The sequence below is a fragment of the Pleurodeles waltl genome, chromosome 2_2 (genome assembly GCF_031143425.1).
Source record: "Pleurodeles waltl isolate 20211129_DDA chromosome 2_2, aPleWal1.hap1.20221129, whole genome shotgun sequence".
Lineage (NCBI taxonomy): Eukaryota > Metazoa > Chordata > Amphibia > Caudata > Salamandridae > Pleurodeles > Pleurodeles waltl.
The window spans coordinates 1089945796-1090089974 of NC_090439.1; positions in this window are offsets into that span (position 1 = coordinate 1089945796).

Below are 144179 nucleotides of genomic sequence, written 5' to 3' on the forward strand. Positions count from 1 at the left end.
GCTGTGCCCATGCCACTGGCATGGGCACTGCAGGGGCCCCCAGGGGCCCCGCGGCACCCCCTACAGCCATCCTGTTCCCGGCGGGAGAACCGCCAGGAACTGGATGGCGGTAGGGGGTGTCAGAATCCCCATGGCGGCGGAGCGCGCTCCGCCGCCATGGAGGATTCTCAAGGGCAGCGGAAAGTCGGCGGGACACCGCCGACTTTCCGTTTCTGGACGCGGCTGAACCGCCGCGGTCAGAATGCCCAGCGGTGCACCGCCAGCCTGTTGGCGGTGCTACCGCCGACCTCCGCCATGGCGGTAATTACCGCCAGGGTCAGAATGACCCCCTCTGTGTGCTGTGTTCTGGTTAGCTAAATGTACCTAACTACATGTGGCATCTAACTTTATGGTGTTTTGGGAATGCATGCATCCCTTTGGCCATCTGTGCTTTATTGGGCCCAATCTCTGGGGACCATTGTAGTGTTACTGTCTATCTCTGGAATCTGATCTACGTTTTCCTGTTTGTGCCTTTGGCTGTCGGCTAAGTGTGACCCCCACCTGTGACCTGTCAGTCATTAACCTTCGCCTGGTTCGCAGTGTCTGCTTGACCATGTACCTAGGTGCTGGGGTTGACGGAGAGTTCATGACAGGGGAATGTAACTGTAGATGAGACTTTGTTTGTGTATAAAAGTGTATCGTTTTTGTATGAAAATGTCTTGTCATGTGCATCGTCATTGATTAATCCAATATCAACAAAAAGTAACACCTACATGTCACTATTAGAAAAGTACAGACAGACAATTAATTCTTCTTCTTGGATTTGTATGCAAATGCCTGTTGATATGGAGAATAGCATTCATGTGATCGGAGTACTTATCAGTTATAATGACACTTGCATACATCTTTGCCACTATGTGCATAGACTGTCAGAGTGTGCTGACATCTCCCTCTCCTTTAACAATCCTTTGAACCGCAAAGTCTCAGGTGTGACTCATCTTGTAATGATTGTGCAAGGAATTGTTTGTGTGCACCAATAAGCAAATGTCTGTAGTGTTTTTGATGGACATGGTAAAAGTGATTTAACAGTGGAGAACATTAATTTTCAATCACTTCCTTTTGAATACTGTCTTCCTCATGGATTGCTGTTTCACAAGTGCCATCTTTAAGGAGATCATATGTATTTCATTTCCGGGTCTTGAGCCTACAGTTGACTGCCTTTATATGGGGTTGAGACTAGTTATCCAGGATGCATTGTTTCCTTTATGAGACACTTTGATCATCCCTTAGAGCAAGAAAGGTAGGTAGGCCGTTTCTAGCTACCATTGTGTCCTTTTCTGCATTCATTTTCATGTACAAAATGACTGTAGCTGTCAATGAAATTAGAAGTTAATTCTACTACAATGGCTTTGAGGCTAATGAAAGAACAACTAGACATGAATTCCAAGATGCTAATTTGAAACGGGGTGGAATTAGATGACCTTTTAGTGGCTTAAGAGTAGGTGACTCTGCACCATTGTAAGTCTCCCTTCTAACCAACACTTCCTGCTCTTAGTATACACAAAAAGATAATATCAAGTAAAATGCCAGGAAGGTAAACAAGGTATTGAGGAGACCAGACCTGAGCTCCAGTGCCATCGGGGAGTGGCAAGAGGAAGCCTTTGGACAGGGGGGAATGAAAATATTTGAATCAATTGTTATTGATTGAATCAATTGTTCTTAATTGTTATTGTTATATTATAACAAGAGTGCATCATCCGCCACAATAATACAGACACTACCAATAGTTTTACGGTTACTGTTCCTAAGGATAATGGGAAAAGTGGCAATGAACGTGTAAGATGGAAGTGATGAGGCTCTTTTCTATGAAATGGTTGTAAAGAATGTTTTCTTTCGGAAACACAGAGTAGCTGTGAAAACTTTAATGGGGATTTCTGCTTACATTACAGCATTTATTGTTTATATAAGCATGACAAAGAGTGCAACACTATATTTACATACACAAATGTGGATGTCATGTGAAGTATCCATTGGCCTCAAACATGCTTCCACAAGTTCATGACTCTAAAGGCCCAGAGGCTATGTTATTCAAGGTTGTACATTTGCAAGTTTTGCACACCATAACTTCACATTCAGTACTGGCAATTGAAATAGAGTTGTTGGGAGAACAATATTGTATTCCTGATTGATATCCCCTCCTCAATGATGTATTGCACTTCCTAAGAGGAAAGATCCTGCCACAATTTCCTATTATGTGATTAGGTCCCATAGACTTGAGAGAAAAACTGTAAAACCTGTCCTTAATTTTATGCATTTTAGCCCCCCCGCTTTATGATTCAACTGACAGCTTTCTTGTAAGACCCTTGGCTATTTGAAATGAATGTTGTCTTTGTGTTTTTATTAGTTTACTGTTTTGTATTAAACACAACTTAGACTTTGGGCTTCTTGACATGTTGTGTTTTACTTTTAGCACCCCACCCCTGCACAGTGATTCAACCTTTGAGCCAACCTCATGGCCATACATTGTCCCCTCTCAACAGCCACTGCATTGTTCTTCTAGGCTGGGCTTCCATGTGGAGTGTAGTGGAGTAGGTTGGTCTCTACAGTGACTCACCATCATATGATAGCATCAAAATCACTTCTGCCATCTCCTCCAAGGCCCGTGAGGGCCAGATGACTGGAACCTGGGGTTCATTGTTAGAATGGAACATCTCAGTATAATTGATTGGGAGAACATTGTTGATGCAACCCTAAAACTAAGGGACATATTTATACTCAGTTTGCACAAACTCAATGTTATATTTATTATTTATATTTATATTGGTGTTAGCCCGTTAGGTCCGGGCGTCGGCTGCACTACCTCCTTGGTGCGGGTCACGACTAGTGGGCGACACCAGGGAGGGGGTTAAAAAATCCACCCCCGGGAGACACGAAGCTCTTCCGTGTCTCCCCCTGCCCCCCACAGGCCCCTTTGTGACGTTAGCGCGCCGCGAGGTACGCTGATGTCACATTGTTGTTTTCCCCATTGGAGCAGGAAGCGGCCGTTTGGGAAAAATGGTTCCAAACGGCCTTCCCGCATCAGGAAGGCCTCATATGAAAGGTGAGACTCTCCCCTTTCATACGAGGCCTTCCTGAATGTGTTTCCTGGCCCTCGATCGCAGCACAGCTGTGATCGAGGGCCAGGAAACACCACTAGAAACCAGGGATTTCACTTCGGGGTCGCTCCCCTCGGAAAACGGGCCACCCCCCACCCCCGGGGGCATATTTTTTTACTGAGAGGTAGGTGTCCCCTGGGGGGGGCGCGCAATCGCACCCGATCGCACCCTCCAGGGGCTAAATAAAAAATAAAATAAATGCCCCCTGTGGGGGCAATACTTTTTTTTAGTAGTTGTAGGGTTTCCCTGGGGGCCATTTTGGTCCCCAAGGAAACCATACAACTACTAAAAAAATAGATCTATATACATATAGATCTATATGTATATAGATATATCAATCTATGTAGATAGATATATCTATCTACATGGATATACCTACATGGATATATCTATAGATATATATATATATATATATATATATATATATATATATATATATATATATATATATATATATATATATATATATATATATCTATATAGATATATCTATCTACATGGATATATCTATAGATAGATCTATATATATAGATCACTTTTGTCAATGCATGTGTGGTTTCCCTGAGGGCCCCCGGAAAACCAGACCCACATATAAAAGTGATATATATATATATCTATCTATATATATATATATATATATTTGCCACCACTTGTCTTGCAGTTGCAGCTTGTGTCTTCAAAGCAATGCACATACTTCAACTGACGCATTTCAACTGTAGCTTTTAGGCAGCACTAAAAAAGTCAAGTAAGTCTTGTGTTTATGTTTCTGCTACAAAAGGATCAGACTTTTGTCTAATGGCAGTTTTAGTGCCATAAAGAAGCGCAGAAGGTTTATATGCCTACTGCAAAGAGCAAATCTGTATTTTATGTAAATAGCCGAGTACAATAGTAAAGTCAGGGAATTACCTGCGCTATATTACAAATGAAATGTATGTGCGGGTGGTGGGTGTGGCTTTGTAGATATGAAGGGCACTTTTGCTGGGTGGTAATGAGAGAATCCGAGGAGGAGGACATGGGAGTGGGAGCACCAATAATTGTTCTTGGACTGGGCGCAAGAGGTGCTAAAGACTGTTGGTACGTGACAAGGTGTTTTTTGAGTGTCTTGAAAGAACGTGCTTATTGAGGGAAGAAGCACAGGTAAGGTGGCCTCTACTGTTGCATGTATCACACACACCAGCAATTTTGTGACTGTCTACGTAGGCTAGTGTTTTAGAGCAACAGTTTAGCCAATAGCAGAGATGGCATCTTGATGGATGACTGCTGCTGACGCCGTCACTCGGGTTATAGAGAACAGCTCTGGCATAGGATCAGAGACTGAGACAGCAGATACTGAGACAGCATCTGAGGGATAGGACAATGGCACGGACTCTGGGAGTGATTTTTCAGTCGGAGGAGTCCCATTGGATAACTCTTCTTCCAGTAAATTATGAGGGAGGTGATGAGGACAGTCCTGCTGTCCCTTCACAAGCACAGTCTGTGCAACGGGGCAATAGTGGGTTAGCCCAACCCAGGGAGCAGGTGAATGTGGCGGCAAGCACAGAGAGGGTGCTCTCTTGGGAGCTCCCCAATTTAGTTCAGCCCCAAATTCCACCGCCCAAATCGTATTGTGGAGACCTCAAAATTATCTATCACAAAACAAACTGGTTTTGTAAGGCAGGCACCTGTGTTTTTGGTCCTGGGTTCGCAGCCATATAGGGAAACATACTAAACCCAAACATTTCTGGAAACTAGACATCCGGGGGAGTCCACAGAGGAGAGCTTTGTGTGCATTCCCCAAAGTCTTCTTACCCAGAATACCCTGCAAAGCTGAAATGTTGAATAAAAACTCAATTTTTCTTGCATTTCTGTCACACAAACTACAGGAACATGCTGGGATCCACAAAATTCCTACCAACCAGGGATTCCTCCCCTGTCCTGATAAAAACACTACCCCACTTGAGTGCCAATACCTAGTGCTGCGTCATGAATGGATCACCCCACGTTCAACAGTTGCCTTATATAAGGACCAACATTGACCGTTGTGTGATCTAGTCCTGTTGCGGGCACTAGGCCTACCCACACAAGTGAGGTACCATTTTTATTAGGAGACTTGGGGGAACACAGAATAGCACAGCAAGTGTTATTGCCCCTTGTCTTTCTCTACATTTTTTCCTTCCAAATGTAAGACAGTGTGTAAAAAAGACGTCTACTTGAGAAATGGCCTGTAATTCACATGCTAGGAATTCAGAGATGTGCAAATAACCACTGCTTCTCAACACCTTATCTTATGCACATTTTGGAAATATAAAGGTTTTCTTGATACCTATTTTTCACTCTTTATATTTCAGCAAATTAATTGCTGTATACCCGGTTTAGAATGAAAACCTATTGCAAGGTGCAGCTCATTTATTCGCTATGGCCTCCTAAGGATCTTGATGAACCTACAAGCCCTATATACCCCTGCAACCAGAAGAGTCCAGCACACGTAACGGCATATTGCTTTAAAAAAATCTGACATTACAGGAAAAAGTTACAGAGTAAAACGTGGAGTAAAATGGCTGTTTTTTCAGCTCAATTTCAATCTTTTTTTTATTTCAGCTGTTATTTTCGTTAGTAAAACTTTGTAGGATCTACACAAATGACCCCTTGCTGAATTCAGATATGTGTCTACTTTCCAGAAATGGTTAGCTTTCTGGGATCCAGTATTGGTTTCACACCCATTCCTGTCACTAACTGGAAGGAGGCTGAAAGCACCAAAAATAGTAAAAATGAAGTATGTCCCAGTAAAAATGAAGTACGTCCCAAAATTGTGTTGAAAAATGTGTTTTTCTGATTCAAGTCTGCCTGTTCCTGAAAGCTGGGAAGATGGTGATTTTAGCACCGCAAACCCTTTGTTGGTCCCATTTTCAGGGAAAAACCACAAGCCTTCTTCGTCAGCCCTTTTTCCCATTTAAAAAAAACAAAACAACATTATAGCTGTATTTTGGCTAATTTCTTGGTCTCCTCCAGGGGAACCCACAAACTCTGGGTACTTTTAGAATCCCTAGGATGTTGGAAAAAAGGACACAAATTATATGGATAGCTTATGTGGACAAAACGTTATGAAGGCCTAAGCGTGAACTACCCCAAATAGCCAAAAAAGGGCTCAGCACTGGGGGGAAAAGGCCCAGCAGCTAAGAGGTTAACATCACTTTTCAGATGCGTGAAACCTCCTTGCGTCAATGACATGCAAGGTAGGCATTCCTTTTCAAAAAATGACTCAAACACCCTAGCGCCGTATTTATCCACCTGGGTAAAAAAAAAAGACACACAGTGGGAGGCGGACCCAAAAAATGACATTAACACCGATTTACATAAAACATTAACGCCTGGGTCAGTACAGGCGTTAAAATGAGGCAAACACACCACTACTTAAGGAGAACCCACAGAAGCAACATTACAACCCACAGGAGAAGATGAAGGTGATCATGATCCAGCATGCTAGAGGGTGCAGAGGACAGCAACAACTCCTGCACTCACCACCACGACAATGTGGCCCACAAAAGCAACGCAGAAGGCAGGAGCGGGTCTTCAGAACCAGGACAACCCTCCTTGGCCTTAGGGACCTGGACATTATTCGGACCTACAGACTGAACCAGCAAGCCACACTACACCTGCTGCACCACATTGAGCCACAAATTACAGCTAATCTGCAGACCCCACACAACATACCACCTATGACAAAGCTGTTCGCTGTCCTGCACATGCTGGCAAGTGGTTTCTTCCTAACAATGGGTGCACTGGTTGCTGGTGTCTCACAGCCGTTGTTTTCTGCATTCCTGCCAAAGGTGTTAGATGCTATCATCTCAATGACACCCCATCACATCAGCTTCCCCAACACCCAGCAAAAGCAGCAGGAGAACAAACAGGGGTTCTATCAAATCCATGGCTTTCCACATGTGCTTGGTGCAATTGACTGCACCCATGTCCGGCTCGTACCACCTGCAGCAACAGAGCATTTATACAGGAATCGCAACCACACGCATTCTATTAATGTGAAGGCCATAGTGGAATACAGGGGGCTATTCATAAACATTTTGGCCAAGTATCCTAGGAGTGTCCATGAAGCCTACATCTTACGGCACAGCAGGATCAATGAACAATTCCAGGATGGGCAATTTGGAAATGGCCTACTTGTGGGTAAGTCAACAAATCTAGCAAAGTACACAAAACTCACCAACCCTGTCGGACACATAAGACATACACCACTACAGTAACATATGGCCAGGATAACACACGTGCAAGTGATAACACATTTGCACCATGCTGCAGTACAGCACAATCAGTGCACAACACTAATACATACACCCACATGTACGTAACACACCCAGAACTTGACAGGCACACCACGAGAAGGACAGGTGCACCTTTTGCTAACAGCAGAACTACACAGACCACTACAAGTGCCCTCATGTTGCCTCCTACGTACACATCACACACACTACACCAAACAAAGAATAGCATGGACATGTCAATGGCATACACCATGCCCATGTCCTGTAACTTCCAAATTGGCACAGATGCCTCAAGGCATGCCATGCAAATCACTGCCAGAACAAATATCAAACACCACACAACTTGTGGCTATATCAACTGCATCTCATCAGCACATACCTAACTTACCTTTAGTGTGCACAAACATCTGCCTGACGCATTGGCTCACACACATAGGAATGCAAGATCAATGTCCATCACATACCATGTGCCAGATGTTTGAGAAGTGGTACCACACCTACTGTAGTGCAACCTCACATGCAACACTCACTAGACTCACAACACCATCATGTCTGTACCAGATACAATAAATGGCCTAACAGGGGGCAGAGTCAATGTCAGACAGTGCAGATCATGAATGTCCTTCTGGGACCCTGTAGGAGAAAACAGGACATCACTGACCTCACATCCACTGTGTCAACGGACAAATTTGCTAAGTAGCTGGGCTCCATCCCATAGCCTGCACAGTGCATGTGTCAACAGTATAAATGCGCATTAATGTTTTGGAAGACAGGAGAGACACTGGTAGTTATGTTAATCATCCTGTGGCAATGGAATCCACACCCTTGGACACCTCATGGCTGCCCAAAACATTAGCTGCCACTCTGGAACACCAAGGGATCTATGTAATAGCCCACAGTTCCATTGTCATGGCTTGCACTGTATATACAACTTGGCAGATGACCATTTCATATTGACTTGAAGCCGCATTGTAAATTGCCCACTGTCCCATGCTGTATGTAGTGTGGAAGGGGTCTGCAAAGTTTCTCGATGCAGGTCTGTCACCACAAAATACATAGCATGATGATGCTGACTCACATGTAGCTGTCACCTAAAACCTGAGGAAGTGCCAACAACAAACACTACCCCAGGGGTGCTATATGCAGGTTGCAAAAAGGAAGTAGACTCTGCTATGAACTCAGATGATTGTGGCACCAATGCATGCTGCATACTGCTGCACACACAGAAAGAGCCAAGTTGCCATCAAAAAAGCATATGTGCAGGGCGGTGTACCATCCTGCACAGATACATCCATCTCCACAAGGCAGCTAACCAAGTGCCCTGGTGCAGGGTGGTAGTGTCGGTGCACGGCTGCACATGAGCAACTGCTGCAGGGGACAACAAAGGGTTGCCAAATAACATGTCACACCTGGGGCATTCTTGCATAGTCTAAATGTTGCAGGGCAGTGCAGCCAATTTTGGAGACATGTTTTGCATTCTCACTTACCAATTTCAAAGGTCCTAAGTGTCACACATCATATGCAATAACACATGTCAAAAGGGATGGGATGTCCAGACTCTGTAGTGTTACCATGTTGCACCCACATCTGTCTCCATTGTGTTGTGAGGATGTGTCATGTCCCCTCTAGTGATAGCACACTGATACAAAGGTGCACTACACAATGCATGGTACATACATAATGACCATCAGTGTGGAATCCAAATCATATGTTTCAGGTCCTTGAGCCAAACACATGTCATGTCCAACAACCTAGTGCTGAGGAAACATTACACGAGGATAGGAACGCACTCCATATCACAAATACACATGAGCCACAACCAGCTCTAAATATCAACTGCCATGCTACATGACATACCTGTTGCAAGCCCTAACAACAACTTACTCTTTGAATCTCTTGCAGATGATAAGGGTTATGGCATAGAGCCATAGATAATGACCCCATTTCCCAACCCAAGCACAGCAGCAGAGCATGCATATAATGAGGGACATTGTAGGACACAGACTATTGTGGAGAGGACATTTGACATCCCGAAGTCCAGATTCAGGTGCCTGGACATCACACGAGGCAGCCTCCTATATGCCCCACACATCGTCTGCAAGATAATCTTGACATGTGCCATCCTGCACAACATTTGTGTGCAGATGAACGTCCCTTTATATGATCAGGTTGATGACCTCCCTGAGGAAGAGGAGCAGGATCGGAGAGAAGAAAATGTGGGGGAACAGAACAACACTGCTCCTGGGATACGCCGCAGACTGCACATTGTTGAAAACTTCTTCACTCAATAATCAATTAACTCTCCTTGTAGATTTTGTCAATAAACACCTCACTTATTCACACAATCTGGCTTTGGTGTCTTCAATCTCTAAAATATATACCTCAGGATTGTGAATCTAACCTCAGGGAGCATGTCACAAACACTAATCTGAAGAGTACAGTAGCAACATCACATGTGATGCGTAAGATTGAACTGGTACCGCCAATATAAAAAGACGCACATAAGTCATGCGTCAGAAATACTCAAGCAAATATCAGATGCATCAAAAAAATACACGCATTACAGAAAACGTATTGCATGGGGACAGGAACTAATGTAACAGGATAACCTGTTTACAGGCATGGTACAGTGGGTGATCTTTCTCTTTACAGTCTGAGCCTCTTTTGACTGTGTGGTTGTGTCTTGGAGTTGGTGGTGTCTTATTGCTCTGTTTTGTATCTTGGGGTGTCCCTCCTGTTGTGTTTTCTGTTGTATGTGATTGTCATTTGTCCCAGTATCTGTGAATTTGTGTTTTTTTCTGTATTCTTCCTTGTACCTGTGCTGTGGGGCGTCTGTCTGGGTTAGTTGTATAGGTGGGTTAGTTGGGATTGTTATTTTCCATTACTGACTTCTGTTTATTACTACTTTATTTCTCATTTTCAACCTGTACCCCAGTGAAATGTCTGGTAGGGGGAGGCAGACCAGAATGGGGGAGGAGGTGCTGGGAGGCTTTGTGTGGCTAGTAGCCCACTACCTCCCATTAATGTTGGAGATGGGTGGTCGTGTGATACAGAGTTACTGGACGGAGGCAAGGCGGCTGCGGTGGGGCAAGGTGCTCCACCACCGGAAGAGGGTGTACCACAGCAGCCGCAACGACCACCACCTCAAGCATCGCTGGGCTGATCTTGTGGCCAGGGAGCAGGATCTTCTGGACGATCTTGGTGTGGTGATCGGTGGCCCTGTTGGTGAGTCTCCCATTGGGAAACTATTTACTGTTCACCACACTTGAATGACAGTAGCAGATGTGTTGGCGTGCTGCATGCAATGCTTGTAGACAGGTTTCATGGAACCAGAATGAAGTGCCAGAATAGACATGGGGTTTACATATCCTACAATTTTACCAATGCAAGTCAGATGTTAGGTGAGTCATGCACAACCATCACTATGCCCCACATTTCAGGGGCCATGGCAACATCTGTGTCCCAGCATTGTGTCATGTATGATAGGCCAAGACACCCCTAGCATACCATATGTAACTGGATTGTGAATACAAAGTAGGCCAATCCATGTATGGCGCAACATTGTCAGATTTTAACATACATCATCCCTGTCATTATGTTTACAAAGAGGGCATACCCGCATTAGGGGGCACTGGCAAAGGTGCATTTGATACCATCAGCCAACTGTGACACATCAGTCATGGATTACTCAATGCATGAGAATTGCAGACTAAAAATTGAGCCGCTTGTCCTCCACAAAGTGCCTCTGTGTGCCTTGCAGGGCAAGCCAGAATACCTGAGTCAGTTGTCTTGCAGTGCACCATGGTAGTGCCATGTATCTGTCACCCAGCCCCCCCATATTCCATGGAGTTCCATCTTCGACAGATTGCCCACATATGGTTGTTGCAGGGTGTAGCACTACATGAGTCTCAGGCCCAGTGTAAGAGTGCAGATGTGTGGCTCTCACTTACCTGAGTGTCAGTCTCATTGTGAGTTTGCAGTGGTGTGTCTGTTGCACTGTCCACAACCTGGATAATGACCTCACTCCTCTGAAACAGTAAACACTGTAATCTCTTGTCCACTAGTAGTGACAGTGATATCATACTAACCATGGTTTTATATCCATATATTTCAGGTGGACCTGCCCCCTACACTATAGGCGAAGTGACAAGATTTGAGGACCCAGATGTATCCAGTAAGTCTGATTTTGTCCATCCTGTGTAGTTATTAAGGCCCTCATTACAACGTTGGCGGTCGCCAACATACTGTGGACGCAGCGGTATACCGCTACGGGTATTATGACCCACACAGAGAAATCCGCCACTATACAGACATCCACACAAGTCCGCCAGACCAAAGGTCAGTAATAAGCTGGCGGTACCAAAACCCATACCGTTACGCCAACAGGAATACGCCCACAGTATCAGGACCCACGAATCACCGCAGCGGTCTTTTAACCGCGGTAAACCATTGGCGGTACACACCGCCGTGCTCATAATACACACACACTTACAACACTCCACCACATTGGATAATTCAAACTACACACACCTGACACACATACACCCACCACACCCATATACCCACACCACTATAAAACACACACCTACATTACCCACAACCCTTTCAACGAAAAAAAAAAAAGGATAGCTAACAGAGAGAGAGAGACAAGCCAGGAGCACCCACTCAATCTGAACCACAGAACACCATCACCCATACACCATCCACGCACCTCACAGCACACACCACAACACATCACCCCACACATCCTCACAAATACCACTCACACCACGTCCATGGCACCCCAAAGACACCCCAGGTTTTCAGAGGAGGAGCTTAGCGTCATGGTGGGGGAAATCATCCGGGTAGAGCCACAGCTATTCGGATCACAGGTGCAGTTGACATCCATTGCAAGGAAGATGGAGCTATGGCGGAGAATCATGGATAGGGTCAACGCCGTGGGACAGAACCGCAGAACAAGGGATGACATCAGAAAGAGGTGGAACGACCTACGGGGGAAGGTGTGTTCCGTGGTTGCAAGACACCAGGTAGCCATACAGAGGACTGGCGGTGGACCCCACCTCCTCCCCCACAACTAACAACATGGGAGGATCAAGTCTTGGCAATAATGCATCCTGAGGACCTCGCAGGAGTAGCAGGAGGACTGGACTCTGGTAAGTCAAATCTTTACTACTATATCCCCCACCCTACCTGCATACCATCACAAACTTCTACCCCTACCCTCACCCCCATCACTCCACCACTTCACAAAAACCCCACTATCACAACCCACCCATCCCAATACCAAGCCCTGCATGTAACACCTATGCATGGACACCCATCATAGACCTGAAAGGATACCCATCACTAAAGCATACCCATTAGAGAGAATCACCTAGCCCACAAAATCACCACGCACACAAGGCAAAGCTGACAGGGCAATCACAACCATACAGGGAAACACACCTATGCAGATACAATAACACTGCATTTACATCCCCACAGGACTCCCACTCAACATCACCGGAGAGGAGGTGCCACCAACATCCAGTCCCCCACAGAAGAGGCCCACAGTGATGACAGCAGCTCTGCACGCCTGAATCACGATGACCAACTTGGCCCATCAGGGACCTCTGGACAGTCGGGTACCCAGGAACAGTCCCATACCACCACAGACCCTCCCCCCTCAGGAAACACCAGCACAGCACCCACCCAGCGGGCCCACACCACTGTACCCAGGATACGTCAATCAGCAGTGTGTCCACCACTACAGGGACCCCAGGCAACCCCACGAATCCAAGAAAAGTAGGGACCTGTGGTCAGTGGCAGTGGGCACACGGTTCAGGGGACAGAGGCACAGGACAACAGGGAAGCCGGGAGGACTGCTATGCAGCAGGGGGAGGAGAGGCCCAGGGAACCCACTCTCCACAAGGCACTTGCAGGGATCCTGGGAGAATACCACCATTCCCAGGAGACCTTGGGCCAGATACTGTCCAAGTTGCAAGAGACCCAGGGGCTGCAGGAGGGACAGTACCTGGGGATCAAGGAGGACCTGAAGGACATCCACACCATCCTTGTCACCATTGCAGGGGTGCTGACTGACATGGCCAACACCATGAGGGAGGCAGTGGCACACCAACGGGCCCCTGACACTAGCCACACCGAAGAACAGCCCTCCACCTCCACCGGCACTAGTGGACAGGAGGCCCCGCCACTTCAACAACAGGCCACCAGCACCCCATCCCCTGCAGAAGGAGAACCACCCCACAAACGGTCCCTGCGATCCAGGCAGAAGCCAGAGAACATTGCCAAGACCCCCGCCAGGAAATAAGACTCTCCTGATTGTCACCCTTGTGTCCCACTCTGTTACCCTGTCCACCTTGAACTGCCATTGCTCCCCTTCCTATGCCCCATTGGACAATGCACCTGTGATACAAAGAGACTGGACTCTAACTGGACATTCCTCCACCATCACCCAAGCCCATTGCACATCCCCCTAAACCTCTTAGCGCTTAAATAAACACCCTTGGAAAAAATACAAGTCTGGAGTCTGTCAATTGATTGAAAAATGTATTAGTTCAACAATCTGTAAACGTTTCAATTCATATGTACAGTTATATATACATTGGTAGGACCTGTAGTGGGCAGCAGTAAACACACAAGGAGCCAGAGTGGGGCACAGAGATCTGCAAATAGGGATGCCAAAGGGTACAGTAAGTGGCCTTAGACATAGGGAAATCATGCTGCCATGTCCAATATCCAACATAAAACTGCAATGTGAAGTGAAGTTACAGTGTCTTACCTGTGTATCACTGGAAGTACTGCTGTATGAGAGAACGTCTGTTGTCCACATCTTCATCCTCTCCCCGCCCGTGGATGTGGAATTATCTGCCATTATGTTCATAGTCATACCCCATGTGGTGTATGTGTTTGTATTTATTTTCCCATTCCCATGTGTCTGACATGGTTGTGTCAGAGTAGTTGTGGGCTCAGCCTGTGACTGTTGTGAACTACTGTTTGCTATCTGTGGTACATATTTTCTGTAGTGGCACATTTCAGTTCAGCATCAAGATGTGTGGTTCAACAAAACTTCTGTTTAGTTGGTCTGGGTAGTGGCATGTTACCAATGATACTGGTCCAGCTTGCTATTCCCCCAGCACCTGTTGAGTTCATTGTTCCATGCACCCTGGGGACACCCTGACTGCATGGTGTAGGGATAGCTGCCTCATGTGAATGTGTTATCTATGTGTAGTATGGTGGTGCTACTGGCACATGCCTGGGTACTTTTGGGACAGTTGCAATGCCTTCAATGTGTTTGGGAAATGAGGCAATGCAGTTGCAAGGTGTTACAGCAAGGGACACCACTGAGAAGTGAAGTAACCCCAGGAATGGTGCTCACTGACTACCTGGTCTCTGAGGTCTTGGTTGTGTTGGTGGTGTTGATGTGACTACATGCAAGGGATATTGTGATGTCACAACCATTGGCACAGTGATATACATGCCATCCAGCCATTGTGGTGCATTTGTACATGTAGGTATTTGGGCGTGGTGCTCTAATTATGTCCAGGTTGCGTATGTGTCATGGTGCATGGCACTACCAAGGCGTAGGTACATGTGTAGCTTACATTGGCATGGTGCAACTTGCTTAATGTGCATTGTGGCGCTTCTTTGACATGCATTTTGTGAGTCCTACTTGCCTCCCCTTCTTGCACTTGACATTTTAGCACATATTTCCTCCATGCAACTTACCCTGCATTTGTGTTGTTTCCTGGTATTCTGGTTTGCCCTGTCCTTGTATTCGTGTGAATATTTCCTCCGGGATGACCACTGCAACCATCTCCTCCATCTCGTCCAAGTCCTCTTGTGGTGCTGGACTCCCACCTCCTGTTTGCAGTGCTGCCTGCCTGTTCCATGCCATTTTTTCCTTTGTCCTTCTCTTGCAGTCATGTCAGCATTTCTTACTCAGTCACAGTTCTCCTGATCTCTGCCACACTGTTGATCTTATCCACAGTCTGCTGCAAGATTGCCTCTCTCCTTCCAATTGATAATTTAGAGTTGATTTTGATGCTCTGTCACCTCTCTCACCAGTATTTCATGCTCCTCTGCGCTGAAACGATACTTCCTCTTTTTCTTCTCCCTGGGTCTTGTCTGTGTCTTCCTGGCTGGTTCCTGGTTGAATGGGGTCTCCCTGGGGTCTCTTCTGGCTTCTTGGATCCATTTTGGGGCTCCTTTGCACTGTTTTCTCCGTTAGCGTCTGTTTTTGACGCTATTTTTCCTCCGCTAACATCATTTTGCCTTATGACAAGGCGCAATGGCTAACGTCGGAAAAAATGACTCTAACCAATTTTTAGCACCACCCAGCATCATAGTATAATAGTATAATATGATGCACGAGTGGCGTTAAAAATGGTGCTAGTCAGCGCTAACCTTTTTGATGCAAAACTGCTTCAGCACAGTTTTGCGTCAAAAAGTATAAATCTGGGCCTAAGTGCGTTGACTATACCTCATAAATGTTTCTTCCTTGTTTGCTATTTTGACCACGACAGGACCTCTAGGAATGACTTGAGCTATACTGTGATGCAAAGTTGTGTCCAATTTCATGGGATTTCATCCTGATTTGCTGTCAGTAAGTAGAATTGGTCTTTGTCTTTTCTCTTCATATTGCTTTAGCTTCTCTATAGTTATTTGGTATGTTTATGATTATGCTGTGTTGGAAACTTTTACTGCCATTTTTAATTGAGAACTTCACTTTTGAGGATGTTAATTTCAGTGTGACTCTTACATGACTCTCAGTCTTGTCCGACCTTTTGTTAGTAATGCGATTGCAGAGTGATCCAGAGAGTCAACTAGGGGAGCAGTTGGGATAAAAGGAAATGGTGGGGGGTGAAAAACCATACGCATAGTGTTTAGATGCAGTAGGAACAGAAAGGAGGTGAAAGTGGGGCTGGAGAAAGTAAACTAAGAATAAAAAAATGAAATATTGGATGAACTATTAACATGATGGATTATGCTCTACTAAGCCTATTGCTATATTGTACATGGAGCCTGACCCAAAGGGAACCATGGAATTGATAGGCAGTAGTGCTTCTCCTCAGTGTGATCCTGAAGGAAAGGATATACTTTCAATTTATTTTTGGCATATAGATTTCTGAAGATTTTCTTTTTGGTATTTTTTAATTTTCCGAGATATGTCTTTTCTAAGAAAAGTCTCTTCTTCACTTTGAAAATGAGGACGAGGTGCACTTTCTTATCTTCGCAGTCTTTGTAGTTGTAGAGTTACTGTTAGGAATTTATTAGCATTTAAAAAATATTACTCATGTTTTTTTCTTCACTATTATGAAAACGATATGAACCTTCTCGCTTTTCACATGCAAAACCCTTGAAAATATCACAAAGTTAGTTTACACCACTCTTCGGCCCTTGAGAGCACTTACATTACATGTGTATAGAAAAGTAGACACATTTAACAAGCGTTTGCAACGCAATGGATCTCGCATTTGTTTGAGTTAGAGCTATTGGTGTTGTGCAAGTATAACTTGACTTTTCTTGCCTTATAAATTGGTCAACCGTGCCTCATAATTTGGTCTTTTCCTACCACATAATTCCAGTGGCCCTGCATATAACTGAAGCACTTTCATTTACCTTCTTCCTCTATCAGCAGCCAAAAATGATAATGTTGTCATTTAGTATCCTAATTTAAATCTACCATGCTAATTCTGATAAAATACCACTTTCATCACCCCACTATCAGATGGCTGGCTAACACAATTCTAAAAAAAAAGACACAAGACAGCCACAGAAGATTAACGAGAGAAATAAACTAGAAGGGTCACCTAAACATATCAAGAGTGTTCAACCAGTCAGAGTGTAATAAGGATGTTAAGTTTTCCTGAATCATGGTCATAATTGCAATAAGGGGAGTTTAATAAACATATACATTTATCATATAAACTCAATAAAAACCTTTATCAGAAATACACTTTTGGCATTAGACTTTAATGCTCAGAGCAGCCCCTAGAGGACACCACAATGAAAATAGCATTTGTAAGAAACATGGTAATGTAACCATATAGTTATCCCCTAGAGGGTATAACCACGTGAAGAGAAAATGGCAGAAAGTAATGCAAAGTAACCATATATTTAACCCATGGAGGGCAGATTGTATTACACATGTTTAGGGCTAGCAGGCCTACTACAAAGGAATTACAAACAAGGTGTTTAAAACACAAGCTGTAAAACTAATGTTATATTTTTGCCTTCACCTTCAGGGTGAGAAAAAATCCTAACTCTGTAGCAGTACCACCCTTCAGTGCCTTTGAAGTAACTTCAAGGAGACTCGTTATAGTTCTTTCACAGTCTCATCATTTCAGAACTGAGGCAATGTCAATATTATATACAATGAAGCCATTCATATTGCTTATTTATCTCATGCAACTAGCAACCATTGACAAAGCCAAGGGTACTCCTGGCTTGTTGTACTTGTACTGTTGTAATGTTACTTGTTGTATGATATATCTGGATGCAAAGGCAGAAAAAAGTAGCAAAATACCAGTGCGGCGGCTCACTATGCTAAGCACCGATTTTTAGCTTATGTGTTTTTAAAGCATGCCCTACATTACATCAGCCATGCCCCTTTGGGTGACCCCCAGTTTTTTAAGCCCACTTAAATCCCTGGCTACACTTATTTTACCGGTCAGTTTGTTGATTATTGAATGAAGGTGAGACAAATGTTTAGAATCCCAATAAAGTTAAGGAAACTGTTCTTTTTTGTGAGGTTGAAGGGGGAGATGTTGGTGAGGGGTGGGAGAGTTGCAAAAGTGGGACCCCATAGAAGTCACTATTTTGGGTGGTGAATATTATTAAAAAGCAAGCAGAATTCACCAAATAAAGGCTAGTTTGTAGGTATGCATTTATAGCGTTAGGATGGGGCTGTAAGACATTCTCCGACTTTTGTGTTAATGGTAGCCTCAATGTCACCTTAGCAAAGCTCTGTTACATCCATAAGTATATAACTTCATTGTTGGGAGCTACACGGAAATCAAATACCCAAAAGTGAAATGAGCGATGGCTGTGAAGCAGAAGGGAGCATAATGCATATAGTATCAGAGTGCCAGATACTTAAACCACAATAAATATGATTCTTACATGGGAGCGACAGTAATAAGAGAAATTTCAAAATGTATAATCTGTTTCTTAGTTCCACTCCACTTAACATTTTCTTTTCCTTTATTTTTGTACTTTGATAAGAAAGCATAATAGTGATTTGTACATGCCTTTCCTCTGCTGTCAGCAGAGTGTTAGTGTCTGCTGTGTGTTACTTCCACATTAGTCATACTGTGAGAATCGTTATCTTAATGTCAAATGAGTCAGAGGACCTAGCAGGTCTCCTAACACTGCCACCTGCAGCCCGAATAGAACCATTGCAGTGTCCTCTATTTACAAAGAGCCATTATTTGGCGTAACTGCTCATACAGTGGTGGTAAAAATTAAACAAGCTGATTTAAAGTGCCACGCCATGAAGTGGCGGAGCGCACAAAAGTAAACAAAAGTTTGCTCGCAGTCAAACGTATTGGCAGTTATGCAATTATCTATGTAGCAGGGTCGATGTCATGCAACACGCTCAACTACTGCCCAGTGGGATCACGCTACGTGGGAAATAAAAAGAAAAAGTAGTTCAAAGGCCAGGTGGGAAACATGTAGCCTCGTAAGTTTTTAGTGGTTTGTCTGTGCTCAAGATTTGGGCTAGACACCGGAAAAGGCATGACGTGTGCATGTGGAGTGGAGAAGCGTGGCACAATGGTTAGAGCGGCAGACCCTGATGCAGACATCTGGCCCCAGACCATGGTTCCATTCCTGCCTTGGTGGGTCTTGGGCTCAATTCCCTTGGACCAGATAATTCTCGCCTTGGTGCCTCATCTAATTAATAGGTCTAACTCTGGGCAATAGCTTGCTTAATCTCCACAAAAGCACTTGGATGCCTGGCTTCACCCTGGGGGTTGCCAGGAGTGGGTGCCTCACAGGGAAAAGCCAGGAGGGGTTCTACAGTGGTATGTGTACAGTGCCTTGAGACCCTAACAGGTGAGTAGTGCGCTATAAAAGTGCGAAGTTTACAGTTTTGCATTTCACAAATAAAATCAAGCAAATTTCAAAAGGCAGGCCCACCAACCAAGGAAACTGATGGGCGTGACATGGACGTGGTTAAAAGCCCACAGAGAGATTACAACAGGGGCCAGAGCGCTTGAACGCTTGACCCTAAAAATGTGCCTTATTCCTTGTCAGGCTATATCCATTGACATCTGAATGAGGCTTTCCTCTGTAACTGACACATGCAACAGATTTATAAAGAAGGGTCATTGCTATCTGAAACTACTAAATTAGTGTATTTAAACTATAAATCCCTGACAAAATGTATATCTTTTGCCATTCCCATTTGTTGTTGATTACATCTGTCTTTTATTTATTTTAAAGTATGATGTAATCCCAAGTGGTCATCCATGTAATGAAAGACAATGCGATAATGATTGTAGAAAGAAACCTCTCCTGAAAGAAAAAAGCTGTCCTAGTGAGTCTATGGTCTCTTCAATGTGGAAAGGCCCACTCGCTTGTGACCATCTTGGAGCCTGTAGGGGACAGTCAGGACTTAGAGGGGTTGACTCGAAGCCCAGAGATCCCCCCAAACTCCAGCATCACCTGCATGAGTATTGTTACCAAATATGTTGAACAGAGAAGATATATTAGGGCATCATCTGCATAGAGAGAGACCACATGAGTGGTCTCCCCTATCAGGATTGCCCAGGGGCTCCACTATCTTGTGAAGTCTTTCAGCTAAAGGCTCCATAGCCAGCGTGAAGAGGAGTGGAGAAAGTCCCAACCCAATTTTCCTCAGAACATTCCATAAGGATGGCCAGCTTGAGGAGTCAAACGCTTGCTCAGCATCTAAGAAAGCCTGCACAAGCTCATCATCATGACTGTGATATATATGAGAAAGTTGTCTCAGATTATGTAGTCTGCTTCTCCCAGGAATAAATCCCAATTGGTCCAAATGTACAAGGGATGGGAGGTGCAGAAGAAGGCAGGCAGCCAGAACACCAGTGAGTATCTTTACATTGATATTTAGAAGGGGTATTGGTCAATAGTCCAAGGCATTAGCGGGGTCCTTGCCACCTTTGTGGATCATAACTATCAGGGTTTGCTGAAGTGCAGGGGGAAGGCTACCTTTCTGCAGGGCTTCTTCGAAGACCTCCAGTAGCTTATCAGCTAGGATGTCAATGTGTTTTCGATAGAGCTCAGTGGGGAACCCATCATTCCCAGGTGCTTTGGCTGTCTCCAATGTCCAGACCACGTCAATAATTTCTTCTCATGTAATAGGTTTGTCTAAGTTATTCCTGTCAGCAGAGGTAAAGCTGGAAAGCAATGTTTCTAATAGTCTGTAATGATGCTTGATTGGGTATGATACTAAATGGTACAAATATCACGTAAAAGAGAATGGAAAACCGTATTAATGGCCTTTTGTGTACAAGCAGGGCTTCCTGCATGATTAGGTAAGAGCATGATTGGGGTGCGAGATGCTTCCTGTCAGACTAGGTTGTCTAGCATTGCCCCTATTTTATCCCCCTCTGCTGTAGTCATTGGTGGTATGCTGTAAAGGTATGTTTATCTAACCTGCGCCAGTCACTCAGCAGAGCTCTACAAGACTCTTGCCAGTCCTGCACTCACTCTGGATGCAAGGGAAGTGCCCTCTCTATGTCACCCAGGACATCTTTATGGTGCTGTATGTCTCTTTCAAGATGCTGTCAGATACCATATGCAGTTTTGAGGCAGACACCGCGCAGGACGAATTTCATCACCTCCCAATCCATTATCCTACTGTTCGAGGTGCCCCAGTTCTCCTGAAAATAATATGTTAGAGTGTCTGTGACAGTGGCTGCAAAGGGAGGATCTGTCAGCGCTTCCACTCGAAGTCTTCATAATGGTGTCTCTGGTCTGCAGTCAGTGTCCTCAACATCATCAGGACGGGGGAATTGTCTGAGAGATATCTAGGTAAAAAAGAAATGGCAGAGACTTATGGTGCTAGGGAACTGGAAATCAGACAGTAGCCAGTCGAGTGTGGGTGTTCCCAGCTGGAGTATATTATCAGGGTGTGTTTAATGGGAATAATGCTGTGTCAGTACCAGAAGGAACATGCTGAAGGGGTCTGCAGGAGATGTCTGGAAAAACAAAAAGTTATAGAGAGCATTATACACTGCTCTGAACAGGTCCCATATAAAAAATATACCAGACAACAGGTGGGAAGCTCGGACTGGTTAACTTTACATACAGTGGCAATCAATGAAGACTGTGTAGCAAATGGTGTTTGCTCATATCCTCTGGTCCAAGCTATGAGCCAGGATGTAGCATGCAATATTACCTTCAATGGCACAAGGGAGAACTTAGGAAGGTCAGAAAAAGAAACTCTTGCCTGCTTCAAAGTAAAACATCTTCCATTTGGCTCTTATATAAGGCCAGAGAGCTTTTGCAGCAATCTCTGGTAACTGCTGATTTGATAATGTCATTATTTCAACATCAGTCATTTAAGTTATTTTCCCGAGGTCCTGGAGAATCAATGGTTACTGGTCAATATCCTGTTTGGGCACAACCAATTCCAACAGGTGTTCTATGGCCAGGTATAGAGAATCAGCTAGCTAACTCAATTACTATGATTAGACATGATTCCTAAGGTGTAGTGACGTTTAGCCGCCAAGGCATCCTTTAAAGGGTGTTAAACATTGGGAATGTAGATACAGCTCATGGTAAATAATACTACCTAAACTCAGTGCCCAAGCAGCAATATACCTCTAAAGAAGAATGGATGTTGCACTTATAGGGTAGTAAAAGGGACAATTAATATGTAATACACATTCAAAGCATATAGGATTAGAATTGTCTTTCCTAAAATATTACCTCAACATTTTAATTTTGCTTATAGGCTAAGCTTAAGATTTTCTACGAAATTAAAGTATGGCCTATGACTAAGGTTCTAATGCAGGACTGTACCTAGGGGAACCTTTGTGTTCTACATTCTACAATGTATGCCTCATTCGATAGGTCATAGGAGACTGATAAAACATACAGTTAGCAACTTCAAATCAATTGACAGCTATTTAATGGCTGGACCTCCATTTTGGGTTAAGGCACCACAATGAATAATTCTGTGGGCTGATCCACATCTGCTGAGTTTCCAGAATCCCCTCTTTATCTAAAAATTCACCACATCAAAACAGAAAGATGTTGGTGATGTTTTAGGGTAACAGCTGTCTCTTTGTCAAATTAAATGCTATTGGAGGCCTAGTTGGGATACTGCTCGTGTTAGAGACAAATGCAAGCTCTTGCCAGACTTTTCAGGGGTTGATGTAGTGAGTCAGTGTGGGAAAACAGGGCAGATTGCAGAGGCCCCCTGACTTTTTGCCCCCATTTTCCACTTTTTGCTGGTGTTTTCCTGACTCTGATGGTGCCCTGGGTACTGCTAACCAGTCCCAGGGCCTGTGCTTCTGGAACCTTGGGGTGAGCTATGGAGCTAAAAAAAACAACATTAAAGGACCATCTGGAAGAAGATTCAGAAGTTTGGAGAAGTTTGGAGAGCTTTTGGAAAAAAGCTCCATAAATTGGACCGACCCGTCATGGTAACTCTAGCCGACTTCCCTCAACTGCGACCCAGCCTAACTTGCAGGTTCGTCCTGGTGAAAAAAATCTCCGAAAAAGTGACTAAGTCCAAATGTAGGAAGTTGACGGGACCTCCCAGGCAGTGTATCCGAAGAGGGCTCCAGGGATGTCAGATCAAGATTCAGGTTTGCCCCGGTCCAAGGATTTTCATCTCGAAAAAACGATTAAGTTCGAAGGTAAAAATCTCCACCGAGGGCTACTGCGACGCATATCCGAGGAAGAGTTCCAGGAGGTCGGATTGGACTGGCGACTTGGTCCTGCTGAAGAAAATCTCCTGAAAAATGACTAAGTCCGAAGGTAAACTTTTGACCGAGGCCTCCTGCCAGCTGTAGTTGAGCAGGGCTCCATCGCGGATGGCCTCAAACTTTGACTTTGCCAGGGTTGAGGTGCGACTAGACGATCGGATTGGCGCTATTCCTTTCCAAGTGCTAAAAAGCATTAATTCTTAATAAATTCATATCTCCGATTACCCTTATCCAATTTTAATCATTTTGGTGTCATTTTAAAGATAAAAATATAATCTATTTTTACAAATTGGTGTTTGATTTTTATTCTGTTTTATGTTTTCCTTATTTACTGTTTTGTGATTTTTAAATGCTTTACACATGTCTCCTAAGTAAAGCCTTGTCACTCATTGCCAAGCTACCAAGGGTTGAGCTGGGTTTAATTTATTGAGACCTAACTGGACCAAAGTCGAGGTTAGTGGCCTATTGCTAAGTGTAGGTACTTAACTGCCCTTACCAATAACCCATTTTCCAACAGTCAGCTGCCATTATGACATGCCAGGGTGTCAAGATTTGAAACGTTCAGATCCATGGAAACCAGTAAGGCAGAACAACGTCAGCACAGATTCACTGAAGGGGACCACTTGGAAGCACAGTGCACAGATGGACTTAAAGGTAAGTGCTTCACTTCAGGGAGTGGAGCCCAATATCGTAGTACTGTTCCCGCTAGGCAGCCCAGCAGGAACCGCGTATTATAATGTTCCCGTCGGACAGCCCGGCTGAAACATTGTAATACGCTTGGGCGTGATGTCCCAGCCATGGCGGTGGCATCCTACCTGCGACCTTGGCAGTCCCACTCTGGGACCACTAAACTCATAATGAGCCCTTATATTTTCTAAACTTCGACAAATCATAACTTTAAAAGTATTTACCCTATTTTCATGATCTTTGTCGTACTTACTAATTTTTATAAAAATCTAAAGTATTTTTGTAAATTGGTCTTAAGTTATTCTTCTGAGTGTGTGTCTACTCTTATTGATACTGTGAGTACAACAAATGCTTAGCTTAGCACTTCTCCAAGATAAGCCTAATTGCTCGACCACAATACCACAAGAACAGAGCATTAGGAGGTTTGCTTTTTACCTCTGGATACCAAGGTGAGGTTGCTTGGACTCTTTGCACAGTGCACATCATTTTTCTGTACTATATAGAGAGTCAGCCTCTCACACCTGCCCAGCACCTGGTCACCCCCCTGCCCACTGCCACCCTGCCGTTCTCTTCTGTGCTCTCAGCCCTGGCTGCCACTCAGTGTACTCCTGTCACACCTCACAACATGGAGAGAGCGTTCATATGCACCTCCTGCAAGTTCTCATTTACTTCCCCCACACCCTACACTCACCACTCCTTTACCAACAGCATCCACTCGCTCACACTGACACAAAGCAGCCACTTGCTCATGCTCAAACAGACCAACCACATTCTACACAACACATCACACTCAGATTCATGATCCTCAACCCCAGCTTGCTCACCTTACAAGCAACAGAGATATGGGACCTGTTGAATGACCATGCTCCATACCTGCTCTTTCTTCCTGGTTTGTTTGGTTCTTAATACAGATTTTATCCTGAAAAAGCACGAATATGATCACACTCCCCTAATGAGTTTGATTCCTTGATGTTGACATGCTCGCTTTACAAAAAACTGTTTATCACCCAATGTTAATTGTATTCTAAAGCACACTTATAAATGTCACAGACTTTCCAATACATTATTTAATTTTGCTAAAATGCATGTAGAATATTCCTGCACAGATTCCCTAGTATCTGTGCTTCGTTATTTTATATTTGCTTTTTTTTTTAATGTGGCACACATATGTGTGCAAATCACAGAGCACAGGCAGCCTAGTATCTTAAATGTTTTTGTCACATTTGGAGAAAGGTCTCAAGGAGAAGGTCTTTCAATGCTGTTTTACCTGCCTTTCAGGATACCAGCAGTTTCAGATAGGTCAGATCTGAGAATGGTGAGAACTTTCTCTTTTGGTGTGCCCAGCGGCTCCTCTGTTGTGTTTAGCGTTCCCAAAGAACACAATTGGGCCATTTGCAACTGCTAAACAGCCTTTTTCTATGTGCTAACCCTAATTTGTGATTTGGTAGCCTATTAATAGGGTTTGCTATTCAGTATTAGGAAGGGATGTGTTAAGGGCATCTCTTCCTTATAGTGACTTGTACTGGCATGTACAATTGTTTTGCGACCGAAATGCAGTTCCAAGAGATTTTCAGTTTATCATCAACTTCAAGTTGGTGGCAACCCATTCACAAATGGAAAGGGGTCCACAAGGACCCCCTTACCCTTTGTGAATGTGGGCACAGACAGCCCACTGTCTAATCTTAAAAAATTAAAACAAAACTTTTCATTTTTGTTTTTGAAATGCATCCCATCTTTCTTTAAGGAAACGGGTTTCATTTGAAAAAATGCTTTATTTGAAGAGCAATCACAGATATGGTGGTTTGCTGATCCCAGAATGCCACCATCCCTGTGATTTCAGACCATTCCCAATGGGTCGCAAAGTGCAACCTACCTCATGAATATGGATGAGATAGATCCATTTGCGACCCACTTGGAATCGCTAAATGTGTCTGAGACACATTAGTATATTGATTTTTGTGTCTTCCTAATTACGAATCACAAAGATTGACAATTAGGAAGTCGCAAACGGGATTCTTCGCACATGTGCCCACAGGTATTTAATCTGTATATTCAACAGATACATATCTCTGTGGAGCATATGGAACCACCTAGCATCAACAAAAGGATGACACACAAATTATCTTAATGTGTTGTCATTTATGGAATTTAAACACCAGAAATACTGTGTTGACATTGTAAGAGTACTGAATGTCCAGTATTGTCTGAAGACAATTCTTTCAAAGATTAATTTCCTCCTCATTTTGATCAGTTTCAGTCTGGTACTAGCAGGAGAACCTTGCTATGGATGTGGTGGTCTGTGGTTGCTTTTTCCAAATGATGTTCTTTGGTTTATCCTGGACATAGGGCTTGTTGTGATTGCATTTTGAGTAGAAACTAAATTATGATCTGTGCACTGGTGAAGTTGACATTCGGAAAGTTTGGAGAAGGTGCTCAACTTTTATAGTCTAGTGTTCATCAACTAAGTGCTAACAAGGACTGATCGAAAATTAACTCCCAATCTGAATGAGGGTAAAGCCTTCCCTTCACCCAAGGCAATGAGGTGGCAGGTGGGAGTGACAGTGGCATTAAGTGTTAGGGACAGGGGGATTTGTACCTGTATCACTGCTGGGGGACAGTCTGCTGGATGTCCATTTTAAGTGTTCCCCACAGTTGAGTGAATGGAGGTGTCTATTTGGATTCCCTATGCATGACTGCATTCTGAAAACAGTGACGTTTTGGATGAATTGAGGCTGCCTTCCCTTCTCTTTGTTATTGTAGTTTTTTCCATACTTCCATTTGCCTGTGACTGGGTGTTACCTATAAATGGTGGTGTTCTGCTGAGCTTTGTGTAAAGAGAATCCACATTGACACCTTGTCTTACCTTGCATTCACTCCTCAAAACCACTGCAAAAGCAAGAGAACAAAGAAATAAGCTGCATATTCTTATCACTGAAGAAGAACCACAAATATAAAATAAGAATCCTGCAGGAATTAAATATACATAATGCAAGGTGACGGATGGGGCAGTAATTACTCACTTCCTAGTTGCAATAAGTAACATGTCACTGCTGTTTTAAACTGCAAAGGGAGAAGAAGGTTACAAACATGCTTGGTGGCAATGTGTTCTATTGAAAGTGATCTAGAAAGTAAGATGACTAGAACTTGAAAATGACATAAGGTGATTTTGGTTAGTAGATCTTAGTTTCTGATTATGCATTAGGTGGCATAGTATGTTTGAGAGATGCTTGGGGGCAACGTATCCACTGCTGCCACCATCGAGAACTGAGTTAGAAACTAGCCTATGGTCCTGTGTTGGTGGTGATCAATAGTGTTTTGTGACTATGGAAATTCATTGAAATATATGAGGAGGAGTTTAATTGGATTCAACTTCAGAAAGAATGGCCTCACCTAATTTATTACTACTTCTGTTACGGTTTTTAGCTTTGAGATAGTTGAAGGGCTGGAGACTTTGAGGTGTAACTTGAAATCATCAACAGATTGATACATTCTGTTGTCATTTGCTTGTAGACTTTGATCTAAGTATTTCCTGTAGACATTAAATAAGAATTTAGAGAGAATTGATCTTTATAGAACTGTACAAATTAAAGGCAGTTCTTGATTCATAAATGATGGGTAGTGTTAGGTGCAATGTTTCCCCTTGGAGTTTGGGGTGTTAGTATGCAGATGGGAAATAAGAGATAGTAAGTAGAATGTTTATGATATTGATAAGAGTTGAGGAGGAGGTGACACTAGGGGGCATATTTATGAGACCCTAGCACCACCGACACTGGCTTTCCTCAAGCTTTTCCATGGCGGTATCCCCGCCATTGAAAGACTAGTGGAAAGCAGAGTTTTAGTCAACCAGGTGGCGCTAAGCTCAGCGCGGCCCTGGCTGAGTACAGCTCAGGCCGCCGTCACCACATCGGGAACCATGTTCCTGGCGGGGCGTAGTCTTTAGGCGGGCCTGTATGCCAGGGTTTTAATGTGGCAGTCGGACCACCTTGAGTGTGGTGGTCCAACCATTACCACGAGTGTGGCAGTCCTCAGACCGCCACACTCGTAATGAGGTCCATAGTCTTTTTGTGCACAATTATGGACCATAGGAATGAATGGGAAAAACGTAAAAAATGCATATAAAATCAGGCAATGCGCTCACAAGTGTCACCTTCTATTTTTAGGTCGAGGTCGTCGAGATGTCCTGTGGGCCAGCCGGAGAAGTTTGGGTGGTTTGAGGTTTCAGGACGAGCAGCGGCTGAAAGTCTTTGAGCTGGTGCAGAATGGAGAAGGGGACCACTTGGAAACACACTGCGCAGATGGACTTAAAGGTGAGTCTGGTGGGTCCCCTTGAAGTGTAGGGATCGCAAGGGGTTTGAGGCCCCAAATATGGCAGCCAAGGTTTGTGCAGATTGCAGGTCAGCAAAGCCACCCTGGGGGGTGATTCTTCGGTGTCATGAAGGCCCTTGACTGGTGCTTGCTTCTGGTCCTTGGAGAGTCCGGAGTGGACTTTTCTTCTGGGTGTACGACGTTGGGGGTCTAGTACCTGGGTCCTGAAGGTGACAGTGACAAACTTTGCACACTGGTAGGCTTTGTCCTTCAGGTCTGTTAGGTGGATTTTGGTTGGGCTCCTGTGTCCAGTTAGTAGATCAGCGGCTGGCCAGTGAACTGGACTTCACCGGTTTCTTGCCTGCAGCATGCAGTGAGCGATTTATTCACTCAGAAGGAGGTTCCTGGTGATTTTCAGAATCTGGAGGTCCTCTGTGGTTTCTTAGAATCCTTCAGTTATCCAATCGACCTCTCAGCAGCGATTGGTGAGTCGTGGGTGCAGCATGCAGGGTTTGCCTCTGTTTTCGTCTTGCAGCAGGACATCTATTCTCGTGCCTGAGGTCTTCTTTGTCCCTGGTCTTCTTGATTCCATTGAATCTGATCTGTAGGTCTAGGAATGCCCACTAAATACTGCACTTAGTGGGCGTTGGGGGGAGTACCTGGTAGTGGCCAGTGGGCCACCTACCTTAGGGTGGCTACATCCATGATGTGTCCACTTCCTGGGGGAAGGTGTCACATCCCTAACCCTGATTGGCTACTTTTCCACTATCCAAGATGGAGGAAAAGTAAATGGAGTGGTCACCTCGCCTGCCACACCTGAGGGGTGGCGCTGGCTGGGGTTGCCACTCCTCCTACTCTGGCTATGTTTTTCCACCGGTTTTCCTGCTCAAAGTGGGGGGAAAACGATTGGGTGGCCATCTGCAGCTAGCAGCAGAGTCAGAGGTCAGATTTCAGAGGCAATAAAACCTTTGAAGCTGATCGCTGGTGTAGGGTGCCTTTCTGGGGGAGAAGGTGTAACACGTCCACCCAGGAAATTCTTTGTGTTCTGGCTCCTGAGAGCAGAGGCTCTCACCCCATGAGTCCAGACTTCTGTCTGGTGGTGGCAGGCTGGTAAAAACCAGTCCACAACCATGCTAGAGCTGTTAGGTTTTGCAGGAGGCACTTCTAATGTGCCTTCTGGGTACACTTTATGATATATCCATGAGTAGCATCAGTGTGGGTTTATTATTCTGAGTTGTTTGATACCAGACAACCAGTATTCAGAGAGGCCATCATGTAGCTGGGGAGCTCATAATGACCAGTGTCCAGCACATGTATTTGCTACGACTTCCCTGTACACTTAGGCACAAATTTATACTTTTACATGCAAAACTGCGTGCAGTTATGCATGTAAAAGTATAGCACCGGCTAGCACCATTCCTGGACGCCGGCTGGGCGCCATACTATAGAATGGCGTTAGCTGGTGGTAATTGTAAATTACGCTAACCGGGTCAGGGAGACGTAGGGGGAACCGGAGGTTGTATGCCAAATTATGGTGCTACATTGTTTAAAGGCAAAAAAATGCCTCTAAGCAGAGTAACGCCATTTCCTGGTGCACATCCCCCATAGACATGGCTCCTGTCTTACTAAAGACAGGAGTCATGCCCACTACCCCAATGGCCATGCCCAGGGGACAAATGTCCCTCAAGAGGGAAAACAAATGTTATACTTACTGGGACCTACCTGGGATGGGTCCCCCATCCTGTGGTATCCCTCTGGTGTGAGTGGGGGTGGGTGGGGGTGTCCCTGGGGCCAGGGAAGGGCACCTGTCGACTCTTTCCATGGACTCTTAAGGTTTTGTAAAGACACAGTGGGGGCATATTTGCTCATGCACACATATGCTCTCACATGCCTTATAGTGCAACCTGCCTTAGGTGCTGTAAGGACTGCCAGAGGGATGACTTACCTATAGTGCATGCAGTGTCAGTGGACGTGGCACTCTTGGTGAGTGCTATGTCGAGTTTGCAACTTTTAAATACACCTTGTCATGCACTTGCAATGGCAGTCTGCATGAGGCTGGTGTGGGGCCTCTCAGAGTAGCACAATTGGTGCTTCAGCTCTGGGGGCCCTCTTTAGTACCCATGCCCCAGGTACTTAAGAGGGCCCCCAGAGCTGCACTAGGGACTTACAAGGGTGGCTGAAGTGCCAAACCTATTACAGTTTTGGGGGAAGAGATCTGGCCCTGGGAACCTGTTTAGCAGGGGCCCAGGGCACTTACAGTTTGAAACTACATCATGGTCCAGGCAAAACGTAAGGGCCTACCATGTTAAAAGAGGTCCTATCTCACAGCAGGATCCAGGCACGGATGGCACAGGTGGACCTGCCTTTCGTTCCACCAGCACACCAACTGTGCATTTCCAATGGAAATGTCCACTGTGCAGCACAATGAAGTAGGCCTGGGAAGGAGGTTGAGCACAGGGGGCAGTGGGCTGTGTGTGGGCTGATAAGGGCAAATTAAGTACTCTTGCTTGCCTTCTTCTTTTAAAGCTGGTTTGGCATGAAACCAGTGATGATACTTCCTGTGCAGATGAAAGTTTAGAAATTCAGTGATATCACTGAATGCAGATGGATGATTGGAAATTAAGTCCTCTTTGCTTCGTTTAAAGATGATTTTCGCTGGAAACCAGTGATGTCACTTCTTGTGCAGATGGATAATGGGAAACACAGTGCTGTTGCTTCCTGTGCAGGTGGATAATCGGAAAATCACAAGTATGCAAAAGAGGTATGCTCAGATTGGAACAGTTGCAGATTGCAGAATATTGAAAGGGAACCTGGAGAGACAAAAGAAAACTTAGAAATAGTATGTAAACATGCTGTCCAAAGGAGAAATCTAAAATAGAAGAAGTTACTTTTTGCACAACAAGTTGGTAAACAATTATGACAAACAGAAAAAAATCCAGCATTGCCAAAGCCAACAGGTCAGCATATGTCTAGAAATGCAAGATCTACTGGCTTGCCATTTCTTGTTAGGTGTAGGTGTAGGGATAGGTGTAGGATAGAAGGGTCTACATTTCTCCTATTGGAATTAATTATTATAGTGACATTTCCAGAAATATGTAGCTCTTATTCCATCCACACTTGCACATAAATTATAAGTAATCTTGCAAGAGAAAGCCATTAGTAGAAAAGAAACACTTGGGAGTCAGTGGTGGCTGGTAACTATTAAAGGTGGTGGGGTATAATCTTTGCCTTGAATTCCAGTGCATGAGACTGACACACTTACTTGAAGGGTTCAGGGGGTTCACACACACCTGTTGCAGTCAGTCTTAATCTCTCACTTATTTTCACTTGAATTTAGTAATTTACTCTCATTCACACTTGTAGTCACTTTAACTTAGTCTGACTCAGTTTCATTGACTCATGTAGGCTCACCCGTTCTCACTCTGACCCACTCAATTCCATTCATTTTAAGTCATTCTTATTGACACATTCTCACTCTCATTTAGTTTCACTTAGTGTCACTCAGTATCACTCTGGCTTACTCATTCCTACTCAGTCTCACTTATTCTCGCCCAGTTTCCCCGACACTCCCCATGACTCGCACATTCTCCTTGATTCATTCAGTCCAACTCATTCCAATTCACTCAGTTTCACTGTGACTCAACCATTCTCATTTAGTCCCACTCATTCTCACTCAGTCCTACTCAGTCTCACTCATTTGACTCACACAATGTCACTCTGGCTCACTCAGTTTCACTGGCTCACTCTGACTCACTCGTTCCCGCTCTGTCTTGCTCATGGTCACCTAATTTCCCTGATTCTCCTCATAATTTACCTGTCCTCCCTGATTCAATCGTTCCTACTCATTCTAATTCAATCTCGCTGTGACTCACTCATACTCAGTCTCACTCATTCACACTCAATCCCACCTAGTCTCACTAATTCTGACTCACCCAGTGTCACTGTAACTCAGTCTTATTCATTCAGTCTCCTCAGTCATTCACACTCAAGCTTACTCAATCTCACTGATTCGCTCAGTTAAATTTATTCTGATTCATACTGACTCACTCATACTCACTCATTCACACTCATTCTCACTCAAACTCACTCAGGCGCAATCATTGTCGCTCAGTTGGACTCAATCAGTCTCCCTCACTCATACACTGACTCACTCTGTCTTATTCATGCCCTTTCTCACTCATACTCACTCAGACTTGACTCACCTACTCTCACACAAAGTAACATTCAGTAATGCTCTCTGCCATTCTCCCTCATTCATTCATTATTGTTCTCACGCTTGTAATCACTCATTGTCCTCACTTTGATTCACTCCTTCACTGACACTCTCACTTTACTCACATATGCGCACATAGACACACAGACATGCTCACATACACACACACTCTCTCACTGACACACTCACACACATACATACACAGTATTTAAAAGCTTTTTTTACTTACCTTGCGGACTGTGCGGGTCCCGTTTGGACTCCTGCTGCTTCTTTTCACTTCAGTCACTTGAAACTGAAACCTAAAACACGCTGCACAGTCGCAAATTCAAGTTGTCAGTCTCTGCTCATTCACCCCCCCTTACCCAACTCTATGTCGAATTGGGGAAGGGTGGTGTAACTGGCTGAGTGACATGTAGTTATGGAAAATGCGGGACTTAAGTCTGCAACGCATGCAGCTAATTTTATTTGTGGCGCTTTACGATGTCACAGATTGGGAGGCACTGAAGTATGTCAGGAGTCTGATGCCAGGGCTGCGGGATTCACCAGCCGTGGTTAATCTCTGATGGCTGGTGCAGGCACCTTTATGCATCTTCACCAGACATCAGACATTCTGTCTAGCAGAGCTATCTTAGGCTGCTGCGAGACAACATTTTCTTTTTATACCAAGAGTGAATAAAAAATTATTATTCACTCTTTTTGTAACAAAGCAGGGGGGCATAGCCCTGGGGCCCTAACTGGAAAACCACCATTGATGGGAATATTTGCCAATGTGAATGAAGCATTGTGTCAAGTGGCCTTGTAAAGTTGTGTCAGTATCTGAACAAGCAAAATCAATGTTAATTAGTCCTTTGCCAAGCAAATGCCATATCTGTGGCACAAAGCCATGCCTTTATTCCAGCAGATAGTTCATCCATCAAAGCCTTTGCTTGTAGTTTTTTGGTGGCCTGTAGTTTACAGTTGAAACCCAACTCCTACAACCTTGGATATTTTGTATCACGATGAATCAACAGCTAATTGTTTCTTATTGCCATAGACTCTTCTGTGAAAAGAATCCCATTGCTCCTTGAGAGATTCTTGTTTTCAAAAAGCAGAAATGGAACTGGTATTCTATTTGACTAAAGACCCATCATGATGTAACAACTTAAGCAGTGTGATGGTGGGTGCTCCAGCAGGTAGGCTTAGATCCCGCAGAGCATGTACGCACCTCACCGGTTTGGGGCTGTTGGAATACTTGGACGGATATACTAAGGCTTTTTGTGATCAGAAAGAGTCAGATTTGGAAAATGTTCTTTTCAAACAGAAATTGTCATTCAGTAACCTCATCACATTTTGGATTTGTGACTACAAACTAAATTAGTATGTGGAAGGATGGGGCTTGTTGGGGCATCCCTTGCAAATAGTGATTCGGATTCGGAATGGGATGTAATAATGTTTTGCAACCGAAATCCAATCTAAAAAAATATCTATTATATCCACTATGCAAAAGTAGTTGTAACCCATTTGGAAATGGGAAGAGGTCCACAGGGGAACCAACTTTTTCATTTTTTTTAACATCCATTATTTTTTAAGGAAAATGGGCTGTATAAAAAAAAAACATGCTTTATTCAAAAGTAGTCTCATACATGGTGGTCTGCTGACCCCAGAAAGCCACTATCCCTCTGATGGCAGAGAGCCGTAGTGGGTCAGTTTGCAACCTATGTCATTATTAATATTCATAAGGTAGGTCGGAATCCAATTAGTACTTAGGTCAGTTTGCAAAATGCCACACTGGTCATAAAAGTGCTAATCGCCAATTGTGACCAGTATTTTGCGACCAGTGTTTAGTACATCTGGCCTACTGAAGGCTCAATCAGTTTGCCAGAAGCGTTCAATCAATCAGTCAATCAATCAGGAACTTGTAAAGCGCACTACGCACCCGTGAGGGTCTCAAGGAGCTGAGGAGGGGAGGAGGGGTGGAAGGAGGTGCTGCTACTGCTCGGTCTTGAGAAGTTTCCTGAAGGTAAGGAGGTCTTTGGTCTGACGCAGGTGGATGGGAAGGATGTTCCAAGTTTTGGCGGCGAGGTGCGAGAATGATCTTCCGCCGGTTGTAGTTCTGCGGACGCGAGGGACGGTTGCGAGGTCGGCGGAGCGGAGATGCCGGGTCAGGGTGTACAAGGAGAGCTGTCTGTTGAGGTATTCTGGTCCTGTGTTGTGCAGTGCTTAGTGAGCGCGGATGAGGAGTTTGAAGGTGATTCTCTTGTTGATAGGGAGCCAATGCAGGTTTCTTAGGTGGTCTGTGATGCGGCAGTGGCGGGGGATGTCCAGGATGAGGTGTGGGGAGGTGTTCTGGATGCGTTGCAGCCTCTTCTGGAGTTTGGCCATGGTTCCTGCGTTCTGCCAGTTATCGACTGTTTATTCCACACATATAGAGTTTATGGAAAACGGTGTGTGAGCATACTGCAAGGATATTGGGCAAATGGGCAAACAACATATTCCCAGGCCACTCACTTTAACACTGAATGCTCTCAGCACCTTCCTGCTGCTGCCAGATGTGTGTGTGGTGTGAATGCTGCTGCAGAGGTCACAGTGGCAGGGGTAGCAGGACTGAACAAGTACCAGCTCAGAGGAGTTTTCCAGCTTCAGCTGGCAGTGCACTGGGGGCCCTGATGTGCATGTTAGGAGAAGCTGCTCCCCAAAGGCCAACTAGCTCACAGTATCTCTTTCCCTGCCCAGATGCTTCTCATTATTACCTCTGCTTTTAATTCAACCATTTTCCATTTGTCAGACCTCAGTGCCAGCCGTGCACTTCCTTCCCTATCAGCAGCTCTAATTGTCAAGCTCTATTTACTTTGTATTAATTGCTAGGCGCATGAGAAATGGGACTGGGGAGGAGGCAATTAATTAGATGCGCTAATTTAATTTGCATGAACGCTCTACTTTTGCAGTAGCGTATCCTTATATTTAACTTGCCCCAGTGTGTATCATTTGTACAGGCAGGACAAGAGCACGAAGAAGCTCAGAGAGCTCCCAGAAGTACACGCTGCCCGAGTCAGTTTTTTACGTGACTAGGGAATGGGAAAATAAGTGGCATGCAAAGCAACACAAGGTTCGATTTCTAGTGCATCATTTATTGTAATATATGATACAAAATGTGAAAAATTCAAAATACAGGGCCTTATTGAGCAAAGCCATGCAGTTCAGACCATAAGAAAAAAGTGAAGGGGCATATTTATACTCTGTTTGCGCCGAATGTGCGTCAAAAATTTTGACGCACATTCAGCGCAAATCGTGCACCATATTTATACAATGATGCCCGAGCCCGCGAACGCCAAAAGTCCGCCGTGTGCATCATTTTCTGGATGCGGGAAACTGCCTTGCGTTAATGACATGCAAGGTAGGAGTTCCTGCCCAAAAAATGACTTAAACACCCGTGTGCCATATTTATGGTACCGCGCAAAAATCCCGCACGGCCGGGAGGCGGAGTCGGAAAATGGCGCACAGCCTGATTTGCGCCAAAAAGTAACTCCTGGGTCAGGGCAGGTGTTAAAATGGGGCAAACACACCACTTCTTAAGGAAAACACACAGAAGCAACAGCAGAGCTCCAAAAGGAAGACATGGAGGTGCTTTTCATTCAGCATGCACGGCGACGCAGAGCACAGGACCCAACAGCAGCAGCTTCTACAACACCAGCAGGGACCCCAAAGGCAAAGCAGAAGGAAGGAGAGGATATTCCGCACCAGGACAACCCTTCTGGGACTCCGGCAACAAGACATCATCCAGAGGTACAGACTCAACTGGCAAGCCATTCTGCAGCTGCTGCGCAACATTGGGCCACAGTTGGCACCCAACTTGCAGACACCCCACACCATTTCACCAGAAACCAGGCTGCTAGCTGTACTCCACAATGTGGCAAGTGGCTCCTTTCACACCACTGGTGCCCTGGTTGCCGGGATCTCACAGCCCTCATTCTCTGCCTTCCTACCAAAGGTATTGGATGCCATCATCTCTCTCACACCCCGCCACATCAGCTTCCCCAAAACACAGCAGAAGCAGCAGGAGACCAAACAGGGCTTCTACCAAATCAATGGCTTCCCACACGTGCTTGGTGCCATTGACTGCACACATGTACGCATTGTGCCACCTGCTGCAACCGAACATCTATACCGCAAAAGGAAGCGCACACACTCCATCAATGTGCAGGCCATTGTTGATCACTGGGGATCGATCACCAATATCGTGGCAAACTATCTTGGGAGTGTACATGATTAATTCATCTTCCGTCACTGCACCATCTGATGGTTGGCCACATTGAGAACACATGCATACAAGCACATTTAAGAACACGCGTCTTGTGACGTTCACACAGTGGGACAACTACATTAGTAAGAGCCAATTCACACACATTGACACACAGGCAATGAGTTACTGTATTGAGTTGTGTAGCCTTGCTATCCTCTATTGATGCACAACATGCCCAAACTGGGTAATACCAATTTGTATTCCACACGTTTGGCCATCTATTGCGTCAGTGAAGAGGGAAAATCTGGTACAACAACTAGAGGATCATGGTCTGCAGTAGTATGATCTGTCACATGTGCCCATACACCGGAATGCACAATGTAGGTGCAAACAGCCTATCTCTGTATAGTCACACCTGTCATGTACGATTAAAATTGAGAAATTACCCAAACCCAGTAAAAGACAGAAATGTTGACGCATGCGCGTCAAAAAAGACGCACATGCGTCAAAAAATGCTGCATATGCGTGGAAAAATGACGCTAACTGCTATGGTACATCCATTGGACCTGAGCGGTAATTCCCACACTGTACCCCATGAAATTGGTTAAGTATGAAAAATAATTGAAAATATGGATGCAGTGTAATTTCTAAGCATGTGCGTAAAAAAAAAATGACACACAGACTGTAAGCGTCATAATATTTTGACGCATAAGAATAAAAACGCACCGCCTTTGAGGCAAGAAGTGATGTAATAGGATTTCCTGTTTACAGAATTGGTACAGTGGGTGTACTTTCACTTTCACTTTGCATTCTGTGATTTTTCCTGACTGTGTGGCTGTGTTTGGACTTGTGTCTGTGCATATTGTGAATTTGTCTCCTGTGTGGTCTTTAAATTGTCTTTTGGTGTTTCCTAAGTGTCTGTGTTATCCTGTGTAAGTGTATTTTTGTAATTTCTGGTGTCTAATTTTGTCTTTGTACTGTTGGGAGTCTGTTGTGGGTAGTGTTAGTTTGGGGATAGTTGGGCTGTTTAACTGTTAGTTAGTTTTCATTTCCCTCTCCTACTTTCCCTTCATTATCCACTGTACCCCTTTATTACATCTTTTTTTTTAAGCATGTTGGGTAGGCCACATCTTGGTAGGATGGGAGAGGAGGAGCTGGGGGGATGTATTTGGCTGGTGTGCCACTTCCTCCCATTAATGATTGAAGCAGGTGGCCGTGTGATACAGGGGTATCACACAGAGGCAAGGAGGCTCGGTGGGCAAAGGTCCTGTATCATCTAAATAGAATCTACAACACACCGCGCAACGACCACCAGCTGAAACACCGTTGGGCTGACCTGGTTGCCAGGGAGCAAGACCTGCTGGACCACCTGGGGATTGTGATTGGTTGCCGTGTTGGTGAGTACAATTCAGAGTAATGTGCACATTTAAATACTCTGTAGTGACAGTAGCAGATTTTTCATATGTTGCAGGCAATGTTTTTGGACATGTGGAATGCAAGTTAAACATATAGTTGCCGTGAGTTATACAATAATAGCTACACATTACCGTCATTTGTTGATGCAACAGCTGCACTAACTTACAAAACACAACAGGAGCCTGTAAATTAATTAGTGCTGCCTTCACGTCAATAGATGGTTCAAATGTTGCTCTAACATATGTTTTATGCACGGTCTGTGAGTGTATCAGGAAAGACATGTTTTTAATCCAGATATTTTCAAGAAATAATGTGTCCCTCAATTATTTCTGATACATGTCTGAACTGGATTCTGACACATACGTAACAAGTTATATCTGACCTCAGGTAACATCTTAGGCTGATAGTTGGACTTGGTTGTGCAGCAATTAAATTAGGTATGGATGACAAAAGTAATGCACACGCGTTCATATCAAAATGTTTGGTGCAACTTACCATAGATGTGGCACATAAAAAGAAGCAAATGATACAAATTGAGGGGTAACAACTATCCATGGCCCTCTGTACATTGTACCTGTGTGTTTTACATTGGTCTTAGTCACAATAGCTGGTCCCGAGCTAATGCATTTGCCATCTGTGTTACTCTATTGGCATGTACTTCTCATAAGTTATCGGATCATCATGGGATACGTGACGTTGGGGAATGCATGATCACAATGGATTAAGTGCATGATGTCATGCAAGGGACCACTGACCAATTCATTCATACATATAAAGTTGACTAATACTTAGCTAGTTTAGTTTGGCACACCCATGCTGATCAAGTGCAGCATATGTTTAATAACTAACCTCCCAGTATGGAGGCTATCACTGATATGGGTATATGCTAAGATCAGTAGACCAGCATTCCTGTGACTGCTCTCATTCCGAAGGTACATACAAATTGAAAACTACATCAGCATGATTGACACACTGATACATTTGCTAAACCATGTATTAATAATATCATGGTGTCAGTTTGCTATATATCCGCTGATCAACCAAATTGGCAAATGTAAGATGATGAATGTGGCTCATCTGTGATTTCCAAAAAACATATTGGGTAAACAGGCCAATGAGAGACACATTTCAGGTGCAATGACTACACCTGTGCCCATGCAGTCTGTCATGGATGAATACAATATACACTGTCAACATACATCTCCTTGTTGTATCCAAATATGAAAACTGCTCAATCCATGGCTAGCCTCAAACTGTCACCAAATAATGCACAGGATCCCTGCCATTATGGTGTCATAGGGGGCATATGTGGCTCAGGGTACCCTTTTAATGTAGCATATGTAACCTAGACACAACACAGGCCCTCCATCTAAGGGACCATAGAAAGCATGATAAATCGCACCCTTAATTCAACCCACAGGTGTGTCACACAGCAAAGGATTGTCCTTTGATGCTCAAGCCACAATACCTGAGTGACTGGTATTGCAGTCCTCCAGGAAAGTGGCTTTGCATGTCTCTCATTGATACACATGATGAGAGGAGTACACTCCATAAATGAGTCTGCAAACAAATGATGGAGCATGTTTGCCACCACATGATAGTTAGGGCCACTGCATGTGTGCCGATATGTGTGTATCACTCACTGGAGTGCCCGGGTCTGTACTATTTGCAGTGGTACGTCGGTTGCAGTATCATAATGCCTGAGAGGCTTGACTTTCTGATTTAATCTTACACACAGTAATTGTATTTGGAAGTGTTGTACAGTGCACAGAAATTGAGCACATTTCTTCCTTACAAGCTCTACAGGTGGACCTGCCCCCTACACTATCTGAGAGGTGGCTCGATTTGCGGACCCAGACATCTACAGTAAGTGTTGATATTTCTGTTCTGTGTTGTGTTTGCTGCTGTTGTGTGATTGGCTCCTGTGTGTTGGACACATAGCTAGGTATGATGCGCTGGTAAATGATCTGCTATGTTCCTTGAGTGGAGTATCATTTGTTTTCCATCTTTGAGTTGGTCAATCATTAGCGTATAGTCATATTTTGGGATTGTAGTGCAGCCCTGTAGGCACGGCCATGTGAATATGGTGACTTTTGTGTATAAAACTTTTATTAAAACATTTTAGCAGAAGACCATATTTATGATTTAGTCAGCAAGTCAGGCCCTGAATCTCACAGAATAGGGATGCCAAAGTCTTACCCACAGACTTGAGCCTCCCTGTTCACTAATGAACATGTTTGGCTGTATGTTTGACTTCCTAGCAGCATGTAGCTCCACATGTTGTGCTACGTGTATGTAGCACTTGAGTACAATGTCATAGGTGTGCATGCAGCTCATGTCCAGATGTGTGCTTGCATCTATCAGCTTGTTGTTAGTCATGTGTTACTGGTATGAAATGATGTTGACAATTGTCTGTATTTCCAAACATAAATGTGGATGGGATTGTCCAAGGTTTGGGTGTATCCTAGTTGGACATCCTCCTTACCTGTGGTGGACTGCCCAAACCCATGTACAGCTGTCCAAAGCTTCCGGGGTGTCCTAGATGTTGGAAAGTATGTGTTGCTTGTCCATCCCCCTCCTCAGGCACAGGCGTAGGTTATGAAATGTGTACCTAGGACTGATGATCCAAGTTTAGTACACAGACATGTAAATCTGTAAATCACTTGTCCAAAACTAGGATACCCCCTCATGATTAGCAACTGCATTCTATCCTGGCAATTCCATTTACAACTCACAGATCTTGTTGCCCCTGATTATCATCCAGAAGTTAGTCATTGGTTGGCCTGTCACATGTGGAGGACTTGCAGCATTTGTTTCGTGACAAATGGCTGAACAATGATGCATTGGTCATTTCAGTTGTTACACATCTTTTAGAGCATTGCTGTGCTGTTTGATAGGACATGTGTAGGCTACGTTGGCATGTACTTCCTCAGGGACAATCAGTGATCTGTATGATGATATGGCCTGTTTCTGGTACATTAGATGTATTGTCTGATTTACTTCTGGAGCCATATCACACAATGAAGTACCTAATGTTTGGTTTAATATTTTTTTTAACAGCTGCCAATATGAATCCCATCCAGATTCGGGAGTTTCAGCGCTGGGCGATGCGTTACAGCCACATTCTGGATGTGGAGTCTGGGTTCCGCAACATGGCAAGGCGTTATCGCCATGAAAGAGCACCGGGGTGTGGAGGGCATTTGCCCAAAGGGGCCCTTCCGTGTCCACCACAGTCACCACTACCAGCACCACCACTACCACCCAGGTGGCACCAACCATAGCAGGCACCACTGCTGGACCATTAACCTCCACTGCTCCCGGACCTATCACTGCACCACCTGCACCTCCTCTTACACGCATGGCACCGACAACGGAACATACATCTTCAACTGGCACCCAGACCACCCCTGCAGCTGTCATTGACCCAGCAGATTTTCAACGGATGCAACATGACATTGACCGTATGTTGAGGAAAATAAACAGGCTGCAGCAGGAGGTGGCACAAGTGAATAGGAGGATGCGTGCCATAAAGAAGACCCTGCGGAGGGCGAACTTGTAAACATTTTATCCTCAGCCATGATTCCCTCCCCCCCCTCCCCTTTCCTGGTTCTTTTCATTAGTGGGTTTGGGGGCTTAGTGTTAGGTTAGAATAGGCGGTTAGTTTAGTTAGTAATAGTGGGTGGGTGGGTGGAGTATGATACTTTTAATATCTGTTATTTATTATGTGGGTGGGTGGGTGGTTGGGGGATGATGTTGGGGTTTTGGTGTTAAAAAAAAATATATATATAAAAAAAAATATATATATATATATTCGTTTAGTATAAGATAGTATGTGTTTAGGTTAGTATATGTTGTCCTCCATGTGTCCCGTCTTATAAGGGGGTGAGGGGTTGATGTTTCGTTAAATGTGATAAGTAAGTTTAGCTTAGGTTAGTTAGGGCCAGTTGTGGGTAATGTGTAGTTAGGATAGGTTAGGTTAGGTAAGGTGTTTCCCCTGGTTTTAGCTTCTGTTTTTACTGTTAAATAAATATTTAGGTAACCCGTTACAGTATGTGTCACATGCTTGGGGATCAGGGCCTTGCCATGGATGAACAGTGTCTCTTTAGTATTTGCATTTGTGTCCCATCCTGCAACCAAATCCCAATTGAGCTGTTACATTGGCAGCTACACCAGAGCTACTTTGCTAAGAATCTGCCATCCATTGCACCCACCACTCAAGGTTACTATGTATCCCAAAGTGTTGTTAATTATTGATGTATGGTTTCAATCTCACATACTTTGCGACCAGAATTGGTATTGAGGCCACTGTGTTAAGTCTGCCTGCAGCCTGATGTCCAAGTGAAGCCTTATAAGGTGAGTGGTAGTATGATCTCATGTAGTATGGTATACATAACTCAGACCTATCATTTGTTACATTGTTCAGCCAGGTTACATATTTGTACGTACACTCATACACATCCATTCATGCTGTATGGTGAGTGTTAGGTAAAATTTGGGTCAAATGTCACATATGTAAATAGTGGCTTGAAGAAAAAGTTGAAGGCAATAATTTTTGGCTTAGACATCCCTTGAGGAAGTGTTATTCTGTCCAAAAGAGCATTATACTGTATAGTTTCTATTTCCCTCATATTTAACCCTCAAGAAGGGCAGATGATGGTACAATCCAGACCACAGTGCATAGTTATCAGCAAACATTCTTTCAGGTCAGTTGTAATGGCAATCTATAATCATTGACCTGAGGTAAACATCACTGATGTCCATCACAGTTGATATGTCACATTACACAGAGACAAAGTTGTTGTGTAAGTGCTATTTATTTGAAAGTGCTGTAGTGCTGTATGTACATAGTCCATGATTGTGAGTCCATTAGTGTGACACCTTCCGTTGTGATCCTACACATGTGTAAAAGGACATGTCATTAGACATGTTGGGGTGAAGTGTCAGACAGTGCAGAGGGACAGGATTTGCCAATGAGTTAGTTAGAGACAATCACAGGGCAGGGTGACAAGGTAAACAGTGGGCTGGAGAACAGTGCTAGTGAGCAGCTGTTGCAAGACTGGCATGTTACAAAGCACGGGACCTTGGTTATAGGTGGCCATGTGGCAGGGACAAGTGCCACCGGGTACTCTTACGGGTGAAGGTGATCTGTTCCATATCTTCATCTTCTGCTGTGTGAGTTGTCTCCTCTGAGCATGATGGTGGTGGTTGTGAAGGGGCAACACACACCTCAGTGTTTGAAGACGTGGAGTCAGACATCCCGGTAGCTGCCAACTGTGGGGCTATTAAGGGCAGTACTGCAGCAAGGAGGAGCTGCTGGTTCTTAAGTATAGCAGCCACATCACTGTGGTAGGCAGCCAGGTCGGCCCTGAGGGGGTCAATATTGCCTTTGTACACGCGGTGACAGGATTATTGTTGGAGGTGTTGTGTCAACTCTCTTACAGCTGTGCTGATTTCCTTCAACCTTTTTTTGAGTTCATGCAAGATTGATGTTTGCCCTTGCATGGCTAGTGCCTGTTCTGCAGTTGACATAATGCACAAACGTACCCCCTCTAGGCTGACTGCCATATTTTCCATCCCCACCCGCACCTCCTTGGCCAGCTTCCGCTGTACTCCAACTACAGGCCTCTCAAAGCTGGTGCCAGTGTCGTCACAGTCCTCACCTGGGTTGGAGCTGGCAGGTCATACAGTTGGGGTGGTGGGTTGGTCCTCTGTGATGGCTGCTGTATCTGTGCTCCTCCTTGCGGCTGAAGGTGGGGTGTGACATCTTGGAGGGTCTGCTGGCTGATGTTTTTCAGCTCGTCATCCATGTCATCAGGGTAGTCCAGGACAGGCATATCCCCATGAGAGCCATTGTCCTCTGCAATGAGATATGGTACAATTAGTGTGTCTGTGTTGTGGGATTTGTAATGTGACGTGCCTGCCTTCCTATTTGTTGCACATTGTGATCTTGGTTCCGGTTCATTACTCCTGTCTTTCATATTAGCATTCTCCCATGGCCTATGCCCCACCTGCATTGTGGTCAGTTTGTGGACTTGTCAGCATCACATCCTCTGGGGGTTGTTTCTGGCCAAATTGTGAATTGCCACCTTCTTGTCCTACTCAACCCTCTGTCTACTTCCATTCTCATGGTGAGGCCTTGCACTGGCTGTGGTTGTTCAGATGGCACTAGCACCACACTTCACAATCTGGAACTGAGCCAGTCTCAGACATTTCACATTCAGCTATATGTTGCTGAGACCTAGCATATACTATGTATAGCATTGGCATGGCACCCTACATATGTCAGCATTGGTAGTGTGTAATGTTGATGTTGGGGAATGTGTGCTACATTGGATTGCACTGATGGTCCTAGCAGTGTTCCATTTCCTATTCTGACTGTGAGGGTGAATTTCACTAGCCAGTGACATATGTCCTCCCCCTCAATGCTGATGTCTGAGCAGTATGGCATTTGGGATGTTGCATGGTGTCATTGCAGCTATTGTGACCCAGGCACAGGGTGGACCCTGACATATGCAGCATGGGTATGAAATTAGTGCTGTGTACCTCATAATGTTTATGACAATGGCTAACGTTTGTATCAACTATGGACAATCACATTTGACAGGATTAGAACATTTGTGTTGATTACAGAGGATTGATAAAGTTGTCATCCTGAACTCTCTAATTTGGGTGTGTTTGATCCATGGGGACGTTACTGCCATTAGCTACTTGACCTGCACAAAAAGCAGAGGTGGTAGTGGCAACTGTTGTCAATGTTAAATTCCACTTGCAGATATGGCCTGAGATTTAATTGAGCCCTAGTTCATGTAGGGAGAATACCAGCTGACGTGGGACAGCAGGCCATTTTTACGTTGTACCCTACCCTCCTGGACTGGCTTTACCTTTCCAACATCCTTGGCCTTGCAGCATACCCCATGCAAAGGTTGTTGGTGTAGTGTAGTACTGTGCCCCAGGTTTCCCCTGCACAGCTCATGCCCCTGTGCCGTGCCCCTTTACCCATTCCACTCCCTGAATATTATACTTACATGAATTGTGTAGTAGGTATGTCTCCCCCCGCTTGCAGTTCACATTTGTGCATTTTAATTCCCCATTGGACTTACCCTGTATCTGTGTTGTCTCCTGGTAGTCTGCGCTGTCCTGTCCTTGAATCCCTGTGACGATCTCCTCAGGGATGATGGCTGCCACTATCTCCTCCATGTGGTCCAGGGGCTCCTGCGGTGCTGGACTACCACCTCCAGTCTGCAGTGCTGCCTTCCTGTTCCTGACCATCTTTTCCTTGGTCCTGTGTTTGCAGTCATGCCAGCGTTTCTTGCACTCGATGACTGTTCTCCATACTTCTGTCACACTGTTTATCTTGTCAACAATTTGTTGCCATATTGCCTCTCTCCTACTAATTGGCAACTTTGAGGTGACAAAAAGTTGGTGCTGGTGTTCCGTCACCTCTTTCACCAGAATTTCCTGCTCCTCTGCACTGAAGCGACACTTTCTTATCTTCTTCTCCCTCTCCTGGGTCTTGTATGGGTCTTCCTGGCTGGTTCCTGGTCTGTTGTCCTCTTCCTAGGGTCTGTCCAAGCATCTGGATCCATTTTCTCTCTTAGCACATTTTGCAGTGTTTGTGCCGCTTTTTGACACTATTGCGTAAAAACGTCTCACAGTAATTTTCGCCGCATTAACGTAGTTTTTCTTTACAACGTGACGCATTGGTTTGAGTAAAAATAAATTACTCACACCAGTGGTTTGCGCTGCCGTGCGTCAAAGTATACATTTGACACCGAGCAGTGCAAATAAATGGTGTTAGCCGGCGGTAAAAGTTTTGATGCAAAACTGCGTCTGCGCAGTTTTGCATCAAAAAGTATAAATATGGTCCTAAATTTATCTGAGAAGAAGCCTGGTGTCAATCAAGCAAACATACGGATGACGGAGTCTAGGCAAATTTGATGCTAACATCTCCAAACTGCTTCCATTTCCGGCACCTGAGTGCCAGTCACAAAGCTAGAAACGCACGGCTTACTCAACCTTATTCAACCACACACACACACCGCAAAATACATGGCCACATGCAGAACCAGAAAAGGGCTACAAGTGGATAAATTCAATAATGCAATGGTGTAAAGGAAATGCAGGCACGATTCTCCCCTAACTCAATTGTGGAACAAAGTAGGTTAACCACTCTGCACTGCCAGGTCAGTAACACAAATATGCCCTTTTACAGTCCGTCATACATACACACAATCCCTTATACATATATAGCAATCCCTCATACACACAGTGCAGTCACTCACAAAAAATGAAAAAGGTAACCATACAACGAAACGCAGGGAGGCCTTGAGTCGCAGTCCACGCTTGACTGAGCTCTACCAGCCTTGATCGAGCAAGGGACAGAAAAATTTGTCAAAAAATTGCAATCAAACAGAGAAATATTCAGACACACCCATCCTCAAGAACTCAATGAAAGTCTAAAAGTGGTCACCTTTTAAAACAAGGTCACACAAACACATCTAATTAGCACTTTCCTCTGAACTAAGGCACCATGGACGAACATGTACATTCAGATGGGTTTCATTCTGATTCGATTGTGACCAATCATATGTATATATCAACAAAACATAAGGAAAAAAACTGTCACATAGCTGATGAACAAACACCCACTCCAGGCCTACCCACAGCATCCCATTTCTTAAACAATGGACAACAAACTGGCCATAAACAGGGCCCTCCACTATGTAAAGTGTCCAGAAACCTCGGCCACAAATCTTTTATCAAGCTGAGGTATACAAAGTTCTCTATGAAACTTGCATCAGGGAATTGCCTGTTTTGGGACCCTCCCCCTTTCTCTCAGACCCTACTTGACAGATTACCCCAAAACATTACAGGAAGGAGCTCAGGTTGCTTAACTCTTTTTCTGTGAAGTTTCATTAAGATTCTTCAAAAGGTGCCAATGTTGTTAGCAAAGCTAAAACAACTGTCCCTATGAAAAATCTGTCTTAATTATAACTATACTGTAGTGACCACTACTGTGCAATACATGGGTGTGTTTGTGAGTGTGTGTGTAATATATATATAATTTATATAATATGTATATTACATAAGAATGTATATATTACACAGTGAAATTGCACACTGATAAACACTGAGTTAAAATACAGTTCTGGTTACTGTAGTGACCACTACTGTGCAATACATGGGTGTGTTTGTGAGAAGTGTGTGTAATATACATATAATTTATACAATATATATATTACATAAGAATATATATATTACACAGTGAAATTGCACACTGAGAAACACTGAGTTAAAATACAGTTCAGGTTAGATCAACTATGTAAAACCACTGACATTTGTCAGTTATGCTTTTAAAGCCACCTGCCATAACTCGCACTACCTACCATATTACTTTTTTGTGGGTATTTTCTGTTTTGTTGCCTTAAGCAAACTTGTGTTTTTAGCATGCTAACTTTTTAGTGATTTCACACATTTGAGACAGCACTTTAATTCTGTTTTTAAATTAGGTTTTTTTTAGTGAATTTCATACCTATTTTCTTTAGTGGCAGGCAATTAGATTTCGATCACTCAGTACCACAGGTCTCACTTTGGAACTACAATTCTGAAAGGGACGAAGGGAGAAAAGCCTCCCATCATCCAATTAATCACTTTTTTAAAATTCACAGACTCTCAAATAATTCAGAAATACGAAATAACACAGATGTAAAAAGTGTTAGCCTTTAAAGCTACCCTGCAATGTATTTCTCAAACACTGCCGTGAAGTGCATCTATAGAGTCATGTGAGGGTTGTGCTGTCTAATACCCATTGCAGGAATCCTCTCTGTAGAATCCTACTGACCATGATGTCAGGATGTGGCTCCCTCCTTACATGACTCCGTAGACACATTTCATGACAGTGTTAATAAAGGTGCTAAAATGTTGAGGAGATGTAAATACACAATGAAGAACAACATCCTTGGTCACAGAAGACAGCTTAAAAAAACCCTATCAGAAGAAAAGAATATTGTGGTGTGACCAGCTGACAAAGGGGCAACATCATCATTATACCCAGAAGTATGTATGAGCATGAAGCTCTCAGGCAATTGTAAGTGAGCAACTGCTGCACGATGAATGGGAGGAGAACATAAATGAAGACCAAAGTAACATGTTTTGATATCTTAGAGAGATGGAAAAATCAGGATATTATAGAATATGAATAATTCTTGAAATGTGAATTTCCTCACATATTAGTGCATGGCCTACTACATAGAATTAAAAAAAACAAAAATACTTCCCTCCCCAAAATAAGAAATACAGATTGTTTCCTTTAGTGGAAGTTTTCTAGAAAATACCACTAAATATGTTGACCATTTTCTCTGGGACTTTGTGAATTTACTTTGCTAATATATATGTGACCCTAAAGAGTTCTTCAGAAGGATAGATGGCATCACATGGGAGAGTGATTTTCTACTCATGACATTGGACATAACATTATTATATACAGCGTTAAACATTCTGATGGGATAGAGGGATGTAAATACTTATTACAAGCAAAATTCATATGCTGCTATACACATACAAATATGATCACTGAGACGATAGAACACTGTCTTAAAAACAACATATTCATTTTTGATGGGATTCTCTACAAACAAATATGCAGGACCACTATAGGTACCTGTTTTGCCCCCAGCTATGCCAATTTACCTACGGACTTTTAGGAGGGACAGGTGTCCATGACCGCTAAGTTGCCTGGGGGCAAAGAGTGTATGGTAGTGCGGCTACAATATATAGGTGTTCTGTTCATTATTTGGCAAGGGTCAGACCTGAAAGAAAGATGTTTTGTTGAGGAGAAATTAGGCAATAATTATGCAAATTTTAGGGTGTGGATGGTAATAAACTAGTAACTAGTCTCTACCTTAAAACTACAGATGGTAATGGCCTGTCGCAGGCACAGAGTGGCTATCCAGCTCAATTAAAATGGAGCATCCCCAATGGGGAAATGTTGCGTGCAAAGAGAAATTGTAGTTATAATAAAGGCTTTTGTAAAGAACATGTCAACATGGTCAAAAGGTTTCTGGAGAAGTCTCCTCTGTTTATTATTGAGATCATTGTTTAAATGATATGAATATCCACAAAGGAGAGGGTAGTACATTGCCCATAAATTCCCTTATATCCTCTTATAGTGCAGCCACAGCAGCAGATTAAGACATACAACTTGCTTAATTCACATATACTTTTGTGTAAGTTTACATTTTTTTGGGAATTCAAAAACTCAAATTTAATAGTAACTTTAGGGCTGCAGAAGATCCTCAGTTAGGTATAAAAATGTGTACATAAATAGTTAGGCACGTCATATCTCTTTTACGTGCATAGTTTATGAATTCCAAAGCAAGCATAAAGTTCTATGAAATTGAAAGTTTACCTTTGCGAATCAGGCCCAGTATGAGCAATTCACAGATGTGTTTGATGAACAGCAAACTGAACAACTGCCTCCTCATACACAATGCGATTGTCTTATAGAGCTAATTGCAAGGAGTGGTGTTCCCAAGTGTAGAATTTATGCTCTTATGGAAAATGAAAACTGTTAGAATGGGGTCTTTGTTTGACAGTCAGGTTACCCCCTGTTCAAGCAAGGACCCTTCCTCTAGTCAGGGTAAAGGAGAATCACACTCAGTTAATCCGCGCTCACCCCCTTGGTAGCTTGGTAAGAGCAGGCAGGCTTAAATCAGAAGCAAGGTGTAACGTATTTGTAACAACACACACAGTAATATAGTGAAAACACTACAAAATGGACACCACACCAGTTTAGAAAAGTAAGTAATATTTATCTAAATCTTACAAGACCAAAAGACAAAAATCCAACATACACACGTTAAAATATGAATTTTCAAAAGAATAAAAGGTGTACTCCATAGAAAACAATAGAAAAGTTGGTTTTGCACAAAGTACCTGGTTATCAATAAAAAATAAAGCCACACAGGCAAGTATGAATCAGAAAAGGCAGCAATGTGTCACTTCCTTCCTTGCAAGGGAGGCCGTATGTCGTTTCTTCTCCAGTTGGGTCAGTGATGCGTTGTTTTCCGGACGGGGCACTTCAGATCGGGGCAGAGACAGGGTTGACTTTGATACCCAGGTTTGATGCGTGGAAAATCCTGTTGCACGGTGTTAGAAAACCGCGCTACAGGCGGCACGTCAATTTTAGCAGCAAAGTCGGTGGCGCATCGTTTATCAGGTGTGTTGCAGATGGTGCAGCGAAAATGTCCCTGCACAGCGTTCTGTGTGTTGATTTTCAGCTCTTGTCTGCCAACTTCACCTTTCAAGGGCCCAGGGACTGGATAGGGCACCACTTGGCAGGGCAGGGGTCTCAGCAGAGAGTCCAGTTGTTAGCAGAGGAAGTCTTTGATGGACTTGAGACTTTAAAACAGGAGTCAAGCTCAGTTCAAGCCCTTGGAGATTCTTCTCAAGTAGGAATATACAATAAAGTCCAGTCTTTGTCCCCTTTCACAGACAGGGGCAGTACTTTTCCTCAGCTTTTCAGCTCTACTCCTTGGCAGAGTTTACTCTTGAATCCAGAAATGATCTTGAAGAAATCAAATTTTCAGGAGTTTTGGGTCCAATACTTATACTCCTCTCTGCCCTTGAAGTAGGCCTACTTCAGAGGAAAGTCTCTGTTGTTCACAAGATCCTGCCTAGCCCAGGCCAGGCCCCAGACACACACAAGGGGGGTTAAAGACTGCATTGTGAGAGGGCAGGCATAGCCTAATCAGGTGTGAGTGACCACGCCTCCTTCCACTCTAGCACAGATGGCTCATCAGGCTATGCAGGCTACTCGCCAGCTCCCTTGGTCTCACTGTCTAGAGGGGATTCACAAACAGCCCAACTTTCAAACTGAACCAGACAGAGAATCCATAAACAGGCAGAGTCACAGAATGGTTTAACCATGAAAATGCCTACTTTCTAAAAGTATGTAAAGACAATGAGGCGGATACCCTCTAACTCTTATGACCAGGGTATAAATTTGATCAAATGCAAGGTAAGTGCAAGGGGGTGGTGACCTAGACTTCCGCGGAATATAACAACCTTAAAGAATTATCAGTGTACCATGAATGTAATACAAAAGAAAATGTATTACTTCAAATATAACTTAGATTTATATTAATCACGACGTTTTTCTGTAAATCTCGATTGAACATGTCATTCTGTTCACAAGAGAGTATTAAAATTGTTTACATAGTAGGTGCTCCTAAAACAGTGAAAGTGCAGGTAAGTGAAGGTGATATATACAGTCAGTGCAGAGTGTGGTGTTAAGAAAATTATGAACTTCAAGTGGCTCCTTCAATCCAGGATGCCCTGAAGTTTCACAAAAAGTTATTTGTCTTTGTCTCTTCCACTCTTTGGTGATGTGTCGACGTTTCGACACCGCAATACGGGGCAATGTTTAAAGTATTTTTGTAGGACACAAACAGCAATAAAGTGAAAACACAGCACAAGAAAAATGGCAAACCAATTTAGAAATATTTAATACATTTTACCAAATAAAATGAAATCAGAATGACAAAATTTCATTCAGTAGAACTGTTGCTCACTGTTGCGCAAAGCACTGATTAGGTGTCATGGACAGTCATTGCTGTAGCTTCACATTAGAGGTCACTGTGAATTGATGTTGCTGTAGCACAAAGTACAGCTCCTGATTTGCTGGTCAAACACCAGCAGTAGCCTCAGCACAAAGAACAGATCTCACCGGAGTTTTGCATTGGCAGTCATCACGGATGGCAGATTCTTGGCACTAGCAGGCCTCTGAGCTAAGCTTCAGGGTTCTCACCTTTTCTTGAGAAACTGCACTCTGATGCCAGCCAAGGGTCCATGACCTGCAAAGGACTTCTTGGGGATCTGGGACTCAGGCCAGCAGGGCTCAGGTAAGTACCATTGAAAATCCAGGCAGGTTCAGTTGGAAGATATCAGGTGGGCAGTTGGAGGGAAGCCTCTGATGCTTGTTGTGTCCCTGTAGCTCACGCAGGAGGTCAGTCAATTAACCCTTGGATGAAGGCAAGCAGATCCAGTCTTCCTTCTAAGACAGCAAGGCAGTCATCTGGCAGCAGGGCAGTACTTTTTCTGTAACTTCTACAGGTCCAGGAATATTCTGATAAGTTGCTGTGGAGGCCCATTATTTATACCTGGTGCTAGCATTTGTGTGTTGGGGGAACTTCTTGTCGAACCCCCACATCTAGTTCTGGAAAGTTCTTCCTCTTCCCCTGTCAAATGGTTTATTTTGCCTGTTTGAGATGGCAGTTTAAACATACACTACAGACTGTAGTTGCAGGCCTTAGATGTTTTAAAAAGCTACTTTAGTGGGAGGCACGGCGAGTGCTGTGGGCCCACTCGTATCATTTAATTTACAGGCTCTGGGTACATGTAATACCATTTACTAGGGACTTACCACGAAAGCAAATGTGCCAATTAGGTGTAAGCCAACTTTAGCATGTTTGAATGAGGAAGCACAAGCACTTTAATACTTGTTAGCTGTGCTAACGTGCACAGAGTCCTAAAGCCAACAGAAACAAATCCAGCAAAACAGGAGGGGTGAAGACAAAAACGTATGTGTGAGTACTACGCCAAGGATGTCAGGTCTATCAACAACCAAGTGAACTGGAAATAGCAGGGAACAAAGCATAAATGTATGTACTGGAAAGCCCAAATAAAAGCAATTCTTACTTCTCAATAATGAGGGTAAGTCAAACTGGTATAGAGCAGTGAGTAATAACATAGCAATTCTCACTTGGTATCCTGAATGTGCTAGTACCCGATTGACCTTGGTCCCAGTTCTCTGAGAGTAGAATTTTAACAGCTGATAGGAAGCGCTGAGGTATTTGTGTGGCATTGGGTTCCTTTCAGAGGGCATCCTGTTGATTGTTGAATGCTACCTATGCATTTTCAAAAGAGTAATTAACTGTTTGATAGAGGATTGCTAGGATTTATGGACAGTATGCTGCAGTGACAAGCAGTGAGTTACATGAGTTCTGAAATTATCTTGCTTTGAAGGGACACCTGGAGCTTCCAACACCTGCTATCGCTGGACTCCCAATGATTTTTGCCTCTCCATCTGGTAGTGAATTTAACCCATGGGTGGCAAGTGTTTTTCAGGGTATTATTCGGAAATATGGTGTAACATAAATGCTGTGTCAATGAAAATACCATGCCATTGGGAGTGGATTTTCTATTAATAATTTCAAACGGGTGATAATTTTGTAGATGATATTTATGACACAATGTTCATGCCAGAGAATATCCTGATAACAATATTCAGGTACCACACCATAGGTGGTCGGATCCTTGACTCTGACTTTGTTAAATATTATTATTGGACACAATAATGAACTGTACACCACCTTTGGGATCCTACTTTCCCCATCAACTTAAAACTCCCTTTGTAAAGAGTACCCACTAGTTCTGGCATCTATTAATCAACAAACTAATACGCTGTGAGAGAGAGGCACATGCATGCAGCTATGCAGAACACATTCAGGAGATAGAGTTATCATGCAGCGACAGTGGCTGTAGCAATCATGTGGTTGCATCTCGGGACCAAAGTTATCAGCACAAATCTACCTGCAGGCTAGACTGGCACCATAATAGTAAAGTGCAGTGTAAAACAGGCTGCAGTGCAATGCAGCCAGAGGAGACAAAAAGTCAGAGAGAAGGAATGCTGCAACCTGATAAGTATAAAAATACTGTATATCTGCAGACGGGTGAGGTAGTGAGCTGTCAGATGCTGACTTCATCTCACACTCCACGCTGTAGCTTAGTCATGTGCTATTTAACCTCAATTGTATTCTCATTCTCCTGAAGTACAACACAAGGTGACTTCTGGATGGGGATAGCTTAAAGGTAGCTTAAAGGAAGTTCAAGAGGGGGTCCTATGTACAAGGCCATACACAATGCAGGACCAGCGTACCTGAAACACCGCGTCTCCTTCCACACCCCCGCCAGATCCCTCCGCTCCACACACATGGCCCTGGCCACCATTCCTCGCATCCGCAAAACCACCGCCGGAGTACGATCCTTCACATACACTGCAGCAAAGAGCTGGAACAACCTCCCCCTGCACCTCAGACAAAGCCCATTGCTCATCATCTTCAGGAAGAACCTCAAGACGTGGCTCTTTGGATGAGGCCCTTCCCTTCCCCCTCAGCACCTTGAGATCCTCATGGGTGAGCAGCCGCACTTTACAGATATTGATTGATTGATTGATATGTTCTGGAGGTAATAGACGTAAGGTCATACAGCTGCGTCCACTAGTAATCGTATTGAACTGATTTGAGATTTTTCACTTCAAGTTGACCCAATGTTCTAACCCCACTCACTTTTTGCCTTGTATTTTACACTCCTGCAACATGATGTAATCTGTTCAATCTTATTCACAATCTTCAAGAAGTCTATTCCCAGGTCAGCTGATGTGGTAGAAAGAGTCTCAAGCTTTACAGGTCCACAAGTAGGTCTGGTCACCACAGCTCAGACAAAAAACAACTAATCTATGAGAATAGCCCAGGTTTTTAAGAGGCTGCATTCTCATGTAGCCAATCCTCAGTATCTCTCTAATGCAAGTGTGTCCTATGAGAGTCCAACTGCTTCAAACTTTGCAAAGGCTGCCTTCTGAGAAGGAGAGGCAAGTGGCCCTTTCTGGAAATGCATTCCATACATTGTATGAAAGAAAATGGTAGCCCTGTCCATTACATATGCTCAGCACAGCATTATAGAGTGTGAGGAAGAGGAAACTCTGTGAAAAGAGGTGTTGTGGAAATATATGAAGTAATCTAGGGCCAGATGTAGGAAGCCGTTTGCATGGTGCAAACTGCAAAAATCTTGTCCTGCCCCAAATAACCTGCCAGTGGCACATCATGAGCCAGACTCAGTAGGAAGGCTTTGAAACACTGGGGTACCATCAGCACGTGGGTTGCCCCAGACTCAGCAACCTTAGGCTCACTATACAGGAGATCATTCTTCCAGTGAATCAGGTGAGATCTAGAGGTGTCACCAGCTGCCTAGGCCTCTGCCTGTTTTCCAAAGACCCTCAAGAGTGGGTCACTCTTTCTGTTCTGTGAAGAGCTCCTGTCTGGTGGGGCCTCCTTCCTGCTGCCAATGGGTCTGCTCAGGTATGTACCCCAGTCCAGAAACATCTTCACCCATAGGTTCCGGGGCATCCCTCTCAGGTTCAGCCTCCTCCCAGACCGTGGGAATCTCAAAAGTGGGTTTCCCAGGCCCTTAGCCCCTCCTCCTTCTCCCACTGGCAGGCACCTGGGCCGCTGTTTCAGGCTCCAGGTCCTTCTGGTTACCCTCTTTGGTGGCAATGGGCTCCCTCTGGCAAGCCCCTCTGGCAAGCCTAACATTTCCAAGAGCAACCTGAGCTCCTTTTCCTTCCAGGCGGTATGCTCCAGGTCGTTCCTTAGCAGACAGTCAACAGGCATGGATGGAGTCAAAGCTACCCTTAAGGAACCTGAGACCCGCAACATTCAAAGGGAACCTGAGTTACCAAACATTGATCCCCACTGTTGTCTACTGCTAGAACCTGGTGGACCACATTAGGGATTACCTGCTCCTCAGACACCAGATGCCAGCGGACAGTTGTCATGCTAGCTCCTGTGTCTCTCAGAGCTCTCACCCGCCTCCCATTGATGGTCATCCACTGCCTGCACTTCTTAGTGTTGTCAGGCAGGAGGGTTCTCTGGAACACCTCACCCAGGGAGAGTAAGGTTAACTCAGCTGGCTCCCCACCATTAAGTGAGGCCAACTCCTCCCCAAGTGCTACACTTACCATCCCTAGTGACTGCCCACTGGTGGGGAACTGTGCCTGCTTGGGACACTTGGGACTCCCCCTGAACTGCCCTTCCTGATTACAGGCAAAAAACTTTAGGGACACCTTCCCCGCAGGCTTTCCTGAAGGGAACCAAATATTCTTTTAACCAGGGGTTGCAAATCATTACACTGGGAACTAGTTCGGGCCCTTTAGAGAACTCCTCACTTTTATCTCTGTCCCCCCTTCTTATGTTGGGGACCCTGCCCACCCTTCGCTGAGTCTCCCACATACAGCTTCTTTTGGACCCTGGTGCTGAACCAGCAGTCCAACCCCTTGGCAAGCTTCCTGGGGTCAGTAGGTTTTCTGTCAATTAAGTGCTGGTGAAGCTCTGGAAAACAACAACTAGACAAGTGGTCACATGCAATCAAATTGTATAGCTCCTGGTAGTCTGATAACTCTCTACCCTTCACCCAACCAACAGTGTTCTGCAAAGGGAATCAACATACTTCACCCAAGTTTGAGAACCAAGCTAAGTACTCTCCCTAAACAGTACCCTGTAACTTTCTGGGTGAGACCATACCTCCTGGCTAGGGCTTCTTTCATGGTGGGGTTCCTCATCTGATCATCCCGTTCCAATGCCATTAAGGTGTCCCTCCCCTCTATGTAGAAATACTTCCACGGGTATGCCCCAATCTTTCTCAGTGACCTGTTTATTCTCAGTGCACCTCAAAACCACTACTCTATGTCATCCCCCACAACAAACTCCTTCACCACATCCTTGGGTATATGTGCCTTTCCCTCAGACTGTACTGTAGAACTGCTTCCATCATCTGTGTTGGGCCTGATTTTTAAACCCAGCTCCTTCAAGCTCAACTCTTGAGCTAAAATAATTTCCCTCTCCTCTATGGCAATTTATTCTTTCTCTACTTCTCTTTTGAGATTAGCTAGTTCCAATTGGAATTCCCTTTCATGCTCCATCTTGAGCTTTTCCAGCTATATTTTGTGCTTCCAAGCTTCCCGTCTGTCCTTTCGCTCCTTTGGAGACAAACCTCTTGAAGAAACACTGCTGCTTGCCCTGGAAGATGCCTTTCTCCCAGGCACATCCTGGTTATACACAGTATCACCTTGTAGACTCTGCTTCCCCATGTCCACATGATCATTCCCATCCTCTGTGTGCTCGCCAGCCTCCCTGGCTGCCAACCAGGCCCTCTGAGTCTTTTGCAGCTCCTACTTTCTAGTGAGCCCTATAAAAAGGACATGTGAGCACCTTGCAGAACTATTTGAGCTGAGGTACCATATAGGTTTCCAACCTCTCATGCTCAAACACCAAATCTGTAACAATTGCTGATGGCTCCCCAGACTTAGACATGCTTGTGGATTGCTGGACCTGGCCCTTTTTTCAGGGTTATCCCCAGACTTTTTGCCTTATTCCTCTTATTTTTTCTGACCTGCTTGTGTTGGCTTTAGGACTCCTGGCACTTTACCTCTGCTGACCAGTGCTAAAGTGCAAGTGCTTTTTGTCTAAATTTTATTGGTGATCGATTTATCCATGATTGGGACATTTTGATTTATTAGTAAGTCCCTAGTGTAGTGTACCATGTGTGCCCAGGGCCTGTAAATCAAATGGTTCTAGTGGGCCGGCAGCACTGATTGTGCCACCCACATGTGTAGCCCTGTAAACATGTCTCAGACCTGCCACTGCGGTGCCTGTGTGGGTAGTTTTAAACTGCCTTTTCGACCTGGCAAGTGCACCTACCTGCCATGCCCAAGCCTTCCCTTTTACTACATGTAAGTCACCCCTAAGGTAGGCCCAAGGCAGCCCCATGGGCAGGGTGCAGTGTATTTAACAGGTAGGACATGTACTGATGTGTTTTACATATCCTGATAGTGAAATACTGCTAAATTTGTTTTTCATTATTGCAAGGCCTATCTCTCCCATAAGCTAACATAAGGATTTCCTTTAAATATCTTTTAAGTGTAATTTCCCATTGGGAGCAAATGGATGTATGGAGTTTGGGGTCTCTGAACTCACAATTTAAAAATACAGCTTTTGGTGAGCTTGGTTTTTGAATTGTAAGTTTGGAAATGGCACTTTTAGAAAGTGAGAATTTTTCTTGGGTAACCATTCTGTGCCTCTGCCTGTCTGTGGAATACACATCTGGGTCAGAATGACAGTTGGCCTGTTTGTAAATTCACTCTAGACAGTCACACAAAGGGAGCTGCGGTGTGCTCTGTATTTCCTGATGGGTCTTCCTGAGCTAGAGGTGTGGAAGGAACTGACACTTGCACCTGAATAGGGCTGTGCCTGTCCTTACACAACACAGTCTCCAACCTACTGGAGTGTGTCTGGCGCCAGGGCATTGAAAGGCAGGGTCTTGTGCACTACAAAGACTTGTCTTTGAGATTTGCCTACTTCAGTGACAGAAGTGGGTATACATACTGGACCTCTGACACCACAAAGTTAGAACACTTCTGAACTGAGGACATTCTGCCAGAAGTAGGGGCTGGATACTGTAGGAGGGACTACCACTCTGCCGCCTGTTGCTTTGTTGTGCTGGCCTGCTGTTGCTGCTTCTGTCCTGGGAATGAAAGGACTGGACTTTGCTTTCTACATCCTGCTTTCCAAGGTTCTCCAAATAAGCACTAATTTGATCATGTCCTATGCTGCTGGAAGAAATTTGCAGAGTGTGGGGCATATGCTATTGAGACTCTGAAAAGCATGCTGCAGCAGACCTTACACATTATTTGCATCAATGACACACCAGTGGACGTGGTGACATTATTAGTGGGTGTGACTGGGGTCATGCCAAAAGTAACTGCTAGAGTTGAACATATTAATCAATCAGTTTAATTAGGATCCTGGTTTGAAAATGCAGTCTTTGATGTCAGGTGTAGGATTACTGCTATAGGAGGAATTCACAAAATCTTCCGGCCTTGCACTCTGTATGAATTGATGGAGCTCTTTTATTCTGTGGAGTCCCATTAAAGAAGACCCTAGTGTCTACCTGCCACCCACCTCATCAGGCAATTTGATCTAGTTGAACTCTGTGCAGATGAGCACTGTACTTCAGACACCCCAAAATAACAAGCCAACGCCAGGTCCCACTCCCACAACCCTGGGATCCTGGCAATCTGTCTGGCCCTCTATACCAGTGGTTCCCAACCTGTGTCCGGGGACCCCTGGGGGTCCACGAAGCCTGCTCAGGTGGTCCACGAGTGCTTAGAAAATGAAATAATATTAGCAAACTAGGTCCCCAACGTTCAGTAATTACTAAGTAGGGGGTCCCTGGATTCCAATAATGATTCAGTGGGGGTCCCCAGGTTCCAGTAATGATAAAGTGGGGGTCCACAGATGTCAAAAGGTTGGGAACCACTGCTCTATACAATAAATCTGTGAATATTGAGGTGTGCTGCAAGTTGTAGCAAATACTGTTTACTGAAGTTAATAATATGTAATGTATCTATGGATGGTGTATTAATAATCAGCTTGCATGATCCACAAAAATGTAAAGATGTGGTGTCATGCAAATATTTTGCAGACTTCTCAATTATTGTTTTTATTAATTAGTAGAGTAGTGTACACATAATATCGCAAGGGACCGCCAAAGGTAAAGTACAGTAAATCAAGGATCCCACCATGTCTAGATCCACAGATTCCGGCAGCCTCCCAGCCACCCAGGAACACAGCTTCAAAAAGCACACCATTAGGGTAAACCACACACATCACTCTCCAGGGCACAAACATGACCAACATCAACCGACAAAAATGTAGAGGTGGCAGAGCAGACACAAACAGCAGGGTCCACCATCGAGCAGCACACACAGCACTTGCAGGAAATAACATCCAATCCAATCAATGCAAGTGCGCGACTTGTCATATAGAGCCAAAGCCCTCCCAATTCAAACTTGAGAGTCCAAGAAAAAGCAAAAAGGTGCCCAAATATCTCTAGGGCGAGAACCCGCGGGGGCCTGCTCCCAAAAGATTGACAACTGTTCCTGATAAAACGCAGCATCACGCAGCCAGTTAGCCCTTCGCGGCACCCTGCCCCGCCCCCAACACATCACCACTCTTCTCTTTGCCAGTAAAAGCAAAATGCCCACCAGACACTTCCATACCGTGGGCACACCATCCAGCAGCACAAGCAGCACCAGCACAGGAGAAAAAGGCATAACCAAGCCAGTCATTTCAGCAATAGCATGCTCACTTCTTCCCAAAAAGCACGCACCTCAGCACAATTCCACGCCAGATGCAGAAAATCAGCGTCCGGCGCATAACAACATTCACAGCGTGCATCAGCCCACAGGCCCATATCACACAAGCCACAAGGGTTATAATATAACCGGTGAAGGAATTTAAAGTGGATGAGCCGCAGTCTGTAATTAGGCGACAACATTCGCATATGTGCACAACAGCTCCTCCACATTCCCTCAGTAACCACCTCCCCAACATCCAGCTCCCATTTAGCCTTAGCAGCCACAACCACTGCCTTCCGCTGCTCCTGCATGCACCCATACAATCTGGTGATAAGCCTTTGAGGTGAATGCGCCCGCCACAGCAACTCGAGCGCCTGACAGGGAGACTAGGAAACCGCACGCGGAGCATCGCATAGACACGCAGTAAAAATAACCTGTGCAGCCCATTATCAGCTCCGGACCGCAACGCCTCCTCTGGCGATAGCAGGCACTCATTCACAAACCAGTCGCCCAGCAATGAAAACTCAAAGGCAGCAAGAAACTCTTGCAGGCGAGCATCACGAGACATCATCTCATCCGCCACGTCCAACACCGGCATCGTGGGGGCAAAGGGCACACCCGTCCCAGACCGGCGCACCAAAGCGGCCCAAGCCCCCGAAGTGCACACCACGGTATCCATACCCCTCGCACGAGTCCGAGACATACATCCAAGAACTCTTGTCAGTCGATCCGGCCACACCGAATCGCTCTCAGGCGAATACCTTATAGGACAAATCCAAAAATATGCAAAATGGGCCTGCGCACAGTAATAATAAAGCTCCAGGTCTGGGGCAGCAAGGCCCCCCATTTCAAACGGCAGTGTCAGCTTCTCCCAGGCAATCCTAGGCTGCCCGCCCACCCACACTAATCACACCAAAACAGTTCTGAGCCTCCTAAGGAAACTCACAGTGAGCACCAACGGAAGATTAACAAAAAGATACAGAAACTTTGGCAGCACAACCATCTTAGCAATGCCAATGCGCCCAATAAGCGAAAGTGGCAATGAGCGCCACACCTCAAGCCTATCTTCCAGCCAAGCCACTAACCTGCCATAATTGGCAAGCCACAAAGTCTCCACATCACAGCTGAGCCATACTCCCAGATAGCGGACTGGGCCCTCCGCCCATTCGACGGGGTAATGCGACAAGCAACGCGCAGTACCACTAGTAAGGGGAAGCACCACTAATTTAGACCAATTCATCGTGATGCCTGAGAAGCCACCAAATCGAACGACCTCAGTCAGCAGGAAATCCAGGTTCACGCCTGGCTCCCGCACATACAACACGATATCATCCGCATGCAGCGAAATGAAGATCGGTTGTTGCCGAAACTGCAGGCCTCTGTGGTTGTGATGCTGCCGCAAATAGGCCGCCAATGGTTCCATGGCGATAGCAAAAAGCAGCGGGGACAAAGGGCATCCCTGACGAGTCCCCCGGGCCACAGGAAAGGGGTCCAAAATGCAACCATTCAGCCCCAACCTCGCAACCGGATCCGTATACAACAGGCGAATCAATTTTATAAATCGGACACTCATGCCCACCCTGCCCAACAGCGCAAATAAATATGGCCAGGCTAAGGAATCAAACGCCTTAGTCACGTCCAAAAACACAGCAGCAGTCTCATCGTCTGCCGAAAGGCCACCCAGCACCGTGAAAAAGGTACACAACCAGACTGGTCTGGGAGCACCAGGTGCGACATCAGGGGCTGCAAGCACAACATCAACAACTTGGCCAGAATTTTATTGTCCACATTAATCATAGATAGCAGGCGATACGAATCACAGCTGTATGGGTCCTTTCCCGGCTTAAGGATTGTAACAATCAACGCCTCCCTCAAGGAGGCAGGAAGAGACCCAGTCTCCAAAGCCTCAGCATATACCTCCAGCAGATATGGAGCCAAAATATCAGCGTACTCTTTATAAAAGGCAGGGGTTAAGCCGTCCAACCCCAGGGCCTTATCACCAGGCAGCCAACCAATAACTGCCTTAATCTCTTCCACCGAGAAGGGTTCATCAAAGTAAGCTCTATGAGCCTCATCAAACCAAAGCAGGCTAATCTCTGAGAAATAGGCCTGCGCTGCATCAAGACTTTGCCCAGCGGGGGCAGAGTATAGATCCACATAATATTTCGTAAAGACCTTCATGACACCTTCCGTGCCTAGCACCCGTTCGCCCCCCTGCCCATCTATTCCAGTGACGTAACCACTCGCCCAAGGCTTACGCAACATATTCGCCAATGTCCGACCCGCTCTGTCCCCCTCACCATATTGCCGGGCCCTGGCATATTTACCCAAAAAACAAACTTCCCAGTGAGCGGCCTCCTCATAGCGAGAGATCGCTGCATGCAGAGCCATCACCGTCTCGCCAGCCCAGTCTGCCACCAATTTCGCCTCCAGTTCTGATATCTGCAACTCCAGCTCAGCCAGCTCCCGTCGCAAAGCACGTAGCATCCCATGCTGCTTGGAAAGACACTCTCCTCGAATGACCGCCTTGAAGGCCTCTCAAAGCGTCCCCGCCGAATCTACCGACCCGCGAGTCTCAGCAAAAAAATGCAAGATGGCCTCACAAATCTCTTCTCGAAATACCTCATCCCTAAGTGCCCCCTGCGGTAAATGCCAGGCAAATGCAGTACTCAGGGCCCAAGGTATGAAAAGCCGCAACCTAACCAGGGAGTGATCCGAGAGGGTCCGAACCAAATGCTCCACCGATTGCGTCCACATCTCCACATCCCGAGTGCCCAGCCATCGGTCTAAATGAGACCAGCTATTATGGACATAGTTGACACAAGTGCCCTCTCTCTTATCCCCATGCTTCGCCCTCCATAGGTCAACCAGGGCTCCATCACTCATGACAGTCTTTGACGCCGCAGCAGCAGCAGAGTGTCGAGGCCTAGTTGCACTCTCCAGGTCTCGCTCTGGATCCAAAACAACATTGATATCGCCTCCCCAAATCACAGTCCCTCTTCCCATTGAGTCAATCAGGCGCCACACCGAACAAAAAAAGCCAGGGTCATCAACATTCGGACCATGCACCGACACCAGCAGACAGGGCCAATCTAACAGGATGCCACTCCACAATACATAATGCCAATCTGGATCTACTATCACTCGATGAGTTTACCACTGCATCCCCTTGCGTAACAGAATCGTCACTCCTCTGGCGTATCGCGAGAACCCCGCACCATGACACTCACCAACCCACCCAGCCCTCAGCCGATGTACCATGGTAGCATCCAAATGCGTCTCCTGGAGCATACATACATCTATATGATGACGCTGAAGGTAAGCAGACATGAGCCGCACCTTGCGCTGATCATTCAAGCCACGCACATTCCATATAAGGCAGTTAACCGGCTTCATTCTCTCCTGCCATGACCCAGCAACATTTCCATACACCCCGCCAGCGGGCCACTCCTCGCCGCCTGCCAGACCTCTTCACTACAAATTGACAATAGCAATATCTCCAACCAACACGTAAACAGCCAACCAAAGAACACACCCACCCACGCAGACCCCCCCAAACGGATCAAAGCAAATGCCCCACCCCCCATCCCCCATAGAAAACATTCAGGGGCCCACAACATAGTTAAGGGACTCATCTAAGGGTCGCGAGCTAGCCATGCAGCCCATCCGCAAAGCAGACAGGCCGGAGAGGATAAAGGGCAAAAATTACAATGATATAGACATAGCAGCTGCGGAATAGAAATTCAAGAGCAATACAACATCAGTTCCAAACAGACGTCAGGGACCAGCGGCTCCTCAGTGTATAGGCAGTCAGTCAGTGTCACTAAGGCTCGCCCGCCCCGAGCCAGGATCTCCAGCCCCCTCAGTCGCAGAGCGTTGCGGAAGCGTTTTAACAAACTTGCCCGCCAACTTTGGATCCGTTAAGAAATGCAGAGTGCCACCATGCTGTATCCGAAGCTTTGCCGGGTATATAAGGGAAAAACGAGCCGCAGTCAGGCTTAAAGAGCGCTTAATCGGCAAAAACGTCTTACATGCCGCCTGCACAGTCGGAGTATAGTCAGGAAAACAATTTAACTCTGTGTTCCCATAGAGCACCGGGCGATGCTCCCGGGTCAGTCGCAACACAGTATCATGGTCACAATCGTTTAAGAGGCAGAAAATGACAGGATGCGGTGGGGTCCCGGGGGTGGGGTCGAGGTCCCAACGATCGATGAGCCCTCTCCACCACCAGCATACAAGAAAGCTCACCCGGAAACAAGTCAGCAAGCAGCTTCTCCATGAAGTCCTCCATTCTGCCCATGTCCGTGGACTCAGGAAGACCAAGCATCCTTACGTTATTGCGCCAGGACCGCACCTCCAAATCTTCATTTTTATTCCTGATAACCTCCAGCACCCACTCCATCTGCAGCAAACGCTCTCTCTCACCATGTCTCTGGTCTTCCATCTCTGAGGTGCGCGACTCAAGTTGCTCAAAGCGGGTATCATGCTCGTCCACCCGGGCCCGGATGCGATCCATCTGTTCCGTCAGATGGTCCAGCTTGGCATCAATTCCCGCCAAACTGCTCTTGAGGTCCAAAAACATGGATCTAACTGAAGTATCTGAGGCCCCCTCATCCATCTGCACCTCTCCAGTCAGTGGCCCAGGAGTGCCCCCCCTTCCGCCTACCACACTCAAAAGAAAGCTTTGCCTGCCGCTGCTCCGCCTTGCCCATAGCGCACTCCACCGGGAGCCCAGCCGTCAGCAAACCACCCAACTCCAATGAGCAGGCAATTCAAACAGATAGGGCTGAGCTCAGTCAGGGACCCCCAGCAGAACTCCCAGCAGTCAGGCGTCACCCACCAACCGGGGGCAGAGCACCTCCAAAACCAGGTAAGTACCAGAGGTCCCCAAGCCAATCAACGATCTCCGCAGAAGTGCCAAGTGCAGACCAGGAATCTCCTTCACATCACCATCTCCTCCAGCGTGTCTTCAACCTCCTCTGGCAGCCCAACCAGTAATGGCAGCACTTCAATACAGGGGCTAAGGTTCACAAAAGGCCCAAAAAGGCCCAAGCGGCTCCAAACAATGCCGGCCGCGCCCCCCCGGCCCGATCCGACCGGCGAACAAGACTATGGGACCCTCTAACAAAGCCCGGCACCAGAAGGCCCAGAGCAGGCCAGCCTATCCTCGCGGCCCGGTCTCCCACCCCACCGGACGGAGCCTCAGCATCGAAGCACGGGGGCCCCCGCACCCTGATACAAGTGCTGAACCAGGGGCCCCCGCCAGCCTCCACCAAGCCGGCACAGCACGGCCTCCAAACCACACTGCTCCCAGGGCGGGGCAGGCTCAAACGCCCAGGCCACGTAACCGTGCGGCCACTCACTACGAGGCCGAGTACCCCAAGGCCGGGGCCACGGAAATCTCTCTCGGGGGGTCCATGGCCCGAAGAGACCGCCGAAGGTCCCCCCCAGGCAGCACTCACCTCGCGTCCCGCTCCGGCGGGACTCCGAGGCCCTTTCCCGGGTGCCCTCGAAAGAGCACGGCAGCCCGCGTGGCCAAACTAGGCCCCGTGGGCAGGCCCGCCTCCTGCCGGGCCCGCCCCACGCCGCTCTCCCAGAGGCACGCCTGCAGCCAAAACCCAGCGACAGGCAACAGCACCCCAGTAATCTAAAGGGCTCCTGGTCCAGGGGGGCTCTCCCAGCGCCGCCACGTCAGGAGAACTGCAAACGAAAAGCCCTAAGTCCGGCAGAGCCTCACCCATTGATGGCCATCTCGCCGGCAGGCTAGTTCTGCCCCCCCCCCCCAGACTTCTCAAATTTGATGATCACTATGTGGAGTATGAATACCAAAATATGACTTCAGTTAGGAGCAAAACAGTATGGCGTAGGGAGGGTATGTTATAGAAAAGACGGTGGACAAACTTGCTGCACTGCATTTCTTGAAAGGGAGAAAGCAGGAGAGCCACATAGCAACAAAGATAACGCACTGCTGTCCTCTCCCCCTGCGCTAGTGCACAAAAGGATGCCTAGCACCACATGCACACCTTTGCACCATAGTGCAGAGGTGCATGTGTGATTTCTAGCATTGATTTTGTTCTGGAAGGATACTCTTTTACTTCAAAATATTATGCTCTCTCACACTTTAAAAGTTTCTGACCTTGTATGTTTGCTGTACAGCGTAGCACACATGTAAAGTTGGGAACGTTCTGTGAAAAAAAAAAATTATCCTACTTTATGCACGCTCCAAGGAGCTGTGTTTTGTTTTGGTGCAAGGCCCTGTCCACAGTGCTACTATATAGGGTTTTGCATCAAAAGCATGGGCGGTAGTGCGGCAACTTTGGGACGCCTACTGGACTAAAAATAATGCAAAACAGTGCAAAACAAGTAACTAATCAACACGTTGTGGTAGTGTACATTAATTCTGGTGACTTTTCTCCTGTCTACAGTGTTGTTCAATATGGTCCCCTAAGGGGAAAAAAAAATGGTCATACCCCACTGGGTGTGGCTTAGCCTAGATGTGGGTGTGGTTACCTGGCATTTTTGTGTGAGAAAACAATTGATGGATTGTGAGGCCCCATAAGCTGATATGGAACTGCAAGCCTGATAAAAGGTACTAAACTACTTTGGTTGGTGGTGGGATAAGACTGTTGTGCTGCTTCAAGGTGAAAATGCGTTGATGGAGCATTTGTGCATAACACTGGGATACTCTCTGTGCCAAGACAGTCACAACAAACAAAAATATGAATCTTTTGTACTAGCTTTGTGCTCCGCATTTTAAAAAGCTGCACGAAGAGCCCATGCTATACCTAAAGCAGCAACGCCTTGCGGAGAGATGGTAAGACAATCACGGTTTAAAGCCAATTAAGTTAATTGAAATGTAATGAAAAGCATGTCCCTGTGACGCTTTGTGGGTGTTTTCCAGCATCGTCGCTGCTCATGCTGCGTCTGCTCCGCTTGTAAAGAGAGGCCCAACCTGTTGCCATTGCAGCCTCTTCCGCCAGCACAGATTTCTAAATCGTAAAATCCCTTTATATGAAATGCAATGGGCCTTTAAAGGTTAGTTTCTTTAGGAGAAATCGTTATGCAGATGTTGGCCTGTTTGCATTGGAAGAAACAAACACATTACGTCTAGACAAAAAGGAACCTCTGAGATTCCACGCACACCTGCTGCACAGCTACTATCAATTTGACTGCGGGCTATTTTATTTTTTAAATGCAATAAAAGCGGAAAATAGAACTCAGAGCCACTTGGATAAAAAAAATAGACTTTGCAGAAAGGAGAAACACCCTGCACTACCCAAGGCTGTGTTTAATTGTAAATTGACACCAGTCTCAGAAGAACTGAAGTCGATTTGAAATAATCCCCAGCCCGACGAAGTCTGTCAGGAATAAAATAATGACCGAAATCTAGCTCACTTAATGGGTGACGGTCCCTGCGCTTGAAGCGAGGGGTTGCCTTCAGCACCTGGACGAGGGCCAAAAACCATGCAGACAGAAGCTAATTGGAACCCTTAACTCCGGGCTGAATCCATTGTGGCATGCCAGCATGGAGCCTGTCAAAAGTGTAATACAGGAAATATGCCGTGCAACTGACAGTAGCCATCTCACACGACATCAGGGCTAATTCTTATTTTCATGAATCCAATCCTTGTTTAAAGTGTGCTTTCTCTCTTCTGCATATTTAATATGCATAATTCATTCATGCATTATCTTAAAATAATTATTCTATTTTTAGACTCTCATTATTTACCTGCTGACAGTTTACAAAGGAGCTTAGAAAAACGAACAAGCCTGCCATTCACCAATCAGGGATTGTTGGCAGTGAAATAAAAGCTCTTCTAAACACGTACATGGGGGTTCAAAAGCAGGAGGTATCCACGAAGTTGCTTACTCGACTTAGGACATTCTCGTGCTCCCGGAAGTCATTTTGTGGCTCAAGCAACAGCCAATCCGAGGCAATGGAACCTTGTGAAGACTAGGGTCACTTGTTTTCACCCTTCACCCTCCCTCTCATCTCACACAAAAACAAGCTAGCAAAAGCTGAAAATGTCCATATTCATGGCCTGAAAAATGTCTGCCACTTAATCCTTCCAGACATGATAAAAGCGCTGCACAAGGCCTAGGTATTTTGAGACTGGACTTCAGGAAAATCCAGACGGACAGAGCTATTTCCAGCCTCCAATCCAAAGCTCACAGCAGCACCTCACTCTGAGGCCAGGCTCATGAGAACCTAAGGAAAAATCAGTTATGTCAGCTTTACACCACAAAATGTCATCAACCTTCCATCAAAGTGAGGAAGGGCTCAATTCAAATAATGCTTCTTGGTATATAAAGGCATTCCTCACTTCAACCCTCCATACCTGTAAGATCTGCTCTCCATCAAGAGGGTCTCGAGAAGCCCAAGAAATAAGGCTTTTGCGAAATTAAGCATATTTCGGTGAAAGGCAAATCAGTCATTTATTGCTATGTTTTAGTGCAAAATACATCCTTGAGTCAAGTTTTGACACCAGGATGAACTTCAAGCAGCAAAAGTATGAAAACAAATTACCAAGAAGAAAGAGCTGCTTGCATTTTGTCGTTTGTGTACATTTGCAGTAATTTTCCACCATGAATGGCTCATTTGTGGTAAATATTTACCACAGACAGCTCATAACTATACAACATGGCATAACTACACAATTTTGAGAACGCTGCATAACAAGCATAATGTGAAATTCCCATAAATATGCAAATTAGTTTGTCATAACGTAAATTTGACCCACGACAACTAAGAAGTAGTATTACCCTACTACTACTAGAGGTTTCCAAATTCAGGACTGCATCTGCCTTAAAACAATCTGTAGTATGCCGGCTCGCGGCATCGGCGTGCGGTATTTTCTTTTACCCGCGCGCCGCTCTCGCAAACCAGTTTGGCACGAGACGCGTTCGGTGAGCGCTCCGTGCCGAACGTTTTGATTTGGAAAAGGAGATGTGAGCGTTAGAAGAAGCTGGACAGAGGAGCTTCTTTATTACATGTCGCTAGGGTGGTTTCTTGTACCAATAAGTATTATTGAAATCTACTTACATTTTTACGGCGTCTTCACTACACAATCCTTCGCTGGGGCTGCTGCCACTGCCTGGAACTCAGCCTCTTAAGGTTAGAAGTGAACCTTCTCTGTGTGCTTTCAGAAAACATATTAAAACTCACTTGTTTAACTTGTTCTTGAACTCATTTTTTCTTAATTGAGTTCATGTTTCACAGAAGGCCCCACAAATCCTAGTCGCTGCTTTCTTTTTTGTATCTGGGATTTTGTGTATTCATTTCCATGTTTATGTAAAGTGCTGTATTACCTCATAGTCCAGGTGTGCTATGTAAAGATCCTAAAATAGATAAAATAAATAATGATTGGACCAGTATTGCAGTTTAAGTCATTGGGTTTTCAACTAGGAAAAAGTGTTGCCTCAGGTAAAGAAGTTGAAGGAATTATTGCATTGTGCTGACCACTAGCAGGACTGGCAGCTAGCAGCTAATCAGATAAGACCTTTAAGGTACAATGCACTATTATGACACCACAAGATGTATTTCACCGGGCTATACTGAACCTTTGTGTAACTACCTTTCCACACACATACCAAGTTAATATTTCTGATACAGTACACTAAATTGTAATTTGTAAACATATACATTCATGTAGATGCCAGTGCCTCTGGTGACACCCTATTATCACATTTCACTCCTAGTGGGTTCTGAACCCCATAACCACAGTGCCTTCCACCTATACAAAACACAACACCATATTATAAGGGGGTTTCATTAGATACTGTTTTTTGCCAAGGGGTTACTACATTAATATACAAAAGGCAAGCCTACTGGCTTTGTTTAAGGGCTACCACATCAATATATTTAAGGGAGGTCTAGTGGCTTTGTCAGGGTGCCACATTATTATCAGTGACTTCATTTTATATTTGAGCAATGTAACACCACTGGAATGTATAAAAACACCACAGTATGGAAAACTTTATACTGTTCATCATAATACTGTCAATAATTTATTTGTTCTAATTAACCCCAGCAGTATGCCTAAGAGTCTTTCTTTTACTGCTTCAGTCCACATAATGCAGCCACAGAATGAACCACTATGAGTCACCACATTCTTGAACTTATGAGCCTAAATCTCCCGCTTAGAGTACTCAAACATCAATGAATAGCTCTCATGTGATCATGCTTATGAGGCCCCAGGAGACTTGGGATGACATTTGGAAGTACACTTTTCTGGGAACTGCTACACTCCTTGCAGCCCATAATATAATCCTCATGGTACTTTGATGGTGCTCCTACCCATTTTGGTTCTACTACAACATGGAAAAGGGGTACGTTTCCGTCCCCCGTGGGGCAGTATAAGTATATTGAATAAGCAGCAAAAGCCTGCTCTCTCCTGTTTCCTCATGCTACGGTTGTGCGTTGTATGCCTTTCTTTATTTTAGTTTTTGGGTGCCCTAGTTTCACCCAAGGCATCCACAAGCACTTGAAAGTCACTGGGGGCCAAAGGAGGACCCCCAACACCCCACAACCCCACTGGAGCAACTCCTGTCTGGGTCTGTGCTGGAGCCGACCACATCACATTGAGCTCCTGCCAAGCAGGAGCAGCCTTTATTCTTGCCTCTGGCCTATTGCGGGATCAAGGCACAGAATATCCTGCCTGCACTGGTTGGCAGGGAAGCCTACAGTGGGGTCCTTGTTTTTATTCTAATCCCATCGATGGGTTCTGAGACCAGCAACCGCAGCACCCCCCTATCATGTTTTCCTTGTGCCTGTCACCTAAGAGGTAGAGGCCCCAGAGGGCAATCTGGGGTCAGAGGAGGGACCCCACACACAACTGCTCCTCTAGATATAAAATGAATTAATTCTGCACCATTCCCCGGGCCCTGACCCATGCTGGGTAGTTTAGAAGAGATACAGCAGAGAGCTATGTGCCCATTTTTCTTTACTTTCAGTTTTCAACCGTAAAATAAACAACATCTCTGGCCACATTGGCCCAGCTGTCTCCATATTGGGCTTGTTTATTTTCCTAGTGGCCAGGCCTTGTCACCAGGAGCCTCCCAGCCTCTAAAAAGGGGCACTTTATGGGAACTGGGTTTTCTTACTTCCTGTGCCAGCCTTCTCCTCTGTATGGCTCCTTGTGCTCCTTGCATAGGCCATCCACTAGCAGACAGCAGAAACTCCTCTGTCCACACTCTTCAGGCACCAGAGCCTCTCGGCTGTCTTGGAGAGTGAGAGCACCTAGAGAGTAGTGTGGCAAAGTCCATAGTCCATTTTTGCAGGGCATCAGGTGGCTTCTCTTTCCAAGTGGGCATCCTTTATGCTGCTATTGCCTCCCAGGTCTGCAGTCTTCTCAACTGTTTCTCCCTCGTGCAACAGGTTTTTAATTGGGGGTGGAAAGTTCTATCCCACCTTCCAGCACAGTATTCTGGGACAATCTGTCATGGTGACTTAAGGTTTTCTCTGCAAAGAGATTCTCTGAGGGCCTCAGCTCCATCTCTAACTAACATCACTGCCAGACCCCTTCTCACCAAAACTTCAAAGGCGAACAAGCCATCACTGTTTATGCTCCATAGAGGTCCAGGCTTCCTTCTTTGTTCATTGGGTCTGAGCTAACCCAGCCCAGGTGCATTGTGCCAAGCGATTTTATTAGTGCATATTTCCCAACATCTCCCAGGAACTTGGTCAATCACTGATAAGTGCTCCTTTTGTGTGGACATCTTTTTTTTCTTTTGTCCTTTTGCAGGGGAGCACAGTTTGTAACTTGGCCTAGTTGTTGGTGGTGGTGGGACAAAGACCTGGAATCTGATTATAAGATGAACCAGGGAAATATGACAACTCCTGAAGTCCCATGAGATGTAGATGTAATGTGTTGGGAACTGCACAATGAAGCTCAATCTGCATGGTTTTCTCAGTTTAGCACATTGCTGGACTGTGTATGCCAAACTGGAGCTCAACAGTACTTTGGGGCAGATTTTGCATATATGTATAACACAGTGAAAGCAGTACAGATTTGCCAGTTTGATATACAGAGCTACTCAGTAAATGCCCACTAAACTTAAAAGGCCCAAACCAGGGGCTTGTAGAGTCCCTGCTGTGCTAGGCTACCTGTGCACAATCACCAGGCTGCTCACAACAGTAGTCTCACACATCCTCACACAGGCAAACATGCACACATATTCAATTGTAACCAGCTCAATACCCTTTACTCTAACCCCGCCTCAGTAGTCTTATCTTAAAAGATGGACACTGGAGGTAAAGAGGCTCGTTTTAATTACTTTGAACTTATGGTGATTGAAACTAAGGTGATGAGACTCCCCCAAAGCAAAGGTCCAAAATAGGCTTGTCATAAGAAAAAAATCTAAATGGGCGTAACTCATTTGCTACAGTGAGGAACCCACACAGGGATGATTTGTGGCCTGTACAAAGTCTTGATAGATGGAACCTTTTATATTCTGTTTCATCACAACTCATGGAATGGAGGTCTCATAAGTTGCAGATAGATTATACAGATGAGGAATGAGATGGTCTTTTGCAATAGCATAACAAATGCTTGAAGGAAGATAGGCTAAAATTAGAGTATTATACGTTTCTGCACTGTTGCCATTTCCGCTTGGAGGATAGGGATGGAAGATCTGTAGTCACTTTGAATGTTGGTGCTCAACATAATTGCAACAGCGGCTCCTCCGCTATAGCGGGGCCACAGGCGATGATAGGGACAGAGGAGGAGTGCACAGCACTCCCCGTCAGTGCGCATGTATGTTTGGCCGGCTGTCTGGGGCTGGCCAAACACACATGCACACTGAGCTGTCTCCAACCCAGCAGTGTGTTGTTGGGTTGGAGAGAGCAGGCAGAGGCCCCCACTCTGCCTCAGAGCGCCAAGCCAGGGCACTCCATCCAATCCTAATGCTGCCAGCAGCATGAAAGCAGCTTTAGGATTAGCCACAGGGTAGGCTGGGAGCCTGTTCCTGCAGTGAGGACAGCGGCGCTGCGAGGAAGGTGAGCTTTTTAAAAATTGTTATAGGTTTTTGGTCTTTTCCTCTTCCCACTGCCACACGCCGCCTTACAACGCCTCCCTCCCCCCACGGATGAGCAGCAACTGGCTGCATAATTGAAATATTGTTAACAGTGTTTGAGATTGTTGGAGGCTGACCATATACTAGATGAATGTTTGGAGGGTGGTGAGGGTCTTTACATATTTCTGGAGTGCTGACAGGTCCCCTGTTGATGTCGTACGACAAGTTCACATTGCCTGAGATCTCTCCACAGTTCGATCAGTGGTTTGCATTTTGTATCACTGTATACTGCGGTTGTGGAGGACAGCAGGTACTACAAAATTAGAGATATGGATGCATGAAATGTTTCATGTGGCCTCCTATGAAAAATGATAGCCAAGTTTGAGAAAATCTTGGGTGATTTTCTGACAAGTTGCACACGATTGACTGATTGGCCGTTCCACAAATATAATGCCAGTTCTTAGAAAAGACTTATGAGTTTTTTTTTTTTTTAAAGGCCTTCACGCATAGAATATAAGTTAGGTAGATGTATACCTTTCTTTTATGCCTGCCCCTAAGGTGGTTCAATACGTTTTAACAGGATGCAGTAGGTTTTTTTATTTACGTGTCTACATGACTGTAGTTTTCTTCTGTCATTCAGGGTTTAGTGTTCTACATTGGAATTGTTATCTATTTTCCTTAGAATATTTTGTTATGGTTTGTTCTGCAACAGCAGTGGACAGGAAGGTTTCAGCAGAAGAGCTTCTAGAAAGCTAAACACCACTGACTCTCACAATAAAAATAGATTTTACAACTTGAAACCAGCTTTCGGAGTTGTCACTGCAATGACATGGTAAAATCTTGTTTTATCACCTGTCAATTTTCATACTACTAACCTTCTTGTGAGATGAAGGTACGAATAACAAGAGGATGAAAAGATAGGGGAGGGTGGGATGAGGGGATGGAAGGAGGAAATTGGGAAAAGAGGGTTTTGTTAATGCAGGCCTTTAGCCAAGAGTATATTTTTAGTGGGACATGGCTGTCAGCTATGAGTAAACAATAATGCTGCACCATATAGGTGCATTCTATCAAGGTCTGAGCAGCATTTCAATCAAGCCAGAGTAATTGGAGTAATTATGGTAATTCTGTATTATTCTGTGATGCGGAACTACTGATAATAACTCAATCACGCCTGCTTGCCAAGTTAAAAGCAATTTGGGAAAAATAAATCCTACTGCTATTTTCTTAGCGCAAAATGCATCCTCCCATCTATTTTGGATGAGGGGAAGCATTTCGCGCTAAATAACTAGCGCTAAATGCTGGGTGTAAGTTGGGGGAAAATCTTGCCCCAAGTGCGCATTCACAGACCTGCTGTTTACGCTCTTTGTTCATGTTCTGTTGCACTTAATTCTGTTTCTTAGCATATAAAAGAATCCTTGCATTCATTTTGAGAGTGAGAGGGCACTTTGGCACTAAGAAAAGAGAACTAAATTCAGAATTACCTCTCTCACATAATTCCTTGAAATCTTGTGGAATTTTGGGGTAATTTCCATTGATTATTTTACACAGGTTTACGCAAGTTATGCCCACCATTCATTCTTTCCCAAATACTTGTAGGAAAAGAGTAAATATACAAGGTTTTAAAGCCCACAAAGCTTTTTGTATTTTCTTTTAAATTATTTTTATGATTGGTTATAATGTCCTGATCCCTAAAATATAGTGATACAAGCTTTTTGAGGACAGAATATTGAAAGTTAAGAGTATAGAAGAAAGTATAGGTTTACTATTCATAACCCCACATCTACGTACATTAAATATATATTTATATATATTGCACACACTCAGTCAACTGTCCCCAGTCCAACTTTAAATCCTATCATTTAGACTGTATTTCAATTAGAGGGACCTAAAGTTGTAAAATCATCTGACTCACAACTTTGTGTGTTTTCTAAACTGTTCAGGCTTAGTGAAATGCCACGCTTATGAAGTTCTTCTTTAAAAATATAAACTGGCCTCAGCTCAGCGCCCTCCCTCCCACACCTATAACCTGATGTGGTGGATGTCCATCCCCCACCCTAAACATGTTTTTGCTGGAGGATGTCCTACCTGGGACATTCTGCTTCAGGAAATCATCACACCTGGAAGACCCAAAGGGATAAACCATATCTCAAGTAAAGTTAAGAAATATTATCTATTTTATAACATGTATAGTTTCCTAATTCCTCCCATTTTAGTAAGTGAAGATTTTAATTAAACCCACCACTAATTTTAAATAACTTTAACAAGAGCTTGAAGGACATGCCCACACCCAAAGGCACATCATAGATGTTATTGTTTGTTTGTATGCAAAGGTGTTTGACGCCTCCCTATAGACAGGGGTGCTCTCAAATATATGGAAAAAGTCTAGTGTTATCCCTTTGCTGAAAAAGCCCACTTCTGTCTGTAAGACTTTGTCTAATTTTAGGCCCATCTCTCTTTTCCCTGCAGCTATCAACATTTTGGAGATGGTTGTTAATAAGCAGCTTTCAGATTATGTAGAATTTAACCACCTTCTCCATCCATCGCAATATGGTTTCAGCAAAATTCACAGCATTGAATCCACCTTGCTGGAAATCTTAGAGTCCTTAAAGTTGTCTTTGGACAACTCTGCCCTTATTTTATTAAATTTGTTGGCAGCCTTCGACACCGTCTCTCGCAACATCCTCCTGTACAGCCTGTCTAATATTGAACTTAGGAGATCGCTCTTAAAATGGCTGACTTTTTTTTAGCAGCAAGAAAGCAGTCAGTGTGGACTAAGCCATATTTTTCTGAGGATACAACCATTAAATGTAAAGTTTCCCAGGGCTCCTCACTGAGCCCTAAGTTGTTCAATATTACATATGTCCCTGCTTGCAGCCCTAGTAGAATCATTTGGGATTAATATCATCTTTACGCTGATGACATCCAGTTAGTGGTCCCTTACTAGTAAAACACAGACATTGTCAAGGAGTTGTTTTCAGACCGCATAAGGGTACTTCTAGGAGGGCTGGGGGACAATCAGCTACCATGCAACCTAGACAAGACCAACATTCTTCTCTTTAGGCTTGGTTCTGGTCCAGGGTGGTTTTGATCATGACTTAGTGATGGCCCAAAACCTCTGCCTTTGATAACAAACTGTCCTTCAAGGCCCAAAATTATTCAGTAGCCTAAAATTACATATGGATTCTAAGGGCACTTAGAAAATTCCTACCCCTTCTTCCATGGGAGGATTGTAAAACTGTTGTCCAAGCCATGATTCTTTCTAGACTAGACTACACAAATGCCTTGTACCTGGGTTTACCTGCCTACCTGATTCACCGCTTACAGGTAAACCAGAACACAGCAGTTCATCTGCTATTTAACCTTCAGAAGAGTACTCCTACTTATCCATATCTTAACCAACTGCATTGGTTTCCTGCCCGCACGAGGATTATTTTCAGAGCACTTATTCTTGGCCATCGGACCTTTCGAAATACTGCCCCTCATTATTTTAACAAAAAAATACAGAAGTACCAGCCTAATAGTGATGTGCGGTTAAGTCATATCGATCAAGGACATTTTGAGAAATTAGTGGTTAAGAGTTTATTTTAATCATTTTAGGCCTGCAACAATGGGGAAAACTAAATAGAGTTTAAACATTATTTTACATAGATGAGCAGGCAGCAGCAGTGCCTTCAAAGTTCTATGTGGGAGTTTCATAGTTTGCATCAATGAGTCTGCTCTGTGATAACCTCTGGCTTTGAGCTTCTATGTATGATACCTACCACTTGGATGCTACAGAGTTTTCCACTTTTATGGACATTGTGCTCTCTTTCACATACACTGGAATCCTTGCATAGAATTCTCAAGGTGGCACCCTGTATATACATAACAATGTTTGGACAAGCATGCATTTTAAAGAATGGTTTATGTGGAAAGCATGGAAGCCTGCCATGCATACTAGAAATGGAAAACACTTACTTGCAGAGGGATTGTTTAGCATTACTACAGGTGCAGATAAAAGACAAACTCCATGTTATGAAACTGTTAAGAGATTGCCTTTTTTAGGTACACTAGAAACCCGAATGACCTTCATAATAGAACTTGGACTTCTTAGCTAGTAGGTTATACTTTCCAACCACTATGCCAGCAAGTGTAGACATTGCTGATATGCATAAAAGGTAAAGTGTCAGCACTTCTCACCAAGAGCATGTAGTAACAAATAACAAGGGGATGCCATTTTAAGCAATTTGTAAAAAGCAATGCGGATTAAGTAACAATGATTAAAGAATTACAAGGATTTTAAAGACTACTATGCCAGAGGATTTTGGAGTCTTACTGTAAGAAGCTGGCTCTCTATATAGTGTACTAAAATGAAGTGCACTGTTCAGAGAGTCCAGTGGATCCCCAACTGGTATTGCAGAGGGAAAAGTAAATAGGACTAATGCTCTATTTTGTGGTAGTGTGGGCAAGCAGTTAAACTTATCAGAGTGTAGAGGGGTGACTTACATATATTGCATGCAGTGTTTAGGGATATGGCATACAGGCTGTGTGCCATGTCATGTTTTCAATTTTGGAAGTACCTTGTCATGCAGTCTGCAATGGCAGGCTGCCTAAGGTTGGTCCTGGGTCCCTCAGAGTGTCACAAGTTGTGCTGCAGCTCTGTGGGACCCTCCTCCATACCCATGCAATAGATACCAGGGGTACCATTTACTTGGGACTTACAGGGGGCTGAAGGAGATCAAGGGGATCAAGCAACCAGGAGTCTTGTTTTAGGGAAGAAACACTGGCACTGGGGACCTGGTTAGGAGGCACCTAGTGCACTTTAGTCTAAGTTGCATCTAAAACCAGGCAAAAAGTGTGAGGTGGGGGTACTGCAATCAGAACCCAGCTCCCTACCCTAAAACTAAGACCCTTTTTAGAAAATAGGTAGAAAATTGTGCATTGAAATCACACAAGGCCAGCTGTATTGACAATAAACATGATGAGCTATAAGCACCACCTAAACTCTCCATTGACCTTTTCTCCACATGTATCTAACTCTCATTTTGCTTCTTGGGGTTCTATTTTATTTTCCCTCTTCTCTACTCATCTCTTAATCACTGTCCCCACTTCTTCTCCCACCCTTTTCCCCACTGCCCCTTTCTGGTTGTCAAAACATATTTCTTCCACTTCCTGTATGTCCTGCTCTCTCTATCTTTTTCTATTTAATCACCTTTCTTTCTCTTCTTCTCTTCTCCTTTTTAGACCTCTTCTCTCTATCTTCTCTGTACTTCTCATTATTTTTTTATTCTTTGCTCAGCCCTCTTCTCTATAGATCATGTATGGCCGCTGAAACTTCTTCTTGGTTGAGCATGGCCATGAGCAGCAGCTGCCACCTTTCTTTGGGCACTGTTTTAATCACTATTTTTCAGTTCCAGAAGTCTACAATGCTGGGGACCTTCTGGACTTGGAGAAGTCCCCTACGACCATGGAACATGGAAGGTATCCTTGCAGCTAGTTGTCCATTTTTGTTGGAAAGGACATCAGGCTGCATGGGTTTGATGGGTTTTTCCTGGTACAGGGCAGAGGACAATTAATAGACGTCTGCTGCACTTATCTTCACAGTTTTGAAAAAGAGCATGTTTCTGGTAAAAACACCAGAAACCTTTTGTTTTCCAAAATAAAAGTGGGGGCATGAAGGGAATGGTTATCTCGATTCCTGAGTTTAATTCTTTTTTGTTTAGCTGCAAAGTGTAACATGCTGTGCTTGCTGATGTCACAGCAAAACAAAAATGAAAGCAGACTGTGCTAATAGAATCGTTATGCATCCACCAAAGTCCTACTGCACAACATTCCTACCCTTCTCCTAACAACAATACCATCCCACTTGTGTGGTTGTGCTATCACTCCTCAGATACAAGGTCTCAAATGCAACAAGAATGTATCAACATTTTCCCTTGCAAATTGACCCATTCTGATCATGTGGGTAGCTGTGGTATTTTAGTCAGGGCTCAGACAGCATCCAGAGAAACCTGCCAGACCCAAACAGTTCTGAAAACAAGGCACCTAGGGTTGTTCTGATGGTGGACCTGAGTAGACGTTCTTATCCATAATACCCGGCAAAAACCAAATTTTGGCAAATTCACATATTGTCCTCATATTTCTGTGAAGGGAAATTCCAGAATTTGTGAAGATATATAAAATTCATACCATCCAGCATTAGCACAATTCTCCTAATAAATACATTACCCCAAATGCTCACCAAGTATTATGCATTTAGTTAATTAATTACACAGGACTGCATATTAGCAATTTATGTGCTGTCACCATCAATTAGATAAAGATAAAGCAGAATTTCAAAGGAGTCAATACATTTCAAAACGCAGATTCATGGTATACTGAATTCTGATCTGAGATTACAATATATAAAAATGAGAAAATGTTAGTCAATATTCTGCAGAGATGTCTAGAGAGATCAAGTATATTACAAATGCTTTCAGCTTTAAGATGCCCTGACTGCGGTCTTCACAATATTTGGTTCAAGCAGATAAATCCTCAGTATGTTGACCCTGGAAGGGTCTAGATATTAAACCTTTTTTTGAAAAATAGATAGTCTGTTTTAGCTGTCCTTCGTGACATGGCAGGCTACATTGGATCATTTCAGATTCACACTACTTCTAGTTAGAATATTTGTAGACCTCTGCGGCATAAACATTAAGCAAACAGGCTATCTGGAATCTGGACATTTCGTGATTGGACATTGCTTCTGAAAGGCTGGTAAGTTTATGTAGTGACTACTGCTGATGTATCTGGAATAGAAAAGTTCATGAAAGGTGCTGGCTTAAGAACAACATGTCTCACTGCCCTGCAGAGTTGTGCAGTCTTTTCATAGAACAAATTCTTCTTATTTGACATCCCATATGTGAAAGGTGAGAAGGGAGTTCAGCTAATGCCCACTGAATTCTTGGCCTCTCAGCTGTGACTGTGAACTAGGTGGTACCACCTTTCACGTCAGCTCATCACAGTCAACACTATTAGCACCCCACAGGGGTCCACTGTATCCCCACTATTATTCCACATCTACTTTTCTCCCTTATCACACCTGATGAAATCATTCAACCTCACTTGTTACAGCTAAGCAGCTGACACCCAAATCATTAAAAAAATGTATGGCCTACACAGCTTCTACAATTAAAAACTGCTTTCAGGCCATAACACATGAATGATGGCTAACCATCTAAAGTAGAATACCAAAAACACAGAGCTAATGACTCATGGACAGTGGCAAAAAATTGCTGACGTATGGCCAAAATTCTCTTACTTTGCTGACGTATGACCTAAGGAAAATGAGGCACCTCCAAAAGCATCAAGAGAAATCAGAAACCTAGGGATAACCATGGATTCAGACTATCCTTGATACCACATTTAAAGAACACCACAGAGACTGCCTTCCACACAATATACACAACAGCATGTCTTCCTACACCATTGATACCAAAAGAATCCATATAATAAGCTTCTGCATCATCCACCTCTTTGCTACATGATGCATCCCATGACCCCCATCTCATAATGCATAACATAGAAACACTTCCTTATAGGGTCCTAAAATAAAGGCAACATCCTTCCAACCACACACCCTATATGGCGTAGCTTGCTGCCTATGTAGGTCAGTGCCTTAGTGCCTCAAATAGGGTTAGTAAGCACGGTTGTAATGCTGCAATACAATACTACACAATATCCATCATTTGTTCATCACCAAGATTTGTTTTCAACCTATAAAATTTTTTGCTTCCATCACACTTCATAATTTTATATCAGAATGTGCCTCTTTTGTGCTTTCATAACCTCTGATGTATTTTGAAATATTTGTACAGTTCATTTATAGGCATTTAAAATGTGTTGTGTGTTAGGGAAAACATGAGACCCTACGTCTTTCTTTTTGCACTTCCGGCACCCCAGCAAGATTGTCACATATCTCACTTTACAAAATTCTCTTTCCTTGTAGTCAGAGACAGAAAAGTTAACATCTCCCTGTTTAAAGAAAAAAACAGTAATTTGCCCTAAGACATGGCCTGACATTTGATCACTGGTTTAAAGGCACACCAAATGTGGGAAGAGAAAAATACAATTTAAAGGCATTTCTATTTCTCACCTTCAAAATTCCAGAATGGCTATTTTTCGGATGGTACAGCACCCTAAGCACCGTATTTCAATTACATTTGATGCACTGAAATGTGAATGCAGCTTATTTAGTTATTTCGAGCTTTCAATAAATGCTTTGCCAGCTGCCTGGGTCATTTGGGACGAGCCAGGCTAAAATGTAAAATGGGTTAGTCCGACCCTCAAATGATCCCGTAGCTATTGACGTGGCACAACCACTTGAGTACTTGGTTATTAGTAATGGTTTCTTTCATTGGTGGATGTCAAGTGTTCAGATACAGCAATGCCTTGGGGATGGGTGGAGGAAATATATTGGATGGCTGAGTGGGTTGTGGTCACCCCTGAGGTGACAAGTTGGGGATTGTAAAGTGGAGGAGGCAAGAAGGTCTCAGCCGTGTGTAACTGTCTGGAAAGTTACAAAGTGAAAGTATGGAGCCAGTAGGAATCTTAGAGTAAATTGTTTTCTGTTTAAATTTACATTTTATATAATAGTTTATAAATGTACAAGTAATCGTGCTGGGCGGGCACCTAACAACAAATCCCACCTCCAACTTCAGCAATTCCAATTTCCCATCAACTCTCATCCCAGCCCATGGGGCACACCAACCGAAAAAGGCCAAATAACTCCATTCCATTTGTCTTTGTATTATTTAAAATAAAATAAAGAACAGTATAAGTAACTCACCATTCTGCATCCAATAATTTACAAAATAGATTTATACACAAAGGAGAACAAAGTAATTTAGTTACTGTAGGGCAATACAGTAAATGAATATGGGTCATAGGCAAATTGATTCAGTATGGCTGCAGACATCAGGACCTTTGGAGAGACCAGAGAATAGTATACACAACATTTCTTTAAAGTGGAAAAACCTCATCAAACGAGGACACATGCTGTTATAATGTAGTACAGACACATAGTGCAAACTCAGAAATCTCTGCGTTCTTATTGACACGATATTTGATTCCTAAATTCTTTTGACGATTATGTTAACAGTGTGTTTTGTTGACATATTGGAATCTTAAATGCCTGTTTTAATCCATTTATATTATTCTGTGCATATGTGAAATATACACCTGACTATAACTATAAAGAAAAGCTGATGCAGCTTCCTGTATACAATGCACCTGTCATACAAAGGGGCAAATTTATCAAAGTGTTGTGTCTCTCTTGTGTCATGCAAGGGGGCTGCCAGGGTAACGCAATACTAAAGTAAGATTTAGCAGCCACGCAAGGCGGCCTTGTGTGGCACTGAATGGCTTGATAAATCTGGAGCAACGCAACGCAGTGCAAATAGCCGCATTGCGTTACTCTGCCCCAAGGAGGCATTCTATGTATGGAGCGTGAATTTTTCCATGCATCCATCAATGGATTTTGGCGCATTCCCAGATTTACCATTACTGGTAGACCTGAGAATGCATCCAAATGCTACCTCTCCTCAGGTTAGGCGTAACGAGAACAAATAACTTTATTTCTCCTTGTTTTTACTTCTTTCTAAGAGTGCTAGAGGAAAACGACTCAGAGGATTGTTTGAAGGTACCTCTTCCTGCAAAAAAACAGCTCTGTCTGCAATGCAGGCACCCTTCCACCATGGCACAAGGGTGTCTGTGTTGCTGCCAGGCAGCCAAAAGGGTGCCAGCACAAGGAAAGGATAGGAATGCACCATATAATGTTAAATACGGCACATCCTGCCCTTTGACACAGCGCAGCACAGCAAGGTGGCTTACTGCACTGCGTTGCATGAAAGCTTGATATATCTGTCTAAAAATGTATTGTGTGATGTTGGGTGCACTATACAGATATAGAATAGTCCCTCATGAATTGCTAAAGCAAGCACTCTATAGGAAATAGAATGATACACCAAACAGCCAAAAGCATTAGGTGAAAAAGAAATATTTTTTGGATAGAGCTAAAACCTATATTGTAAACAATTGGTAAGAAAAGACCTTGCAGACAGCTGTGCAGTAAAACCAGATGCCAAAAGATGTCACTCTGCCCCCTGGTGGCAATTGATCATCAAATGACATACATAGAAGTTACAGGCATGAAAACTAACACATTTGACCTCAGAGAGAACTGATCTACAGGACAGAGACACATGTAAGCATAAACTAGCTTAGGTCACAACACATTTTCCCTTTTTTCACAGACAAGAAACAAGTACATAGGATTCTGATTACCAAGACAGCCCAGCCACAGACAACAGACACCATAAACAGGCTCTCAAGAATATTGCACAAAACAAAATCAGTATGATAATAGACCCAAAACCATCACATTCTCCGAATCATCCGTCACCTACCTATAACATCCATCGCACAATCATGAGATTATATCACAGAAACCTCAAACACAGAACAGCTGTACCCTGGACACTGTGCTTTCCTCACAATGAAACTGTGTTTTCCTACAAGGTCTTGAACAAGACTCCTGCCTACCTCCATAATTATAAAAAGAACAGATGGTGGACGGAATACTGAACAAAGTCAAACATTTACCCCCAGTCACAGATCTGTGGCTAAATCCGTTAATTTTTTTGCTCACCATGCCATTCCAGTTTGGACATAGCCATGTGAAAAACAGTCTTGACCCTGCTCCCCATGAGAACAGTCCAGTTCAAAATGCCAGGTCAGGTCCTCCCTGGAGTGGAAACAAGCAACTTGGGACCCATTTCAGATTGTCACCCCTCATCAGATAGGCTAGGTTGAATCTGGTGGCATAGCGAGCACGGGACCCACATCTGAGCATACCCTTCCCACTTAGGGCAACAAATGCAAAAAGAACAGATGATGGATGGAATGCTGAATGATGTTGAACGTTCTCCCCCACAAGCCACAGATCTGGGCCTAAGTCCATCTTTTTTGCTCGCCATGCTATTTCTGTTTGGACACAGCCATATATAATATTAATAAGTCTTGCCCCTGCTCCACATGGGAACATTCCAGCTTAAACTGCCAGGCCAGGTCCTGCCTGGACCGGAAACCAGCATCCTTCATGCAGGTCCAGATTTACAAACAGTTTGTGCTGTTTGCGTCCCAAAAGGAAGGGATGCAAACCAGCAATTTTTTTTGTTAGTTACTTTCCAGTGCAAAACTTGTTTTGCATTGAAAAGTTGTCTAAAAACATAGGGGCATACTTAATAGGGGAATTGCACCACACAATGTAGTGCAAGTGAGACAGAAGCCCAAAATGAGATTTATGAAGTCACTCAAGGCCACCTTGCGTGGCCCTGAGTGGCTTCATAAATCTGGAGTTAAGCAATACAGCTCAAATCACGGTATTTCATTACTCTGCTCCAGGGAGGCATTCCATGGGTGTTGCGGAGGTGTTGCAACATCTATGGATTTTGAAGCATTTCTAGATATACCAGTAGTGGTAAGCCAAGGAATGAGCCAAAATGCTGCGTCTTCCCAGGTGAGGTACAACAAGGAGAAATATAATTTTTTCCTTTTTCCATGTGTGCTGCTGAAGGAGGAAAATGCTTCAGGTGATTGATTTTGTGTAGGAAGGTGCCCCTTCCTGCACAAAAACAATCCCCTTTACAAAGCAGGCACCCTTGCACCATGGTGCAAAAAGTGCCTGTGTTGGCATTAAGCAGTCAAAACGGTGCCAGTGCACAGAGAAAGACAGGAATGTCTTGTATTCTTTTAAATATGACACATTTCTCCCCTTTCTATATGATGCAGTGTAGTGCAGCAATGTGACTTGCTGTGCTGTGTCACTTTCCCAAAAATACGGCCCGGAGCGCTTCCTCCAGGGCAGATGTGAACCTGCAGCTGCCCTGGGGACAGTGGATTAGTGAGAGACAGACAAGCTGATTAAAAAAACAATCTGCCTGCCCATCTGCACTTTTAAGTGCGAATGAGATCTCCTGCTAATGAGTGTAGTGAGAGACTATGCCCGCCGACAGGGGGAGATTTGGGTCACCCTCGGCTGTGCACTGACTGTGCACCACCTCTTTGCAGCCCCTAAATGTTTTGTGCATTTATATGCCTTGCATTAACTTCATAGCATCAGCTGCCCAGCCATACAAATCCATGCTTGATATTATGACATTAGTGCAATCATTTTGCAGTAATCCATGAACCTTTGCATTCTTATATTGCCAGTTCCTGTGACAGCTCCATCTGCTGAGCACTGTGTTGTTTTTGTAAAATGAGCATGACTTTGATTTCCAGGCATGGCAGCAGGACAAATCCTTGCTCTCCTAAATTACTGTGTACACTTGTTATTATGGGCTCCGGAATGGCTACACAAAGAGGCAGCTGTAGCAATAATGTAAAAGTCGCAGTTTATTAACTAAAACTGATGGCATTTAGGAGCAATCACAAATGCTGCTCTGGACAGTTGGTAGAGTTAATAAAGGCAAACGCCTCGTTTCATATTTACATACCGCTCAGCCCTCCACAGGGCTTGGTCGCCCCACTCACTGCTGCCGCTCCTGCCTGCCTTTGCCGCCTCCTGCCTGCAGATTCCTTCGCTCGCTGCTCCTGGGATTTCCCGCCGCTGCCTCCCTGCGGCCCCGCCCCCCTGTGATTCCATTCGCCGGACCGCTCCCGCCACCCAGCTGCTCCTCCCTCCCTGCTCCTTACTTACTTAAGGGGACCGTAGGGGACCACAGAGTGTGACCGCTCAGCCCTCCACAGGGCTTGGTCGCCCCACTCACTGCTGGCGCTCCTGCCTGCCTTTGCCGCCTCCTGCCTGCAGATTCCTTCGCTCGCTGCTCCTGGGATTTCCCGCCGCTGCCTCCCTGCGGCCCCGCCCCCCTGTGATTCCATTCGCCGGACCGCTCCCGCCACCCAGCTGCTCCTCCCTCCCGGCTCCTTACTTATGACGCCCCCAGAGCGACCGCGCAGCGGGAGCACCGACTGAGCGCCGAAGGTGCGCCAAAGGTAAGCCCGTGTGCGCCCGTCCGCGCCTGGACCGCGCCCAGCGCCAGACCCCCTGGTCCTCGCCCTCGCCAGCACACCCTGCACAGCTACGATGCCAGAACCCTCCACGCACTCAACGCCGGCCGAAACACCGCCTGCTACCGAGCCACCCCGAGACGCACCCACGGACCCTTCACCTGCCTGACCTGGCGCTTCACCAGCCTACGACCCAACACTGCACCTACTAAACCGAGCCCCAGCAACAAACACCTGATGTGCATCCTGCTCAACACCCGCTCCGTTCACAGGCATGCCGTCGAACTCTGGAACCTCCTCGACTCTACAGCACCAGACATCGCCTTCCTGACGGAAACCTGGATGAACGCCTCCTCAGCACCCGACGTCGCCATCGCCGTCCCAGAAGGCTACAAAATCACCAGGAGGGACCGCGTCAACCAGACAGGAGGAGGCATCGCCATCATCCACAAGAACACCATCCGCATCACGACCAACTCCGATGACACCTTCACCTCCGCCGAACACCTCCACTTCCAGATACACACCAACCCCAAGACCACGCTCAGAGGCACCCTCATCTACAGACCACCGGGACCACGCACACAGTTCAGCGAAGACATCACAGACTTCGTCAGCCCCCACGCCATCAATTCCACCGACTACATCCTCCTGGGGGCCCTCAACTTCCACCTGGAGGACGACAAGGACCGCAACACCACTGCTCTACTGGCCAACCTGGCCAACCTCGGACTCAAGCAACTGGTAACCACCCCTACCCACCACGCCGGCCACACGCTTGACCCAGTCTTCTCATCCAGCAAATATGTCACCTTCAGCCACTCCACCAATCTCCAGTGGACTGACCACAGCTGCGTCCACTTCAGCTTCAGTAAAACGACGACCCACCACCACCCTCAACAAACCCCCCGCAGGAGCTGGAACAAGTTCACCGGCGACCAGCTCACCACCTTCCTCAGCCAGAACCCCCCCACCAGCTCAACGGACCCCAACGAAGCCGCCAACAACCTCACACAGTGGATCACCAACTGCGCAGATGCCCTCGCACCACTGAAGAAGAACCCCCCCAGCAGACGCAGCAGCAAGAAAGCCTCCTGGTTCACCGACGAGCTCATCACCTCCAAGAAGAACTGCCGCTCCCTGGAGAACACCTGGCGCACCAACCAGACCACAGACAACATGACGGCCCTCAAACACGCCACCCGCAAACACCACCAACTGATCCGCGCCACAAAGAAGACAGCCTTCAAGGAACGACTGGACAACAACACCCACAACAGCAAGGAACTCTTCAGCATCGTCAAAGAGCTCTCCAACTCCGACGCCGGAAACAATGACATCACTCCCTCGCAAGACCTCTGCGACTCCCTCGCAGCCTTCTTCCACGACAAGATCGCCAACATTCACAACAGCTTCGGCCCACCAACCACAAACCCCACCACCGAACCGATGCCCCCCACCGCCACCCTCCGCACCTGGACCCCAGTCAGCACCGAAGACACAACACGCACAATGAACACCATCCACTCCGGATCCCCTACGGACCCCTGCCCACACCACATCTTCAACACGGCCGACCACATCATCGCACCCCACCTCCGTGACATCGTCAACGCCTCCTTCAACACCGCCACCTTCCCGGAGTGCTGGAAACACGCCGAGATCAGTGCCCTGCTGAAGAAACCAACTGCAGACCCCTCCGACCTCAAGAACTACCGCCCCATCTCGCTCCTCCCGTTTCCTGCCAAAGTCATCGAGAAGACCGTCAACAGACAGCTAGCTGCCTTCCTCGAGACCAACGGATCCCTCGACCACTCGCAATCCGGCTTCCGAGCCAACCACAGCACGGAGACCGCCCTCATCGCAGCCACAGACGACATCAGATCCCTAATGGACAATGGGGAAACTGCGGCCCTCATCCTCCTGGACCTCTCCGCAGCGTTCGACACTGTCTGCCACCGCACCCTGGTACAGCGCCTGAACAACACCGGCATCCAGGAGAAGGCCCTGGAGTGGATCACCTCATTCCTCGCCGGAAGAACCCAGAGAGTCCGCCTCCCCCCGTTCCGGTCAGCGGCCACCGAAGTCATCTGCGGAGTTCCACAAGGGTCATCGCTCAGCCCCACCCTCTTCAACGTCTATATGAGCCCCCTCGCAACCATCGCACGTCAACACAACCTCAAGATCATCACCTACGCCGACGACACCCAGCTGATCCTCTCCCTCACCAGCGACCCGGACGCCGCCAGAGCCAGCCTACACGAAGGGATGAAAGACGTCGCCGAATGGATGAAGAACAGCCGCCTGAAACTGAACTCAGACAAGACGGAGGTCCTCATCCTGGGATCATCACCATCCGCCTGGGACGACTCCTGGTGGCCCCCCGCCCTGGGAGCCACCCCCAAGCCAACGGACCACGCTCGCAACCTAGGCTTCATCCTGGACTCCTCCCTCTCGATGACCAGACAAGTCAACGCCGTCTCATCTTCATGCTTCAACACCCTGCGCATGCTTCGAAAGATCTTCCGGTGGATCCCCACCGAGACCAGGAAGACGGTCACCCAGGCCCTTGTCACCAGTCGGCTGGACTACGGGAACGCCCTCTACGCCGGCACCGCCGCCAAACTCCAGAAGAAACTCCAACGGATCCAGAACGCCTCAGCACGACTCATCCTGGACATCCCCCGACACAGCCATATCTCCGAACACCTGAGAGACCTGCACTGGCTCCCCGTCAACAAAAGAATCACGTTCCGACTCCTCACCCATGCACACAAGGCCCTCCACGACCTGGGCCCCAAGTTCCTCAACAGCCGCCTGACCTTCCACAAGCCCACCCGCCAGCTCCGCTCCGCCAGCCTCGCTCTCGCCACCGTCCCCCGCATCCGCAGAGCCACCGCCGGAGGAAGATCCTTCTCCTACCTGGCAGCCAAGACATGGAACTCCCTCCCCATCCACCTCCGGACAACGCAAGACCATCTCGCCTTCAGGAAGCAACTCAAGACCTGGCTGTTCGAGCAGTAGCGTTCCCCCCCCCCCCCAGCGCCTTGAGACCCTCCGGGTGAGCAGTGCGCTATACAAATGCCTTTGATTGATTGATTGATACCATTTCAGAATGCCTCACATTCTAATACTCATTTGATTTTGTTCTGACTACTTGTTTAACATATTAAGCCCCTTATTACAAGGTGGGATATTTTACCTGGAGCAATAACATTGGATAAATATTGGAACTCACAATCCCAAGTGCCTTTGGGCCCAGAATTATCAGGTACTCAAGATCCAGACTCAACAATTTTCATTCAGAGACACAAGTGCCTTTTAGGTGCTGCAGAGTTAAGGGCTGTGGGTAGGGGTGTTTCTCTCCCTCTCCCACCAACTGCAGTAGTGTGGCAGGAGAAAACAGTGCTCACAGGCCCAAACTTGTTATGCACTCCATTGTAGGAGGCTGGCCCTCTATATAGTGTACAAAAATTATGTGCACTGTGCAGGGTCCGAGCAACCCCACCTTGGTATGCAGAGGTAAACAATAGACCACCTAATGCTTCATTTTTGTGGTACTGTGGGATAGCAGTTAGGCTTATCTTGGAGATGTGCTAAGCATTTGTTGTTCTCCCAGTATCAACAAACGTGGACACACACTCAGAAGAATAACTCAAGACCAATTTACATAAATGCTTGATTTTTATAAAAGTTTTAAGAGTAAGATCATCAAGATCGGGTAAGTCCTTTTTCAATGATGATTTTTCAAAATTTAGAAAATGTTCTGTTTTTGTGTGTAATTACGCATACATAGGAATCAATGGGAAACACTTTAAAACTGCATATAAAATCAGGGAATGTTCTCACAAGTGCACATGCATTATAGTGCACCCAACCTTGGGGCAGCAAGGCCTGCTAGAGGGGTGATTTACCTCTATTGCATGCAGTGTTAGTGGGCATGGAACTCTTTGAGAGTGCCATGCCAAGTTTGCAACTTTTAGATTCACCTTGTCATGCACCTTCAATGGCAGTCTGCATGAGGCTGGTGTGGGGCCTTTCAGAGAGGCACAATTGGTGCTGAAGCTCTCGGGTAACCTCTTTAGTACCCATGCCCTAGGTACCAGGGGTACTATTAAATAGGGACTTACAAACATGGCTAAAGTGCCAAACATAGTACAGTTTTGGGGAAAGAGATCTGGCCCTGGGAACCCCGTTAGCAGGGGCCCAGTGTACTTACAGTTTAAAACCACATAATTTTCCAGGCAAAAAGTGGAGGGCTACCATGTCAAAAGAGGTGCTTTCTAACACCCAGCTCACGTCCACCTACACCACCCACCTCCCATCCCCCACTAGCCCTCCCACTCTTTCTTGCTAAGTCTGAGTTTTTGACCCCAGACACAGATGCAATTTCATGGTACAGGACATATTTCTGGGTCAGTGTGGTCCTTCTCATTTCTGGTGAGTAAACTCGAGAGACTGGAATTTGGTGTGGGCAAACCAATAGAAATTGGAGATTCCAGCCCTCTGGTATTCCCACAGAAAATTCCAACCAACTCATAACAATGGACAATGAAATCGAAATTGTACAAAATAATTATTTCCTTTGCCCCCTTGTTTTATGTGACCAAAGGTTAAGACAAATGAACCAAATCCAGAGTTTTTCTTGCTCAGGGTACTTTTAAATGTTAATGCTAATTTGACTTGGCATTCAGTTAGTCTTTCTGGGTCTTGTTATGAGGCAAACAGTACATATTGGGCCCTGTGGAAAGAGGAGTTTGCATAGGGATTAGAATGCTGAGTTATTACTGCACAACACCAGTTTTCACCTGAAACATTTCAGCATGTGAAACCTGCAACACCTACGAGGAAACAATGTGTGAACAATTTCTATATTAATCTAGAAAAATGCAGAATCTTTGTGTAGCTCCTCGTTTTCCAGGGATGAAAATGGAATAGGAGGTACCTCACACTGGGAATATGACAGCCAGGTGTGGCACATTCCTTAACTTTCAGCCCCATAATCTCAAGCAAGCAGGGAGTCCATGCTCCACAATCCTGCCAGGAAAACTGGAGTGCACCAGCTGTGTGAATCCTCTCTTTCATTCCTTGGGTACAGCTACCAGAAAAACCATTTACCTTCAGCATATGCCAGCCTACTCTGATAGCCACTTATTCCTCTGCAATTAAGGGAACCAGCTACTTCCCTGCGATTAAGGATGGAAGAGTGAGCCGAAGGTATAGACCACTTCACTTTGTAGAAGAAGCTGGTGATGTAGAAGGTCAAGTAATGACTGTGGCCAGAAATATAAACAATTAGGGGAAGAAGAGTCTATGTACGATTTCAAGCTGTCTACACAAATTTATTTTTTCTTACCATGAGTCTTTTGACCTATGGCTGCCTTTTGGTTGGAGCAATTCTACTGATCCACTGTTGGATTCCAGGCTCTTCATCATTAAGTCTGGTATTATAATTTTCTGAAATGTCTGATAGAACTTCCAGAGAGTAGGACACAATATTCCTGATATCCCTGTAATTCTCTCAGCGGTCACCTTGTAATCCTTGTAATGTGTATGTAGAAATGGGTTACTTCCAATTGAGAACATTAGACATGTGTGGGTTCATGTAGCCCAAGCAGCATTAGTCCCGTAGTGGTAAAAGTGTATGGGAAATGCACATGTTCACCATTTCTTTAGCATTATGGAAACAATCTGACACTCAGGTAAGATTACTGGTAGATTACTTGTAGAAATGCCGGGTCTATGAGAGTGAAGGCATAATGGCAGAAAAGCAAAACATGCAAAAATGGTATTCCCAAGAAAAACCTCTGAAGAAAATACAGTCAAATTTCACGAGTTAACTGAACTTTAATAAGCATCACATCGATCACAATTGGAGGTGGTGATCATACTGTGAATTGGAGCTTAGGTCCTGTGGACGCTCATTTGAATGAACAACACACTTATGTCTGTGAACACTCTAATTGTAGAAAACAAAAGACAAACACTAGTTCAAACACCTGAATCATTTTTACACAACAAAAAAGTTAACGGTAGGGTAGATAGCCCTATTTGGACAAGCAGCATGATTGAGTGATTGACTGGTGGAACTCCATCCAATATTGTGCTGAGTTTACATCATCTGCCATGGCACCAATGCTTGATTTGTAAAAAGAAAATCAGTGCCAGGGCCATCACCAGGAGGCCACTTCTACTTGCATCGCCCATAGCCGCTGTCTGCTCTGCCAATTACAATAACAACACAACTACTAAATATCACACTCCTACAAGTGTGAAAATTCTGACTATTCCAGGCCATCAAAGCTATAAGACTGACTTAGGTAGCAGGTATTAACCAATATTAATGTATGTTTGTAAGGAAATACCTTCCATGGCATGGTTACCCCCTGACTTTTTGCCTTTTGTTGATGCCAGTTATGATTGAAAGTGTGCTGAGACCCTGCTAACCAGGCCCCAGCACCAGTGTTCTTTCCCTAATATGTACCTTTGTTTCCACAATTGGCACAGCCCTGGCACAGAGATAATTCCCTTGTAAATGGTACCCCTGGTACCAAGGGCCCTGTGGCCAGGGAAGCTCTCTAAGGGCTGCAGCATGTCTTATGCCACCCTGGGGACCCCTCACTCAGCACATGCACACTGCCTCACAGCTTGTGTGTGCTGGTGGGGAGAAAATGACTAAGTCAACATGGCACTCCCCTCAGGGTGCCATGTCCACCTCTCACTTCCTGTGGCATAGGTAAGTCACCCCTCTAGCAGGCATTACAGCCCAAAGGCAGGGTGGACTATACCACAGGTGAGGGCATAAGTGCATGAGCACTATGCCCCTACAGTGTCTAAGCAAAACCTTAGACATTGTAAGTGCAGGGTAGCCATAAAGAGTATATGGTCTGGGAGTCTGTCAATTACGAACTCCACAGTTCCATAATGGCTACACTGAAATCTGGGCAGTTTGGTATCAAACATCTCAGCATAATAAATGCACACTGATGCCAGTGTGGGATTTATTGTAAAATACACCCAGAGGCCATCTTAGAGATGCCCCCTGAATACCAGTCCGACTCCTAGTGCTAAGCTGACCAGCTTCTGCAAGCCTGCCGCAACCAGACGATTTTCTGGCCACATGGGGTGAGTGCCTTTGTCACTCTGTGGCCAGGAACAAAGCCTGTACTGGGTGGAGGGGCTTCTCACCTCCCCCTGCAGGAACTGTAACACCTGGTGATGAGCCTCAAAGGCTCATGCCTTTTGTTACAGCACCACAGGGCATCCCAGCTAGTGGGGATGCCGCCCCTCCGGCCACTGCCCCCACTTTTGGCGGCAAGGCTGGAGGAGATAATGAGGAAAACAAGGAGGAGCCACCCACCAGTCAGGACAGCCCCTAAGGTTCCCTGAGCTGAGGTGACCCCTGCCTTTAGAAATCCTCCATCCTGAGATTGGAGGATTCCCCCAATAGGAATAGGCATGTGCCCCCCTCCCCTCAGAGAGGAGGCACAAAGAGGGTGTAGCCACCCTCAAGGACAGTAGCCATTGTCTACTGCCCCACCAAACCTAAACACCTCCCTAAATTTAGTATTTAGGGGCGACCCTGAAACCAGGAAATCAGATTCCTGCAACCTACAACAACAAGAAGGACTGCTGACCTGAAAACCCCGCAGAGACAACGGAGACGACAGCTGACTTGGCCCCAGCCCTACCGGCCTGTCTTCAGACTCAAAGAACCTGCACAGCGACGCATCCGACAGGGACCAGTGATCTCCGAGGACTCAGAGGACTGCCCTGAACCCGAAGGACCTAGAAACTCCAGAGAACAGCAGCACTGTTCAAAAACTGCAACAACTTTGCAACTTTAAAGCAACTTTTAAAAAACTCTCTCTTTCCGCCGGAAGCGTGAAACTTCTCACTCGGCACCCGACACCCCCAGCTTGAGTTTGGGGAAACAAACATTGCAGAGAGGACTCCCATGCGAGTACGATGTTGTGGGTAACCTGAGCTGACCCCCCTGCAGCCCTACGGTGACACCTGCAGAGAAGATCCAGAGGCTCCCCCTGACTGCGACTGCCTGGTAACAAGAAACCCGACGCCTGGACCAAGGACTGCACCCGCAGCCCCCAGGACAGAGAGGAACTACCTTCCAGTGCAGGAGTGACCAGCAGGTGGCCCTCTTCCTAGCCCAGTCAGTGGCTGGCCCGAGAAGCCCCCCATCCCCTGCCTGCATCGCCTAAGTGACCCCCGGGTCCCTCCTTTGGTTTCGATAGCAACCTGACGCCTACTTTGCCTACTGCACCCGGCCTCCCCTGTGCTGCTAAGGGTGTGTTTTGTGGGCTTTTGTGTGTCCCCCACAGTGCTCTAAAAACCCCCCTGGTCTGCTCCCCGAGGACGCAGGTACTTACCTGCTAGCAGACTGTAAACCAGAGCACTCCTGTTCTCCATAGGCGCCTATGTGTTTTGGGCCCTCCTTTGACCTCTGCACCTTACTGGCCCTGTGTTGCTGGTGCAGTGGTTTTGGGGTTGCCTTCAACCCCCAACGGTGGGCTGCCTAAGCCCAGGAGACTGACTGTGTAAGTGCTTTACTTACCTGAAAAACTTAACCAAAATTACCTTCCCCAGGAACTGTTGATTTTTGCAGTGTCCACTTTTAAAATAGCTTATTGCCATTTTAACCTAAACTGTGTGTACTACTGTTTTAAATCAAAGTTCTATACTTACCTGTGTGAAGTACCTTGCATTTTATGTACTTACCTCAAATCTTGAAGGTTGTGGTTCTAAAATAAATTAAGAAAATATATTTTTCTATATAAAAACTATTGGCCTGGACTTAAGTCCTTGAGTGTGTGTTCCTCATTTATTGCCTGTGTGTGTACAACAATTGCCTAACACCACCCTCTGATAAGCCTACTGCTCAACCACACTACCAAAAAATAGGGCATTAGTATTATCTAATTTTGCCACTATACACCTCTAAGGGGAAATAGGGCATTAGTATTATCTAATTTTGCCACTATACACCTCTAAGGGGAACCCTTGGACTCTGTTTACACTATCTCTCACTTTGAGATAGTATATACAGAGCCAACTTCCTACAATGTTGAAGTAATAACAACTGTTGTTGTGCTTGTCTCTAAATTATACAAAACGTGCCACCACTTGGCAGACTATCATAAGTGCTGGTGTTGACAATTAGGTGCCAATGCCAAGCACCAGAAACCACTGTCTCAAATTAAGCACTAAGGCAATAGGAAAACTCCACTACTTTTAAAGCACACCACAAGATGAGGGCTGCTTCATCAAAGTGGTTGTATACACCTTTGGAAAAGCCACTTTACGAAGAGGGAGAAACAGCAAAAAATATCCCAATGGCCATGTTAGATTTTGGAATTTTAACCAGAAAATATTGGTGATAAAAGTACATCACCAAACTGCGGTATACTGTCATTGTCCACATCGCTAGTCTCCCTAAAACACAAGTGGTGTTGTCACTCATTTTTCCAACACTTTTGCTTTAAGTCAGCCACCCTTTCAGTTGAGCTATTTTAGGAAGCTACCCCTGCAAAACAATGAAAGATCATCCACTCTAGACTCACCAGCTTACCCACCTCATTTGTATGCTCTGGCTTCACAGCTCAGCTGTCACCAGGCAATTATGTGAGCTGTACTAGAGAGGGGCTTTGAGTCCGCCCTCATTTTGGGAGCCAGGAGTACATGTTTTGACCAGACAGATTGTGTGCTTCCACATAAAAAGTGCTTGCCCTCCATGCAGCTGTGATAATTGTATTTACCCAGCTGCCTAAGCTTTTATTTTCAGGGGCACACAGATGACACTGGAATGCTAATAAAGACTCTTGGATAACTAGATAATTTATGTTGTTTTCTCTGGCCGCAGGAAAGATGGGAGGAGGGCAGTCATTAGCCTACATTGATTTGTATGTCTGTCTAAACAGTGCAACTGTCAATTGACCTTTTAACCTACAACAATAATGTAATAATAATGTAGTATTCTACAGTTATTCACATTACCATACAGCATTCCTTTATGGCCAATGCTTGTCTTTTGAAGTTGGCTAAAAGCCTTTTGGATCAAGTGTGGACAAACAGTTTTACCATCGTCATAATTTGAGTGATTGATCTGACTCTACACAGGGTGGTTTTGCTGCTGGAGATACAGGTGTTAAATCCATCTTTTTACTGATTTTACTATGTTCTCTAAATCTGGTCCCTAGTGTCCCTTTCTTGGGAAATTACTGTGTTTACGGAAAGAAGTAATGAATAAGTGCAAGATTTGCCACAGATGAATTAGCCTTTTTAGACCTGGCCTGCTCAGCACTTGTGCTGTGCTTGTGAAATCTAGTGTGAATATATATCTTAAAAGGGGCTTACATCCCACCCCCTTGCTTTTCATTGGTCACTGTGCTTGACACTTACTTTTCCTCTGTTTCTATTGGCTGTAGCATGCTTTTTCCAGTTATTCCTTGTGTGTTTTCCGTTACCAGTGTCCCAAGTCCCCAGTACTGTTTTCATCCGCTTTTGATGCAGAACTTTTTTTTTAATGTTTTGCCTGCACAGTCCTTGCATGCATAACCTACACCTCTCAACGTAGCCCCCCATACTGAACTGCATGTGCCTCATCAGTTTCATGCTGACTCTTCTATTATTATTATTATCTTTGTCGCACTCAGACTTTAATATGGCCACCTCTCAGGACGTTGCCTTGCATGAAAGTACATCTCAGTGAGGTGCGTGCATTCCGACACATCAGTTTCATGCCGACTCTTCTTTTTGTCACGCAAACACAGCCTCTGTAGCAGAACAATGAGGCATGCGCCAATTGCTATCGCTATAGTCTTTCTTTAAGTGTCTCTATGATGTGCGTCCATTCTGAATAAAAATTTAAATATTACTTTAAATTATTGAAAATAAAAAACATGCATTATTTCAAATAAAAAAGTAATATTTTAGAATTTAATTAATTGCAAATGTAAAAGAGATAGTTGGCACCAGCAAATGCTGCCCTCAGGGCGCTGCTGAAGACTAGAAAACTAGGAATAACATTTTACGACCGTGGCCTTAGCTTCGTTGCTCTGAGGAAACATCTTCCATAGTCCTTTCTCCAAGTTTGCATCTGTCGGACGGCTGGTGCGGGCATGTTCTTCTGTGGAGATGGGCATAGGAGCTGACAGTGAACGTTCCATAGAGGCGTACTGAGCTGCAACATTTGCCTCTCTGCATTGCCTGACACCCCATTCCCTCTAAGGTACGAGAACGATTCTACCAAGCAGTTACGGTAGCGACTCTTTCTCCCAGTGAAGTCTGGCTTTTCTGAGCACTTTGGGCTTGCCTCTTCTTGTACTCTGCAGAGACCTACCTCTCTCGCCAAGAACTGGATGAGCATGTATTCTGAACACCTTTGTGCCCTTACCCAATGACAGGCACTGCGAGATATTCGCATTGCATTTTATCCTCCGCTCCGTAGCTTTCAAACCTAGTGCGTTATTGTTGGAGTGTAGCTTTTGTATTCAAAATTAACGTGAACTGCTTGCAATATAGGGCCATATTTATACTCCGTTTGCGCCGAAATTGCGTCGTTTTTTTTGACGCAATTTCGACGCAAAACTAACGCCAACTAACGCCATATTTATACTATGGCGTTAGAGGCGAATAGCGCCAAAGTTCCCGGAATGTGCGTCATTTTTTAGCGTGAACCCCTTCCTTGCGTTAATGATATGCAAGGGAGGCGTTCCCGTCTAAAAAATGACTCCCAGGCCTTTACGTGGTATTTATACTCCCGGGCAAAAGAGACGCCCGGGAGTTGGCGTGGCTAAAAACGGCGCATTTGCGCCACTTTTTAACGCCTGCTCAGGGCAGGCGTTAAGGGGCCTGTGGGCTCAAAATGAGCCCACAGGTGCCCTCCCATGCCCCCAGGGACCCCCCCTGCCACCCTTGCCCACCCCAGGAGGACCCCCAAGGATGGAGGGACCCACCCCAGGGACATTCAGGTAAGTTCAGGTAAGTATAATTTTTTATTTTTTATATTTTTTTTTGGTGGCATAGGGGGGCCTTATTTGTGCCCCCCTACATGCCACTATGCCCAATGACCATGCCCAGGGGACAGAAGTCCCCTGGGCATGGCCATTGGGCAAGGGGGCATGACTCCTATCTTTACAATGATAGGAGTCATGTTGATGGGGGATGGGCGTCGTTAAAAAATGGCGCAAGTCGGGTTAAGACGATTTTTTCGACGTAACCTGACTTGCCCCATTTTAAGACGCCCATGCGCCATTTTCCCCCTACGCCGGCGCTGTCTGGTCTACGTGGTTTTTTCCCACGCAAACCAGGCAGCGCCGGTCTGATTGCGCCGTCTAACGCCATTCCATAAATACGGCGCCCGCTTGGCGCTTCAGAATGGCGTTAGACGGCGCAAAACTTTTTGACGCTAAACTGCGTTAGCGCAGTTTAGCGTCAAAAAGTATAAATATGGGCCATAATGTGTAATGAAGTTGCATAGAAAACGTGATAGACTAATATTAATGCATGCGTTTGAAATGTGCCCACGGGCAGTGGCCACCAATGTATACGATGATTAATGAAATTGACTAATGATGAATTAAGTAATGTACTAATGTATGATTTTATATTAGCATTGAGAGTTATCTGTTAAGGTTTTGTTGAATTAATCTTTAGGCCTTAGTTAGCGAGGGTCTGGGTCTAGCTGTCTGGTCTCATATTAAATGTGTTTTTCTAATGTGCACTGTGCTAGCTTCCTGAAGGACATGAAGCTGTACTTTTCCAGAAGTTAGGGATGTGTGTGTAATCGTAGTAAATTCTTTCTCATGAGACCCGACTTGCTCAAGGAGACATTCTTGCCGAATGCAACAGTGTAATTCGCAACAGGTACAAGGTCGCCCAAACTGGTAAAGATAATGGAGCTACTGAACGAAGCGAGGAGTGTAAATATTCCTACCTGACATTCTACCCGTTGAAGACGTAAATCACAGGAGCCAATAAACTGCATGAGAACTGTTTTAGGTGAAAATTCTAGTAAGCTGATCAACGGATCATTGGATAGAGATTACAATGCACCAAACATTGACCAATTGGAAATTAGAGACTTGTCTGGCAAATTCGATTTAACAACGTGGTACAAGGAGAAACCAGCCATTAGAGGGACACCCCTGCCGTTACTCTGACATTCCGTCTCTATCTTAGCTGTTCTGATACTTTAAACCATCCTCACCTTTCTTGCCTTGCCCGATACTTCTCCTCCTTACGAGGGAAGTGTTCTTATTGCCCTGTCTTGCTGAGACTTTGCTACTTGCCCAGGCTGATGGCGAATCAACTGATGTCCTGAGGACGAAGACTGACTTTGTATGCTGACCCATTACGGAGGGTAACTATAAGATGATGAATTGTAATTGTCTGTTTGCCTTTTCTTTCTAGGTATCAACTGCACTTTTCATAGAGGCCATAGTTAGATGTTTTCTAAATTTGTGTTACTAAATTGTTTTGCATGAAGCCTAACATGCTGATGCTAATTAGAGGATAGTTAAGGAGTTCACTAATTCGGATGCAAATAGATAAGTGACTGAATCTTGCTTTGTTGAATAACGTGCTAATGATACACTGCTAAAGTTAATTCATGTTGACGTCGTGCTTTGTTCTAATGTTTATGATCTTTGCTTTGATGAAGTCTTATTTAAGTTGTCATATTGTGACATTGTTGATGTGTTTTCTGGTATTGAGACTAATCAATTTGCTAGTAGAGTGTAACCAATAGGGAAATAAATATCATAAACCCTACTACATGGGGCTATTCAAAATCAGGAACAAAGCTCAGAGATTTTTATGAAATGTGTTGCTGTTCGAGCTTAGAAACATTCCTTTTATTGAAAAATAAAATAAATAAATAAAATAAAAATAAAACTTTGCTTTTTCAGACGTTTTCTTGGTTGTGTGGCATGTTCATGACGCTTAGTGCCAAGAAACATCTGTTGTGGTGTGCACTATATAAATGTTAGATTACTAACCTACATAGGGTCTGAATACGAGTGCCCGGAGGGCTATACATAATTTATTACGTGTGATAAAATCTGGTAGCACTGGGTTCTGGAATTTATCAGCTGCCATAAATGTTGCATATTCTGGACTTTCTGGACATTTTCATTTTGAGGAACAAACATGCAAATCATGTAGCTTATTGCACGAAAATCCTCATGCCCCAGTAATGACTGGGCCTTTTATCACACCCGCTAATTACCAGTGTGATAAAGTCCACACAATTTACAATCTCAATCCCTGCGCAAGGGGATTGGACAAAGTCGGAATTCTCCGACAAAGCATAACCAGCACTTATTAAATAAGGCTACGGAAAAATATTTTAGTGAGTTATTTGTAAGAAACATGTAATATGATGGTAAACATGGATCTTACAAATTGGCCTTTGTACAAATGCCCTTGTTATGTGCACTTCCTTTTATCCCTTTGAAAGTGCTCCTTTCCGCAGTGTCCTGCAGCTGCTGGAGAATTGCGCTTATTTTCTATCTACATGAAGGGCATTCAGACAACACACAAACGCTCTTAGTTGTGCACTTAAATATTTTGCGAAGAGATTCATTTTGTGTGGAAATGTAAACTGTTGGATGCATTTTGAGCACGTTTGTAAGCTGAAGTGAACTTTTAAAATAAAAATTTCCTGGTGATTGAATAAGACAATGTTATATTAAAATGAGAAGTAGTAAATGGAATGGGTTTTATTGCATTAAACTCTGAATATGTATTTTGTGCATTTTAGATAAATTGTTTTAGAAGGGGGTCTTTATTAGCATAAATTCCGAAATAAGCTTGTCTTGATTGATTAATTGATAATGGGTTTTGAGTTCCCAAGGATTTTCTGCCAAGTTTGATTTGTATAGTAAACCTTTGTGAACAATATATTTTAGCTAAATTTGGCCTCCAGTATTTTTTTCTGACGGCTTGGAACTGACTATTTAACAACAAGAAAACAGAATGGCACATTATGCTGGTACTGACAGAGAGCATAAAATAAATATTATTGAAACACACGCCTTAGAACTTGTAACATTGACTCTAGATGTTTTACCGGCACAGCATTCTAAATACAAAGGCGAGGCACGCAGCATTGCCAATAGAAGCCCTAAATAATTGATGCATTATTTCATGTTATTAGCAGTTTCACTTCTGTAAAGATTGCTAAACACTAAAGGATTCACAAAGCAACAATACATGCTTCTATCCTCTGGACAGAGTAAGGGGCAACAAACATCAGCAAGTATCAGTAGCTGCTTCTTCTCTCCTTCCTCCTCGAGGGGTCATTTAGAGGTGGCTGGCAGCAGTGATTTGCCAAATGCTGGTGATGCTCTTTCCACCTACCTCTTGTATCCCCTGCCTCATTTAGAAGGTAGCACAGTACCTGTATGCAGTGGCGTAGCGTGGGGGGTGCAGGGGGGGCCGGCCGCACCGGGCGCAACATCTTGGAAGAGACTAAATCCACGGGTTAGGGGGCGCAAATTACTTGCCTTGCCCCGGGTGCTGACAACCCACGCTACACCACTGCCTGTAAGCAAAGCCCATGCCAGGGGGCAACTGCTGCTAGGCATGGCATTGGCAGGCCCAGCCTGGCGCTACCTGGCACCCAGTGTTTTCCCAGTGGAGCGGCAGGGTGGGGGTGCAATTCACTGCCGGTGGGGGTGGGTTTGTTGCTGGAGACAGGCTCGCTGCGCTTCCTGCCAGCAACACTTCAAACAATGCAGAACAACTGGATTTAAACAGTATCTCAACATGTTTTGTTTTTGCATTTGGGTGGTTCCTTTCTCCTACAGGGTCACCACTAGCAGCATTGACATTCAGGGCTTTCAGGTCAGGGGAGGCGTCTCCTGTTGCGTTGTTCAGAGAGTCCAGTAAATACGACTCTTCAAATGTGATCTTTGCAAACATTTCAGTTTAATATATTAAATGATCTAATTTCATTGACAGTGGCATAAGAAATTTGAGAGGGCCCATCAGCAAAATACATAGAGTGGGCAATCCATGCTCCTGACCCAACCTAGAACTCTTAGACCAGGGGCCCGCTGCCCATGCGGAGTGTTGGAGGGGGCCCCCTAGAGCTCTGCGGTTCCGCACCACGTGGGGTACGGGGCTATTGTTACGTCAATTGTTCATTGACCCACAGTTGTTAGCAATGAGTGATTACAGCCATGAATTTAGAAACGTCATGCTCCCACTACCATTGCCCTGACCAATGATGCTATTAGTAAACCAGGATGAAGCTCATCACTCTTTTGCGCCCAATATGTGGCTTGGTGTGTTCCTATAGATGGAGTAAAATTGTAAGGCCTCATCTTCAAACATTTAGCGTAGGGTAGGGCTGCAAGCCTTTTAGCTGTTCTATGCCAAATTGAAAGGGCAGAAAAGCAGCGTATTTACGTGATATGGTGCATACCTGTCCTTTCAGCTGGCACAGAAATTGCTGCCAAGCGCAAACTCGGGCACCCTTGCACCAAAGTGCAACGATGTCTGCGTTTTGGCATTATTGTTTTTGTGCAGGAAGGGACACCTTTCTGCACAAAATCAATCAATGAAGGTGTTTTCCTCTTTCTATGTGTGCTCCAGTAGCAATGGAAAGAGGAAAAATGAGGAGAAATAAAGCTATTTCTCTACGTTATCCCTCTCCTGGGGAGGCACACATTTTTGATACATTCCCAGGTTTACAGATACTTGTAAATCTGGGAATGTGTCAAAACCCAGGGGTGCTGCATGGGAAAACCCATCACAACACCCATGGAATGCCTCCTTGATGTACAGTAAGGCAATGCAGTGCTTTGTGGTGCCTTGCCTTACTACATCTATGAGGCCATGCAAAGCCATGCCTGGTGGCTCTGCATCTCTTCCTATATATGATTGAGAGACCTGTGGACCCGGACTGCCATAAAAAGTGATGCTCCTGCGGCACAGGCCTCTTGTAAATGAGGCCTGCAGTCTTTTGCTTTTGTGCAGCACATATCACAAACTGATACATTTTTAAGTGGCCTCATGATGGCGAAGGAAAAGGTGACAAAAGTAATTGCCTACGATCACAAATTGTGGTCAAGTGGAAGCTAAGATTAATACAAAGTTTCGTGGTTTCATATTGTGTAATTCAGCCGCCACATTGTCATCTCATTCTCCCTCTCGTTTTAGGTCAAAGCTTAATGCCTTGGAGTTCATTCTTTTACTTGGTAAATCAGTGCACTGTGTTAATCACATCAAGGATATGTAGGTTTCATAAGGATTGGTGGTATTAAACTTCGAAGGGGGTGATGTTTTAATGCAGAAGCTAAAATGAAAACCAGTGCTCCACTGGTCAGAGGACTGAAACCATTTGCCCCATGCAGCTAAAAGTTTTTATTCATTATAATCCATCCTTGAATTAATTCATCTGATCTCTCCTTACTGGCCACCTATCTATTAATTGAGCTATGCAGCCCTGTCTCTATGCACTCATTCCATGATTGGATAAGGTTCTATAATGAAAAATGTGTTGTTAAATGCACTAAATTTGCATTTTGTTAAAACATTTTTGAACGAAGAACCCTCCCCAAGTCCCTCTTTTAGTGGTCCATCTCACTCGTGCTCGCTTGCTACATGAAGCGTTGGGTATGAGTTGACAACATTTGCGAGGGCTGCTTTTGGTTCCCAGTCCGGTGCTGGATATTGGAAAGCCCAAACTATCTATGGCTGTCTTTTCAGCTTCATTTACACCATCTTTTTCCTGTGTAGAGCTGACATGCGCACTGTGGTGTTACTGGACAGTGGAAATGTAAGCATGTTTCCCCTTGCACTGAGAGACATCCCTCAGCATGACAGACCACTCTTGATAAATGATTTCTGGAAAATGCTAAACGTGCCAGCTGTTTTGCCATGGTAAAAGGCATTTGCCCTTTTCCCTCTCATGCAAGGAAAATTGGAACCAGCACTGGAAAAAAGGCTTCCAATAAAATGGTAAAATCAGCATAAAGTACACAACCACATCTGGGGTACAGGAGGTGGTGCCTCTACTGCTCCAGCTGTTTGGTAGCTTAACAGTGAATTTCTATTTTAGGATGCATAATTTCTTAAGTTAACTTAACTTAAGTTAACTATGTTTAACTATGCATACAGCAGGAGGTAGAACTCTGCCCTCCAAATACACAGCTAATTCCATGAATCCACAAGCAACAACCACTGACTGGCTCTTTCAGCATCCCAAGCGCTGGGAGGAGTTCCTAGACTTTTCCCTGGTCCGGAGTGCTGCAGACGAAGACATCCACTCACACTGTTGGAGCCAGTGATTCTAAGATGGCTGCTTGGAAGCAAATGATTCAGAAAGAGACGAACATTTTCAATTTAGAGCAAGCGCATATTGTACCAGAGAAATGACCCCCCTCAGATAAGCATCCCATACAAGGTGGAAAATGCCTCAGTGATGCTGTTACCAGACTATCCTGTGATGATGCAAAGGAAAAAGGACCTCATTTGTGGTGGTGGAACAGGTACATAGAGATATGGGAGTATAATATGCCCCATAAATTTCTGCTCAACTGAAAGTCTTTGTCGATGGGACTGGTTGGAGCCCCACCGAGGTGGCATTACTGAGGACCCGGCTACTTCCTCCACCATTACTTTCTCAAAGCCTAGTAGAGGAGAGAGAAGCATCCGAAGGGTGACTAAACATAAGGCTGAAAGGGACAGGGCTGCTACAGTGCAGGCAACAGGGGGGATCAGAAGAACAGCAGTCTGGGCGAAAATGCTGTAAGGCCTCTGGCATCAGGGCTTCAGACTCAGATTCTGACATGGCCTCAATGCTGGGAGGAACAACCACCTCACATTACCTCCACATCTGCAGGCAATTTGTGTTGACAGAGTACTTTGGAACCGGTTGAATCGTCAGTCTGAGAGTGAGGCTGCGGCTGCAAGTCACGGACGGAAGCCTGGGCGGCCTACTTTCAGATTATGCAACCTATCTCTGGAGCAAGGAACACAGCTGCTGAACAAGGTACTGGAAAGATTTTCACAACTTCATGCCCCCTTTTTACCTTGCCTTGAATCAATTGTTTGTAAACTGCTGGGGAAGGGCCCTGCATATGGGGAGCCCATGAATGGTCTTTCCTTGCACCCCCTCGATTTTCCTTGAGTCTAGATCGGATGTAATCACTAAGGAATAGCAGCTGCTCCTCCCCAATGGCACAGAAGTGTCGCCCCACTAGCTAAGAGCCAGCCGCTGAAAAATGTAAACAATATTTTGTTTAATCTTTCAGCTGCTGGATCAGCTGAGCCAGCTTGTGTAGGAGGGGCGGGGCTGCGGAGTGCACTTAAGAGTGCATGTTTGTTTCAGACCGTCCCACTTAGGTTTCTCCAATCCGGCTGTGTTACACAGACAGGTTGGAGAAACAGCACAGACTCCCATGCAGTCTCTGAGCGGCTGACCAAGCAGCTCAGACTAATCCTGGCGCTGCTCCCTTACTAGGTATAGCATGAGAGCAGTGCCAGGATTGCATTGGGAGCCTGTGCTGGTGTCCCAGGGACTGCTGGGACACCATCAGCAGCAGGAACAAGAGGAGTGAGGCAGCTGCTGGCAGCAGTGGGACAGATATGTTTATTTTTTAAATATTTTTCACCCATTCCTGTCCCCATCACACACCAGCTCCGGCCCCCCGCCACCCCTCCAAGAGGTTTGCAGCGGTTGTTGAAGTTAAGACATTTGGGCAGGAGGCCCTTGCCTCTCTACCTTGGGGAACGGGAGCTAAGTAAAATTATTTAGACACATGGTCAACTCTGGCATACCTGATAAATGGGTGGCTGCACTGTGTGGAAATACATCAGCTGGTTGACAAAGGTATAATGTGAAGGGCTTCCTATGCCTGGAGAATGGTTGGGGAGAGATGAGAGAAGAAGGAGACAATGATATCAGGGTCCATAGATTAATGCACACATAGCTGCTCTCTTATTACTTGGGATTTCTTAGGGTTAGGTTCAACCTGCCAAAAGACATAAGGTTTATACTTATATCAAAAGAAGGGGGTACATACAGTGTGCCTCCAGGAATCACAATTGACTGGGACAGATGCTAACCACTTACAACTTCAATGGTGGGGTCAACTATTCACAGTGCAATACTCTGCCTTTTTCATGGCTCGAGGCACAGATGTCCCTTTTCCCCTCTGCTCTTTGCAATAGCAAGCAATCCACTAGTGGGAGTGGCCAGAGCAGATAATGGTCCTGTGGGTATACCTGTATGGGATGAAACCCACATAAAATCTCTGTGTGCAGATGACCTGTTGTTCTATGTTCGGGATGGGATATGGGAACTGACATACAATTGCAGCTTCTCCTAGGGAACTCCGAAACAAGTATTTTCCCAGTACACTTGAAGGGGCGGCGCCTGACAAGAGCGACTTGTGAATTGTGGATGGCATGACCCTCCAATACTTTTACATATTTCGTGTAAATATTTATCATGGGATGGAAGACGTTTGGGACAGAAACCTGTGTGCAGCATTTCGAGCTTTGAAGCCTTCAGTATTATTTTGGAGAATACCAAGGGCCTGATTTGGAGTTTGGAAGAGGGGTTTCTCCATCACAATGGTAACGGATATCCCATCTGCCGAAAAATAAATACCATTATATCTTATGGGATTCACATTTTGGTGTACAGTGTAACCGTCACCACTGTGACAGAGGAAAGCCTCCACCAAGATCTAGGCCCTAAGTCTGCCTATCATGCCCATCATAGTTCTCACAAAGATGATCATACTACCCAGGTTTCTTTATTTCTTTGTTAATTTGGTTGGAACTGCTGTGGGTTCTGACTAAAGGTCTGATTTAGATGGGAGTCCACCATCCCTCTGTGGTAGCAGTTTCAAGTACTCTGTCAAGCTGATGGATTCCCGTCTGTTGTATTTAGATGTATAGCGGCTGAGCCTTTGACTGCCGCAATGGAGTGTTATCCGTCTTTTAAGAGGTACCTCACCAACGGCGTGGTGGACACCTGTGCTGGTTAACATTATTCTATTGCCGTCAGACTGGTGGGTTACAGCCGACGATATTTAGAATTTGCAGTTGTACTGGCATTGTTCTGGCAGCAGTTTCATGATGGAGGGAGTCCGTCGCGGAAGGTGTTTAACATTGTGCTATTTCTGTGGGTATGGAATGGATGCTAGCACCACCAACCTTATGTAATATGGCTATGTGTGGCCACCTGCATACCACACCATACAACACGCTCCAGTCACACCATGATCCTTTGCCATTTCACCACAAACACAATATTTACCTGCCGGAAACACACAATGTAACACATCCAAACACACAATATACTCACACCACTGACATTACACCCGCATACAACATAACCAAACCAACCACCACAATAACATAATCATCTAAAACAACACACTCACACAAAAGCACACCTGCACAATTGACCACTCTAACCAGAACCAAACAACCACAATCACGTAATGTTTACACACCAGCAAAACATCATACAACCAACAAACACTAGACCCACATGCAACTGCCAAACATACAGACACAACCGCATCACCCACTCCAGCTCTCGCTACCTCAACCAGCCAATCCACTCCCAGCCCACTTACCCTTAATCCTCTATCCCAATTCTTCATTTACTTTACCTTGACACCTACTACACCTACTCCCACCCCTCCCAGTAAAAGCCTTGAGGTACCTGATATATGCCCATTAAATGCCCCTTCCTGAAGAGATTATCCATGGACTATAGGCTGGAGTCAAGCTAAGGGAAACAAAGTCAGTAGCAATTGTATATTCCAAACATTGTTCACTGTCACATATGTGTTACAGTTCCAAAATGATACATATGAGAGAATCATTTCATGAATGATTACATGAGTTTAACTTTCACAAGATTTGTCCCACATTGAATATTGCTGTACCATTTATTGTGCCAATGGAATGAAGTTAATGTAACAGTGAGAAACAGTTCATAACTGGAAATATAACATTCCACTGACGTCCCATTGCAAAGTTCAGACATTGACATTGCTTACAATTGTAATACATTTTGTTGATAAATATTTACATTAATTGTTTTTTTAATTTATCAATAGGTGTTGATACAAGTGTGTTTCATTTAATTTCTGACACAACTAGTTAAAACACATATGCATTAAATAAGTAAATAGAAATGTTGTTATAGGATATGTATGTAAACGCACGGGTCCCAAGCTAGAGGTACGTGACAATTCAATGTTAACAAGTAATATGGAATGCTCCCCTTTGACTCTGGCGGTGACTGGGTTGTTTTCCTTCATGGTCAAATGGCAGGTTCACATCGAAAACGTAAGTGAACAAGGGAAAAAAGGTAGGTTTCTACCTGACACCCATTCCAATCCACCAACTCAGGCATGGAGGTTCCCCACCACAGTTGTCTTGGAAAGAAGGCACATTGTGATTGGCGCGGCAGTAATACTTGCTGTGGTCCCACCACCATCCACTTTTTCCTATGGTGCCATCGGCATGGATGTAAAGCTCTGGCAGAGTTGGTTGGACTCAGGAAGTCTTTTGTCTATGAGCCCACCAGCATCTGAAGAAAGCGGACGGACTGCGAAGTCAGCGGACGGATTTTCAGACAGAAAAGTGACAGTGGGACCAATTATCCCAAGATCTAAATCAGGTCCTACGTGGGTCAAAGGGCTTAACATACTTCTTTGGGGAACATCTCTCTGGTCTGGTAACTAGTCTGGGATTCAAGCAAACAGAGGTTGGCCGTGGACACAATTAGAAATCCGATCAGAGAGGATGGTTTCGGAGACCTGTTTTATGATCTTTATTATCAGACAGTGCACATTCAGTGGGTGACACGTTGGCTGGATTGGCAGCAAGTGGAGGAGATGGAAGCAGTTGGAGGTGAGCCGAATCACGAGACATTGATTGCCTTCCTGTTGCGTAACCTGATGATACACCAGGAAATCCCTATACTTCTATACTACTATCAGCAGTCCTACAGCGTTGGAAGACATGTGTAAAATTGACCTTACAGGGCCCTCCATATGCTCCAGCTCTACCGTTAGACTGGGATTCCTTTTCTTACTTCTCACCAATTTGCAGAATGGAACAAGGCTGACCTAATGAGGGAGATTGGTTTCGGAGGAACTCTTCTGCCTCTTGACCAATTAATGTCAGATTGTGGCTTAAGACCGGGTCAATTCCTGAATTATAAAGCTCCAACCGAAAGTCACATCTATGGCATGTGGGCATGCAAGAGCATTTTCACCATAGTCTGCTGCAGCTGCTCATGCCATTGGAGAACAAAGACCACCTGATAACTTGACTTTACAGGGTACTAAATGGGACATTTAGACATCTACATATAGATATCTGACTAAGGCTAAGGGACGTAGGAGGCAGATCTAGATTATGAGAATGCAGACAGGGAATGATTTACACCCAATATGTGTCATAGAACACTAGACTAAATATTACACAATTTAATATTTTTAACCAAAATATATACATATATATATATATATATATATATCCCTGGAAAAAATATCAGGCATCTATTGGGGGATCTGAGAACCTGCCTGAGATGTGGGTCATTGTTGGAGACTTTCTTTCACATAATCTGAGTTTGCCCAGTAATACATACTTATTAGGAATTAATAATTTGCCACCTAGGAGACACACCATGATTGCAACTTGAAGTGACACCTGAGATATGCCTTGGGGAGAGTTTCTCCTGAACCACACCTAAAAAGATGCAGAGTAGTTATATAGACCGTACTCTGGCCCTGGCTAGGAAATTGATCCCTAGGGCATGGAAATCAAGAGGAAGTACTACATACATTAGGTGGTGGGATGAAGTAGAGGAATGGGTGAGGGTGGAAGCGGAAACACTGACAGGTGAGGAGGCATGCAGGATATGTAGATGCCCTCTATCAGAGATGTGGGAGAAAGTGACCCAGAGTGTCATAGAACACCCAGAGTGGCCTGGAACAGGGGCTGCAGAGCTGAACGAGTAGCCATGAAGGAAAGAGGACCTCAAGGCATGGGCGAGATATGTGTGCACCCCAGTTTCCAGAAATCATATTGATAGATGACATAACATTGACTGAGCCCATGAAGCGTTAACCCTATTGATGAAGTCTCAGTAGGTTGACTACACACTTTTTGATTTGTTACAATTTTCATTACTGCATGAAGAACATCGCTCATGTATTTTCCTGAAACATGCTGAGTTCATGAAGAACATGGTAATATACTCAGTGCTTAATTTGTGCTTGTTGTTTCCGGTGCTGAGCACCGGCACTTATTTTTGAGGGACGGGGCTTAGTCTTCTGCCTCAAGCATTTGCAGCGAGCAAAAGACACATATGGGAAAGCCGGAGGAAGGGAAAAATGAAAAAGCGTCCACAATGAGAGAAAGCAGAAAACTGCAGGAGTGAGCTGAAGAGGCAGGGAGTGGGTTTAAATGGATTAAAGGGGCCCGAGATGGCTTCGCATTACGGTGCCTCAGTATTCCGTGTTCGCACATTTCATTGCAGCAGCCGCGTGTTTAGGAGAAGGGCTTTGAGCACCGGCACCTTTTTATCTACAAATTAAGCACTGGATATACTGCGTAGCTTTTCTATCATGTAAAATGTATGGCAAACTAATAGAAACAGGTTTAAAAAAACATATGACAGGAACCATGTTGAACTGAAAATGTTGCCATCCTCTGAACTTGCACAACATCTGTTTGTTCTTCTCTTAGTATGATCCATTACACACAAATCCACTTCCTGTAATGCTCTATATTGTTGATTTGTCTTGCGCCACATTATGTTATGTGAGCTTCTATACTGTACTACCTTCTACTTACAGTTGTTTGGTGCAATTATGCAAAAATCAAGCAGGTTACAATGTTTCTCTGTACATTTTTCTTGACAAAGTGCGAGTCAGAGATGGAATTCCACTGCAGTGCAAGTGTGTTGCACAATCTAAGGGCAAAGTAAAAAAAGACAAGCTGGATTGTATTTTCTGCATAAAATAAAAGAAGAAAAGACTAACAACATCCCATATTGTGTCTAGGGGTGTATTTCAACAGGCTTTTTTCTTTAAAAAGATGGGGCATAAAAGCTTGTTTTTTAGGTGTACAAGGAATTTTCCAGGATATTCTTTGGAGAAGATGATGCCAGTGTATAGTGCAGGAGCAGATATTATATGCTATGAGCAATCCACGGTCACCTGTAAGTAGACAGCCATATTCTGCACACTCAGCACAGTGTGATGTCCAGATTAGTTGATATTGAGGCAAGCCTAAACATGTGCCTTTTGCATGATCTAAGAGCAACAGCACCAAAAGTGCAACCACTGTGACAAGACCCAAGTAATAAGTGTTGCAGGATGCATATAATTTTCTTCACCTGCAGCTCATAATATGCCTTGCATATATGTCTCGAGTGTTAAAAAAAACCTCTTTGGGATTCTGCGGAACTCCACGAGTGGGCAGAAGTGCTCGTCCATCTGTTTGTGCTGCTTTTTAAATGTGAGAATTGTGATCTGCCCTCAAAAATCAGCGCGAACAGCACCACATGGTCCACATGGGTGAGGACATTTTGTTTAACCTGTTTTGTTTTTAACTGTTCATGGTGCTGGGCCATATTTTCCAATACAACTTAAATCTTTCCAGTCCTCCCCTATTTCGCTCATCCACTCCTCATTTACTTTTTGTTGGAAATGGCCCTTCTGCAGGGCTATCCCCAGACTTTTTGCCTTCCTCCTTCTCTTTTTCTGACCTCATTTTTGCTGGTTTTTAGACTCTGCGCACTTTACCACTGCTAACCAGTGCTAAAGTGCATATGCTCTCTCCCTTTAAACATGGTAACATTGGATCACACCCAATTGGACTATTTAATTTACCTATAAGTTCCTAGTAATGTGCATTGTATGTGCCTAGGGCCTGTAGATTAAATGCTACTAGTGGGCCTGCAGCACTGGTTGTGCCACCCACTTAAGTAGCCCCTTAACCTGGTCTCAGGCCTGCCATTGCAAGGCCTGTGTGTGCAGTTTCACTGCCACTTCGACTTGGCATTTAAAAGTACTTGCCAAGCCTAAAACTCCCCTTTTTCTACATATAAGTCACCCCTAATGTGTGCCCTAGGTAACCCCTAGAGCAGGGGGCTGTGTGGGTAAAAGTCAGGACATGTACCTGTGTAGTTTATATGTCCTGGTAGTGTAAAACTCCTAAATTCGTTTTTACACTACTGTGAGGCCTGCTCCCTTCATAGGCTAACATTGGGGCTGCCCTCATACCTTGTTGAAGTGGCAGCTGCTGATCTGAAAGGAGCAGGAAGGTCATATTTAGTATGGCCAGAATGGTAATACAAAATCCTGCTGACTGGTGAAGTCGGATTTAATATTACTATTCTAGAAATGCCACTTTTAGAAAGTGAGCATTTCTTTGCACATAAATCCTTCTGAGCCTTACAATCCACGTCTGGCTAGGTTTAGTTGACAGCTCCTTGTGCATTCACTCAGACACACTCCAAACACAGGGTACTCAGCCTCACTTGCACACATCTGCATTTTGAATGGGTCTTCCTGGGCTGGCAGGGTGGAGGGCCTGCCCTCACACAAAGGACTGCCACACCCCCTACTGTGACCCTGGCAGACAGGATTGAACTGAAAGGGGACCTGGTGCATTTCTTAGCCACTCTTTGATGTCACCCCCACTTCAAAGGCACAATTTAGTATAAAACAGGGCCTCTGCCCTACCTCATCAGACACTTGCTGGAGAAGAAACCTGAACCAGAACCTGCATCCTGCCAAGAAGAACTGCCTGGCTGCCTAAAGGACTCACCTGTCTGCTTTCTACAAAGGACTGCTGCCTTGCTGTTGCCCTGCTGCCTTGCTGAACTCTTGCCTTGCTGCTGAAGTGCTCTCCAAGGGCTTGGATAGAGCTTGCCTCCTGTTCCCTGAAGTCTCAGGACCAAAAAGACTTCTCTTTTTCATTTGGACACCCTGTGCGCCAAAAAATTTGATGCACAGCTTGCTCCGCAGTGAAAAATTCACTGCACGCCGATCCGGAAAGACGCCGCTCGACGCGATGCCTGCGGTGCGACCAGAACTTCAACGCACGGCCTCGCCTGGACAACACCGCCCGACTCCAGAAAGGAAATCGACGCGACGCCTGCCATGAGGGAGAAGATTCCACGAACAGCCCACCGGAACGACGCACAGCCGGAAAACAAGCCTAGGATTCCACGCACAGACCCTGGGACATCTGGTAATCCCGCGAACCACAGAAGGAGACTGTCCGCGCGCCAGAAAACGACGCACGACTTCCCCGCATGAAAAATAACGACGCAAGTCCGTGTGTGCAGGGGAGAAATCGATGCACACACCATTTTTCCACGTATCTCTTCTTCTGCGGCCCTTTGCAGAGATTTTCCACTTTAAACCAGGTACTTTGTGCTTGAAAGAGACTTTGTTTGCTTTTTAAAGACTTAAGACACTTTATATCACTTTTCAGTGATATCTCTACAATTTCATATTGCATCTTTATTCGCTTTGACCTGCAATTATCCAGATAAATATTATATATTTTTCTAAACACTGTTTGGTGTATTTTTGTGTTGCTATATGGTGTTATTGTATGACTTATTTCACAAATACTTTACACATTGCCTTCTAAGTTAAGCCTGACTACTCGTGCCAAGCTACCAGAGGGTGGGCACAGGATAATTTTGGATTGTGTGTGACTTACCCTGACTAGAGTGAGGGTTCTTGCTTGGACAGGGGGTAACCTGACTGCCAACCAAAAACCCCATTTCTAACCCTTTTGTTTTATTAGTCTGTGTCTTTGTGTATTTTAAATTTTTGTCTTTTTTTTGGTGACTTTTTTGTGCTTTGTTTTGTCTTCTGTTTGCTTCCTTAGTTCTTCCTTTTTTCTTCTGTTCCTTCCTTATCCTATTTCTTCTTTTATTTTTCAACCCAGCACCATGGCACAGCACGGAGAGACAGGGAGTGATGGTGCCAGTGGTGGTGCTCTTGTAGTCGCCAGCACCGCCAAGGGGTGCAGTTCTAGACCATATTCTCAGGGGTGGATGTGGCTGCACTTGTTTTTTAGGTGCAGCGTCACCTCCCCTATATGCTAGAAGCAGGTGGCAGACTTGGCAGTGGGTACGCAGGAGTGTCAGCTATTTTGGGGGAGGTGCTGGTGTTTGTGCCAGAACACTGGGATCCAGTGCAACCAACAGCGTTTGATGCACCGCTGGGCCAATATCCTCGACAGGGAGCAGGACCTGCTCGACCTGCTGGGCATTGAACTTGTAGGGCTTGGTGAGTAAATATTTATTTGTTGTGTTCTACGATGCTAATATTTTTTTCAAATATCATGCTGCTCACACTCAGAGGTAAGGTAACAGTTTACATTACAAATATGTTATCCAGTTGAGCTAGCCTGGTGCTCGGTGCTACCTAGTCCTACTTGTCGGCGCTTGCTTGGGCTCATTATTGAAGAAGCCATGCAGACTCCTCTGTCAATGAGATAGTGATAGTAGTAATATCAGTGAGCTAACATTCTCTGTGCCTTTCTTTATGTAGCTTGTACAGTCCCAAGCAGTCTCCCAGTGATGTGTATTTTGCATCTATGATTTGGAAAAAAGGGAGACTGAATTGGCCCATCTAAGGCGGTTGAGAATGAGATGAGAAGCAAAGATCATTTGTTGCAATGCATTAGTAGTTCCAAATGTACTTTAGGTAATTTGGATTAGGGCTTAGGTTTGGGAAGTTAGGAATAGGTCAAATCAATACTAGTACTATAGGCGATCTAATTTAGAGAAGTACAAAGTTACTGCATTAGTCTTTGCCTGTCAAAATATTTTTGGGGAGATTAGCTATACCACTAATCTATCTTTTTTATCTTCTTTTATTTTTTACATCAGCACCCAAGGGCTGCTGAGGTGGGTCAGGGAGCCAGGGGTGCCACCACCAAAGTGCAGCGGTGGGTGGAAGAACTACCAACAGTGCCACGGCTGCAGCAGGCAGATCTGCTGGCCCCAGTAATTCCTCCTGTTAATATTATTATTATTTCCCTAACTTTTGCCTCTAAAAATTTAGAATATTTTTTCCTTTGTTTACTATGCCTGTTTCCTTTTTTCAACTCCTCTTCCTTCTTTCCTTCTATCTAATATTTGTTAAATTCTTGTCTTCCACCGGTCTGTACTAGTCTGTAGCTTTGTTCTGCTTTCTTAGTAAGCTTTCCTTGCCCTCTTATATATCTTGTGAACTGGTACAGTAAGACTAACGGTCTAATTTAGACATATGCGGACAGGTTACTCTGTCACAAAGGTGACAGATAGCCTGTCTGCCGAAATCTAAATCCCATAAGAAGTACTGAGATTTAGATTTCGGCGTATGGTATATCCGCCACGACTGTGGCAAAGTGACTCGGCTGCCAATATCTAAATCAGGCCCTAAGAGAGTAGATTTTAGGATAGGTGTTCTACTGTGAAGACAGCATGCACAAGTAAGCTATTCTACACTTGTTTGAGAAGGCTTTCTTTTCCCTGCTCATGCTCAAACAGTAAAATGAGAGAGTGGTCATGGTAATGGTGGACCTCCCCCTCCCCAATCTTGTGTTGTATGTATTATCATTCATTTGTACCTTAGTATACCAGCAGTTTTGATGAGAGTGCAGCATGGCTGAAAAGTAGTATGAGGTCGGCCCCATTGCATTTGCCAACAATGACCAAATGTCCTTTGATGATCAATTATTTCACCCTTTTATTGTGCTTCGATGACTCAGAGTCATCATAGCTCTACCCTTCCATTATAAAAAGTTTTTGGTTGGCTAGACTACCTGGCTTTTCTAACATTGTCAAACAACAAAATGCCCAAAGTGTATTTTTGATAGAGAGTACCACAACCAAACTGTAGTGATGTATTGTAGTTGTTTTTCGTTAAAAAAAGTAATAAGGGAAGGTGCATCTGGCATCTAAAATGTGTAATGTTTTTTCACAGATGCATAGACCATTAGCGGCTGGGCCAGTGGCACCACCAGTACAGCAGACATGGTGGAGTTTGGAAAGGAGAGTGCCAGAGGCAGCAGGGACGGACTTTGGTAAGTCACATTGCTTGCTTATTGGCAATTACTAGTATGCTCACTCTAAGGGTGCTGTGTACCCCCCTTTCTTTGGCAGCTACAGCAAGGGTTGAGTTCTTAATGACCTCTTCAAAACATGAGACAAAAGCTCATAATAAATGCTAAACATGATTGATAGGGAAAGAAAGATAGAAGATTAAAAGAAAGGATTAGTGAAATGGTATATGAGTGAAGGGATACGTGGGTGGGTGAAAGTATTCATAGGTAGGTGACAGGATGCATGAGTGGGTAAAAGGGTGGATGAAAGGGTATATGGGTGAAAGAATGCCTGGGTGGGTAAAAAGGAGGATAGGTGAAAGGATCCTTGGGTGGTTTGAAGGATGCATGAAAGGGTGGATGGGTGAAAGCATGCATGGATGGGTAAATGGATTGATGGGTGAAAGCAAAAGATGAGTGAAAGGGTGCAAAGGTGAATGGATGGATGGGTAGATATATTTATGGATGGATATATGGATGGATGGACAGATTGGAATTATGAATGAGAGAATGCAAAGCTTAAATGGTGGGCATCAAATGTTAAATAGAACAATGAAAGGATGAATAAATAATTGCTTGGATGAAGAAACAAGGGAGCTCTTCTGGAGTGGAGCAAAGCTTTGTTTCAAAGTAAGGGGTATTTCAATTTTCTGTCTACTCCCTTGACTCACTGTATTTGTTAAGCAGGTCAGGTATGTATCCTACCAATCATCATTCATCACCTCCCTGCCCATGGCATATCCCCACCCATAACCTACTCCAGCAGCATGATTCGATTCAGCACTGCAGTGTTGGCTGTGCAATGTGCATCTGCTTCAGGTAATGCAGCATTTACAAAGCTTTCAATGCATTGCAATTTGCAATCATAAAACAAGTTGTATTTCCCTTCCCTCCAGTGCCCACTCAGTGACTTCCTAGTACTTCACCATTTTTTCTGTCCTAAGTACTGTCCCAGCATACCAAACAAATTGAAAAATCCATTCTTGGCATGTGCACCATTTTTCATTTTCCCTGCCTTTGGAATTAAAGTAAGATAATTGTCTATTGCAGCTGTCGCAGGTGTAGACTGCAGGATGTAGCAAAGTACCCGATGCACTTGCTAGCATGCCTCCATTATTTAGCACAACAAGAATACTTGAACTCTATGGTGCATAATGCCTTACTCATTAATGAGAGGAAATGTATATTTCTTTTTCCACAGTGTCTGCTTAGTTATTTATTAGGAAATCATTTAAAAGAAAAAAGTAACTGTTTTTAAATTTGGTGTGCTGTTATTCTGCCTTAATTCCTTTCAGCCAGACAGTGCTTTATGTGAGGCATGTGTGGGTAAAAAATTACCTTGTGACCCGCAATCACATCAAATTCCGATGGCCCAAGGGCACCAACAATGTTCTGCTACTGTGCCACTATGTACTTTTAATCAAGAGTTGCACAGAGCATCGTTTACCATGTGTCTTTTTTATTTTATTTTTCTTTCTTGATATAGCTCCTCCTGCTGTTTCACCACCTATGCGGCAAGAGATAACAGCCTGGCTGTGGCAGGAGAGGTTGGAAGCTACATAGGCTGAGTACTAACAGCTGGTGGCTCAGGAGGAGGAGGCAGCTGAAGCATATACCAGTGCCCCAGGCCCCGGTTCTTTCTGCCAGACACCAGCACCTCCTACCTCCTGGCAACAACATCGCCAGGACAGCCAGCAGCTGGCAGTCACCTGTGCAACCATCACTGCTGCCTTCCCACTCAGATTGCCAATTTCAGCGCTGCATCCTGTATGTGCTGGCCCAGATGAGTCATTGGATGGCATCCCTGGAGGAAAACCAGGAGTAGTTCAGGACCCACATACAGAAGGCAATCTTTTGAGACCTTTTTTATTTATTGTTTTGGTTGAGGGACTGTTGTTGTAGTTGGAAAAAGTAGGATTTGGGAAGGAACCAGGAGTTTGGAGTTTGTTACTCAAGTATAGACATGGGTTAGGGACGGGGTGATTTATTTGGGGAAAGTGGTGGGCCTGTTGTGGGTGGAGAGGGGAATTTTAAAACATTTATTTATCTTGTTTAAGGTAAAGTGAACAATATTCTTCTGATACTTTGGGGCATATTTATACTCTGTTTGCGCCGGAATTGCGTCGTTTTTTTTACGCAATTCCGACGCAAAACTAACTCCATATTTATACTTTGGCGTTAGACGCGTCTAGCGCCAAAGTCCATGGAGTTTGCGTCATTTTTTAGCGTGGACACCTACTTTGCGTTAATGATATGCAAGGTAGGCGTTCCCGTCTAAAAAGTTGACTCTGAGGCATGTGCGCTGTATTTACACTCCCGGGCAAAATTCACACCCGGGAGTGGGCGGGTCAAAAAAAATGACGTACGGCCGCTTTTGCACCGTTTTTTAGCGCCTGGACAAGGCAGGCGTTAAGGGACCTGTGGGCTCGGAAGGAGCCCAGAGGTGCCCTCCCATGCCCCCAGGGACCCCCCCTGTCACCCTTGCCCACCCCAGGAGGACACCCAAGGCTGGAGGGACCCATCCCAGGGACATTAAGGTAAGTTCCGGTAAGTATTACTTTTTTTTTTTTTTGTGGCATAGGGGGGCCTGATTTGTGCCCCCCTACATGCCACTATGCCCAATGACCATTCCCAGGGGACAGAAGTCCCCTGGGCATGGCCATTGGGCAAGGGGGCATGACTCCTGTCTTTGCTAAGACAGGAGTCATTTCTATGGGGGTTGGGAGTCGAAAAAAATGGCGCAAATCGGGTTGAGGGGAAAAATTTGCCTCAGCCTGACGTGCCCCATTTTTTGGCGCCCAAGCTCCATATGCCCCTACGCCGGCGCTGCCTGGTGTACGTCGTTTTTTTCCACGCACACCAGGCAGCGCCGGCGGCTAACGGCGGCTAACGTCATTGATTAAATACGGTGCCCGCATGGTGCTTCAGAATGGCGTTAGCCGGCGCTAATTTTTTTTACGCAAAACTGCGTTAGCGCAGTTTTGCGTCAAAAAGTATAAATATGGCCCTTTGTGTCTGAAGCAGTTTCATTGTGTTTTCTTTTACTTTGCTCTGCTGCCATTTCACACTGCCTATTTTTAGTCTGCTTATCAACATGTCTGTATAGTTAGTGATAGTTAGTTATACCCATGTCCTACTACCCTGTGTAACTATATTATTGACCATCAGGGCTCAGGTATGTTGCCATTGCCTATATCGCCTACAACAACCTAGATAAACAAGGAAAATCTAAGCACTTATCTGCAGTAGACGTTAGTAACTTACTAAATAAACTGGTTCACCTCAGTCCATAGTTCTCTTGTCTGAATATATGAAGTGATGGCTACTACCCCTCTCATTCTTCCAAAACTTACTGCAGGTTTTACCAAATTGCCTTCTTGATGGTCTTGGTAGTAGTAGCAGGCTAGTGCTCTAACAGGAACATGCATCTCATTCCCACCTAGGTGAGCACCAACTGTAGGATTAATCAAAAGGATTGTCCATCACAGGCGACTAAATTAAAAGAAAAACAGTTAGTGGGTCATTTATATAATAGCTTTACAAAAACTGAGACCAGACTACTACTACCATGACACAACAAAGGAAAGAGTACCCGACAAAAACTAGCTATAGTAACTTCTACAGAGAAAAAGGAAACTAGTATTTTATTAAAACCGAAGATACAAAATCATCAGGTAAGGAGAAGTTGACTCAGATTCAGGAGTGGAGTTGACAAGGATAAAAGTTTACACAACACAAGTCCTGAATGATGAAGTTGTCGAATGAGGTTCTGTATATAAAATATGGAACACTTTTATGCAAGGGTGGGTAAGTGGGACTGGTGTGGGCTGTTGTTCAGATAATAGAAGATCCCACAGTGAGTTGGTGTCACTTTCGTCAAATCCGCCTCACCAAGTATGTGATCCATTTATGGTGTAAAGGAAGGCACACCTCAATAAATCACACAGGCCCGGGGAAGAGGGTTAGGGATTTGATGGATCTATGGGAAAGGGATTTAGGGAAACATATGACAAAGACAAACACTACACAACAACAATATTCATCAAAGCAATGAGCAGCACATCGTTCATCAACAATCTGTTGTGAAAAGTAATGAAGGAATGAGTAAGACAGAGTTCAGATAAATGAATTGCACGCAGGCTTTTAGCCCCAGAAACCAAAGTTATCAATATATATCTACATGGTCTGTCATCTAATACAAATTATGGAGGAGTGAAGTGAACCCCACATTGTTCTAAAAGTTATGAGTGTTAAAAGAAAAATGATGCTCCATCGTCAGATTGGGTGGTGCATCTGCATATTTCTCGGATTAGCCGCTACTCTTGGGTGCCTGGCTGAAGCAGTCGGTAAGCTATATAGGAGTGTTATAGAGCTTTCGCCTTTCATGTAGGAGAAGACCAAGGCCTGCGGATTGTAAGACAGAAGCAATATTGTAGAGTTATGGTGAAGGACAGAAGGTATCTTCATGAGGAATGTATGAAGACTAATAGGCAGAGCAAGAGCATAGACTGCAGCAATCCTCCAATTTATAACTCACGAGCAATTAATGAACAGAGAAGTGAGAGCAATTTTACAACCAATAATGGACAAGTAGATGCATGTACAGGGCTGTTCAATCTCACAACTGTCAACACAACATTTAGCCGAGTGTGTGTATCATTTAATGATGTGACATCACATGTTGCCTCCAGTTACAAAAACAGGCCCTGCGACCACAGCCACATAACAGAGGAGTTTCATAAATGAGCCAGCACACACACTCAGCAGCATTTCCCAAATCAACTCATCTCTCTCCATTCCACAAAGCTGAGAAGCTTCTTAGAGTCATCATCATGTTTGTTTACCCGAAGTCAATAACTTCCTTCTTCTGGCTGTTGTGGTACACCTGCCCTAAATCCTTCCATCATCCTGACTCCAATTAATGAATCAGTTCACCTCTGCTCGACCCAAATAAGAGAGATTGACCTTTAGTGTAATGCTGTTGAAGAACAAGAAGAGAAACATTATTTGAGTAATTATTTTTGTAGATTTGTGAGCTGGCTGGTCTGCTCTGTGAAGACTGAGAACTATCAAAAAAGGAGAGGACCCTGAAAGTGAATTTAGCAAAGTGTGAAAGGGCAATTATCTTCAGGAAAAATGAAGACCCATCAGGCCCCAAACATTGCAAATTAGCAAAATTAGGTTTGTAAACTAGTTGAATACCTCCCTAACTGTATACTACCACATGAATCTTCAATGATCATTCAATATTACACAGTAATATATCACTCATTGGTGCAATAGTTACCTGTTCCAGTCCAAGCAGGGTGGTATACAACCACATCTCCTCTTTGATGCTAGCAACACACATTGGGCAGACTTGTAAATCAAATGATCTGGAACATTACTGCTACAGGATGAACAAAAGGATAGGCATAGGGCGGCGGCAGGCATTATCTCCAATGTCCTTGCAGGGAATGAGGAGGCTTCTTCACTGCACATAGGTCCGCTTCAATCCTACTACACATATGCCTAAAAGGGTGGAGCTGCATAAGTCAGGAAGACAAACAAATTATATAATGCACTTCTAGTTATAACCATTTTGTGGCAAATCAGAATGATGATAAACAATTTAAAAGTTCTATGGTGTTAGTCAAAGAAGTAGAGATTGTCATCAAACTCAGGTGGTTCACCTAGAAGTTGGTCAGCTAACACACTTGAGCCTGACTAACTACCAGCATCCTCCTCCTCCTGTGGTGTTACAGGAACAGTGTAATCGGGTGATGGAGGCTGGTTATTAGTAGAGGTAAGTGCACACCTACCATTCACAATAATGCCCCAAGACAATATTAGTTCTAGCCAAAGTCTCAGCCAATCGTTCAACCCCTGGTAGCTTGACAATGAGCAGGCTGGCTTAACTTAGGAGACAGGCATATAATGCATTTAAATATACCAAGATAGTAAATTAGTAAGGAACAACATACAATAAAAATCCCACATCAATTTATAGAAATGGTAAATATTTGTATCTTGGAAGTGACACCAAAACTACACCAATCCAATGTAGAGAACCAGAGATACAAATTTTTTAAGATTATAAAACTAAACCTAGCGCATAGAAGCAAATAGCACTCAAAGGGTTAAAAAAAATGTTGCACTGGACCAAGACACAGTCAAAACACAGGGCACAGTCAAGAGTTCCAGCTGCCGCATTTACTTCTAGAAGTGTTTCTTGAAGCGGGAAAGTGGTCTACAACCACAATCCAAGGCTCCAGAATCTCTGGCATATTCCTTGGGACGTTTGAACTACAATTCCCACAATGCACCTGGCCAAATCCTTAAATGTTCAATGTATGCTGCCCGGCTGGGCTGTTCTGGCTGATGTTGATGCAGATGACTCTTAGTAGCTTATTTATACCTGTCGCTTACAGGGAGTCCACTCCCGAACCCTTTGGAAGCCAGGCAAAGTCCTCTTTTCCTTCAAAGGCTACAGGAGGCTGTCCAATATGGTTTGGATTTTAGCCTGAAGAAGTTGTACATGGCCGCCACCTACAATAAATAACATTACCCTTTTCTTGCCTAGATGCAGGCTGCCTCAAGCTCTCAAGAGTGGGACCCTCGCTTTGTCCCTGGAAAAACTCCTCTCTGGTGGGTCCACCAGCTCCGTCAATTCTACCAAGTCGGGCAGGTCTTGCAGAGACGGAATATCATCCTCATAAGCCAGCTCCTCCTGCACCTCTGAAGTTCTCTGGGTTGGCTCACCAGACCCATTACTCTTTCTCTAGTCATTGAATACTTGGCCCAGTATTCCAGAGTTCAAGTGTTCAGCCTTTCCCTGCTGATGAGCCTGTGACGTGGTCACAGCACATAATAACTCAGGGAGATCCAGCATCCTTGCATAGCACATCCTCTCCACCCCTGAGCAGTCAGAAGCTTCTAAATAATTTCCGAACAAACACTCCACTCCACCGGGAGTGCAGGAGACACAGCTACCTGCCTACGGCCTGTCACGCCTCCCCATTCCAAACTCAACATTGCCGTGGGATATATTTTAGTTCTGCTGTCTGCATAGGTTACCTGGTGGCTCACACCAGATATGATCTGCTCTGGAGAAACAAGCTTCTCTATGACCATAGTCACACTAGCTCCTGCATCACTGAGAGCCTCACCCTCAGTTCCTTTGATTTTAGGCATCTGCCTATACATCTCAATGCTGGATGGCAAAGAGGGCAGGACAGTAATTTCCACCCCACCCAGGGACATTAAGGTTGCATCTGTTAACCCCTTACCCATCTCTGGCAGAATCTCCAGCCCCACACCTACACTAGCAAACCCTATGGACTACTTATGAGTGGAAAGCTTCTTTGTGCAAACAGCATCTCCTCTTTTGTGTCCTGGTAGGTAACGGTCAAAACACCGACCTTCCCTCAATAGGTCGCAAAACTTTCCTGCCTTTGTAGGATTAAAATTCTTCCGCTGATATCCTTTCTTCTTGAAAGTGTCACTACTCGGGTTCCCATCCTCTTTGCAGGTTTTTGTGGGCCTTGTGAATACTCTTTATGTTTTTGACATGGGCTTTCCCTTGGGAGGGGACTTGTCCTCCTTTCTTTTGGTCACCTCCCTGGTGTTGATTAGAAACCTGGGTTCTCACCTACTCACCAACTGTCTCCTTGAATTCCTTGGGACCAGACAACTTTGAGTCCACTAGATACTGGCATAACTTCTCTTGTATACAATGAGTCAGGATGTGCTTTTTAAAAATTAGATTATACAGCTCCTCATAGGTAATCACTTGGTTACCCTTATTCTAGCCTTCTAGTGCCTTCACTGATATATCTACAAAGTCCACCCAGGACTGTATGCTTAACTTCTCAGTGTCCCTGAACTTCACTCTGTACTGTTACGGGGTCAGACCAAATTTCTTGACTAAGCATTGCTTCATGTGGGAGTAAGACTTTGCCTCATTCCTTGCAGGACCAGGAGAATATTCCTCCCAGCTATTGAAATCATTTCCCACAGAAGTGGGCCTCTTTTATCTCCAGCACCCTTTCAAATGCAGTTAACCTTTTTTTGTCAATATAATCCCCCTTGGTGTATATTGGAAGTATTCCCTTTGGAGGCCTGGAATTAACACTACTCCCCATGGGTGTCTCAGTGTTTCTTTCATTGTCACCAGCACCATTTCTTCTCTCTTCTTCCCTTGTCCACCTCTTCTTTTCCAGCTCTAACTTATCCTTTTCTATAGCCAAGGCTTCCAACTGAGGATGAAGCTTTCTCTCTTCAAGAGACAGTTTTGATTCCTGTCTGGTAGTGCCTTCCCTCTCTCCTCTAGTTGGAAGCACACATCTAGTACTGGAAATTGTGGACAAGGTGTCATCCTTGTGGAGGTTGTTGGAGAGGTTACCTTCCCCCTCACCTTCATTCCCTGGAGCTGTCTGTGCCCAGGCCTTCAGAGACCTAATCAACTCTGCCTTTCTGATCTTGTTGCTATTAGGTAACCCCCTGGATCTACAATGAACCCTAAGCTCAAACACTTTGAGTTTGTTCAGGTTAGCCAGATCAAGCTCCATGGTATCCCTAGCTTTGGGTCACACAAACCTCACAATCAGAAATAGAACAAATTTAGAAAAATAAAAAAATGGATTAAAAATCAGTTTAGTCCAAATTGTTCTAAGTCAATTTAACAGATTTTTACTGATCTTAACTCACTTTACTATATGGTGTAACTCAAACACAAATCCACATCCACACCACTGAATACCAATTATGTTGGAGGCTGGTTATTAGAAGAGGTACGTGCACACCTACCACAAGCAATAATGCCCCAAGACAATGTTAGGTCCGGTCCTGGTCTCAAAACATCAGCTCCTGGCTCAAACCCTGGTAGCTTGGCATCAAGTAAGCAGGCTTAACTTAGGCAACAGGGATGTAAAGTATTTAAATACACAATACAGCAAATAAGTAATACACAACACAGAATAAAAATCCCACACCAATATATATATATATACAAAAAGTAAACATTGATATCTTTAAAATGACACCAAAACAACAAAAATCCAATATAGAGAACTAGAGATATGAATTTTTAAATACTATAAAAGTAAAACTAGTACTTAGAAAGAAACAGCGCTCAACGGGTTAAAAATAAAAAGGTTGCACTGGACCAGGGCACAATGAAGCATTCCAGCCATCTACAATGTAATTCTTTTACACTTACTTCCAGAAGTGTTTCTTGATGCAGAAAAGTTGTCCACAACCCCAATCCAAGGCTCCAGAATCTCTGAGTTTCTCTATGGACTTTGGGACTACAGTTCCCACAATGTTCCTGGCCAAATCCTTAAAAGTCCACTGAATGCTGTTCAGATGGGATCTTCTGGCAGGAGTTGATGCTGGTGACTCTTAGTAGTTCCTTTATACCTGTCGCTTACAGGAAGTAAGCTCCTGAATAGTTTAGAAGCCAAGCAAAGTCCTCTTTTGTGAAGCCCAGAGTGTGCAGCAGATACAGTCCTTGTGAGTGCAGCCCTTCTTGGTGCAGATCAAGGGTTCTGGATAAACCAACCTACTGGTATGGTTAATTTCTATTAACACTGCCCCTCTGGACATCTGTAATTTCTTTTCCTGGACCTGTTTTTTATCTGTGGGGTACAGGGTGAGAGGACAAGCTTGGCTGGCTTTCCTTTCTGTCATGCTTCCTTTGAAGGCCAGTTTAATTTATCCAGCCTTCTTCCTGGCTTGGCATCTGCCAACCTCCCCCATTAGATAACCTACGCTCAGTGCAGGCCACTTATCACCTCATAAGAGTAGTCTAGCTAATCCTGTTAAGGCTGACCAATCAGGAGAAGCCACTAGCAGGCTGGAATTTGCTCAAAGAAAAGAAAGTCTTCTAACTTATTTTCTGTATTAGTTATCACAAATTTAACAGTGGCAGATTTTTGGATTTATCATTACTATTTTTTTGATTCCTTCTATGATGCATTTAGCTCCTTCCTAGCAATACTTATGCTTATGGAAAATACTCCCATGTTGGTAACTGGAGCTGTGTATCTAAAATGAGGAAAAATGAAAGGACCTTTTATTATCTCATCATCAAAATATTCCCATGTTAGACTATGGAGCTAAGTACCTGCAATGATGAAAAATGAAAGGTGCATTTTTTTCCGCACCAGGACATATAAAACATCTTTTATAATGTCCCTGCTTTTAGTTACATGGTGAATATAAGGATGATTACCATTTTGGAAGTACCTTCAATTCCAAAGTCGAATTTGCACACATTGTACTTTTTAAAGACAGTCTGCAAGGCAGGGCTGCCTTTAAAATGAAAGTAGGCAACACAGCAGTGTACACTCCAGTGCAGGAAATCTACTGAGCCTCTAAACTTTCCTTCCCTATTATATACTAGGGACGTATGGCTAGTTTGAATCCCCCTCAACCTATTTTCTAGTAGGGACTTACAGGATTCTGTCACTGCCAATTGTAATTGTACCATTTTACCATTTACCTTTTATTCAGAGCACTGGCCCGGGGCCTGTTTAGCAGATTCCAGGGCACAGCCAGGGTCAGTTACCACCAGTATGTCAGGAACATTGGGTTGAATATACTAAAAGGATGACTTTCTCACATCGGTTGGTCTGAAATGTTGGTTCATTTTAATCATGGTCAATCCCTCCATGGTTTGAGGCGAGAGACTTGTCCTTCTCACTATAACAATTGTACCAGCTGCACTGAACACATGTTCAGCAGACACCCTGGCTACCGGACAAGCCACATACCTTATTGCAAGCCTGCTGAGCTTAAGCCATTGGTGCATCTTCCCCTACCAATACACCAATGGGTTCTGATGCACATAGACCTTTCTTGGGTCATCCAAATACTCCTGGAACATCTTCTGTACAGTCATTGGTGCTGCCACTTGCTCTATTGCCTTCACCTCTGCACTAGACTTAAGACCTGCACTTGAAACCAAGCTAATGCAGGGTTTGGGGCTGATTCTTTTATTCCTGATGTTGTTGTTGCCACCGGTGTTCTTGTTGCTGGTGTGGCCTGGAATTCTTTTTCTTTTGTGGTGTTACTGATGTAGGCAACGTCTGGAGAAAACTAAGAGGTGGTAGACTCAATATGCATTTTGGGGCAGTCACAGTCCGCTGTTGCTGTGTTGTCTCCATCTGAATCTTGTGCCATTTCAAGGTTGCTGATACGGGTGATATTGGTGCACTGCTGGGGACAGGTCTGCTTTGTGTAAAGATGTCACCCTCTTCTGCTTCACTCCCCTCTGCCACGACCTGAATGCTTCTTACCACTGTAATCTGCCAGTCTCTTGGCACCAACAGGTTTCTTGCTTGTTCTGGATTGACCAAGGTTGGGGCAACCCTTTCCAGTAGCCACGGTGCTCCTAATAATAGAACACCATGCCGGCCGTAACCTCCAGAAGGAGTCCCAGAGGAAAAAACCTAAACTTGGGAAAAACCTCAGATCAAGGAACTATTGAAAAAGATGTAAAGAAAAGAAAAAGTGAGGCACAAAAAAGCTGGAACAAAAACTGCAGACAGGGAAAAGCAGGTGAAGTCTAAAATCACAGGATACAGGAGCGAGGAGCACAACCAGAATGGAAGTGTTTGCAACGCAAGGATCAGAAGACCAACTGTGTTTATAGACTGATAAACAGGAAGTGACATGGAGGAAGTAATGAAGACACCATCCTGGATTGGGAAAAGCCACATTAAAGTAAATGGAAAAATAGCCGTAGTATAAAAGGTAGGGAGCAAGGCATGCAGGGAACGAAACAAAGATTCCTGGGAAAGAGAAAATATGGCCAAGAAGAAACAAAAAAGAAAAAGAGAAAAAAGAAGAAAAACAGTAAGAAATAAGGTAAGTAAAACTAGGGGCGTAAATGGTGGGCGCAGCATGAAACAGAGCCCAAAGGGAAAGTTTCAGGTCGTGTTGCGTTCCAAAAAACAGGTCGCCACCCAAAAGAGGCCCGCGGCAGAAACGGCCGTACGAGACGCGGACCGCTGATCTGACCTCGGCCCGCAAGTGTGATGCTGCCGGTCTTTGCGGCATCGGAGTAGGTCCCCTCCCCGAACACTCAAGCTTGTCCAGAAAATGCTGAAAAAATGTGCAGACCAAGCAAGGAGCATGGACTGAGGAAGCATCCTCCCAAAAACAATCACTAATGGGGTAGCCCTTCCAGCGAATCAAGAATTGGAGACAATTCTGAAAAAGATGAGAATCGCATATCTCTTGTACTTCGTACTCAGAATAGCCATCAACCAAAAGAGGAGGAGGAGGAGGACAATGGGTATTTCTCTTGAAGGGATCAAGAATAAAAGGTTTGAGTTGAGATACATGAAAAACAAGATGAACCTTCCAAGACAATGGTAGACAAAGTCGAATTGAGACTGGGTTTAATACCTGCAGGATTCTAAAAATGCCATAGTAACGGGGTTTGAATTTATTCTGGGACAGGCGAAAAGGCAAAAACTTAGAAGAAAGCCAGACCTTGTTCCCAGGTCTGAGGAAACTGCGGGAACAGAGGAATCCTTATTACTGACGGTAGGAAAAGCCAGTAGGGTGGAAACCATAAGTACAAAAAAAAGGTGTGGACTTTGTTGCATAGTGGACTGTATTAATATAAGAAAATTCAGCCAATGGTAGATATGAAGACCAATTACTTTGAGTTGCATTACAAAAGCAGCGTAGATATTGTTGTAATCCTTGATTTAGGCATTCAGTTTGACCATTGGTATAAGGATGGAACCCGGATGACAGAGCCACCTCAATATGTAAAAACTTACAAAATGTTCTCCAAAAACGGGACACATATTGAGGTTCTCAATCAGAAATGATTACTTGAGGGAGGCCATCCAATCAAAATATATCTCATAGAAAAACTTGACTCATTTCCTTAGCGGTTGGTAATTTCTTTAGGGCAGAAAAATGAGCCATCTTAGTAAAAGAATCACCCATTACCATTATGACTTGATAGCCCGCAGAGGATGGCAATGAACATATAAAATCTGTAATCAACCTTTGGCATGGAACGGATGGCACAGGCAAGGGCATCAACAAACCTGCTGGCTTAGTCCGAGGTGTCATAGTTTGATCACATATTGGGCAAGATCTTACATATGTTTCTGCATCAGATTTCAACGTGGGCCACCAAAAGGAGCAGAGAAGCAGTTCCTGTGTGTTCCTAATTCCAAAATGTCCAGCAATATGGGAGTCATGACACATTTGCATGGCTTCAGTTTTCACCTTCTTAATAGGCAAAAATAAGGTGTTTTTCTGATAGTAATACTCATGAAGCTTCTGTAAGTGGGAACTTAAAGCATTCCATTCTTCAATGAGTAAATTTTGATATTCTGCTTTCACATGGTTGAGAAAGGATTGAATGACTCCCACTATTCGGCATGGCTCTATGATATGTAGATAAGTAGTATTTGTGCTCTCCGGATATCGGCGGGAGAAGGCATCTGCTACAACATTTTGGGATCCAGATATGTATGTTACTACAAAATCGTGTTAGCTAAAAAAGAAAGCCAATCTGGCTTGCCGACTATTCCAGCATTGAAAAATGTGAAGGGATTGTAGATTGCGAGGATCTGTTCTAATTTCAAATGTCTCTTATGAACCCATTACAAAATGTCTCCATTCCTTGCAGCCAGCTTTTAATGCTAGTAATTCCCTCTCCAACATGGAATAGTTTCGTTCTGCATCTGACAACACATGGGATAGGTAAATGACAGTATGTTCGAGGCCATCATCATCTTGTCTTTGTAGTAACTCGGCTCCAGTAGCTCTAACTGATGCATCAGTGACCACTATAAATCTCTTTGTAGTGTCAGGATGACGTAATATCAGAGCTTGTGTAAAGGCACGTTTTAGACTCTGAAAGGCTCTTTCTGCTTCTTCTGTCCAAATGAAACCCTTCTTTAGACTTTCTTTTTTGATGGTCTGGGGTATCAGACCTTGTTGTTCGACAAAGTCCTATATAAATTGTCTGTTGAAATTGGATAACCCTAGAAAGCACTGTGTGTCCTTAACAGAAGCAGGAGAAAGCCAATCTAATATAGCTTGTACCTTTTCTGGGTCCATGGCAATGCCAACTTGGTTGATACGGAAACCAAGATATTGAACTTCGGTCTTGTTAAACTCAAATTTTTCAGGCTTACAGTACAGATTGTTTTATCGGAGTCTTTCCAGAACCTGAAAAACATGCTTAGTATGGTGTTCAGGACAACAAGAATATACCAGAATGTCATCTAGATAGATGACAACACTTTGGTTCAAAAGATCAGAGAAAACCGAATCCATAAATCTTTGGAATATGGAAGGTGCATTAGTGAGACCAAAAGGCATGACGCGGTTTTCAAAGTGGTCTAATGGAGTACAAAAAGCGGTCTTCCATTCATCACCTTCCTTAATCTGTAAAAGAAGATAGGCACCACGCAAATCTAACTTGGTGAATATCTTGGCTCCTTGGACTGCTTCCAAAATATCCTTAATAACAAGTAGGGTATATCTATTCTTGATAGTAATTTTATTCAACTCTTGAAAGTCAATAGAGGGAGGGAGATCTTTAGTCTTCTTTGGTACAAAGAAAAGAGCAACCCTGGAAGGTGATGAAGAGGGAACAATCAATCCGCTTTGCATGTTTTCATCTATGTATTCCTTAAGTACTTTTCTTTCCTGCTCTGATAAGGAATACATTCTTCCGAATTGGAACTACTTCCCCAGGTATCAAAGGAATAGCACAGTCATAATCCCGATGAGGAGGCAAAATGGGCTTTTTGAGGTTTCTGGAACAGATCAGAATATCCTTGACAGCATCTTGGTATTCCTTGAATCATATTAATGGTACTGCTTTCTTCACTGGAAGAGAAAATGGACACTTTCGGAGACCAATAGGAATCTGTTGAATAGCAATGTACTTGACAAAAGTGGGATGAGAGTGAAATAGTCTGTGTTTCCCAATATATATATGGATTATATCGTGTTATTCAAGGAATAGCCAGAATCATAGTATGGTGAGGAGAAGATATCAAGTCAAAGGCAACTTATTCCTTATGTCTTCCAAATTGCAGGCAAAGGGTAGGAGTAGTATCCACCACTGGTCCGGAAATTAAAGAAGAGCCATCTACTGTTTGAACATGTTCAGGGATCTCTTTAGGAAAATGAGTTATTCCTTTTTGCTTATCCCATTTCTCATCTAGGAACATCCCACTGGCTCCACAATCTAATAACGCAAATACATGTTCTTCCTGGTCAGGGCACTGTAGAATTACCGAAAATATAAAAAGAGCTGTGCTATCTTCTCTGGAGGAGCAGATGGAAGGTATCTCAATGCCTCCCATCCCCTTCCTTCTCACAGGGGACAGGAGTTGGCGTTTCCTGACGGTCTGGTTGGACGTATTGGACACATTTGAATTAGATGACCCGCACTGCCACAATAAAGACACAAGCCTTTGCGTTGTCTGTTTTCTTGTTCTACTTCAGATAACGGTCCACGAGCAACATCAATTTGCATGGGTTCTTCTTTAGTGGAGGCTGGTTTCTCTGGTTGGTTTTCTTCAGGACGGCGTACAGAAGAGCGCATTGCTACTGATTGGGACTGAAGTCTGGATCTTCGATTCTCCAATCTACATTCTCGTAAACGGTGCTCAATATTAAGTTCCTGGTCCATCAGTTCTTTCAATGATTCTACCTGGGTCGAATGCACCAGTTTGTCCTTTATTGTGTCTTGTAACCCTCGACAGAAGAGTGTCACAAAACTGCGTTCAACCCAATGTTATCCTCCTGCTTGCTGTTGATAAAGAAGTCCCAAACTGGGGAGGAGAACTTTCTTAGTGTGTCAGTGCCAATCCAATGCCCAAATAAGCACTGGAGGTAAATAGGTGTGTCACCTATTGCCTCCCTGCCATGCATATTTCCACTGAGGTAGGGGTGGATGCAGGTCTTAGAGGGGCCCTTACAAATATGGGACCTGGTGCTGACGGTGGTGGGTGGTGGTGGTACCAGTGCCACATCCTTTGGAGCAGGTTGAATACAAGGCGGATATCAGTTTCCTTTGAGCCAGCATCCAGGTCAATGAGTAGCTTGTCAATCTCATCCCCTTCCATCATTCTAAGGCTTTCAGGAACTTTTTGCTTCCCTTGCCTGTCTCTGATTCAGCTTGGTTCCAATCCATGTCTAGATTATCAGAAGGGGGGCTTAGAGAAGAAGGTGGAGTACCTTTCCTTTTTCCTGCAGGATATCTGGAAGCCATTGTTCTAAAAGAGGAAGTCAGCAGGAAGTTCAACCTCCTGTTCTGCACCTACTTCATAAAGATCTACTATTGCTGGATGTGGCTGTTGGACATTTTGCTAAATTTTCTGCAAAAATTGGGTACTACTTTGCAAAAGAGACAAATCCAATTCAATGTCACTGCTTGTCAGCATCTCCATTTCTGCCTTTCTGACAGACATGGGCTTGGGCTTAGGTTGGGATGGTGCCTTTGGTGCAGGAGTGCTGCTCCCAGCTTGCTACCTGGCGGCTGGTGCTGCAGTCATACGTTTCCAGTAAGAAATTGTGTCCCGCGTGCCAGTGGTAGCAAGCTGCTTCTTCCCACTGGCCACTTTCTTGGCAGCACCTTTCTTTGGGGCCATCTTGAAGCTGTCAGTTGGCAGTTGTATTTAGATGCACAGGAGGAAGAGACTGAAGGACTCACATCATATGTTGTGTGGTTACATCATTTTGTACAGGCCTCCTGTCTGGCAGCACTGGGGGTGATGACTCTTGTGCGACTAAAAGCAAAGAAGCAAGAAAAACATTTAGTGAAACATGGCATGGTTGCAGTTTGAATTAGCCCAGACAGAGACAATATAATTTTGCCTGGTTGGTTACTTAAGTTATTATACTAAAAAATTAACAATAATAGTGTATCCATTCCAAAGTCAAACCACACCACCATCACATAATATTTCATGTCCAAACAGGATAACAACATGGAGATGCAATTGCTTGTTTTATGTGCATCTAAGAATGTCATCTGTGGCAGTCAGGGAGATCTAGGGTAAAATTGAACAATCCTTAAAAAATGGATGCTGGTGTGCAACTATGGCAGGCAGCTGGTCCAGGGGAAAATGGAATAATACTCAAAAAATGAATGCTGTTGTGTAGCTGTGCGCCTGTGGTTGGCAGGGGTGGACAAATAGAGGAGAAATGTAAGAAAATAAACAAAAATAAAGACAATTAAAAACATTTAAAAATTAAACAAAATATGAAAAATATATAGTTGAAAAAATATTTACAAATTACCAATTAATCATATTTATAGAGCGCAACTACTCACTGTAAGGATCTCAAGGTGCTGAGGGGTCGGTTCTCTGTGCCTCAGTCGAAGAGCCAGGTCTTAAGATCCGTCCTGAATTGAGGCAGCAATGGTGGCTGCCTGAGGTGAAGAGGCAATGTGTTCCAGCTCTTTGTCATGAGGTAGACAAAGGATCTTCCTCTGGCCGAGGTCTTCTATATGTGGGGCACAGTGGCTATTGCCTGTTGAGTAGACCAGAGAGGTCTGGTGGGGGAGTAGAAGGTGATGTGATGGTTAAGGTAGGTGGGTCCTAGGTCGTGGAGCACCTTGTGTACATGGATGAGGAGTTTGAAGTTGATCCTCTTCTCAACAGGGAGCTAGTGGAGGTCCTTTAGGTGTCTTGTGATGTGCTCATTGCGGGAGACATCCAGGATGAGTCTGGTGGAGGTGTTTAGGCTGTGCTGTAGCTTCTTCGGGTTCTTCTGGGTGGTGCTGGTGTAGACAGGAGTGCCATAGTTGAATCTGATGGTGACCAAGGTGTGGGTTACGGTTTTGCAGCAATTGTTTGGGATCCATTTGAAGATCTTCTGGAGAAGTCGGAATGTGTGAAAATAGGAGGATGTGAATGAGTTGACTTTGGCGGGTCACGGTGAGAGAATAATCCAGGGTGAAGCTGAGGTTGCATGCATGGTGTGTTGGGGTGGAGTGGTGTTGAGAAAAGCAGGCCACCAGGAGTTGTCTCAGGCTCATGTGAAGGGTCCCAGGATGAGGATCTCGGTCTTGTCAGAGTTGAGATTGAGACAGCACACCTTCATCCAGATGGCAAAGGCTTCCATCCCATTGTGGAAATTCTTCATGGCAATTGAGGGGTTTTCGGTCAGTGAGATGATCAGCTGGGTGTCATCAGCATAGGAGACAATGCTATGAGTGGGGCTATGTAAATGTTGAAGAGCGTGGGGCTTAGGGCTCCTCCCTGTGGCACTCCGCAGCTTATCTCCCTAGGTTCTGACAGGTAAAGCGGGAGTCTGACTCTCTGAGTTCTGTCGGTCAGGAAGGAGCATATCCATTGTAGGGCCTTTCCACGGATGCCAGCTGCATGGAGTCTGGAACAGAGGGTGTGATGCGAGACTGTGTCGAAGGGAGAAAATAGGTCCAGGAGGATGAGGGCAGCTGTTTGGTCATGGACGAGGAGCAAGCAGGTGTCATCCGTGGCAGCGAGGAGGGTAGTCTCAGTGTTGCGATTGCTCCTGAAACCTGATTGGGAGATGTCCTGGATTTTGTTGTCCTCGATGTGTTTGCGGAGCTGTGCATTGATGGTCTTTGCAATGACCTTGGCTGGGAAAGGCAGCAGAGAGATGGGGTAGTAGTTCTTGAGGTCCAGGGGGTCAGCCGTGGGTTTCTTCAGGAGCCGGTGGATCTTGGCATGCTTTCAGTCCTCGGGAGGTAGCTGTCTTCATGGAACAGTTGAAAGTGTGGCAGAGAACGGGTGCGATGGAGGTGTTGGCTTTGTGGAAAATGTGGTGTGAACAAGGATCAATAGGGGCTCTGGAGTGGATCCCTCATCAGGTCTTGTCCGTGCTGAGGGTGGTCCAGCAGTGCAGGATCTGTGATGGTTCAGAGGGTCCAATCTGGAGGGTTGTTGGTGGGCTCAGAGGGTCTTGGGGACCGAAGCTATCATAGATGTGTTTGATTTTTCGGTGGAAAAAGGTGGCTAGTTTGTCACAGAGGTCCTGAGATGGAGGAATGTTTGCCGCTTCCGATTTGGGGATTGGCGAACTCCTTGACCACGGCAAAGAGCTCTTTAGTGTTGTTTGCAGTGGCCCTGATACGGTCCTGCAGGGTGGCTTTCCTGGTGTATGTGATGAGGTGGTAGTGGGACTTGATGCTGGATTTGAAGGCCACAAGGTGTTCTGGGGACTTACTGTTTCTCAATCTTTTTTCTAGCCACCTGCAGGTGTGCCTGGAGTCCTGGAGTGGAGGGGAGAATCAGCTGGCTTTCTTGAGGTTGTGTTTTTCTGAGGTCTTTTGGAGTGGTGCTAGGGTGTTGGCAAATTGGGAAATCCACTGGTGGAAGTTTCGTGCCGAGATGTTTGTGTGTGTGGTGAGGGGAGGAAAAGACTTGCTAAGGGTGTTAGGGGGTTATTCCAACTTTGGAGGAGGCCGTAATCTGTCCCAAATGTGACGGATTTACCACCAGCCGTATTACGAGTTCCATAGGATATAATGGACTCGTAATACGGCTGGTGGTATATCCGTCACTTTACCGTCACTTTTGGGACGGATTACCACTTCCTCCAAAGTTGGAATAACCCCCTTAGTGAACTGTTTCTCTGTGATTTGGTTCGATTTCCTGCTTGGGGAGCAGAATGTGTGGGGGTGGATGGTCGGTGTGGTAATGAAGAAATGATGCATTGGTGGTCGGTCCAGTGTAGCGTGTAGGTGTTGTCACAGTGATGTTGCTGGCAGAAAAGATGGGATCAAGTGTGTGTCCAGCAATGTGTCTCAGTGAGGTGACCAGTTGGTTGAGGCCTATTGTGGCAAGATTCTCGAGCAGGGAAGCAGTGTTGATGTTCTTGCAGTTGTCGATGTGGTAGTTGAGGTCGCCGAGGAGAAGGTAGTTCGTGGAGGTGAGTGCGTTGGGAGATATAGGCCCTCATTACAACATTGGCGGGCGGCAACCACGGTAACGGCCGCACTCCCGCGGTGCCCATTATGACATCCCCGCTGGGCCGGCGGGCGGAAACAGAGTTTCCGCCCGCCGGCCCAGCGGGGATGTGGGCCGCAACATGGGAGCCGGCTCCAAATGGAGCCGGCGGTGTTGCGGCCGTGCGACGGGTGCAGTTGCACCCTTCGCGCTTTTCACTGTCTGCAGAGCAGACAGTGAAAAGCCGCATGGGGCCCTGTCAGGGGGCCCCTGCACTGCCCATGCCAGTGGCATGGGCAGTGCAGGGGCCCCCAGGGGCCCCGTGACTCCCCGTACCACCAGCCTTTTCCTGGCGGTTCAAACTGCCAGGAAAGGGCTGGCGGTAGGGGGACTCGTAATTCCCTGGGCAGCGCTGCTAGCAGCGCTGCCCTGGCGGATTACTACAGCTGGGGTCGTAATGACAAGGGGAGCACCGCCAGCCTGTTGGCGGCGCTTCCGTCATTTCAGCACTGGCGGTCCTGTACCGCTAGGGTTGTAATGACCCCCATAATGTCTACAATGGGGTCATTGAAGGCTGGGCGGGGGCCGGGTGGCCTGTAGATGAGGGTGTCACAAAAGGTGGACTTGGGGGTGACATGGATCTAGAAATGGAGGTGCTCCATGAGGGGGAAGTGTTCATCTGAGTTTGTTGTCAGGCAGAGGGTGGATTTGTGTACGATGGCCAGTCTGCCGTCTGGTCAAGAGAGCTAGTCTTTGTGGGGCAGTTTGTAGTCGTTGGGCGATGATGATATCCAGTGCTGATGCAGGTTTGTTCATGTTTCAGTGAGAAAGACGATATCCAGGGGGGTGGAGTCTAGCAGGTCCCAGAGTTCTATGGCATGTTTGTGGAGGGAGTGTATGTTCAAGAGGATGCAGCTGAGGTGCTCCGGAAGGGTGTTCGATGGTTCTTTGGGGGAGGTGGATGTACAAAATGGTTGCCGGCCACATGGTCAACCAAAAACAGCAAGAGAGGTGGCATGGCCACAACTAAGAACACATGCCGGCCTATGGCAAAAGCTCACTGGCTGGCTACACAAATTGGCCACCAACCACATGGGCAACCAACAACAGCAAGCAAGTAGACATAGCCACAACAAAAGCAAAAAAGAATAGATAATGGACGGAATGCAGAACAAATCAAACATTCACCCCAAGTCACAGATCTTGGTTTAATCCATCATTTTTTCTGCTCAACATGCCACCCCAGTTTTGACCCAGCCATATGCAAATTAGGCTTGACCCTGCTCCCCATGGGAACAGTCCAGCCCGAACTGCCAAGCCAGGTCCTCCTTCAACCGGAAACAAGCATCCTGGGACTGGGGCTGGTTTTGGAGTATTACCTCTCATCAACAAAAAGCACATGCAGGCCTATGGCAAAAGCACACTGGCTGGATACATAAAATGGCCACCAGCTACATGGTCAACCAACAACAGCAAGCAAGGAGGCATGGCCACAACAAAGAACAGGTGCAGACCTATGCAAAAGCATACAGGCTGACTATACAAAATGGTCACCAGCCACATGGTCAAACAACAAACAAGGAGGCATGGGAAACAAAGAGCACATTCAGGCCTATGGACACTGACTACATTTGTTCCTCTACTTTCAACTAAGAGGAAACAATGCCAAAGATTGCAGCAATCTTAGTCTGAGTAATGAATTTATTAAGGTACTTCCCGGATATCAAAATAAAGCACATGAAAAAATTAACATAAGCATTTAACCTAAATGCAGTGAAACACATGTATATGCAGAAATACTCACAGCAGTTAAACAATGACAGGCAGAAAATGCAGTGAATGTATGTAATTAACATATATATATATATATATATATATATATATATATATATATATATATTTAGTCAAGCTAAATAATTAAGAATTAAAATGCATCACTTTGGGAGTTGAATCCTTCATCCTTGCCAGCATCAAGACAAGGAACCCTGATGAACGGCTGAGGCAGGAGGTCTTCCTAACATGGGATTTTTCCCTGAACAGTGTGTCCACTTTCAGGTAAACTCCTTCCTCAGTGCCAAGTTTCCCCACCTTATATACCTTAATCTAACTCAAGAGGAAGATTCTAGTAATTTCTCACTCCCTTCAGTTATGAAATTCAAGTGCTGGTTGTACTCGCTCTGCGTTGAAAACACACAAAGGCAGAGGCCCTGCCCCAATGCGCATTTCAGAGACAGAGCTGTACTTTAACTTTGATGAAAACATTCCCAGCCTGAGACTCTCTTATCAGGTCTACCTTGCACATCCCCCATGTGTTATTCCATTATGGTGTAACCCAGTTCTGTGTGAAAAACAAGCACAGTGTGGAAAAACCCTGCACCGCTGCTGTGACGGCATCTGAAGCTAAGCACAAAATGGAGGCAATGGTCAAGATGGAGTTGGTGGTCAAATACACATAGCATTACATTTCACAAAATGGCCCATGGCTACATGGCATGCAGAACAAAGGCAAATGGTGGCCTATGACAAACACACTCATACACATACTGGCCAGAAAAAACAGGCCTAGTAACACTGAAAAAATCAATCAATCAGTTGTTGTAAAGCACAGCTGCTCACCCGTGAGGGTCTCAAGGCGAAGGCGGTGTGTCTGGGCCTCATTCGAAGAGCCATGTTTTGAGGTTCTTCCTGAAGATGGTGAGAGATGGGCTATGTCCAGGTGTGTGGGCAGGATGTTCCAGCTCTTAACTGCAAGGTATGTGAAATATCTTCCTTCGGCGGTGGTTTTCTGGATGTGTGGGATAGTAGCTAGCGCCTACTGGGCAGAGCGGAGGGGTCTGGCGGTGTTATGGAAGGAGATGCGATGGTTCAGGTGGGCCATTAAATTACGTTGTTCAGGGCCTTGTAGGTGTGGGTAAGGTTTATATACTATATTCCTAAACAAATTTACTATATTCCTAAACAAATTTGTAAAAAAAAACTGATTTCCAGAGCTCTCATCAGAAGGCCATTGCAGCTTGCATCACCCCTTTCCCCTCACAGTTCCGCCAAGGACAGTATCAACACAGCTACTAACCATCAAACCCCTACAAGTGTGACGGTTCAGATTATTCCAGGCCCCCAAAGCTATGAAATACAAATACTTTTACAAAAAATTACTAAATGGGGTTTGAATATAATATTTTCCTAAGCAAAAGCAAAACTTTAATATATACATGTTAAAATAATTTTAATCCCCAAAACCTAAAAGCCCCAATTTTCTTAATTGAGTTAATTAACAATATACATATATAGTTTAAATACATATATGTTTTAAAATAAAGTATGAACAAGCCCACAAACTGTTCCCAAAATATATTATTAAAATTATATAAAAAAAATCTGTATGAGTGAAAAATACATTAACTACACTTGAATACTCCTCAAACAAATTCTGCAAATTAACTCAATATATATGAACCACAGTAAAAAGAAAATATAACACATAATTAAATATTTAATCAAAGTAATGCCAATAACAAAACAAATCTAAAATAAAAAACTAGTCATCAAATTAATTCAGTAATGCCAAAAATGAAAATTAAGTGAGCTATAAAAAATGTACAACACACCCAAGGCATCAAATATTACCCCACCTATACACTATTTGCAGAACATTGAAATACAAAAAACATTTTTAATGATTGAATCCAATACCATCCCTACCTTAAAGCAACATATACTGCAGAAACAGTTCTTTCATGCACCCATGACTAGTACTGTGCCTATTGGCTGCATGGCCCATTGGCAGACTAGGTCACATAGTAAAATAAATCAATTTTGGAAATTTAACAAACCAGGAGAAAAAGTACTGAATTGTGCACTACTTTTTCTTTACCAAAGATGAAAAATGAAATGCAAAAAACATATCTAGGCTCCTACTGAAACTGCAGGCCACCACAATAAATTTTGAAAATAGAATACAAGTAAATACTGGTGCATGCCCTCTATCAAACAAGCTAACACCCTTACTTACTTGTGATATCACAAAATCAACGCCCTTAAATCCAATGATATATATGCAGCAGATAAAGAGAGTGGTCCTTCCAGCTCAAATCCAAATGAAAAGCAAACAGGAAATGGACAAAACACTAGGAGGAGACTGCTGGACAGGAACAGGAAGATGAATTCTCGAGGGCACTTCCTTCTTGTTAAAAAAAAGTAAAATGAAAATAAAAGGCTCCTTGCACTAAAAAACAACTTGAAAGGTCAGTTGGAGTAGAATGTCAACTCAAAAATGTATATTCAAGTAGATTTAGCTGGCTCTAGAGTAGACCATCTGCTCGAGGTGCAGCCATGGTCACTCCAGCTCGCCAGCGTCATAAAACAGGCACCAGAAGGATTTATCACAGCGGGAAGCAACGCTAGCAGCTGCCAAATCTTGCATACACTTGATAGCGGCCGGCAAGTATTATGACACTCATCAGTGCGCACCAAAACCAGTCTGGCACGTGCCATTGGGAAAAAAAATCTACATGTGACGGATGGAGGAATTTAGCGGCAACTCCACATTACACACATAGCGCGGATTTACCAAATTCTGCCAACTCATCTAGCGGAGTGAATTTTTCCGCAAAATAATCTCACACTTGCATTTCCATCGGATAGCAATTTCTTTCCAGTCTTACTGTCACTGCTAATTAAATTTTGTATTTCAATCTATAGCAGTTGTTAATATCGATGTTTTTCAATTGTCATGTACGCAGTGTTATCCTAACGTTCCATGTAAAGTATTCTGAAACCCTTAGGCTTATGTGTGCTGGCACAAAATCACAGAATCATCATAATTCACAGAAAAAAATACACTAGATAGTTGCCTATTAGGTAAAAAACATATCTTTACCCAATGTGATTCAGTAAGAATTGCTGAATTCTATATATATGGTCTAAAACATCCTCTTTCATAGACTTCAGGTACTTCACACATCTACTGAAAAGTTGCAAGCAAGCAGTACGAGACCAGTGTTTTCAAAGGTGACATGTGAATCGTCCTCAAACCCCTTGGCAGAGTCTGGTGATTCACAGGTCAAATTTGGATTCTCGTTTGCTGCTAGGAAAAAAGAAAAACAAAATAAGTCTGAAATAGGAGAAATAGTTACAGTGAGGCGATGTAAAGAACGTGCTACGGGAAGGGAATAAGTATAGAAAGGCAAGAGAGAGGGCAAGAAAAACCTAAAGTAATTGATTAGTTCTTAATTTGTAAAAAAAAAAAAAGATTGCCAGTGCTCTCATCAGAGGGCCATTTCATGTTGCATCACCCCTTTCCCCTCACAGTGCCACCAACTACAGTACCAATACAACTACTAACCATCAAGCCCCTAGAAGTGTGACAGTTCAGACTATTCCAGGCCCCCAAAGCTATGAAATATAAATATAAATACAGTTTTTTAAATTAGAAAATGGGGCTTGAATATACTTTAACATATATGTTAAAATAATTTTAATCCCCAAAATGTAAAAGCTCCAGATTTCATAGCTGATTTCATAAAAAATATACATATATTTTAAAATAAAGTATGAACAAGCCCACAAACTTTTCCCAAAACATACTATTAAAAATGAAAACAAATCTCTGTATAAGTGAAAAATACATTAAATACACTTGAATCCTCCAAAAACAAATGCTGCAAATTAACTCAAAATATATGAACCACAGTAAAAGAAAATATAACACATAATTAAATATTTAATCAAAGTAAATTCCCTAACAAAAATTGCACACTCAAAAAATAATTTGAAAAATATAAAACAACAATTCTAAATTATAAAACTAGTCACCAAATCCCTCAAGCAAATCCACAAAGCAATAAAAATATATGACATAAAATGATAAAATAAAAAGTAACACAACTTACAGTACTACTCTTTTATTCCAGATGCATTAATAAACACTCTTATTATAATTAATAAAGCAAATATACAAAATTACACAATATTACAGCATACAATATTGGAACATCACTCAAAATATAAAGGCATACTTACTTTTGGCATTAGGGCCTCCTTAGGAGTTCAGCGGACGGGAAGACCTGCCTGCCGAAGCTCCAACAAGGAGATTGCCACCACACTGGCTACCTCCCCACCGGAACCATTAAGACTTTCCCGCTAGGCTGATGGGCAGAAACCAAGGTTTCCACCTGTCACCCTAGCGGGAAAGTGGCAGCAGCATTGTTTTTGTCTCATAATCGAGCTGAAGACAATGGTGTCTGCCTCAGGGTGCACTAGCACCCTTGCAATGGTCACTGTCTGCACAGCAGACACCCTCCTGTGGCCCCCTGCATCTGTTCTCCGCCAGCTTTTTCATGGCAGTGGTACCTCCATGAAAAAGCTGGCGGAGAACCAGGTTGTAATCAGCAGGGCGGGGCTGCATGCAGCAGCACCCTGGCTGATTCTGACGTGCACCTACAATCAACCCATCGGAATCAGTGATCCCAGCGGAGACAGCAGAATCCTGGCAGTCAACTGCCAGAGTCTTAATGTGGCGGTTGGACCACCACAGCAGCGACAGTCCTGACCACCACCGCGAGGCTGGCAGTCTCAAGACCGCCAGCCTTGAAATGAGGAACTATGCCTTTTGATGATTTGTAGGATATTATTATGGCACAGTGCTATTTAAGAATCAGTATACAGGTAACATTCTCAGGATCACAAAACAGTTTAGATTCACGCTATTACATGGCCTTGGTGATAAGTGAGGTGAGGCATTGCTGAGTGCAAACAACTTTTAACTTAGTGTTATGAAAACGGATTGTATTAGATGGTAATGTGTGCCAAGAATGTTTGTTTTGTTGCATTGTGTTAAGGTGGTGAAATGCTGTGTTATTGTGTGTGCTGTTATGCCTTTGTGCAGCATAATTTCATTAAGTTGTTGTTGTCAATCATTCAGTTGCATTCTGCTTTGACCTCTTTGCTGTTTTGTGCCCTGTTAGGTTTTAGTTGTTCATTTTTGGGGATTATTTTATTGTGTAGTGTTCTGCTGTTTGTTTTAGAGATGCTATATAATGCTGCAATATACATTTAAAGCTCCAGTGACATAGGTGGTAAAATAATTCTGCTTAAACTCTATTTAAGACACCAGTTAGCCATAGTCTGTGACACTGACCTGTCTTACATTAGCACTTCCAGTGCTCAAGTCATGTGATACTGACCCATGTGTTTACATAAATATACGGCACCTATACAATTTTCTTGAGTTTTCCTACTGGATTCTCTGGGGACAGCTGTTTTTCTATCAGCTCCTACAAATATTGCAGTGTTGCTTCTTCAGGTCTGGGCCTACCACGGGTGGCTCTAATTTTGGTGGTCAGAAAAATATGTGTTTCTCGGTGGACCACTTTATATTTAAGGTTACATCAGTTGACTGTCAGAGCCACTGGAGTCCATATGCTTTAGTATGACCCTATCAAACTCTGGATATCCCTGACTAAGTAGTCTATTGCATGTAGGATGTTTTTTTCAGAAGGGTTATGGGAGATACACTACAGTCAGAAGAGTATTACTCCCACAAAGTTTCTAGATGACCAAAGCTTCTGTTACAATTCTACTGCTTCGAAAAAGAACGGCTATTCTTTCAGAAACAGCAATGGTTGGTGCCATGCATTTTGTTCTGAGTAATGTGGTTCTTGAATCTGAAGGCTGTGTTAATATGGAAGCCAAAGTCTTGGTACAGTTGGTCAATAGGATTACATAGCCATTTAATTCCAATATTGAGATTTACTTTTAAATTTGTTGTTTATTATCCACAGGTACAATGAGCACACACTTGTTTTAGTTGAATTGAGTTTGACATAACCTGATTCATCATTCTCATTACTGTTGGATGTCAGTGAGGCAGTCCTTTAGTCAGTTTACGTCACGCATGGATGAAATTTCCATGTAACCTTGTGTTTCATCCATACAACGAATAATCAAAATGTATGTTTTGGTCAGAAGACCTTTGAGTGT